The sequence below is a fragment of the Leuciscus leuciscus genome, assembly GCF_965113295.1.
Source record: "Leuciscus leuciscus genome assembly, chromosome: 10".
In the NCBI taxonomy this organism is placed as follows: domain Eukaryota; kingdom Metazoa; phylum Chordata; class Actinopteri; order Cypriniformes; family Leuciscidae; genus Leuciscus; species Leuciscus leuciscus.
The window spans coordinates 23,207,937-23,352,115 of record NC_138734.1 but is presented as its reverse complement, the minus strand read 5'-3'; the positions used below and the strand labels follow the sequence as shown (position 1 = coordinate 23,352,115).

The 144,179-nt window shown below is 37.9% G+C and overlaps 5 protein-coding genes and 7 long non-coding RNA genes across 18 annotated transcripts in view; 6 read left to right on the top strand and 6 right to left on the bottom strand.

Annotated features, from left to right (window-relative positions):
* The window catches only part of LOC309508539, an 18,940-nt gene extending 6,146 nt beyond the window's left edge, over positions 1 to 12,794 (top strand). The window contains exon 2 of the long non-coding RNA XR_014209519.1: positions 11,787 to 12,794. This is a non-coding gene — a long non-coding RNA (uncharacterized lncRNA). The remainder of the gene's footprint in view (positions 1 to 11,786) is intronic.
* LOC309508227 lies at positions 1,250 to 3,821 on the bottom strand. 2 transcript variants are annotated; one of them, XR_014209425.1, is made up of 4 exons: positions 2,671 to 3,688; positions 2,461 to 2,617; positions 2,239 to 2,341; positions 1,250 to 1,798 (listed from the first exon to the last, which is right to left on the bottom strand). It is a non-coding gene; the product is annotated as an uncharacterized lncRNA (long non-coding RNA). The 2 variants fall into 2 exon arrangements; XR_014209424.1 differs by lacking the exon at positions 1,250 to 1,798 and adding an exon at positions 3,794 to 3,821 and having other exon boundaries at positions 1,846 to 2,341; positions 2,671 to 2,744.
* Positions 12,795 to 13,848: 1,054 nt separating the features above from the next.
* On the top strand, positions 13,849 to 14,250 carry LOC309508568. The gene is made up of 2 exons (XR_014209556.1): positions 13,849 to 13,972; positions 14,047 to 14,250. It is a non-coding gene; the product is annotated as an uncharacterized lncRNA (long non-coding RNA).
* A 28,713-nt stretch (positions 14,251 to 42,963) lies between these two features.
* On the bottom strand, positions 42,964 to 45,442 carry LOC309508384 (uncharacterized protein). 3 transcript variants are annotated; one of them, XM_082182989.1, is made up of 2 exons: positions 44,143 to 45,442; positions 42,964 to 43,823 (listed from the first exon to the last, which is right to left on the bottom strand). In XM_082182989.1, exons 1-2 carry the CDS (start codon positions 45,435 to 45,437, stop codon positions 43,430 to 43,432), a joined length of 1,689 nt encoding a protein of 562 aa, XP_082039115.1. In that variant the 5' UTR covers positions 45,438 to 45,442; the 3' UTR covers positions 42,964 to 43,429. The 3 variants fall into 3 exon arrangements, with proteins under 3 accessions (XP_082039115.1, XP_082039116.1, XP_082039117.1); XM_082182990.1 differs by having other exon boundaries at positions 44,191 to 45,442; XM_082182991.1 differs by having other exon boundaries at positions 44,347 to 45,442.
* A 16,665-nt stretch (positions 45,443 to 62,107) lies between these two features.
* On the bottom strand, positions 62,108 to 69,746 carry olfcr1 (olfactory receptor C family, r1; the record flags this gene model as incomplete). The annotated part of the gene is made up of 6 exons (XM_082182738.1): positions 62,108 to 63,009; positions 63,108 to 63,231; positions 64,641 to 64,850; positions 67,134 to 67,964; positions 68,174 to 68,450; positions 69,508 to 69,746. 6 exons carry the CDS (start codon positions 69,744 to 69,746, stop codon positions 62,108 to 62,110), a joined length of 2,583 nt encoding a protein of 860 aa, XP_082038864.1.
* Positions 69,747 to 80,795: 11,049 nt separating this feature from the next.
* On the top strand, positions 80,796 to 87,589 carry LOC309508625. Its single transcript, XR_014209617.1, has 3 exons — positions 80,796 to 80,824; positions 86,958 to 87,028; positions 87,303 to 87,589. It is a non-coding gene; the product is annotated as an uncharacterized lncRNA (long non-coding RNA).
* Positions 87,590 to 87,615: 26 nt separating this feature from the next.
* On the top strand, positions 87,616 to 89,688 carry LOC309508530. The gene is made up of 3 exons (XR_014209507.1): positions 87,616 to 87,678; positions 88,711 to 88,963; positions 89,092 to 89,688. It is a non-coding gene; the product is annotated as an uncharacterized lncRNA (long non-coding RNA).
* Positions 89,689 to 90,573: 885 nt separating this feature from the next.
* LOC309508432 (uncharacterized protein) lies at positions 90,574 to 93,602 on the top strand. The gene is made up of 2 exons (XM_082183069.1): positions 90,574 to 90,942; positions 92,436 to 93,602. Exons 1-2 carry the CDS (start codon positions 90,737 to 90,739, stop codon positions 93,331 to 93,333), a joined length of 1,104 nt encoding a protein of 367 aa, XP_082039195.1. The 5' UTR covers positions 90,574 to 90,736; the 3' UTR covers positions 93,334 to 93,602.
* A 1,153-nt stretch (positions 93,603 to 94,755) lies between these two features.
* Positions 94,756 to 100,019, bottom strand: LOC309508532. 4 transcript variants are annotated; one of them, XR_014209509.1, is made up of 5 exons: positions 99,463 to 100,019; positions 99,133 to 99,188; positions 97,042 to 97,118; positions 96,529 to 96,639; positions 94,756 to 95,968 (listed from the first exon to the last, which is right to left on the bottom strand). It is a non-coding gene; the product is annotated as an uncharacterized lncRNA (long non-coding RNA). The 4 variants fall into 4 exon arrangements; XR_014209510.1 differs by having other exon boundaries at positions 94,757 to 95,968; positions 96,529 to 96,609; positions 97,024 to 97,082; XR_014209511.1 differs by having other exon boundaries at positions 94,757 to 95,968; positions 97,042 to 97,082.
* Positions 100,020 to 113,997: 13,978 nt separating this feature from the next.
* On the bottom strand, positions 113,998 to 120,520 carry LOC309508310 (uncharacterized protein). The gene is made up of 2 exons (XM_082182872.1): positions 119,437 to 120,520; positions 113,998 to 118,392 (listed from the first exon to the last, which is right to left on the bottom strand). Exons 1-2 carry the CDS (start codon positions 120,506 to 120,508, stop codon positions 116,027 to 116,029), a joined length of 3,438 nt encoding a protein of 1,145 aa, XP_082038998.1. The 5' UTR covers positions 120,509 to 120,520; the 3' UTR covers positions 113,998 to 116,026.
* Positions 120,521 to 122,387: 1,867 nt separating this feature from the next.
* Positions 122,388 to 123,111, top strand: LOC309508635. The gene is made up of 3 exons (XR_014209627.1): positions 122,388 to 122,569; positions 122,882 to 122,938; positions 123,059 to 123,111. It is a non-coding gene; the product is annotated as an uncharacterized lncRNA (long non-coding RNA).
* A 10,536-nt stretch (positions 123,112 to 133,647) lies between these two features.
* Positions 133,648 to 138,209, bottom strand: LOC309508331 (extracellular calcium-sensing receptor-like; the record flags this gene model as incomplete). Its single annotated transcript, XM_082182922.1, has 6 exons — positions 137,936 to 138,209; positions 137,335 to 137,626; positions 136,279 to 137,100; positions 135,910 to 136,137; positions 134,671 to 134,794; positions 133,648 to 134,561 (listed from the first exon to the last, which is right to left on the bottom strand). The coding sequence occupies exons 1-6, from the start codon at positions 138,154 to 138,156 to the stop codon at positions 133,648 to 133,650; spliced, it is 2,601 nt and encodes an 866-aa protein (XP_082039048.1). The 5' UTR covers positions 138,157 to 138,209.
* Positions 138,210 to 144,179: the final 5,970 nt, after the last annotated feature.

The window sequence follows — 144,179 nt, the reverse complement described above, 5'->3', positions numbered from 1 at the left end:
TAGTTTGAAAGATAGATAGATTAAAAAGAAAGAAAGATAGATAAGTTAGTTTGAAAGATAGATAGATTAAAAAGAAAGAAAGATAGATAAGTTAGTTTGAAAGATAGATCAATTAAAAAGAAAGAAAGATAGATAAGTTAGTTAGAAGGATAGATTAGTTAAAAAGAAAGAAATATAGATTAGTAGAGAAGTTAGTTTGAAAGATAGATAGATTAGTATGAAAGATAGATAGATTAAAAAGAAAGAAAGATAGATATATAGATTAGTAGAGAAGTTAGTTTGAAAGATAGATAGATTAGTATGAAAGATAGATTAAAAAGAAAGAAAGATAGATAAGTTAGTTAGAAAGATAGATAGATTAGTTAAAAAGAAATAAATAAATATAGATTAGTAGAGAAGTTAGTTTGAAAGATAGATAGATTAAAAAGAAAGAAAGATAGATAAGTTAGTTAGAAAGATAGATAGATTAGTTAAAAAGAAAGAAAGAAATATAGATTAGTAGAGAAGTTAGTTTGAAAGATAGATTAAAAAGAAAGATAGATAAGTTAGTTTGAAAGATAGATAGATTAAAAAGAAAGAAAGATAGATAAGTTAGTTAGAAAGATAGATAGATTAGTTAAAAAGAAAGAAATATAGATTAGTAGAGAAGTTAGTTTGAAAGATAGATTAAAAAGAAAGATAGATAAGTTAGTTTGAAAGATAGATAGATTAAAAAGAAAGAAAGATAGATAAGTTAGTTTGAAAGATAGATAGATTAAAAAGAAAGATAGATAAGTTAGTTTGAAAGATAGATCAATTAAAAAGAAAGAAAGATAGATAAGTTAGTTACACTGTAAAAAATAAAAAGTTGAGTAAACTTAAAAAAGTAAAGCAACCAGCTGCAAAGCATTTTTGAGTTTACTCAACTTCAGTGGTCGAAGTTCATCCAACTACCAGTCCAACTCAAAGAAATGAGTTAGCACAACTACTGAGGTCCTGAAGTTGAGTAAACTCAAAAAAGCTTTGCAGCTGGTTGCTTTACTTTTTTAAGTTGATTAAATTTTTAACTTTTTTTAGTTGATTAAATTTTTAACTTTTTTAAGTTGATTCAATTTTTTACTTTTTTAAGTTGATTAAACTTTTTTACTTTTTTAAGTTAATTCAACTTTTTCAAATATCTCATCCAGATACTTGTATAGCCTTCACATTAAGAATCCAAATGCAGGGAGTAAACCACACTGTAAATACAACACAATACAAAAGACATTGCTATCATTACAGAACTTATTTATTGACAAATATTCTGCAAAACAACACATTTTCTATTTGCATTAGGTACACATATTTTAAGGTGATGAAGTTCTATTCCACTCTTCAAGATTAATAAAAATAAAAAATAAATGCACAAAATTAGAGTACAAACTGGAATAAATAAATGCTCAACCTTACAATTATCCATATGGATTGCAGCTACTTGGACAATCTTTTGAAGGACTATGCAAAATAAATCAGCCTTGCGGAGCACTTTAGGTCAAGATAAATAAACGGTTTTTTTTCTAAACAAACTAAACAAATTTTTTCTTAACCACCAGTTACTACTGGTGTATTTTAATACTTTAGGATAGTCCATTGGGGCCATAAATCAAGCCAAAGAGGAGAGTAACAACTGTGGCAAAGGTCTTGCACATTATCTGGCCCAATCTGCTCTTATAGTACTACAGAGAGGCACCTTATATTTGGGTTTGAGTGGCAACATCATCTTCAACGATAGTTAAGATCCTCATCTTCTCCCCTTGTGAATGTCTTCTGGCTCTGTGTCCTGCAGTAGAAAATAAATCAGCATAAAATTAGGGTCATTTTTATTTGATTTTATTGAATTATGTTAGACCAGAGTGTCCCTAAAGGTCTGCTCATGTAACTTCACTTGAAACACGGTCATGTTTAACCTTATGATTGTGCACTGTATTGTTTTAACAGGTTAGATATCAGAGGGAATGTCTCCAGACAGTGTTGTGAAACAGTAATTTTCGACTGTCTTTGCTTTGATAAAATAACAACTTGTTGAATTTGTGCTATCAGGTGAAGTCAAACTGATCACTGAGAAAGTTTCAACTACGATTATTTAATAAAGTATTTTTTACCATGACTTTGTCTGTTGATGATAAGTTTTGTATATCACACAAAACCTATCTCTTAACAGCATCTGGTAAATAGGTGAAATATATCAGGTGTGAGTGTATATGCTGATGATCTTCTTACCAGGCAAGTCTTCAGAATGTTTCCAGACTTTTCCCTCATAAACAAAGGCAGACCTTTAAGAGTTGTAGACTTTCTTTGAGGAAGCACATTGGAGTTTCTGTGTCTGAAAGACAGAAAAACAAATATGGAACAAGTTATATACAAAGAGAAGCATGGGAATTACCTTGAAAAAGAGATGGCACCATTTAGCCTTTAACCAGAGAGATATGATCAAATAATTACTTGATGATCAAGTTGGTCTAGGAGGATCTTCATCTCATCTCCATACGCTCCACCACTTGCTTTGTACGACTAGATGTGTATTCATTTAACCAAGAGAAAAAGGTGCTCTTCGGATCAGTTTGTGTGATCCTGTAATACTCAGCAGAGAGCAGAGACCCTAAAAAACAGAATTAAGTGTAGACCAACACAAGTAAATTCAGTTCAACTCACCTGATCTTTTCAAAAATAAAGGCCACTGTTTTAGCACATCCAAGGATCTTGTCACTGTACTGATGTTCTTTAGTCTAAAAAGGACAAATACAACAGAACAAAGATACATAATTTTATTAAACAAAACAACAACAACAAAAATCAGTTACAGTAAGTTAATTTAACATGTAGTAAAAATAATAAAGAAATTGAATAATCAAATGTGAAAAAGAATCAATGCATAGTTTTCACTGTATTTATTAAATATGACAGATATTAAAGATACAAAAGTTATTATAAGAGCAGTGAGCTATTTTGTCTTTTGTAGCCTAATATTTGTTTAAGGATACACAATATTTGTATCTTATTCACTTTAAAACATACTGCACACATACTACCCATTCTATTATTTAATATGCAAAGTTAACATACATATTTTTAACATAACACATTCGTTTTGCATATATAGGCCAATATTATTAAATTTTTCCTCTAAATTGTATTGTATTTAATTATATTGCACTGTAGAATGACTGAGCCTCAACCTAAGCATGTACAAACTGTAACTGAAATTTGTATACGTGACAAATAAACTTGAAATTAAATTGAACGGACTGCGGTCACTTTAAGAGCTCATGGATCTAATACTGAAACATCTAGGTTTCACCAAATTGGTTATGTTCATTTAAGACATTGCCGACCGTGTTTACTTGAATACTTTTTTTATTTTGTTTTTTTGTTATTGACATAATTGTATGTGTATGTCACTATTAAATCGCAATACGCCACGAAAGATAGCTGAATTCGCACTCAGATTCTGTCCGAGTCCGAGAGAAGCAGCATTCTGTCTCTCAATCAACGCAAGCACCGCATTTAAGTCTTTATTCACGACTTACTGAGCTTAACATTTTTAACATATTTTAAACACCATGCACGTCCTTGTCCTTCTTTTCTCATTCAAGCATGTTTCCTCACTCTAACGTTAGTCTGGGTAACTTAACGTTAGCACGCTACGTGGATAATCTCTAACAATAGAAACTTATCGTCACCACAAAATATATCTTTTAACATAATACTATATTTTATCAACATATGTGTGCAATTTATAGCCTATTTTCATGTATAAAGCTTAAAGAAAACTTACCTCAATCAGATGAAATCCAGTCCCTTCGATAGTTGAGGGGTTGAAGGAGGAAACCCCGAGAGTAACGTACAGCGAGACAGACTGCGCATGCGCGATGACGGGAAGTTAAACGTTCGAACTATGAAATCAAAATATTAAGTTTTCTCAACTTAATTGTTTGTGTTCATTGGACAAAATAGTAGTACACTTGCAGTTAAATAGTTTTCATAAGTAAAGTCAACATTGCAGTCAAAAATTTGCCCACTCAACTTAAAATTTTAAACTGAGTTAACATTTTGCAAGTTGGATTTTTTACAGTGTAGAAGGATAGATAGATTAGTTAAAAAGAAAGAAAGAAATATAGATTAGTAGAGAAGTTAGTTTGAAAGATAGATTAGTATGAAAGATAGATAGATTAAGAAGAAAGAAAGATAGATAAGTTAGAAAGATAGATAGATTAGTTAAAAAGAAAGAAAGAAATATAGATTAGTAAAGAAGTTAGTTTGAAAGATAGATTAAAATGAAAGAAAGATAGATAAGTTAGTTAGAAAGATAGATAGAATAGTTAAAAAGAAAGAAAGAAAGATAGATTAGTAGAGAAGTTAGTTAGAAAGATAGATAGATTAGTTAAAAAGAAAGATAGATTAGTAGAGAAGTTAGTTTGAAAGATAGATAGATTAGTAAGAAAGAAAGATAGATTAGTAGAGAAGTTAGTTTGAAAGATAGATAGATTAGTAAGAAAGAAAGATAGATTAGTAGAGAAGTTGGATGGATGGATGGATGGATGGATGGATAGATAGATAGAAAGAGTTTGAAGATAGATAGATAGATAGATAGATAGATAGATAGATAGATAGATAGATAGATAGATAGAAAAAGTTTGAAGATGGATGGATGGTGGGATGGATGGATGGATGGATAGATGGATGGATAGATAGATAGATAGATAGATAGATAGATAGATAGATAGATAGAAAAAGTTTGAAGATAGATAGATAGATAGATAGATAGATAGATAGAAAAAGTTTGAAGATAGATAGATAGATAGATAGATAGATAGATAGATAGATAGATAGAAAAAGTTTGAAGATGGATGGATGGATGGATGGATGGATGGATGGATGGATGGATGGATAGAGTTTGAAGATAGATAGATAGATAGATAGATAGATAGATAGATAGAGTTTGAAGATAGATAGATAGAGTTTGAAGATAGATAGATAGAGTTTGAAGATAGATAGATAGATAGATAGATAGATAGATAGATAGAAAAAGTTTGAAGATAGATAGATAGAGTTTGAAGATAGATAGATAGATAGATAGAGTTTGAAGATAGATAGATAGAGTTTGAAGATAGATAGATAGATAGATAGATAGATAGATAGATAGATAGATAGATAGAAAAAGTTTGAAGATGATAGATAGATAGATAGATAGATAGATAGATAGATAGAATAGTAGTTTAATTGAGTCTATGGCTTCAGAGAGTTTAGATTTGCATTTTTAGTTTGTGCACTAATGAGCCACCGTAGCCTTGGCTCAATTTGAACAGTCTGCAATGTAAGTCTATGGGATTTTTATGATTTTTAATATTAATTTTTAAGAAAACTGAAAGTCAAATCAGTCTGAAAAGATATAGCACACCAAGTCAGAACAGTCTGAAGGTCTGACCCGAGTTTGGTGGTCGTAGCTTTAACGGTCTAGGAGGAGTTAGAGTCAGAAATTTTGGCTAAGAAGAAAAAGAAGAAGAATTAGTTAGAAAGAAAGAAAGAAAGAAAGAGAAAGAAAGAAAGAAAGAAAGAACAAAGATTAATTAATTAGAAAGAAAGAAAGAAAGAAAGAAAGAAAGAACAAAGATTCATTAATTAATTAGAAAGAAAGAAAGAAAGAAAGAAAAGATTAGCTAGAAAGAAAGAAAGAAAGAAAGAAAGAAAAGAAAGATTAGTTAAAAAGAAAGAAAAAAGAAAGATTAGTTTGAAAGAAAGAAAAAGAAAAAAGAAAGATTAGTTAGAAAGAAAGAAAGAAAGAAAGAAAGAAAGAAAGAAAGAAAAAAGATTAATTAGTTAGAAAGAAAGAGAAAGAAAGAAAGAAAGAAAGAAAGAAAGAAAGAACAAAGATTAATTAGTTAGAAAGAAAGAAAGAAAGAAAGAAAGAAAGAAAGAAAGAAAGAAAGAAAGAAAAGAAAGATTAGTTAGAAAGAAAGAAAAAGAAAAAAGAAAGATTAGTTAGAAAGAAAGAAAAAGAAAAAAGAAAGAAAGAAAGAAAGAAAGAAAGAAAGAAAGAAAGAAAGAAAAGATTAGTTAGAAAGAAAGAAAGAAAGAAAGAAGATTAGTTAGAAAGAAAGAAAGAAAGAAGATTAGTTAGAAAGAAAGAAAGAAAGAAAGAAAGAAAGAAAGAAAGAAAGAAAGAAAGAAAGAAAGAAAAGAAAGAAAGATTAGTTAGAAAGAAAGAAAAAGAAAAAAGAAAGATTAGTTTGAAAGAAAGAAAAAGAAAAAAGAAAGATTAGTTAGAAAGAAAAAAGATTAATTAGTTAGAAAGAAAGAAAGAAAAAAGATTAATTAGTTAGAAAGAAAGAAAGAAAGAAAGAAAGAAAGAAAGAAAGAAAGAAAGAAAGAGAAAGAAAGAAAGAAAGAAAGAAAGAACAAAGATTAATTAGTTAGAAAGAATGAAAGAAAGAAAGAAAGAAAGAAAGAAAGAAAGAAAGAAAAGATTAGTTAGAAAGAAAGAAAGAAAGAAAGAAAGAAAGAAAGAAAGAAAGAAAGAAAGAAAAGAAAGATTAGTTAGAAAGAAAGAAAAAGAAAAAAGAAAGATTAGTTAGAAAGAAAGAAAAAGAAAAAAGAAAGAAAGAAAGAAAGAAAGAAAGAAAGAAAGAAAGAAAGAAAGAAAGAACAAAGATTAATTAGTTAGAAAGAAAGAATGAAAGAAAGTAAGAAAGAAAGAAAGAAAGAAAGAAAGAAAGAACAAAGATTAATTAGTTAGAAAGAAAGAATGAAAGAAAGTAAGAAAGAAAGAAAGAAAGAAAGAAAGAAAGAAAAGATTAGTTAGAAAGAAAGAAAGAAAGAAAGAAAGAAAAGAAAGATTAGTTAGAAAGAAAGAAAAAGAAAAAAGAAAGATTAGTTAGAAAGAAAGAAAAAGAAAAAAGAAAGAAAGAAAGAAAGAAAGAAAGAAAGAAAGAAAAGATTAGCTAGAAAGAAAGAAAGAAAGAAAGAAGATTAGTTAGAAAGAAAGAAAGAAAGAAAGAAAGAAAGAAAGAAAAGAAAGATTAGTTAGAAAGAAAGAAAAAGAAAAAGTTAGAAAGAAAGAAAGAAAGAAAGAAAGAAAGAAAGAAAGAAAGAAAGAAAGAAAGAAAGAAAAAAGATTAATTAGTTAGAAAGAAAGAATGAAAGAAAGTAAGAAAGAAAGAAAGAAAGAAAGAAAGAAAAGATTAGTTAGAAAGAAAGAAAGAAAGAAAGAAAGAAAGAAAGAAAGAAAGAAAAGAAAGATTAGTTAGAAAGAAAGAAAAAGAAAAAAGAAAGATTAGTTTGAAAGAAAGAAAAAGAAAAACGAAAGATTAGTTAGAAAGAAAGAAAGAAAGAAAGAAAGAAAAAAGATTAATTAGTTAGAAAGAAAGAAGGAAAGAGAAAGAAAGAAAGAAAGAAAGAACAAAGATTAATTAGTTAGAAAGAAAGAAAGAAAGAAAGAAAGAAAGAAAGAAAGAAAGAAAGAAAAGATTAGTTAGAAAGAAAGAAAGAAAGAAGATTAGTTAGAAAGAAAGAAAGAGAGAAAGAAAGAAGATTAGTTAGAAAGAAAGAATGAAAGAAAGAAAGAAAGAAAGAAAGAAAGAAAGAAAGAAAGAAAGACAGACAGAAAGACAGAAAGAAAGCAAGAAAGAAAGAAAGAAAGAAAGCAAGAAAGAAAGAAAGAGAGAAAGATTGATTAGTTAGAAAGAAAGAGAGATAGATTAGTTAGAAAGATAGATAGATTAGTTAGAAATAAAGAAAGATAGATTAGTTAGAAATAAAGAAAGATAGATTAGTTAGTTAGAAAGATAGATAGATTAGTTAGAAAGAAAGAAAGATAGATAAGTTAGTTAGAAAGATAGATATATTAGTTAGAAAGGAAGAAAGATCGATAAGTTAGTTAGAAAGAAAGAAAGAAAGAAAGAAAGAAAGAAAGAAAGATTATTTAGTTAGTTAGAAAGATAGATAGATTAGTAAGAAATAAATAAAGATAGATAAATTAGTTAGAAAGATAGATAGATTAGTAAGAAACAAAGAAAGATAAGTTAGTTAGAAAGATAGATAGATTAGTAAGAAAGAAAGATAGATAAGTTAGTTAAAAAGATAGATAGATTAGTTAAATTGATTCGTTAGAAAGTATTAGTTAGAAAGAAAGATTAGTTAGAAAGAAAGAAAGAAAGAAAGATTAGTTAGAAAGAAAGAAAGAAGGATTGGTTAGAAAGAAAGAAAGATTAGTTAGAAAGAAAGAAAGAAAGAAAGAAAGAGGGAAAGACTGATTAGTTATAAAGAAAGAGATAGATTAGTTTGAAAGATAGATAGATTAGTAAGAAATAAAGGAAGATAGATTAGTTAGTTAGTTAGTTAGTTAGAAAGATAGACAGATTAGTTAGAAAGAAAGATAGATAAGTTAGTTAGAAAGATAGATAGATTAGTTAGAAAGAAAGAAAGAAAGAAAGAAAGAAAGAGATTACTTAGTTAGAAAGATAGATATATTAGTTAGAAAGAAAGATAGATAAGTTAGTTAGAAAGATAGATAGATTAGTAAGAAAGATAGATAGATAAGTTAGTTAAAAAGATAGATTAGTTAAGAAAGAAAGATACGTTAGTTAGAAAGATAGATAGATTAGTTAGAAATATAGAAAGATTAGTTAAAAAAAAAGAAAGATGGATTAGTAAGAAAGAAAGATAGATAAGTTAGTTAGAAAGATAGATAGATTAGTAAGAAAGAAAAATAGTTAGTTAGAAAGATAGATAGATTAGTAAGAAAGAAAGAAAAAAGATAGATAAGTTAGTTAGAAAGATATATAGATTAGTTAGAAAGAAATATAAGTTAGTTAGAAAGATAGATTAGTTAGAATGAAAGAAAGATAGATAAGTTAGTTAGAAAGATAGAAAGATTAGTAAGAAAGAAAGAAAGAAAGAAAGAAAGATAGGTTAGTTAGAAAGATAGATTAGTTAGAAAGAAAGAAAGATAGATAAGTTAGTTAGAAAGATAGATAGATTAGTAAGAAAGAAAGAAAGAAAGAAAGAAAGATAGATCGATAAGTTAGTTAGAAAGATAGATAGATTAGTTAGAAAGAAAGACAGATTGATAGATAGATAGATAGATAGATAGATAGAAAACGTTTGAAGATAGATAGATAGATAGATAGATATGGTTTGAAGATAGATAGATAGATAGATAGATAGATAGATAAGGTTTGAAGATAGATAGATAGATAGATGGATAGATAAGGTTTGAAGATAGATAGATAGATAGATAGATAGATAGATGGATGGATGGATGGATGGATGGATGGATGGATGGATGGATGGATAGATAGATAGATAGATAGATTGATAGATAGATAGATAGATAGATAGATATAGAATGGTAGTTTAATTGAGTCTAGGGCTTCAGAGAATTTAGATTTGAGATTTTGGCTTGTACACTAATGGGCTACCGTAGTCTTGGCTCAATTTGAGCAGTCTGCAATGAAAGTCTATGGGATTTTTATGATTTTGAATATTAATTTTTAAGAAAACCGTAAGTCAAACCAGTCTGAAAAGATATAGCACACCAAGTCAGAACAGTATGAAGGTCTGACCCGAGTTTGGAGTATGTAGCTTGAACGGTCTAGGAGGAGTTAGTGTCCCAAAATTTGCGGTCAGAAAAAGAAGTAAGAAGAAGAATAATAATAAGTTTAAATAGGATTTCAGTAAGTTGGCTTTCTCAAGCCAACTTAACTAGAATGTACATTTCCTGAAGAAAATGTGAAGTGGTGCTTGCAGTGGCAAAACTCGCCACTGGGCAGATGCTAACACAATTAACATGTTGTAATACCATGATATACCACGTTTTAGCATTATTTACCACGATTTACCATGTTTCTAAGATGATTTACTACGATTTACCACATTCCAGCATGATTTACTATGATTAACATGTTGTTAAAATGATGGTAGCATGATTAGCATGTTGGTAGCATGATGCTAGCATGATTAGCATGTTGCTAGCATGCTTTTAACAAGATGTTAGCATTATTAGCATTTTGCTAGCATGTTTTTAGCTAGATGCTAACATGATTAGCATGTTGCTAGCATTATGCTAGCTTGATTAGCATGTTTCTAGCATGATGCTAGCTTGATTAGCATGTTGCTAGCATTATGCTAGCTTGATTAGAATGTTGCTAGCTTGATTAGCATGTTGGTTGCATAATGCTAGCATTATTAGCATGTTGCTAGCTTGATTAGCATGATGCTAGCATTATGCTAGCTTGATTAGCATGTTGCTAGCATGATGCTAGCTTGATTAGCATGTTGGTAGCTTGATGCTAGCATGATTAGCATGTTGCTAGCATGTTTTTAGCTAGATGCTAACATGTTTAGCATGTTGCTAGCCTTATGCTAGCTTGATTAGCATGTTGGTAGCATAATGCTAGCATTATTAGCATGTTGCTAGCTTGATTAGCATGATTCTAGCATGATGCTAGCTTGATTAGCATTTTGCTAGCATGATGCTAGCATGATTAGTATTTTGCTAGCATGTTTTTAGCAAGATGCTGTTGCCAGGTGGTTGCTAGGGTGTTCTGGGTGGTTGCTAGGCAGTTGCTAGGCAGTTGCTAAGGTGTTCTGGTTGGTTGCTAGGCAGTTGCTAGGGTATTATTAGTGGTTGCTAGGCAGTTGCTAGGGTGTTCTTGGTGGTTGCTAGGGCGTTGCTAGGTGGTTGCTAGGGTGTTCTGGGTGGTTGCTATGGTGTTGCTAGGCAGTTGCTATGGTATTCTGGGTGGATGCTAGGGCATTGCTAGGAAGTTGCTAGGGTGTTCTGGGTGGTTGCTAGGCAGTTGCTAGGTGCTCTGGGTGGTTGCTAGGCAATTGCTAGGTGTTCTGGGCGGTTGCTAGGGTATTTTTGGTGGTTACTAGAGCATTTCTATGTTGCTAGGGTGTTCAGGGTGGTTGCTAAGGTATTTTTGGTAGTTGCTATGGTGTTACTAGGTGGTTAGTAGTTGTCAAAGATGGTTACTATGAAGTTTTTATAGAGTTCTTAAAATCTTTAATTCGTGCCTATGGCCGAATAGGCACAAGCATGGAGCAATATCGCAAGGCTACGAGTGTGATATTGCTTAAAAAAAAAAAAAGGGTTTTATTGGTTTAGGGTGGTTGCTAGGGAGCTCTTAGTGGTTGCTAGGGTGCTGTAACTGGTTGCTAGGGTGTGGCTATGAGGATTTTAGGCCATTACTTATTGGTTGCTTGATAATATACATCCTCTGAGGGAGAGAGAGAAGGAGAGATGCAGGGGTGTCAGGCCCTTTGTGTCTGTGTGTGTGAAAACGTCGGTTTGGATTTGAATTTTTTTAGAATGCCCAATGTTAAGTCAATGGGACTTTTTTGGCCACTTTTTCGCCCGCTGTGCGAACATCGTACACCCGATCGCTTAGAAAAGTCATAGCACACCTCTCCTCAATGAGCTGGTCGATTTGACACCTCAATCAGGGGTCTGTGACAAACGGTGCGGGGCAAGTTACGCGCCAAACTTTGTGTATAATAAGTATTAACAATAACAATAGTGTTGCTTTAAAAAAGCACCACTAACTAGATGGTAAAGTTCGTAGACAAACTTTAAGTTGGCTTGAAAAAGCCTAGCCAGAAAGTTTGAAAAAGTTTTAAACTGTTCTAGCATGGTTTACCATGATTTTCCATGATTTACCATGTTTCTAGTATGGTTTACCACATTGCTAGCATGATTTACCATGTTTTAACATGACCATGGATGGTTGGATGGATAGATCAAGATTAGTTAGAAAGAAAGATTATAGAAAGAAAGAAAGAAAGAAAGAAAGAAAGATAGATTAGTTAGACAGAAAGATCAGTTTGAAAGAAAGAAAGAAAGATTAGAAAGACAGAAAGATTAGTTTGAAAAAAGAAATAAAGAAAGAAAGATTAGTTAGAAATAAATAAAGATTAGTTTGAAAAAAGAAAGAAAAAGAAAAAAGAAAGAAAGAAAAGTAAAAAAGAAAGAAAATGTTAGGAGAAAAGAAAGAACAGTAAGAAAGATAGAATAGTTAGAAAGAAAGAAAAAAGAAAGAAAGATAGATTGGTTAAAAAGAAAGAAAGATTAGCTAGAAAGAAAGAAAAAAAAGATTAGTCAGAAAGAAAGAAAGATTAGTTAGAAAGAAAGAAAGATTAGTTAGAGAGAATGAAAGAAAGATTAGTTAGAAGGAAAATAAGAAAGATAGAAAGATTAGTTAGAAAGAAAGAAAGATACATAGATTAGTTAGAAAGAAAGAAAGAAAGAAAGAAAGATTAGTTAGAAGGAAGGAAAGAAAGAAAGAAAGAAAGAAAGAAAGAAAGAAAGAAAGAAAGAGAAAGACAAAGACTGATTAGTTAGAAAGAAAGAAAGATTGAGTAGAAAGAAAGAAAGACAGATAGATAGATTAGTTAGAAAGAAAGGTAGATTAGTTAGAAAGAAAGATAAATTAGTTAGAAAGATAGATTAGTAAGAAAGAAAGAAAGATAGATAGATTAGTAAGAAAGAAAGAAAGATTAGCAAGAAAGAAAGAAAGATTAGGTAGAAGGAAAGAAAGAGAAAGAAAGATAGATTAGTTAGAAAGAAAGAAAGATAGATTAGTTAGAAAGAGAGAAAGATAGATTAGTTAGAAAGATAAATTAGTTAGAAAGAAAGAAAGAAAGATTAGTTAGAAAGAAAGATAGATTAGTTAGAAGGAAAGAAAGAGAAAGAAAGAAAGAAAGATAGATTAGTTAGAAAGAACGAAAGATAGATTAGTTAGAAAGAAAGAAAGATTAGTTAGAGAGAATGAAAGAAAGATTAGTTAGAAGGAAAATAAGAAAGAAAGATTAGTTAGAAAGAAAGAAATATATATAGATTAGTAAGAAAGAAAGAAAGAAAGAAAGAAAGAAAGAAAAAGACTGATTGATTAGTTAGAATGAGAGAAAGAGAAAGACAAAGACTGATTAGTTAGAAAGAAAGAAAGAAAGATTGAGTAGAAAGAAAGAAAGAAAGAAAGAAAGAAAGAAAGAAAGACAGATAGATAGATTAGTTAGAAAGAAAGGTAGATTAGTTAGAAAGAAAGATACATTTGTTAGAAAGATAGATTAGTAAGAAAGAAAGAAAGATAGATAGATTAGTAAGAAAGAAAGAAAGATTAGCAAGAAAGAAAGAAAGAAAGATTAGGTAGAAGGAAAGAAAGAGAAAGAAAGATAGATTAGTTAGAAAGAAAGAAAGAAAGATAGATTAGTTAGAAAGAGAGAAAGATAGATTAGTTAGAAAGATAAATTAGTTAGAAAGAAAGATAGATTAGTTAGAAAGAAAGAAAGAAAGAAAGAAAGAAAGAAAGATTAGTTAGAAAGAAATATAGATTAGTTAGAAGGAAAGAAAGAAAGAGAAAGAAAGAAAGAAAGAGAAAGAAAGAAAGAAAGAAAGATTATTTAGAAAGAACGAAAGATAGATTAGTTAGAAAGAAAAATAGATTAGTTAGAAGGAAAGAAAGAAAGATAGATAGATTAGTTAGAAAGAAAGAAAGATTAGTTAGAAGGAAGGAAAGAAAGAAAGATAGATTAGTAAGAAAGAAAGAGATTAGTTAGAAAGAAAGAAAGAAAGAAAGAAAGAAAGAGAAAGAAAGAGATTAATTAGAAAGAAAGACAGATAGTTAGAAGGAAAGAAAGATAGATAGATTAGTTAGAACGAAAGAAAGAAAGAAAGAAAGAAAGAAAGAAAGAAAGAAAGATTAGTTAGAAGGAAAGAAAAAGATTAGGTAGAAAGAAAGAAAGAAAGAAAGAAAGAAAGAAAGAAAGAAAGAAAGAAAGAAAGAAAGAAAGAAAGGGTTGTGTAGAAAGTAAGAAAAATTTTGTAAAAAAAAAAGAAAAGAAAAATAGATTAGTTAGAATGAAAGAAAGACTGATTAGTTAGAAAGAAAGATAGATTAGTAAGAGAGAAAGAAAGATTGATTAGTAAGAAAGAAAGAAAGCTAGAAAGAAAGATTAGGTATAAAGAAAGAAAGAAAGAAAGAAAGAATGAAAGAAAGAAAGAATGAAAGAAAAGAAAGAACGATTAGGTAGAAAGAAAGAAAGAAAGAAAGAAAGAAAGAAAGGGTTATGTAGAAAGAATGAAAGAAAGAAAAATAGATTAGTTAGAATGAAAGAAAGAAAGACTGATTAGTTAGAAAGAAAGATAGATTAGTAAGAGAGAAAGAAAAATTGATTAGTAAGAAAGAAAGAAAGAAAGAAAGAAAGAAAGAAAAGTTAGTAAGAAAGAAAGATAGATTAGTTAGAAAGAAAGAAAGATAAGTTAGTTAGAAAGATATAGATTAGTAAGAAAGAAAGATAAGTCAGTTAGAAAGATAGATAGATTAGTTAGAAAGAAAGAAAGATAGATAAGTTAGTTAGAAAGATAGATAGATTAGTAAGAAATAAAGAAAGATAAGTTAGTTAGAAAGATATAGATTAGTAAGAAAGAAAGATAAGTCAGTTAGAAAGATAGATAGATTAGTTAGAAAGAAAGAAAGATAGATAAGTTAGTTAGAAAGATAGATTGATAGATTAGTAAGAAAGAAAAATAGATAAGTTAGTTAGAAAGATAAGTTAGTTAGAAAGATAGATAGATTAGTTAAAAAGAAAGAAAGAAAGATAGATAAGTTAGTTAGGAAGATAGATTAGTTAGAAAGAAAGAAAGAAAGAAAGAAAGAAAGAAAGATAGATAGATAGATAGATAGATAGATAGATAGATAGATAGATAGATAGATAAGTTAGTAAGAAAGAAAGATAGATTAGTAAGAAAGAAAGATAGATACGTTAGTTAGAAAGATAGATAGATTAGTTAGTTAAAAAGAAAGATAAGTTAGTTAGAAAGATAGATAGATTAGATAAAAAGAAAGAAAGAAAGAAAGAAAGAAAAAAAGATAAGTTAGTTAGTTAGAAAGATAGATAGATTAGTAAGAAGGAAAGAAAGATAGATAAGTTAGTTAGAAAGATAGATAGATTAGTTAGAAAGAAAGATAGATAAGTTAGTTAGAAAGATAGATAGATTAGTTAAAAAGAAAGAAAGAAAGATAGATAAATTAGTTAGAAAGATAGATAGATTAGTTAAAAAGAAAGAGAGATAGATAAGTTAGTTAGAAAGATAGATAGATTAGTAAGAAAGAAAGATAGATAAATTAGTTAGAAAGATAGATAGATTAGTTAAAAAGAAAGAGAGATAGATAAGTTAGTTAGAAAGATAGATAGATTAGTAAGAAAGAAAGATAGATAAGTTAGTTAGAAAGATAGATAGATTAGTTAGAAAGAAAGAAAGAAAGAAAGAAAGATAAGTTAGTTAGAAAGATAGATAGATTAGTAAGAAAGAAAGATAAGTTAGTTAGTTAGAAAGATAGATAGATTAGTTAGAAAGAAAGAAAGAAAGATAGATAAGTTAGTTAGGAAGATAGATTAGTTAGAAAGAAAGAAAGAAAGAAAGAAAGAAAGAAAGATAGATAGATAGATAGATAGATAGATAGATAGATAAGTTAGTAAGAAAGAAAGATAGATTAGTAAGAAAGAAAGATAGATACGTTAGTTAGAAAGATATATAGATTAGTTAGTTAAAAAGAAAGATAAGTTAGTTAGAAAGATAGATAGATTAGATAAAAAGAAAGAAAGAAAGAAAGAAAGAAAGAAAGAAAGAAAGAAAGAAAGAAAGAAAAAAAGATAAGTTAGTTAGTTAGAAAGATAGATAGATTAGTAAGAAGGAAAGAAAGATAGATAAGTTAGTTAGAAAGATAGATAGATTAGTTAGAAAGAAAGATAGATAAGTTAGTTAGAAAGATAGATAGATTAGTTAAAAAGAAAGAAAGAAAGATAGATAAATTAGTTAGAAAGATAGATAGATTAGTTAAAAAGAAAGAGAGATAGATAAGTTAGTTAGAAAGATAGATAGATTAGTAAGAAAGAAAGATAGATAAATTAGTTAGAAAGATAGATAGATTAGTTAAAAAGAAAGAGAGATAGATAAGTTAGTTAGAAAGATAGATAGATTAGTAAGAAAGAAAGATAGATAAGTTAGTTAGAAAGATAGATAGATTAGTTAGAAAGAAAGAAAGAAAGAAAGAAAGATAAGTTAGTTAGAAAGATAGATAGATTAGTAAGAAAGAAAGATAAGTTAGTTAGTTAGAAAGATAGATAGATTAGTTAGAAAGAAAGAAAGATAGATAAGTTAGAAAGATAGATAGATTAGTTAAAAAGAAAGAAAGATAGAAAAGTTAGTTAGAAAGATAGATAGATTAGTTAGAAAGATAGATAAGTTAGTTAGAAAGATAGATAGATTAGTAAAAAAGAAAGATAGATAAGTTAGTTAGGAAGATAGATTAGTTAGAAAGAAAGAAAGAAAGAAAGAAAGAAAGAAAGAAAGAAAGAAAGAAAGAAAGAAAGAAAGATAGATAGATAGATAGATAGATAGATAGATAGATAGATAAGTTAGTAAGAAAGAAAGATAGATTAGTAAGAAAGAAAGATAGATACGTTAGTTAGAAAGATAGATAGATTAGTTAGTTAAAAAGAAAGATAAGTTAGTTAGAAAGATAGACAGATTAGATAAAAAGAAAGAAAGAAAGAAAGAAAGATAGATAAGTTAGTTAGTTAGAAAGATAGATAGATTAGTAAGAAGGAAAGAAAGATAGATAAGTTAGTTAGAAAGATAGATAGATTAGTTAGAAAGAAAGATAGATAAGTTAGTTAGAAAGATAGATAGATTAGTTAAAAAGAAAGAAAGAAAGATAGATAAATTAGTTAGAAAGATAGATAGATTAGTTAAAAAGAAAGAGAGATAGATAAGTTAGTTAGAAAGATAGATAGATTAGTAAGAAAGAAAGATAGATAAGTTAGTTAGAAAGATAGATAGATTAGTTAGAAAGAAAGAAAGAAAGAAAGAAAGATAAGTTAGTTAGAAAGATAGATAGATTAGTAAGAAAGAAAGATAAGTTAGTTAGTTAGAAAGATAGATTAGTTAGAAAGAAAGAAAGATAGATAAGTTAGAAAGATAGATAGATTAGTTAAAAAGAAAGAAAGATAGAAAAGTTAGTTAGAAAGATAGATAGATTAGTTAGAAAGATAGATAAGTTAGTTAGAAAGATAGATAGATTAGTAAAAAAGAAAGATAGATAAGTTAGTTAGGAAGATAGATTAGTTAGAAAGAAAGAAAGAAAGAAAGAAAGAAAGAAAGAAAGAAAGAAAGAAAGAAAGAAAGAAAGAAAGATAGATAGATAGATAGATAGATAGATAGATAGATAGATAGATAGATAAGTTAGTAAGAAAGAAAGATAGATTAGTAAGAAAGAAAGATAGATACGTTAGTTAGAAAGATAGATAGATTAGTTAGTTAAAAAGAAAGATAAGTTAGTTAGAAAGATAGATAGATTAGATAAAAAGAAAGAAAGAAAGAAAGATAGATAGATAAGTTAGTTAGTTAGAAAGATAGATAGATTAGTAAGAAGGAAAGAAAGATAGATAAGTTAGTTAGAAAGATAGATAGATTAGTTAGAAAGAAAGATAGATAAGTTAGTTAGAAAGATAGATAGATTAGTTAAAAAGAAAGAAAGAAAGATAGATAAATTAGTTAGAAAGATAGATAGATTAGTTAAAAAGAAAGAGAGATAGATAAGTTAGTTAGAAAGATAGATAGATTAGTAAGAAAGAAAGATAGATAAGTTAGTTAGAAAGATAGATAGATTAGTTAGAAAGAAAGAAAGAAAGAAAGAAAGAAAGATAAGTTAGTTAGAAAGATAGATAGATTAGTAAGAAAGAAAGATAAGTTAGTTAGTTAGAAAGATAGATAGATTAGTTAGAAAGAAAGAAAGATAGATAAGTTAGAAAGATAGATAGATTAGTTAAAAAGAAAGAAAGATAGAAAAGTTAGTTAGAAAGATAGATAGATTAGTTAGAAAGATAGATAAGTTAGTTAGAAAGATAGATAGATTAGTAAAAAAGAAAGATAGATAAGTTAGTTAGAAAGATAGATAGATTAGTTAAAAAAGAAAGATAGATAAGTTAGTTAGAAAGATAGATAGATTAGTAAGAAAGAAAGATAGATAGATAAGTTAGTTAGAAAGACAGATTCATAAGAAAGAAAGATAGATAGATAGATAGATGGATAGTGTAGATAGATAGATAGATAAGGTTTGAAGATAGATGGATAGATAAGGTTTGAAGATAGATAGATAGATAGATAGATAGATAGATAGATAGATAAGTTAGAAAGATAGATAGATAGATTAGTTAAAAAGAAAGAAAGATAGAAAAGTTAGTTTGAAAGATAGATTAGTTAGTTAAAAAGAAAGATAAGTTAGTTAGAAAGATAGATAGATTAGATAAAAAGAAAGATAGAAAGAAAGATAGATAGATAGATAGATAAGTTAGTTAGTTAGAAAGATAGATAGATTAGTAAGAAGGAAAGAAAGATAGATAAGTTAGTTAGAAAGATAGATAGATTAGTTAGAAAGAAAGATAGATAAGTTAGTTAGAAAGATAGATAGATTAGTTAAAAATAAATAAAGAAAGATAGATAAATTAGTTAGAAAGATAGATAGATTAGTTAAAAAAGAAAGATAGATAAGTTAGTTAGAAAGATAGATAGATTAGTAAGAAAGAAAGAAAGATAGATAAGTTAGTTAGAAAGACAGATTCATAAGAAAGAAAGAAAGATAGATAGATAGATAGATAGATAGATAGATAGATAGATAGATAGATAGATAGATAGATAAGGTTTGAAGATAGATAGATGGATAGATAAGGTTTGAAGATAGATAGATAGATAGATAGATAGATAAGTTAGAAAGAAAGAAAGAAAGAAAGACAGATAGATGGTTAGAAAGAAAGATTAGTTAGAAAGAAAGAAAGAAAGAAAGAAAGAAAGAAAGAAAGAAAGAAAGAAAGAAAGAAAGAAAGAAAGAAAGATTAGTTAGAAAGAAAGATAGAAAAAAGCAATAAAGATAGTAAGAAAGAAAGATTAGTTAGAAAGAAAGAACAAATATTGATTAGAAAGAAAGAAAGATTGATTAGTTAGAAAGAAAGAAATATAGATTAGTTAAAAAGAAAAAAGAAAGATAGATAGATTCGTTAGAAAGAAAGAAAGAAAGAGAGAGAAAGAAAGAAAGAGAAAGAAAGATAGATAAAGTTAGAAAGACAGATGGATTATTTAGAAAGAAAGAAAGATTGATTAGAAAGAAAGAAAGAAAGAAAGAAAGAAAGATTGGTTAGAAAGAAAGAGAAAAAAGCAAGAAAGAGTAAGAAAGATTAGTTAGAAAGAAAGATTAGTTAGAAAGAAAGAAAAAAATATTAATTATAAAGAAAGAAAGAAAGAAAGAAAGAAAGATTGATTAGTTAGAAAGAAAGAAAGATAGATAGATTAGTTAAAAAGAAAGAAAGAAAAAAGAAAGATAGATAGATTGATAGATAGATAGATAGATAGAGATTAGTTAGAAAGAAAGAAAAAGAGAGAAAGAAAGAAAGAAAGAAAGAAAGAAAGAAAGAAAGAAAGAAAGAAAGATGGATTAGTTAGAAATGAAGAAAGATAGATTAGTTAGAAATAAATATTGATTAGAAAGAAAGAAAGATTGATTAGTTAGAAAGAAAGATAGATAGCTTAGTTACAAAGAAAGAAATGGAGAGAGAAAGAAAGATTGAGTAGTTAGAAATAAATAAAGAAAACCTCTAAAGCTACATGAAATAGCTTTTTATAGCTCAATATTCACCTTTACGTTTAACCCTTGTGTGCTGTTCATATGATTGTTATTCAGCCAGTGTTCGTGGGTCTGGTGGACCCGCTGCATGTTTGGGTTTTTAATTCAACACAATAAAAATGTTTATGTTAACATACTCAACAGATGTTTACTTCATCCCAATTACAAGCAATATAAACTGCATTAGTTAAATTAGTTAGAAAGATAGATAGATTAGTTAAAAAGAAAGAGAGATAGATAAGTTAGTTAGAAAGATAGATAGATTAGTAAGAAAGAAAGATAGATAAGTTAGTTAGAAAGATAGATAGATTAGTTAGAAAGAAAGAAAGAAAGAAAGAAAGTGTCACGGAGCAAACCCGTGATCATGAATGGACTGTATGTAGGTACACCATATCAAACACACAAACATGTGCGGCATTAACGCAGTCTAGTTACTGACACTGATATCAAATGTTTTTCCAAATGTTCCTGTAAAGCAAGGTTTATTGTTAATTCATTGTTTTGCATCATAGTTGCATGTTCTTGTTACTGTGTAATGTAATTATGGATGTTGTTTAATATGCATTAGGTGGTTGAAAGTACATATGTTAGAAAGTAAACTTACCTGTAGAATGGTACATTTCCGGGTGTGGCCTAGACTATAAATGGCTGCCAGAAAGCATGGTGCAGGAGGGTCAGGTTGGTTGTGTGAAGTGGAAGCAAATTCATAGAACCTTGTTCCAGAAAGTTTATTAACCAAACGACACAACTGCTGTTGTGGCTACCTTCCCACAAAAACTTGTAAATATTTATGTTATTTTTTTTATAATTTTTCTTTTTTTTTTTTTTTTTTTTTTTTTGTCATTGGATTTGCACTGTCTGCACAATAAATTCACCTTAATTGGGATTTCCTGTCGCACTTGGTCTTATTATGCCTCTGATCGCAAGGGCGATCGCTAACAGATGGTGTCAGAAGTGGGATAAGAGGCCAGAATAGACTAAAATGCCACCCAAAACAAGAGGACAGCAGACGGTGAACATGGATGCTGAGGATGGACAGCAAGTAGCAAGTGGAATTACAGAGGAAAATGCACACCTGGCTACTGAACCTCCACCAACCACAGAAGGATCAGCCCTCACTGCATTAGCGGGTAGGTTTCAAACTTTCTTGCAGTATCAGAAGGACAGAGATGAGAGGCAAGAAAGAGACATGGCTCGACGAGAACAACAGTTTAAAGTACTTACTCATCAGGTCACACAAATCCAAATGGACGTAGAGCGCACCAGACATGGAGCTGCCACTGCAGACCAAGCAACCTCTCGAGGATTGGCTCCGGTGCCACAGTTGCCGAAGCTACAAGAGGATGATGATATAGAGCAGTACTTAACCACTTTTGAACGAATGGCAGAAGTGTACTTGTGGCCGAAGGGGGACTGGGCTATTCATTTGATTCCTTTACTCACAGGGAAAGCAAGGAGTGCATTTGTTGCAATGTCACCAGCACTATCTTTGGACTATGACAGAGTCAAAGAAGCGATTCTAAAGAAGTATGAAATCAGCTCTGAAACATATCGACTGAGATTTCGTTCACTGGATACACCTGTTGATGAATCCCCTATGGAATTGTATGTTCGATTAAAGGATTTATTTTCCAAGTGGGTACAACTGGAAACAAGTAGCAAAAAGGACTTGATGGAGAAGCTGGTACTAGAGCAGTACATGCGGTTGTTGTTCCCAGAAGTAAGAACTTGGGTGAAGGAGCGAAATCCAGAAACTGCAGGAGAGGCAGCTAGCTTGGTTGAGGCCTACATCACAGCGAGGAGAGGTTCCTCTGGGACGTTTCTGTATGCTGGAAGCCTACCATCCAACAGAGGTAAGTCTGTGGGGTTTGGGGGTAGTTCGTGCTCTCAATGGCAAACTCAGACTATGAAACCCACCCACCCTAAAACCCAGACAGCTGTAACCATAGGCCAATCATCAGACAAAAAAGATGTAGTCTGTTATAATTGTGCAGAACCAGGCCATACAAGTCCACATTGTCCTTTGAGGAAGCCTAAATCAGCCCGACTATGCTATATACCGACCTCTACACTAGGGCCCAAAATAGACAAAGAACCCACAGTTTATGTATTGTTAAACGGTAAGCCAGTAACCGCTTTGGTAGACACTGGTTGTACACGAACTTTGGTGCAAGCACAGTATGTCCCAAGGGATTTCTGGACTGATGGTACAGTTACAGTATGTTGTGTCCATGGAGATAAATCAGAATTGCCTACGGCTGAGGTATACATTGAGGTTAATGAGCAGTCTTACCTGATGAAAGTAGGAATTACTACAACTTTACCCTATCCAGTTTTACTAGGTACAGACATGCCCATATTAGCGGATTTGGTGCAGGAAACTGCGTGGTGCGGTGTTGTTACCAGAGCACAGGCTCAAAAGTTGACTCCATTGTCATCACCCGAAGATTTTGCCCAGAATACCCTTCAGGAAATGCCGTTCTTTGCTGGTGAGATAATAGGGGAAACAAAGTTAAATAAGGAAGAAAGGCTAGAAAAGAGGAGAAAATGGGTGGCCAATGTAATTAATTCCTCAGAACAGTTGATGGTTGATCTTGAAGAACCTGAAGTTAATGAATTGGATGTAGGCATATCTAATGATATAGCTAGGTTACAGACTGAAGATGCAACATTGGCAAATTGCTTTCACAAAATTAGTACAGAGGCTGCTGTGAATTTGTTAAATGATGAAACATTTGTGATTGAGCAAGGTCTTCTTTACAGACAGTCTAAGGAAGATGGTACACAGTTAGTGGTACCAAAACTTTATCGCAAAGAAGTGATAGAACTTGGCCATTCTAATCCTTGGTCAGGTCATTTGGGGTTTATGAAGACCTTAATGAGAATAGCAAAAAGATTCTATTGGCCTGGCATGTACAGCGAGATAAAGGATTACTGTAGAGCATGTCCTGAATGTCAACTGGCAACGAGCAGAACACCCAGTGTAGCACCGCTTGTACCCATTCCTGCCATTAATATTCCATTTGAGAGAATAGGTGTGGATGTTGTGGGACCTCTGGAAACAAGTCAGAAAGGGAACAGATTTATTCTGGTGATCTGTGACTATGCAACCAGATACCCTGAGGCTTATCCTATGAGAGAAGTTACTGCGAATCAAGTTGCAACTGCACTACTTCATTTCTTTTCACATGTAGGGATACCTAAAGAAATACTGACGGATCAGGGCACCAATTTTATGAGTCATACTTTACATCAGGTTTATCAATTGCTGGGTATTAAGAGAGTGCGTACTACCCCTTATCACCCCCAGACTGATGGTCTGGTAGAGAGATTCAATCAGACCCTGAAAAACATGTTGAAAAAATTTGTGTCTGGGACTGGCAAAGACTGGGATAAATGGCTACCCTATCTCTTATTTGCCTATCGGGAAGTTCCTCAAGCAACAACTGGATTCTCACCTTTCGAATTGCTTTTTGCTCATCAAGTCAGAGGACCACTGGACGTGCTGAGAGACAGTTGGGAAGACAACAAGTTGCATAAACAGAATACACTCTCATATGTGCTTAAAATGAGAGAAAAGTTACAGCAAACTACCAGCATAGCTCAAGAGAATCTGCAACAAGCACAGCTTAAACAGAAAGCTTGGTATGACAAGAAGGCCAGGGCGCGAACCTTTCAACCAGGAGAGCAAGTATTGTTATTACTTCCAACATCAGACAATAAACTTCTAGCCAAATGGCAAGGTCCATTCCAGGTAAAGAGGAAAGTTGGTTCCGTAACATATGAGATCGAAGTTCCATCGAGGCAACAACCGTTACAGATCTTTCATATCAACATGCTGAAAAAGTGGCATGAACAAGCTTCTCAGCCGGAGACGACAGAAAATGTTGTAAACGATCTGCTGGTGAGGGCGGTTCAGGAGGAGGATGAAATGGAAGAGCAGTACTTGCCTGTTCATCAGGATGACTGTTCCTTGAATTTGCAACATCTGAATGCGGAACAGAGGGGACAACTGCAAGAGAGCATCCCTCAACAACTGTTCCTGAAAACACCAGGAAAAACAGATCTTGTCCAACATCACATTTACTTGAAAGAAAATAAACCAATACATCAACGTGTTTACAGAGTGCCAGAGAAATTAGTACTCACCATGAAGCAGGAGATTGAGTCAATGCAGGAAATGGGAATTATTGAACCATCTGCCAGTGAGTGGAATAATCCCATCGTACTAGTTCCAAAGAAGGATGGAACACTTAGATTCTGTTTGGACTTCAGAAAACTCAATGCAGTGAGTAAATTTGACCCATACCCCATGCCCAGAGTTGACGATTTAATAGAAAGACTTGGGAGTGCCAAAATTCTAACAACACTGGATTTATGTAAAGGCTATTGGCAGATACCATTGAGCTCAGACTGCATGGAGTTCACAGCCTTTAAAACGCCTTTTGGACACTACCATTTTCGGGTCCTACCATTTGGGCTTCACGGGGCACCTGCAACATTCCAGAGAATGATCGATCAGATTCTACGGGGAACTGAGAAATTTGCAGCAGCATACCTGGACGACATTGTCATTTACAGTGAAACATGGGAGGAGCATCTACTACATCTAACAGAAGTACTGGCAAGAATAAAATCTGCAGGACTTACTATTCGTCCGGATAAGTGTGCTATGGCCAAGAAGGAAATTACTTACCTGGGATATCAGCTAGGACATGGAGTTATTCGTCCTCAAGTCGGGAAGATTGAAGCCATCAAACATGCTGAACAACCTACTTCAAAGAAGCAGGTACGATCTTTCCTCGGCCTAGTTGGATGGTACAGACGTTTCATCCCTCACTTCTCTGCAAGAGCCGTAGCTCTTACTAACCTTACAAAGAAGGATAAACCAAATAAGATTGATTGGACTGCAGAATGTGAGAGTGCTTTCAAGGATTTGAAAGATGCATTGTGTGAAGAGCCTGTTTTGAAGAGTCCAAACTTTGATCAGGCATTTACAGTTCAGACTGATGCTTCAGAGTTCGGTCTGGGGGCTGTACTTTTGCAAGGACAACCTGGTGAGTTACAACCCATTGCCTACATTAGCAGGAAACTTCTTGCCAGAGAATCAAGATACTCAACGGTAGAAAAGGAGTGTCTAGCTGTGAAATGGGCTTTGGATTCCTTTAGATATTACCTGTTGGGTAGAAAATTCACCCTAGAAACTGATCATCGGGCCTTAGCTTGGTTGGGTCGCATGAGAGACACTAATGCCCGTATTACCAAGATGGCGGCGCGAGTACATCGCGAGGCTCGCGGTCTCTCCAGATTCTGCAATTTAGCAGTATTTTTCTTGCTCATTTCGGGTCTGTTCGTGCAGAACAGTTGTGCCTTAACATCGTACACCCAAGGTGAGCTTTTGGATATTGGTTTGCGAATTTCCGACAGTTTTATGGACAACCTTCGACTCCTTCCTGAGATCGCCAAAACACCCGGGGCTATGCACTCTGCCCGGCCGGGCGGAAGTGCTCGCAGGCGGCGTCGAGATCGTAAACAAAGGCGGGGGAAGCGCGGAGGACTAAGAGCTAAGCTAAAGCTAACACCACACCGGCTCTCTTTACCCAGCATTTTCCTTGCCAATGTACGGTCGCTGTTGAACAAAATGGAGGAGATTCGACTCAACATCACATACAGCAAGAGACTTTTGAACTGTAATGTTCTAATTTTCACGGAAACATGGTTAAACAGCGGAATACCGGACAACGCTATTGAGCTAGCGGGACGCCATACATTCCGGGCGGATAGAACATTAGATGGCTCCGGTAAGACCAGAGGTGGTGGATTGTGCATTTACATTAACAAAGCTTGGTGCACAAACTCTGCTATTGTTGGGAGACATTGTTCAGCTAACCTTGAGTTTCTCATGGTTAAATGTAGACCGTTTTATCTACCGCGGGAGTTCACTTCCACTATTATAACTGCAGCCTATATTCCCCCGGATGCTGATGCCAAGTTTGCTATGAAAGAACTTCACGCAGCCATCAGTAAACAACAGACCGTTCACCCGGAAGCTGCGTTTATTGTTGCGGGTGATTTTAATCATTCAAACTTAAAGTCAGTGCTACCGAAATTTCACCAGCATGTTTCCTGTCACACCAGAGGAAACAAAACCTTAGACCATGTTTACACAAACATGGCTGGAGCTTACGTCGCGACACCCCTCCCCCACCTGGGACAGTCAGATCACCTTTCTTTGTTCCTCACCCCCAAATATGCACCTCTCATCAATCGCGTGAAGCCATCAGTGAAGACCATCAAGGTGTGGCCTGTGGGGGCAGATTCCTCACTCCAGGAAAGGTTTCTACACAAAGACTGGAGTATGTTTGCTTCTCAAGCCACCAGTGGCTCTCACACGGACATTGACTGCTACACCTCCTCTGTACTGGATTATATCAATACCACCATTGACAGTGTTACAACCCAGAAGCAGATCACCACATACCCAAATCAGAAGCCATGGATGAACAGGGAAGTGCGACTCCTATTGAAGACACGCAACACTGCCTTCAGATCAGGAGATGCACAAGCCTATAGCACATCCAGAGCAAATCTGAAAAGGGGCATCAAAGAGGCCAAGCACTGCTACAAGCTTAAGATAGAGGGACACTTTTCCAACGCTGACCCTCGGCGCATGTGGCAGGGCATTCAGGCCATCAGTGACTACAAACCCTCTCACTCCACCCCCGCAGCCACTGATGTCAACTTCCTGAACGAGCTAAATGACTTTTATGCTCGCTTTGAAAGAGACAACAGAGAAACTGCCACCAAGCTCAAATCCTCAGCTGACCACCCGCCGATCACACTCTCCTCCACAGATGTCTGCAATGCACTGAGCAGGATCAGCGCGCACAAGGCTGCTGGACCAGACAACATCCCTGGACGCGTACTCAGGGCATGTGCGGAGCAGCTCGCTGGGGTTTTTACAGACATTTTCAACCTGTCTCTTGCCCAAGCAGCTGTACCAACATGCTTTAAATGCACTTCCATTGTGCCAGTGCCAAAACACTCCAGCCCGAAGTGCCTTAATGACTACCGCCCTGTAGCACTCACACCCATCGTAATGAAGTGCTTTGAGCGGCTGGTCCTGGCACACCTAAAAGACTCTCTTCCATCCACATTGGACTCACACCAGTTTGCCTACCGTAGCAATAGGAGCACAGAGGATGCAGTTTCCATGGCACTGCACTCTGTGCTCACACATCTGGACAATAAGAACACTTATGCACGCATGCTGTTTGTTGACTTCAGCTCAGCATTCAACACTGTCATCCCAACTAAGTTAATAGCCAAACTTGGAGACCTGGGCATCAACACCTCCATGTGCAACTGGATTTTGGACTTTTTGACCAACAGACCCCAGAATGTTCGATCAGGCTCCAACTGCTCCACGTCCATCACACTCAACACTGGTGTACCACAGGGCTGTGTGCTAAGCCCGTTTCTCTACTCCCTCTTCACCTCCGACTGCAAGCCTGTGTACGGATCTAATTCCATCGTCAAGTTTGCGGACGACACTACGGTGATTGGTCTCATCAGCAACAACGATGAGACTGCCTATAGGGAGGAGATCAAGCACCTGGCCACATGGTGCACTGAAAATAACCAGCTCCTCAACACCACCAAAACGAAGGAGCTCATCGTGGACTTCAGGAAAGTGTCAAGAGGCACACACGACACCATCCACATCAATGGAATGGCTGTTGAGCGTGTCTCCAGTTTCAAGTTCCTGGGGACCCACATCTCGGCGGACATGACCTGGACAACCAACACCTCCAGCCTGGTCAAGAAGGCTCACCAGCGCCTTTTCTTCCTGAGGACACTGAGGAAGAATCAGCTTTCCTCCACTATCCTGGTGAACTTCTATCGCTGTGCAATAGAAAGCATCCTGACCAACTGTGCTACAGTGTGGTATGGGAGCTGTTCTGTTGCAGAGCGCAAGGCACTGCAGCGGGTGGTGAAAACCGCCCAGCGCATCACTGGGACTCCACTACCTGCCATCGAGCACATCCAGAGGAAACGCTGTCTGCATCGAGCTCGCAGCATCCTTAAGGACTCCTCTCACCCAGCCCACAGACTGTTTTCTCTCCTGCCCTCCGGCAGGCGTTTCAGGTGCCTCCGGACCAGGACCAGCAGACTAAAGAACAGTTTTTTCCCCAGAGCTGTCTCTTTATTAAACTCTAACCCTCATTGATCCCACTCCCCTCATATACTGATTGACTCTCCTCTCCCTCCTCACACCTGCCTCCATTTTGTTATTTGCAATACTATAATGTTCATTTGCACTGCTGACTGTTATTACAGAAACAACTGTTTACATATGCATCTTGCACTACTACCTACTTACCTTGACTGGAATATGCTCAATTTGCACTGCCGACTGTTTATTTACAGTACCGACTGTTTACATATACATTTGCAATACCGTACTTTAACTGTAATATGCAATTACTTCCACTGCACTTTCACTCGGATAGCTTCTGTCCAAACTTTATTTGCACTACTTTAAATCCATTTTTATACTGCTCATTTTAGCCTAACTTATACATATATCTATTTGTAAAATTCTGTTTATAGTAATAGCCATCTGTATATTATGCTCACATTCTGTTTATAGTAACACCCATCTGTATATATATTCATAGTACATATCAGTGATGCGCGGGTCAATGTATAAACAACCCGGACCCGACCGACGTTTTCAACTAACCCGCCCGCAACTCGGACCGCAAAAAAAAAAGAAAGAAAATATTGTACCCGACCCGCTTCCTGACCCGCATTTTTTAAAAGTAGGCTAGTAAATGCATAGCAAGAAATACACATGACAAAGCCAGCACTTTGGTCATTATCTTTCATTATTTCGGCAACTTTGCTCTTTCTGTTTGTGTATTTGCGGAGCTTCCACTCCCCAGTCTTCACCTTTTCTCTTGCCGCCTCCATCTCTACCTGCAGACTGAGCTCGTGCGTCATCTTCGCGCCAGTTATTCAGCCAATAAAGTGTAGGCCTATGTATTTCATAGAAAATTGCATGTGAGCGGAGTGGAGCGGGAGCAAGCGGGCGGATCTTGGACAGAACGCAGAGCGGCATTTTTAAAAGGATGGAGCGTCGCCCTATTTCCCGCTCCAATTTCGCTCCGCGCACACCACCACGATTCTGAAGCATGCTCAGTCAAGCCTGACTCAGTCTACTGTTGATGACTGCAAGATGGATTCTATTTTCAGTCAAAACTCGGCTCAATAATGGAGTTCAAAAAGTAGGCTACTTCAAAAAGGAAAATAAGAAGTCATACAGGTGTAAAACTAACTATTATGTGGTAGAAGAAAACGACATCGTTTCAGTCAATAGGCCTAAAGATTAATTTTGGAATCTAAAAAGACACATCTCTCGAAAACATGCAGTGTGATATGTGAACACGCTGGGAAGAAAGCAAAAGGTTAGCAATTTGAATACGGTAACTTAAAGTGTAGCCTAAATTAAATACAGCGTAAAATGCAAACAATTGATACAAGCCCATTTAAATTTTAATCCTGCGCGCTGCGCACAAGTTCAGTTATAAGAATGTTGTCCTAATAGTTAATTTAGCCTAGGCCTACTTTTAAAACGTTTATGTATATTTATTTTATATTTTTGTTTATATAAATTTTATTTATATTATTAGGCCCATTTATTCGTTTTATTTTACAGCAGTTTGTGTGTACAATGGATATAAGCCCATTTAAATTTTAATCGTGCGCGTTGCACAAAAGTTAACTTGTCAAAATTCTGGCCTAATAGTAAATTTACTTTTAAAATTTTTATGTAGGCTATATTTTTGTTTATATAATTGTTATTCATATTATTAGGCCCATTTATTCGTTTAATTTTACAGGACTTTGTGTAGGCTATATTCCTTCTTACATATAGGCCTAATTTGTCATTTGAAATAAAACATTTCTATTTGAAAAATGTTGTTGTTGCTCATTAGTTCTTTAGGAGGTAAGGCTGTGGTCTAAGCTACAGTGATATAGGCTACATGTATATTTTTTTTCCCCTTTCTGGAGCGAGCGGGGGGCGATTTGAGTGGAGCGCGGATCAAACTGCGTTGAGCGCTGATCGAGCGATAATGAGCGGAGCGGCCTGATGTAGCTTTGAGCGGGGGAGCGGAGGGGTGGACAGTTCCGTGAGCGATGAGCGAAGATTCTCACCGCTCCACTCCGCTTATGCTCTCTATACTACAATATAAATTACAAAGGTTTAATTGGCATCTTTATTTCAAACGACCCGACCGACCGCGACCCGAATATCATAAAAAATATTTTTGGATGACTCGTAACCGCGGGTAACCGCGGGTGACCGCAGGCACCCGCTCATTTCGGATCAACCCGCGCATCACTGGTACATATCTATCTGTAAAATTCTGTTTATAGTAACAGTCATCTGTATATTATATTCAGTACATATCTATCTGTAAAAATTCTGTTTATAGTAATAGCCATCTGTATATTATATTCAGTACATATCTAGCTGTAAATTCTGTTCACAGTAATAGTTATCTGTATATTATATTCAGTACATATCTAGCTGTAAATTCTGTTCACAGTAATAGTTATCTGTATATTATATTCATAGGACAAATCTATCTGTAAATTTTTGTTTATAATAGTATTCAACTCTATATTTATTCAGTACATATCCATGTTCTGCACTTATGGAACCACTGTATATCCTGCACTTGCTGCTATTGCACTTCTGGTTAGACCTAAACTGCATTTCGTTGCCTTGTACCTGTACTTGTGTAATGACAATAAAGTTGAATCTAATCTAATCTAATCTAATTACACGCTGGTCTTTAGCTATACAACCCTTTGACTTTGAAGTATTATATCGGACTGGTCCTGAGAACTGTGCTGCTGATTTTCTCTCTAGGACACCACAGGAGGTGTCCAGGGGAAGGGGGAGGAAATGTCACGGAGCAAACCCGTGATCATGAATGGACTGTATGTAGGTACACCATATCAAACACACAAACATGTGCGGCATTAACGCAGTCTAGTTACTGACACTGATATCCTGGGTATTCAAACTGCAGTGTTGTGAATGTGCAATGTTTGTGCAATACTTGAATGTATTGTGTATAATGTGTTTTAGATATTTGAGAGTACATCGTGTTTGGGTATCATTAGCCGCTAACATTGTTCATTCATCTTTATAGAGAACCACAACACAAATATGTTTGATTTGAAAACTTTATTAAAAATTGTGTAACACATTATTACATATCTAACTTACCTGCTTGGAAAACGCCTGTGACCAAACCTGTATTAGTTTAAGGGCAGAGTATTTAAACATGGTGGACATGCTGCCTGATTGGGAGAAACCATATTGGGTAACTGGGTAGGGGAGGGAGTTTTTCCAAATGTTCCTGTAAAGCAAGGTTTATTGTTAATTCATTGTTTTGCATCATAGTTGCATGTTCTTGTTACTGTGTAATGTAATTATGGATGTTGTTTAATATGCATTAGGTGGTTGAAAGTACATATGTTAGAAAGTAAACTTACCTGTAGAATGGTACATTTCCGGGTGTGGCCTAGACTATAAATGGCTGCCAGAAAGCATGGTGCAGGAGGGTCAGGTTGGTTGTGTGAAGTGGAAGCAAATTCATAGAACCTTGTTCCAGAAAGTTTATTAACCAAACGACACAACTGCTGTTGTGGCTACCTTCCCACAAAAACTTGTAAATATTTATGTTATTTTTTTTATAATTTTTCTTTTTCTTTTTTTGTTTTTTTTGTTTTGTCATTGGATTTGCACTGTCTGCACAATAAATTCACCTTAATTGGGATTTCCTGTCGCACTTGGTCTTATTATGCCTCTGATCGCAAGGGCGATCGCTGAAAGAAAGAAAGAAAGAAAGAAAGAAAGAAAGAAAGATAAGTTAGTTAGAAAGATAGATAGATTAGTAAGAAAGAAAGATAAGTTAGTTAGTTAGAAAGATAGATAGATTAGTTAGAAAGAAAGAAAGATAGATTAGTTAGAAAGATAGATAGATTAGTTAAAAGAAAGAAAGATAGAAAAGTTAGTTAGAAAGATAGATAGATTAGTTAGAAAGATAGATAAGTTAGTTAAAAAGATAGATAGATTAGTAAAAAAGAAAGATAGATAAGTTAGTTAGAAAGATAGATAGATTAGTTAAAAAAGAAAGAAAGATAGATAAGTTAGTTAGAAAGATAGATAGATAAGTTAGTTAGAAAGATAGATAGATTAGTAAGAAAGAAAGATAGATAGATAAGTTAGTTAGAAAGACAGATTCATAAGAAAGATAGATAGATAGATAGATAGATAGATACTGTAGATAGATAGATAGATAAGGTTTGAAGATAGATGGATAGATAAGGTTTGAAGATAGATAGATAGATAGATAGATAGATAGATAAGTTAGAAAGATAGATAGATGGATTAGTTAAAAAGAAAGAAAGATAGAAAAGTTAGTTAGAAAGATAGATAGATTAGTTAGAAAGATAGATAAGTTAGTTAGAAAGATAGATAGATTAGTAAAAAAGAAAGATAGATAAGTTAGTTAGAAAGATAGATAGATTAGTTAAAAAAGAAAGAAAGATAGATAAGTTAGTTAGAAAGATAGATAGATTAGTAAGAAAGAAAGAAAGATAGATAAGTTAGTTAGAAAGAGAGATTCATAAGATAGATAGATAGATAGATAAGGTTTGAAGATAGATAGATGGATAGATAAGGTTTGAAGATAGATAGATAGATAGATAGATAGATAGATAGATAAGTTAGAAAGAAAGAAAGAAAGACAGATAGATGGTTAGAAAGAAAGATTAGTTAGAAAGAAAGAAAGAAAGAAAGAAAGAAAGAAAGAAAGAAAGATTAGTTAGAAAGAAAGATAGAAAAAAGCAATAAAGATAGTAAGAAAGAAAGATTAGTTAGAAAGAAAGAACAAATATTGATTAGAAAGAAAGAAAGATTGATTAGTTAGAAAGAAAGAAATATAGATTAGTTAAAAAGGAAAAAAGAAAGAAAGATAGATAGATTCGTTAGAAAGAAAGAAAGAAAGAGAGAGAAAGAAAGAAAGAGAAAGAAAGATAGATAAAGTTAGAAAGACAGATGGATTATTTAGAAAGAAAGAAAGATTGATTAGAAAGAAAGAGAAAGAAAGAAAGATTAGTTAGAAAGAAAGAGAAAAAAGCAAGAAAGAGTAAGAAAGATTAGTTAGAAAGAAAGAAAAAAATATTAATTATAAAGAAAGAAAGAAAGAAAGAAAGAAAGATTGATTAGTTAGAAAGAAAGAAAGATAGATAGATTAGTTAAAAAGAAAGAAAGAAAAAAGAAAGATAGATAGATTGATAGATAGATAGATAGATAGAGATTAGTTAGAAAGAAAGAAAAAGAGAGAAAGAGAGAAAGAAAGAAAGAAAGAAAGAAAGAAAGAAAGAAAGAAAGAAAGAAAGAAAGAAAGAAAGATGGATTAGTTAGAAATGAAGAAAGATAGATTAGTTAGAAAGAAATATTGATTAGAAAGAAATAAAGATTGATTAGTTAGAAAGAAAGATAGATAGCTTAGTTACAAAGAAAGAAATGGAGAGAGAAAGAAAGATTGAGTAGTTAGAAATAAATAAAGAAAACCTCTAAAGCTACATGAAATAGCTTTTTATAGCTCAATATTCACCTTTACGTTTAACCCTTGTGTGCTGTTCATATGATTGTTATTCAGCCAGTGTTCGTGGGTCTGGTGGACCCGCTGCATGTTTGGGTTTTTAATTCAACACAATAAAAATGTTTATGTTAACATACTCAACAGATGTTTACTTCATCCCAATTACAAGCAATATAAACTGCATATATGGTTAATATTCTCTCTTTACCTTTGTTAGATCACATTTAAGAATTACAACAGGGAACAGCAGGGGTAGAAATACAAAACTCCCTCTCGCACTCACACTCTCTCACACTTACACACAATCTCTCTCACACGTACGCACACACTCACGCACACACACACACACACACACACACACACACACACACACACACACACACACACACACACACACACACACACACACACACACACACACACACACACACACACACACACACGCACACACACACACACACACACACACACACACACACGCAACACAACACACACACACACTCACTCACTCACTTGGATATGTGGTTTACGGGGACTCTCCATAGGCGTAATGGTTTTTCTAATGTACAAACTGTATAATCTATCCCCCTAACCCTACCCCTAAACCTACCAATCACAGAAAACTTTTGGCCTTTTTTGAATTTCAAAAAACACCATTTAGTATGTTTTTTAAGCCGTTTGGTTTATGAGGACACAGATGTCCTCATAAACCACATTTCAGAACACCGGCAAACACTGACATACCTGGTTTAGGAGCAGAACTGTAATCATGTTCAGTCATCACCACCGAAGCTGCAACCTCCTCCATCGCCTCTTCCTCGTCATGGCAGGGACTGCTCCAGAGGAAGGGCTGGGCAAATGTCATGGCCTATGTGAGTTGATGCTCTTTTATAAGCGGACTCCCTTCTTGGCAGTCCCCAGTTGTTCCACTGGAAACGGGAGGGCACAGACCAGGGCTGGACTGGCCATCGGGCATACCGGGCATTTGCCCGGTGGGCCGACGTGCTTTTTGGGCCGATACATCTCATACTCATACATAATTTGTATTATTATTATTTTTTTATTTTTTTTTAACGGCCCATAAAATTTGTACATCGGCAGCCCATTCGTTTTGTTTTATTTTGCTTAATTGGCGGCGCTGGGTTTGTGTAATGCAGTGGTAACGCCGGTGTAATGCAGTGGTCAAAAAAAGTCAGTGTTAGTTTTTTTGTTTTTTCTGACAGACCAGCCCATGAAACACGTAGATCAGCGGCCCATTGGTTCTTTTCTTGATTGACACTGGGCTGGCCCAATCACAACTTTAACCCTCTGAGGTCGGCAAACGCGCCCCGCGTTTTGCTGGATTTTCTTCACATTGTAGTACAATAAACTTAAATTACTCCGTCATTTATGGTTATACAGAAAAAATAAATATAAAAAAAGAATCTGTGATATTTCTACTTTTGTATGTGTCCACTTACAATCAAATCAAAACATTGTGCTTTTGTAAAATAAAGAAAATAAACAGGGTGTGCGTTCTGCCTCTCCATCGCAGTGAACTTTTTTTTCTTGAGCACGTCTATAAACTGAAACAAAACTCAGTGAATACTTGTCACACATTTATGAGCCATATACCTTTATACACATTTAAGTGTGTACTTTTAAATGATCGGATTCAAACTGAAAACAAATATTCTCTGTTTAAGTAATTTGTATAAAACCAACAGGATGTCCAGTATCTCAAACGCTTGTTAATTATTTTTTAATTCGGCCACGCCCACTCGCGCAAAAGAGATTCACATGCAAATCTCCACATGGAACGCGAACGCCCTCGTTACCTCAAACACAAAACACCAAAACACTTCACAAGTCTCTGCTTTTCGTCGAGTTTGGAAGACGCGCTGTGAGCTTACATTGGATTTACATCAGAAGAAGAACGCGATTTGAAGACAAGAAAGATGTAAGGTAAGAAATTCTTACTTATTAGTTTATGGTATTGTTGCATAAACTTCACATTGCAGTTGAACTGTTGCTAGATATATGGTGAATATTATACTATTTAGACCCGTGTTTACTGTTAAATACTGTTTGTGGATATCTGCTCAAACATAGATATGTATAACCATAATGTTTAATATTTTGGAGCGCGATGGCGTTTGAATGTATCATATTTAGGAGCGCGCTGTGGGTTTGAATGTATCATATTTTGGAGCGCGCTGTGCGTTTGAATGTATCATATTTTGGAGCGCGCTGTGCGTTTGAATGTATCATATTTTGGAGCGCGATTGCGTTTGAAAGGAAAAATGCACCAAACATTAGGCTTTATGTTTTTACTATTATCTCATTTCATATCATCATAACGAATGGAAACATTTGAAGTAACATAAGATAATCAATATATTTTTCTCTAGCATTGTTACTGAAATCTTTTGGAAGATTTATAGGCTGCTTTGTAAAATAAAATTATTTTATGCAGTACTGCACATAGCTTATGCCTACAAGGCAACCCACAAACATGGTGTTCATTATATTATATATTGTTGGAAACATTTGTGTGTGTGTGTGTGTGTGTGTGTATTCTGTGAATTTTAAAAAGCAATTTTAACCAGAAAAATCTAAAATGTATTCCCAAAATCGTGCAGGCCTAGTTTCTCTTGATACCAGTATGTTCACTTTTTTTCTTTTCTTTCAGGGACCAGATGCAACTGAGTCCTGCTGACTTCAACATTCACATGAGTCTCTGTATATGAACATGGTAAAGTGAAAATCAAACACCTTGGAAATGAAAGGTATGTACAATGTTTTTAGGAATGGCACAAAGGTCTCTGTCTTTGGATCATTGTTTTCAATGTGCTTTTTTGTCATTTGTTGTGTATTTTTGGATTAGGTTGTGTTGTAAATAAATCCAAACAATCTAAAAGCCATTCTTTTTAAAATCTCCTCATTCTTTGTGCAAGGTTGCTCTGAATGACAGGGCCTGATAGCTCCTAATAGGGCAGTTAGGGGAGTGTCTTTGTCTTTCTCAGGTGTGAAAAGCTTACATATTAATGAGCTCCCGCATAAAGCTTTCTCACACAAAACACGTCGTAAAAATTTTAAATCAATATATTGTCTTATCTGAATGAGCAGTCAGGGTGATTTTCACATAGTTTTGGAGCAAATATTCTAGGCTACGTCATACAATTTTCAAAAGTCTTGTGAAGAAATAATCAGTATGGGTTTCATGGCCTTATTTCAGTGAGAATTTTTTTTTGTATTTTCACAAACCACGCATAAATGTCATTATCTCAAAACTACAAACTTTTACATACATGCTGCTGATATATTATTGTAGCAGAGTTTGTGCTGAATACAGTGTAATTAGACTTTAGCCATGAAAATGTCACTAGTAACAGAAAAAAACACAAATGTCAGAGCATGTCAGAACACCTCCAGGGCCCAGAAAACAGCTCAGACCTCAGAGGTTTAAACGAGTGAGCGAGCGTGCAGCAGTGTCAGTGTGTATCTGTCAACATAGTCTGCGAAATGGAGAAGAAATGCAAGGATTGTGCAGAGAAATCGTGTGAAAAAATAGAACCAGGCCCTTAAAGCAGACACTGTAAAATGTGTCAAAATATATGCTTTCTGCCCTTCATCAGATCCAGTGATGATGATGATAGTGAGGAGGATCAGGAGAGAGATGAGAAAGTGTAGAGCCTGCGGTAAGCAGAACTATTTTCAAAACACTTAAGCTATGTCATGATCGAGTGTAGGAACCCATAACCCAGTTACAGATTATTTCCACATTGCATAGTTGACGATTACATAGACAGTATATAAAGACGATTACCGCAATTCACTAGAAATTTAATGAGAGGCGTTTGTAAACCATGTTTTCCGCCAAAATAAAAGCTTGATGCAGTTTGCGTCAAAATAAAAGATCATGTGCTTATCTTTTTCAAGTATAGAAATTGGAACAAAACTAATTATGAAAGTTTCCTTTATTTTTTAGTGCATTTGTTTTACAAAATATGGCTATTACTGTCATTGGATTAATATTATAACTAGTATTATGTAGTAGGTGTAATGTAAATAGACACTGTAACTAAAAGAGGTTTGAATTTTTCGTTTAATTTGCACACTGAATATGGGTTGGAGCTTTTAATTTTGAACTCTCAAAGTGCACCAGATTGATGAATTTAACATTAAAATGCACAAAATTTTCTCACGGGGAGGCATGCCCCCGGACCCCCCTAGAAGAATCAAGGTCCACCCACCACAGTTTTACCAAAAATCCTGTGAGAAACACTGGTATTGCTATGCCATTGCAGCTTAAAGATTGTTTTAGGATTCATCACTGTGGAGTATAGTTCAACTGTATTATTAATAAATGTCAAATTTTCACTCGTTCCTATACTCACTCATTACATGGCATTAGTGGTTTTAAGGAATAGGAGTTGGTATGCATATAATTAAGGGCGTGCAAAGATGGGTGGTGTTTATGATCATATAGTGGGCCAGTCTGGGCCAAAATGCCCGGGCCGATTTTTTTGTCCCAGTCCAGCCCTGGCACAGACCCGATTTTCAGATGCTTGATGCGACTCCTTTTTTTTCCACCCATGGTCGCAATCAGTGACTGGATGGACTGCCGTGAAAGTCGGAGGTTGGGGCGGAGGTCAGCTCCATCTTAAAAATATAGATGAAGAATTGGCACAGCAGCATTGAGGTGGCAGTAGGTTGTAGGGCTCACAATCTGTAAACGTGTATGTCGTTTATTTTAGAATACAATTTGAATCGACAAGACACTTGTTTTCTGTGTTGGCTTATTTATAAATATAATATGTAAGTATTTATATGTATGATCCATTTCTTATGTATGATGTGTATATATTGTTAAGTGAACATGCAATTTATTCTCTTATAATGCCTCATATATATAGGCTGATATGATATTATCCACAATTGTAACTTTGTAAGTGGAATATATATGCAATTTATTCTGTATTAACCAATGACTTTCATGTATAAGCTTATGTATGTTATTAACCAAGTTTATGATTTAGTAAGAAAGAGTGTTGTATAAGAAAGACACTGCAACTGGTTTTGTAAAAGTCTTTATTGAGAATCTGTTTTATTAAGAAAGACATCACAACTTGTTTTTGTAATAACCTTTTATTGTAGTAATGCATGCAAGAAACGACAATGATGTACTCATAGTAAAACATTTAATTAGTAGATAGAAGTAACACTAAGCAGTAAAAAGCATGTATCTTAGCAAAGTAGAAATGGCAAGCATTACCCGTTTGATGAGGAGCATGATGCGCAGGAGAAAGGCAGATGGTCCAGAACAGCAAGCAAAGGAGAACAAAGGAAAGAGCTTTATATATGGAGTTTGCAAGGGGGTTTCCAGAACTGAGGACAGTTCAAGACTTCGGATTGGACAGATTGTCTGTAAAGGACTGAATCTGTGCGGAGGGCGTGTGGACTATAAAAAGTATTGTAAGGAATGTCAAAGTCAGACGCTGGTTCACCAAGGACGGCCTCTCCGGTGTTAGATGCCTTGCCATTGCGCCTGAAGATGAAAGCTTGCAAATTATTTGATTTTGATTTACTTTTATTTTTATTTTATATATTAGTACCTTTTATGTAAACTAGTTAACCTGTATTTAATAAAAAATACATCTAATTTAAATTAAGAAGCTCACCTGCCTTAAGTCTCTGTTTTACAAAAGATTGAGCTGAACTAAACCACGGACCAGTCTTTCGACTGAATTGTAAGTATGGAAATTTATGTACTTATTGTTTAGAACGAATTCGACTGACTTTACCTAACCTGAGAATAAACAAAATAAGGTAGAAGGTGTCTATATTTAAGACCCGAACAAGGGGTTAAATTAAGCACCATAAAACATGGCGCCCAACATGAAAGGGGCAGATTGATTATCGATCCCTGGCCAAGATCGGTGATCAATTGCTCAAAAAACTAAGATAGTCGTGTAATATACACGAGAGTGTAGAGCTAAATAGGAAAGGATAATAAACCCTAAAAGCAAGAAAGAGCTGTGGAGGTTTATTTAGCCGATAAAGATGTGAGATAAATCTTATACGGCAGGTCTCAGAGAGGCTAGGAAAGCCAAAGAGACAGGGTTTCTGTGAAGGGGGGGGGAAGCCTCCTGAATACAGAGCCAGACTATTCATTCAAGTTAATACGAGTGATCCTCGCGTACTTGTAGTGGAGAAAAGTGAAATATTAAGACAACCCAGAGGGGTTGGATAGACACTAGGACCGCTGTATAAATTACACGGTTGAAAGTGAAATCTTACATAAGTTTGATTAGAAAAAGAGAGAAATCCTAAATCCTAAAGCTCGATAAAAATAATAATTCAAAGAAGAATTATTAAAACAATCCACTAGAAGGAAATAGAAGGATTGTGTGAATAGTAGTGTAAGAATCTCAAGGAATGAGATGTATATTGGATAAAAGGGTATCCAATATACTAAAATAATTCATAGAAGAATTATTGAAAGCTCATAGAAGAGCTAAGTGCATGCACACACTACTATATATCTCTACGAAAAAGTGAGAAGATAATTCAAATAAGAATTATAGTAGCAAACTTAGAGAAGTTTGAGTAAGTAGTAGAGATAGACTAAATCTAAGGAAGATTTAGTGTGAGCTGTATAAACCATCTAACAAAGTGCACATTGTTGGATGGAGAGGACAGCAAGAAACCCATATACTTTTGGTTATAAAAGAGTACTTGAATGGGAAGGAGAAGCGTTGAGAGCGAATACATCAGCAATAGAAATAAATAATGATTTGTTTGTGCTTTGGCTTCCATCCAGAGACCAATTGAGTGAAAGAAAATGTAATGAGACCGAGGTAGCCACCTCAGTAATACGGTGGATAGAAATAATAAAAAGTGAAAGAAATAGAAGTAGAAGTTTATGATGGGTTGTTACAGAATACCAGAGGAGGAATGATAGTCCTGAATGGTAATAAAGAGAACGGGGCTGCATAAGTGATTCAGAATATGTTAGGAGCACAAGCCCTGAAAGAAATTAAAAAGGAAAAGGGAGATTGAAAGTGAAATCCCGGGGGACAGTAAGAATAGTTCTGGTGCACCCCACTGGAATGTTGTAAAAGCTGTGATGGCAGATTGTAGAACAAAATTATGTACTAAATGCTCAGAGTCAAAAGCTGAATTAAAGATGTAGTCCTCAATTCAAAATGAAATTAGTGGAAAGGTTATAATAATGAATTTAACCTTAATGGGGACAGGACAGTTTAAACATTCAGTAATAGCTGTGATTAATGACAGGAATAATAGAGAATTCAAAAGAGGATTTTTAACTCATAGAGAGGAGTTTAAGCAAGCGTATAATAAAATAAGAGTAACAACAATGACTGCCGTAATAGCAGTCTCTAAGTTATAGAGAGATAGACAGAGGTCTAGGGAGTTTGAAAACGGCTCAGACGGAAAGCAGGAAAATGAGTTATATTCATCAATAGTAAATACAGAAAGTGAAAATAGTGAAACAAAGACATGGATATGGAAAAGACTATGGAAAATAAATAAATAAATAAATAAATAGATCAATTGCAGTTGAAAAGAAGAACTAAAGAATTCAAAATTAGGAGTTAAAGGAAATACATAGGAATCCTAGCAATGAAAAGAGCGCTGATAAGAAACTGGGAAAAGGAGATAGTTCCTGACATAGACTTGACTTATGAGCAAGAGACACAGCCGAATACCTCTGGCTTAAAATAATAGTTAAAGAAAAGGGATTGTGAAAGTCAGGAGAATAGAATAATATGATACAATCATATTTTAAGTATGAATTTAAGAGAAGAATAATGAGAGAAATATAAAAAATTATAAAACCATTAAACACTAGAAGTAAAGAGACTAAAAAGAATGCTGGAAACAAGGAAAAAGTCAGCGAGCAATAAAGCTCTTAAACTCAGAGATATCTGAGAACTAGGAGAGTGTAGAAGTAAAGCAGAGAAAGGACGATAGAGGGGGACCTTTGACTTCTGTTAGGAAAGGAATCCAGTCGGACAACTGGAGTTTAGAAACCTAAAGAAAAGTGAAGAGAAATTATTGGAGCCGTAACAGATGTGGCCAGAAAACAGATAGGATTAAAATGGTTATCAATACAGGATGAAATACCTATAACAGATAGAGTAATGTTACTAAGAGAAGTAGGTCGGAAAATAACAAGGTTGATAAATTTGTAATGATCCTGAACACTGTAACTAAAAAACAGATAGAGGAAAATATAGCTGAGTATGATTTAAGCTATCAGCATGTGAGAATAGTGAGGAAAACAGAATAAATTAAGATAGAAACAAAAATTAATCCTTTCATAGCACAAAGTGTCAAGATGGATGAAGAAATGACATACAATACCTGTTTTCAAGTGAAACGGAGAGATGGAAATGAGTTTAGTATAGCCTACTTAAAACACTTAGTGTATTTTAATTCCCTGTTGTCACTGTAAAGACGATTTAGAACAATCTACATTGTTAAAAGCACTAAATGAATGAAGGTAACTTGACTTGACTGGAGACAGAAGAATAGAATATAAAGGCACGACAGAACATAATGCAGGAATTTGTGAGGATGAAAATGGTATACAATAGACAAGTTATATCTAATGATAAATTGAAAGAGATAACCCTAGAACAAAGACAAGTGATGAGTGAAATAGAAAATTCAAGTATAAAAAGACTTAAACAGAATAAATTGTCAATAAAAAGTAAAATAAAGCTTGATGAATAAAAAGAGCAATAGATAAAAAGAAGGACAGGATACATTGACAAATGCTTAGCCTATAAAAAAAGAAAAGAAAAAAGAAAAACATTTGTGATTAAAAGATATAATTAAATTGAATTTTAAAGATATGGTATTAAAGGTTAGATTAAAGAGAACATAATCTTAATTATTAAAAAAGATGGAAACTCCTTTGTTAATGGAAAAATACATTTATTTTAAATGAAGTTGCTCAGGTATCCTCAACAACAGAGCCAATGCAATTTACAGATAATATCTTTATTTAAAGAAAAAGAAGAAAGGAGAGGAGAGAGTAGGAGAGAAGAATTCGGCATTAAAATAATAGAGAGTGCAGATAATTTGCATGAAGGAAGAGACTTAAAGAAAGTCTTGAGATTAAAAGTAAATATTGAACAAGAATATAAATGAAAATGGAATAAAGTTTATTAGTAATTAGTGAAGCATATACTCATAAAAAACTGAGTAAGATACATAAATTAAAAAGATAATATCTAATTAATATAATTGATAAAGAAAAATTAAATAAGGCAATACAAGAGTTATTAGAGCATATTGAAACCGTGAAAGAAAGGCTTTAAGTTAATTGGCTTACCAGGGCTGGATAATAAATAAATAAATAAATAAACAAAGTGTAGTAATGGCAGATATGGTTCATTTAGGATCTGAGGTCTCTGTAAGAAACAAAATAATTAATAAATTAGTGAAAGAGCAGATAACAGGTCTAAGAACCCCCAGAGAACATTAGAAAGATACAAAAAGAGGTAAAGGGGCTTATGAATTATATGAGAGATATAATTCCTGAATTTAATTAGAAAGCTAGTGTTACGGACTGTTCCGAGACACGAAGGTTTAGATCCAAGTGCAGCTTTATTTGAGGGCAATCCAGAGGCGTAATCCAAGATACAGGCAAGGGTCATACACAGATAGGCAGTCCAACAAAAGAAACAAACAAACAAACAAACAAACAAACAAACAAAACAGGCAGGGACCAGAGGCAAGAGAGTAATCCAGGGAACAGGGCAAGATATCCAAAAACCAAGAGACAAGGAAACCAAGAGAATGCTCAGAATTGCAGTGTAACACTAAAACAAGACTTCGCGGTGAGTGAATGAACATGGTATAAATAGACAGACTAACAGGGTGATGGGACACAGGTGAATGCAATCAGTGATAATGAGGTACAGGTGACTGTGATGAGTGATCAGAGATGAGTCCGGGCAGTGAGTATGGGAAATGTAGTCTGAGAGTGAACGTGAGTGTCTGATGTGGAGTGCCCTCTGGTGGCTTTCAAGGGTACTCCAGCTGGTGACCGTTACATAGCCCCCCCTTTAAGGAGCGGATTCCAGACGCTCCTAAATTGTCCAGGAGGGTGGTGGAGCGGAGGCGGACCCGGGGGCGGGATGGAGGGCCAGGCCCGTGGAGCGGAAGAGGACCTGGAGACTGTGGCGATGCAGGCAGTGCAGGTGACCAGGGCGGAGCTGGCAGTGCAGGCGACCGGGGCGGAGCAGGCAGTGCAGGCGACCGGGGCGGAGCAGGCAGTGCAGGCGACCGGGGCGGAGCAGGCAGTGCAGGCGACCGGGGCGGAGCAGGCAGTGCAGGCGACCCTTCAGGTGGCCAGGGCGGAGCAGGCGACCCTTCAGGCGGAGCAGACGACCCTTCAGGCGGCCAGGGCTGAGCAGTCCTGAATGGTAATAAAGAGAACGGGGCTGCATAAGTGATTCAGAATATGTTAGGAGCACAAGCCCTGAAAGAAATTAAAAAGGAAAAGGGAGATTGAAAGTGAAATCCCGGGGGACAGTAAGAATAGTTCTGGTGCACCCCACTGGAATGTTGTAAAAGCTGTGATGGCAGATTGTAGAACAAAATTATGTACTAAATGCTCAGAGTCAAAAGCTGAATTAAAGATGTAGTCCTCAATTCAAAATGAAATTAGTGGAAAGGTTATAATAATGAATTTAACCTTAATGGGGACAGGACAGTTTAAACAGGGCGGAGCAGACGACCCTTCAGGCGGCCAGGGCGGAGCAGACGACCAGGGCGGAGCAGACGACCAGGGCGGAGCAGACGATCCTTCAGGTGGCCAGGGCGGAGAAGACGACCCTTCAGGCGGCCAGGGCGGAGAAGACGACCCTTCAGGCGGCCAGGGCGGAGCAGACGACCCTTCAGGCGGCCAGGGCGGAGCAGACGGCCAGGGCGGAGAAGACGACCCTTCAGGCGGCCAGGGCGGAGCAGACGACCAGGGCGGCGGAGACGACCCTTCGGGCGGCCAGGGCGGCGGAGACGACCCTTCGGGCGGCCAGGGCGGAGACTTTCCCTCGGGCGGCCAGGGCGGAGACGACCCCTCGGGCGGCCATGGCGGAGACGACCCCTCGGGCGGCCATGGCGGAGACGACCCCTCGGGCGGCCATGGCGGAGACGACCCCTCGGGCGGCCATGGCGCTGGAACAGACACCACCGGCTCAGGCGCTGGAACAGACACCACCGGCTCAGGAGCAGGAACAGACACCACCGGCTCAGGAACAGGAACAGACACCACCGGCTCAGGAACAGACACCACCGGCTCAGGAACAGACACCACCGGCTCAGGAACAGACACCACCGGCTCAGGAACTGACACCACCGGCTCAGGAACTGACACCACCGGCTCAGGAACAGATACAGACACCTGTTCAGGAACATAAACAAACACCGGCTTCAGCACAGTGTCCGGGGTTCCAACCGGACTGGAGGCTGCCATCTTGGTAGTGTGTGCAGCCCAGGCACGCCAGACAGCAACCAAATAAAAAGTGAAGACAGCCCTCTGGGCCGTGGCAGGGCTGACGGGTACAGCCTCCGGCACAGGAATAGTCTCTGGATCGACAGATGTGACGTGGACAGTCTCTGGATCGGCAGACGTGACGTGGACAGTCTCTGGATCAGCAGACGTGACGTGAACAGTCTCTGGATCAGCAGACTTGCTGTGTCTCTTCCACGCATGCAATACCGCCACTGCGTAAAAGAGGAAGACAGCCCTCCTGGCCATGGCAGGACTGATGGTGGGCAGTTCCGAGACAATCCTCTTGTCCGAAGACACAGGCTCGGCGGCAGCCATCTTGTCCGAAGACACAGGCTCAGCGGTGGCCATCTTGTCCGACGACACAGGCTCGGCAGACGTGACGTGAACAGGCTCGGCGGCAACCATCTTGTCCGCAGACACTGGATCCGGCTCGGCAGCGGCCATCTTGTCCGAAGACACAGGCGTGGAGTCGGCCATCTTGTCCGAAGACACTGGCGTGGAAGGCGTGGAGTCGGCCATCTTGTCCGAAGACACTGGCGTGGAAGGCGTGGAGTCGGCCATCTTGTCCGAAGACACTGGCGTGGAAGACGTGACGTGAAGCTCTGGCTCTGGCTCGGCAGGACTGACGTGAAGCTCTGGCTCTGGCTCGGCAGGACTGACGTGAAGCTCTGGCTCTGGCTCGGCAGGACTGACGTGAAGCTCTGGCTCTGGCTCGGCAGGACTGACGTGAAGCTCTGGCTCAGGATCAGCGCGCTCTGAGCTTGACGGGACCAGCGGCGGTGAGGGCTTTGAGCTGGGTAGGGCCAGCGGCGAAGAGGACTCTGAGCTGGTTAGGACCAGCGATGAAGAGGGCTCTGAACTGGACGGAACCAGCGGCGAAGAGGGCTCTGAGCTGGGCAGGACCAGCGGCGAAGAGGGCTCTGAGCTGGACGGAACCAGCGATGAAGAGGGCTCTGTGCTGGACGGGACCAGCGGCGAAGAGGGCTCTGTGCTGGACGGGACCAGCGGCGAAGAGGGCTCTGTGCTGGACGGGACCAGCGGCGAAGAGGGCTCTGTGCTGGACGGGACCAGCGGCGAAGAGGGCTCTGTGCTGGACGGGACCAGCGGTGCAGGCTCTAGCTTGGCAGGCATGTCGCTTGCTGTCTCAGGCGCGGCAGGCAGGGATGGAAATTAGCACCCGCCACCAGCCAAATGCGGGTGATTTTGTGTTGTGGCAGGTAAATTCGCTTCACCTACCGGCCACCGTGGCGGGTAAATAAAAATATACTGTTTCACACAGACGGCGGACACTTTTAGAGGACATAAGTGTACGCCGAAATAAAGTCTTTCACCTCAGAAAAACGGTGTTTCTTGTCCTGTCACGTCAGCCGTTATCCTGTTCTCATAGCGAACACTCTTCAAATGCACGCGCAAATGCGGCGGCGCGCGCTGTGTATCGCCTCACTGTATATAAAGTGCAAAATAAACTACGAGCATGCAACGCCGTTACGTTGTAAATTACACAAAATAAAAGTAATGCAGGGATGATTTTCATACTATTCATCAGGAGCAGTTTCCATGGTTCATTAACAGTTATTGTTAATATTGTGTATTCACCATGGTAACTGTCGTTTCCATATTAACCCCAAAATGCCACTTTATTTTTCTTTGTGTTATTTTTTATATTTTTAAATGACTCTAGTGGCTCATACCAACATTGTATTAACAAAAACTAGTTTGGAACTGCTATTTAATAGCTTTAGCATAGGCCTAATGTTTATTTATTAGTACTAGTCTTTACTATTAGTCATATTCTTACAATTTATGTTAAGTAAAGGGGGACAGTAGGCTACTTGTGTGTGTGGAAATAGCCGGTTTCAATAAAACTACTTGTGACATGTCATATTTGGCTTTGACTTTGACTGAACATTTGCTCTCACTTTGCAGAAAAAATATCGGGATATATATCGTATATCGATATTCAGCCTAAATAATCGGGATATGACTTTTGGTCCATATCGCCCAGCCCTAGTTTCATTGTTGGGACTAAAAACCTAAAACTGGAAGCCATAAAAGACCACGAATCATTCAAATGCCACATCCAGGTAAAAAAGAGAAATATATATATAAGAGAGAAAGAGAAAATGTCAGTATTTCATTGAGACTTGAGATTAAATAAACTGCTTAAGTATTGTAGATCTTGTAGTATTAATTTTCACATGCAGTTACACATTGTCGGTTAAAAACAAGAAAGTGGCTGGTAAAAACATTGAGTGGCTGGTAGATTTTGAAATCCACCAGCCACAGTGGCCGGTGGACAAAAAAGTTAATTTCCATCCCTGGCGGCAGGCATGATGCTCTCAGTCTCAGGGGCGGCGGGCATGACGCATACTGCCTTGGCTTCGGCAGATTTGGCGTGAAGTGCGGGCTCGGCTGGACTGGCGTAAAGTGCAGGCTCGGCTGGACTGGCGTGAAGTGCAGGCTCGGCTGGACTGGCGTGAAGTGCAGGCTCGGCTGGACTGGCGTGAAGTGCAGGCTCGGCTGGACTGGCGTGAAGTGCAGACGATGACCTGGCGTGCCATGGAAGGAAGCTCTCCTGACATCTGGAGAGTGCCTCTCTCCAATCCAAACCGGAGAGATCGGGGAGCTCCCTCGGGTCGACCTCCTTAGCCCCCAGCCGGTAACACAACTTAATTGCCTCGTCACCCAGAGAGCAAGAGGCAGCGAGAGGAACAAACCCCCAGGTGTACTGGAACAAATCGAGGCTATCCAGGGCCAAGGCCGCGATCTGTCCAGTGAATTCCCGGCTCATGCTGGGAAGATCAGGCGAGATCTGTACTGCTGGATTCCTGGTGGTCATAGCTGCTGGATCTGGGCGTGGCGAAGTCTTCTGTTACGGACTGTTCCGAGACATGAAGGTTTAGATCCAAGTGCAGCTTTATTTGAGGGCAATCCAGAGGCGTAATCCAAGATACAGGCAAGGGTCATACACAGATAAGGATGGCTGAAGCGAAACAGTCGTTCCGAAGCTTTGCGAGATCCCGAAGCGCAGATGTGTCGAAACACTGATCCGAAGCGTGATTCGAAACACCCATGTCACGTGACTATGACCAAACGAAGCCTCGAAGTGTTTCACTAAGTGTTTCATCAGGTGTGGTCCGCCGGATCAGCGTTTGATTGGAACGGTCGGGAACAGACCACACAATCGCACATCTGTATAAAAGTGAAATAAACGCATTTTGACCTCGTGGGTTTTTGTTTGACTTTGAGATAGCGGATTTTTGGTGATATAGTGACATAGTGCGATTTGATTAGTTATAGGCAATTTAGACTTACATTTAAATTTACACAACACATTGACTGATAGGCTAGAGACAGACAGAGTATACATATAGTGACACATTAATAGATACATAGATATAAATATATATAGACAGATTAATAGATAGATACATATATAGATAGATTTCAGATACATATATAAATACATATATTATAGATCGATACATATATAGATAGATTATAGATACATATATAAATACATATATTACAGATCGATACATATATAGATACATAGATTATAGATACATATCTAGATACATAGATCGATTCATATATAGATAGATAGATTTGGATAGATAGATAAAATGGAGGCTCCCCAGAAGAGATGCCGTACATCAGTGGTGTGGGAGCATTTCCATTTAGAAACCCCAAATAAAGTGAGATGTGTGTATTGTGATCGGCAGCTAGCCTACTGCAACAATACATCATCCATGATGCGCCATTTGAGGAGCACTCATCCTGCCATTTTGCAGGGTGCAGAGGATGGCATTCCCCCTGTACCTAGGCCTGCTACTGACTCTGCTGGGCCATCTAAGCAAGGTATATGCATTGTTTGAAATATAATTATAATTGAAATATAATTACAACCTTTTGGGACACTGTTTATAAAGTTTATAAGTTATATAAAGCACTGATTATAAACACTGGAAGGTTTCCAAATAATGAACCAGTAGGCTATACTTTTAATAGATGTGCACTAATTGAAGCTGTATTTTTCCAATGTATTTGTCTGAAAGTATGTTTTATCTTCTCTTTTAAAAGTCAGACAGAGGGAATTGGATGAGGCTCTTATAAACATGGTGGTGACAGTTTCAGTCTGTGTTATGTTATGTAATCTGAATCATGTAATATAATATATCCTTCATATATGCCGTCAGTTTAGGATTTGTTACTAATTGCTGTTTTCATTTTTATTCAGACCCAGAAATGTCAACATCACACCCATCATCATCATCATCATCATCATCACCATCATCATCACCATCACCATCACCATCACCATCACCATCAACACCAGTAGAAACACAGGACAGTTTATGGGAACTTTTTGATACTCGCATCCATCAAACCCAGATGATACACAATGCTACAGCTGATGCCACAGTGGAAGTGAAAAAATACATCAACGATGCGTATTTGCCCAGAACTCATGATCCACTAACTTACTGGAAAGAGAGAACAGTAATCTTTCCTCATTTGTATGTCCTTGCAAAAAAATATCTTTGTATGCCAGCAACAAGTGTCCCTTGTGAGAGTATTTTTTCAAAGGCTGGAGAAATTATCTGTAAAAAAAGAAGTAGGCTAAGTCCTTCCACAGCAGATAAATTAATATTTTTGAATAAAAATCTCTAAAAAAGTGAGACATTGTGGCTTGATTTCTTTTATTAATATTCATTTTTCATGACCAAAATAACATTATGCACAGTGAGGAGCCTATAGGTTACAAGCTTCACATATTAGAACATTATAATAATAAAAAAACAACACATTTTTTTAATGGCTCGTCAAGGTTGTTTCAGATCAACACCTGCAAGTGACCACTAGGTGTCACCGTTGAGACGGGTGTCGGATTGATTCGAAGCCTCGAAACAATATGGCACATTTGGTTCAACTGTTTCATTGGTTCACGAGGCCTCGATTTTGCCATCACTATACACAGATAGGCAGTCCAACAAAAGAAACAAACAAACAAACAAACAAACAAACAAACAAACAAACAAACAAACAAACAAAACAGGCAGGGACCAGAGGCAAGAGAGTAATCCAGGGAACAGGGCAAGATATCCAAAAACCAAGAGACAAGGAAACCAAGAGAATGCTCAGAATTGCAGTGTAACACTAAAACAAGACTTCGCGGTGAGTGAATGAATGAACATGGTATAAATAGACAGACTAACAGGGTGATGGGACACAGGTGAATGCAATCAGTGATAATGAGGTACAGGTGACTGTGATGAGTGATCAGAGATGAGTCCGGGCAGTGAGTATGGGAAATGTAGTCTGAGAGTGAACGTGAGTGTCTGATGTGGAGTGCCCTCTGGTGGCTTTCAAGGGTACTCCAGCTGGTGACCGTTACAGCTAGACTAATGCATGCTACAGTAAAAGGCAATACGTTGTATTGTAGTGAAGAGGCAGAAAAAATACTTCTAGAGTGAAAAAAGTGATTTTTAGCTCCTAGAAGGGAGAGATAAGGAGAGGTTGATCTACAGTATATAGATAGATTTAATTGGTTTCTAATTTATAGCAAGGAATAAGGAAAACAATACACCAATATGTATATTAGAGCGTGTTAAAGTGTCAAGTGTTTGAGCTGGGAAAATCCCAAAAATAAATTAATTTCTGTAGAGAAGAAATGAGCAAATATGAGTAAAAGAGATGCAGAACTACCAGGTTTTGCAATAAAATAAAATAAATAAATAAAGGAATAGAATAAAATAGATTAGAATTAGAATAGACTAAATAATACCAATAAAACAATAAAGGGACATTAAGTTAAAGATAAGTATAAAAAGCAAAAACCTAAAATTATTTAAGCAAGTATAGGATAATGCACTCTTATATCCAAATGTGAGGATATTAAATAAAGAGCGTAAAATGTGACAGAAGAAATATAAATGTATTTAGAGGTACGATAGTATATACAGATAGATCAAAAAATCTTGAAGAGTATAATGCTTACTGGGCGTCAGTGTTGGGGAAGTTACTTTTAAAAAGTAGTGTTTGCTCGTTACTCGTTAAAAAAGTAATCCGTTACTTTACTTAGTTACCCCATTTGGAAAGTAACTTTTTACGTTACTCGTTACTTTTACGTTACTTTTATGTTGCTTGACTTTGGGCAGAACCCAATATCTGTTCCTAAATATGTAGACATAAAGTTATACAATGGAGCATATAACATAGGCTAACAGGTAATTATTTTGTGCTCTTTATTATAAAAAATAGTATCAATTTCAAAAGAAAAAAAGTCCTTCTCATTGGCGCTGCTGTGTGCGGCAACTTTTATTCTCAGCCGGCTCTGCATCATGGGGTAGAGTGCGACACTCCGCGATGAGCCGTGTGCTCGCGCCACTTCTCTCCGCTCCGCTTCCCCTATCCACCGAACTTTAAATTTCGGCAACAGCCAATAAAGCTTCCCTGCTCTCTAACAACCGGTGCGAATCGCGTCTTGATAACATAGGACAAAATTATATAGAAGACATAAGCTTAGTTTTCAGACATACGACTCACTCTATCAAGGGAGTAGGAGAAAAAAAAGAGATTTTGAGAGAATTTTTTTTTTTTTTTTTAAGTACACATATTCAAGCTTTCTATATATTTCTCAGGTCTGTGAGACAAGTAGCTTATGAGTTTCGGTTAATTTACAGTATGGAGAGGAGCTCCAGTTCACACGCTGGTGCCGTCATGATTATTTTGCATGCCATATTTACTTATTTATTAAAATCAGGCAATTAATTGGTTGGTAAAACATTGATTAAAATTAAGATACAATTAATACAAAACGAAATTCGTTTTAAAGAAAGTCTTTCTACAAAAACAAACTTAATAAAGTGGTCTAAATCATGTCTGCCCACTCCATTTATCTCCCGATATATTGCACAAAATTATGATCTTACTCACGCTTTTCACTTTTCATTTAATCAACATAGATTAAATTATTTATTTATTTATTTTATTTAAACATAAATATGAAACTAAATAGTTTTCTTTAATTTACTTCTTATTTAATTCAGCCAACTGGTTGATAAAACATTGATTAAAATTAAGATACAATTAATACAAAACGAAATTCACTTTAAATACAGGTTTTCTACAAAAACAAACTTAATAAAGTGGTCAAAATCATGTCTCCACACTCCATTTGTCTCCCGATATATTGCGCAATTTTTTTATTTAATTTAATTTAAACATAAATATGAAACTAAATCGTTTTCTTCAGTTCTCAACAGTTCTCTTCTCTCAAGCGCGCAGCTGAGGCAGTGTCGCTGTCAATATATCCATGGGAAAAGTAACGTTGCGCCGAATTGAAAAAGGAACTACGTTTCGTTACCAAATTTTTTGTAGTAACGCGTTACACTACTTTTTACCCAAAAAAGTAGTTACGTTACTGTAACGCGTTACTTTGTAACGCGTTACACACAACACTGCTGGGCGTATATATATAAAACATAAAAAGGATAAAGAAATAAGAGACAGGGGCTTAGTCCTGGGCAGGGGCGTCGTAAAGGGGGGGTAAAGGGTACCGAGTACCCAGGGCCCGAGGCAGGGGGGGGGGGCCTTAGAAGTCAGTTTTCTATACATACATATATATGCACTAACATTTGTATAGCATTTATGTACAAATAAAAAAGTTCCTGTGCAAAACTAAACTTGTAGTTAGGCACTGGTTTGGTATAAAAAAAGTAATTTTCATGCTGTGCAGGGCCCCACCACCCCTCTCGAATCAATGTAAATGGTACGACCCGCAGTTCAGGTGATTCTGCTGCGGACCTGCGGTCGGTGAATCAGTTGATGAGACAGGAGCTGGAGTGAGCCGTGATAGGAACTAGGAAGACAGGGGAAGAGTCATGTCTTTCCTTAATAAAGGAAAATCAGGGGCTCAAAAACGAAAAGAAAAGAAGATTAAAGAGAGAAAGGCAAATGAGGGCAAGCAGTTGCTCACTCAGTTTTTTGAAAAGAAAGGTGAGCTCCAAATGCATCATCGAGCATTGACATTGTTATAACATAAATATCTACTCCAGGTAGAATAGCATACATTTATGTTCGTACTTTATTTGAATTATATATCAATACTTTATAGTATCACAACCTACATAGCGAGCAAACAATGTTTGGGTAAATAACGGAGTGAGAAGCAGACGGAGGCGGAGCTGGGAGCTCAACACACTGCCACTCCAGGCAGCTGCGCAGCTTGTCTCCTCTTCTGCTGCAGTTCTCCCCAGAGTCAGAAGTTTACATGAAAACACTGTATATTTCCCTCCATTGTCAAAATCTAACACCCGCGAAAACACAGATCGTTAGCGCCTATTTTACCGCAATGTTATGCAAATTAGCTCGCGCACGCTCTTACATTAAGTACAGGATTGTTCTCAGTTTAATGCACATCTTAATGATTGAAAATGACTTATTTTAAAAACGTAATTCAAAGACTGAATGTCTAGTTTGGCGGTTAGTGTACCCTGTGATTCTATAGTCTGCATTTATTTTAAACAGACAAATAATCATCAATTATCTTGTACTTTTGACAATAAAACAAAAATATATTAATCAGAGTGTGGCTTATTTTGTTTACATTTTAAGTGTTTTTATGATAAAAATGCAATACCCCACCCATTGGTATCACTATGGTATTTGGTACGGGGGCCCAGCAAGATGGTTTGTACCCAGGGCCCAAAATTTGGTGCTACGCCCCTGGTCCTGGGTACTATTCAATATGTAAAAGTTATAGCTGTATTAAAAGCACTAGAAAGACTAAAAGAAATAAAAGCTACACAAGTTATTATTATAACGTATAGCAAAAAGGTTAAGACAAGTATAAATGAAAACGTGGACATTTGGAGATAGAACAGGTTCGTTAAATTTGATAGAAAACCTGTTGAACATAGTGACTTATGGAAGAAACTTATTATCTATTAGGAATTTGGACCTAACAATGATTCATCAGTACTGACATTCAAAGTTAAACACAGAGATAGCTTTAAGAAATAAAGAAGTAGATAAATTAACAAGAATAAAGAGAAGAATTAAAATGAAAGAAAATGAGACAGTTGTATTACGAAAATATACAATGATAGGAAATATTTTGTAAAACTAAAAATGATAATATAGATCATTATATTAACAGGGGAAGACAAAAAATTATAAGTGATTATGTTAGAATCACACCAGAAGTAGTCAACCAAGGGTGTTGATTGAAAATAGCTGGATCTTAAATCCTTGGTAAAAATGGGAAAATAAATATAAATTAGTAGCAGTAGATAGTTGTTGAGCAAACACCGTAAAAGACACTATTGTAAATACCTTTGTAAAAGCAATAGAGGAGTTACTGACAGTTTAGACCCGAGAATATCAGGATTGATAATATAACATACTTTGTCAGAGGAAAGGTAGAGGTTATCTGGAAAACAAACTGTTTTGCACAAAGCTTTGCGGTATACTCCAGAAAGTCATGTAATTGAAAAATGTGCAGTGGGGAGTTTCTTTAGAGCAAAACATAAGGACAAAAGATGGGATGAAAAGATTGAGGAGTCATTAAATTGTAATAACTTAACTAATGTAATTCGAAAAGATAAAGAGAAAAAATAAACAATACAATGACAAACGTCAGTCACTGTTATTGTAAAGAGTCCTTGAGCATGGAAAAGGCGTAATGTAAATTAAACATATTATTATTATTATCAACTAAACCTATTGAGGATTTAATTACTAAGAAAGATAAAGTATTTAACAAAAAGAAAAAGTTGATGAACATACAGTACGGTTAAGAGAAAATGAACTTTGGAGTAGGAAGAATTTAATTATTGGAATAAGAGAGGAAGGAAGGTAGAATTACCATTAAAGGAAAAGACATTGTATCATACCAACGGTGTAAAATAATTAAAGACCAAGAAAAAGAAAAAAAGAAAGAAAGAAAGAGTATAAAATACTTTTAACATGCTCTTATAATTAATAAGAGTGAAACGATATAAAGAGATAGGTCTCTTACCAATATTTGTGATAACGGCGTTAAAGATCCTATAATGGAACAGAACAAACTCATTCTAGCTTGCTTGTGAGAGTGTGTGAGACAGCAAGAATGCAGATTTATGGGGTAATAAAACTACTGATAGTGTGTCTCTGGATGGAGCAAAGTTAAAGCAATGTTGAACGTGAATAAAAGTGTTCAATAGCATGGGTCATATAGGATACAAAGTTAAATATGAAATGAGACTGACATGGCAGAGCAAGTAAATGAGGCTGTAAACAAATGATGTAAATTTGTTGGCAATGGCTTGGATATCTGACACCGTAAGTATATGAATTAAGAAAACCCTTGACAGATGGGGAATATGTGTTGGTGGAATTTTAGAAGGGGAATAAAGCCCAATTTAAAGAGAAAAATCCTCTAACACATAAAACAAGAACTTGGAATCTTAAGAACTTGGAACTTCAGAAGCAAATACTGAAGACTGTTTAAGAAGGAGCTGAATGATTAATGACCAAGAGATGTCTTATACAGAGAGCTCAACTTTATGTTATATCTTTCAGGAAATAGAGTCTGAATCGAGATGTTGGGCTAACAGAGGTGTCCCAGAATACACTGTAAAAAATGTGGCTGCGATTTAGTTATAACAACTTAAAATTTGTTGAGATAACTTAAATATCCAACTTAACTAAAGTTAACTAAACTTAATATTTTAAGTCAAACATGAACACATACTTTTTAAAGTTGAAACAATGTTGGATTTTAAGTTGTGATAAATAATCGCAGCAATTATTTTTACAGTGTAACACAGTGACAAGATAAAGACATTATTGAAGTCAAGTGTTGTGGTAACATTGATAAACATAGAAGTAGTCGTGGTGGTATTCTGGGTTGTAGTCGAAATTTTATTAAGAATTTGACTGCAATAAATCAAATAAAAAACATTTTTAAAAAAGTGAGACATATAGATCCTGGCTACAAAATGGAAGCAACCTTTGTGATAGACAAAGAGATTGATATGGAGGATCTAAAAGACAAAACAATTGATTTAGAACCTAATGAATCCTAGGTGGAAAAGACAAATGTAAATGTAAGACATTTAATGAAGATTGCAAGGAGGAATATACAAGAGAAATATAAAACTTTGCAGAAATTAAGAAATCCAATTCCTATTTAAATGGTATTGTGAATCCAATAAAAAGCTGGAATAACTTTGGGAGGTGAAAAGTATTCAGTAAAGAAAAAGTTTCATGAAGTTAGTATTAAAACAGATACGTTTTGGGAAAAATGTCTAAATGACAATTATAATGAATGTGATAAAACGAGATACAATGGTAAATTACATATAATGTGTAGTATTAAGTTATTAAAAGAGTTAAGCAATAAAGTTTGAAATCAAACTTGAAAAGCTAGAGAGATGAATTGGATAGGCTATATGTGTGAAATTGGAAATGTGAAAATAACTATAATGCAAAAGCAAGTACAAAGATGAGTGTTTAAGGCTAACATTTTCAGATGAAAATGGAATTAAGACTCAAAGACAGAGAGATAACAGAAAATAATACAGTAACTAGTCAGATGATAATACATGGCAATGCACAAGTATGGGGAAATAATTCCAATCAAAATCAAGGGTCTTGTAAAAGGCTCATAATTAGGGCATTATAGTAAGAGTACAGTAAATAATACAGAATGGGTAAAATATTATCCTATACCGTTAGTCTTGATAAGATGAAGTAAAAACGATGAAGTAGTAATTACCTGGGAGATTTCTAAAAGAAATTCCAGAGTATTATATAAAACAAAAGATCTGCCATAACAAGCATACAAAATAACATGGGATTTTATTGATAATTTGGCAGAGGATAAGGAATTGTTGAACTTGAATAAATTCTGGACAGTAAAGTATTTTGGAGGAATGAGTCCAAGCATATATGCAGGATGGGTATGTTTGAATCAGTAATATTAGAAGGAATAATATAAACCAAGGGATAAGCAGATTATTGTCTGACCCTATTGTGACTATATGCCACCATTTCCATTCTTAGAAAACATCAAGAATGAATGGAAAATGATGAACCAGAGAAAATTAGGAGTACTGTATAAAGCAATGGGTATCTAATAACATAAACGCAGAGAACTAGAGACTTGAGATACCAGCACATCTCAACATGATATACAGCAGACTGACCCTTACATGGCCTTTCAGAGGCCCGGAGGAACATGGCATGTACAACATACAGGTAGATATACATTTATTATATCTAGAACAAATATAACTTTATTCATTGGTATATTTGACCTGTGCAGTGTGTTTGTGTGTGTGTGTTTGTGTGTGTGTGTGTGTATGTGTGTGTGTGTGTGTGTGTGTGTGTGTGTGTGTGTGTGTGTGTGTGTGTGTGTGTGTGTGTGTGTGTGTGTGTGTGTGTTTGTTTGTGTGTTTGTGTGTGTGTTGTATCAACCATTGGACAGACTGAATATAGGTCTATTTGACCTGTGCAGTGTGTTTGTGTGTGTGTGTGTGTGTGTGTGTGTTGTATCAACCATTGGACAGACTGAATATAGGTATATTTGACCTGTGTGCAGTGTGTTTGTGTGTGTGTTTTTGTGTGTGTGTTTTAAAATATTCAGAAATATTTTACTTTATTAACTTAATAAAATCTCTGAATATCGTTTACTTGATTGTTTGAGTTAAACATACCAAAATGATTGAGTAAAAATCCAACAGTTAATTTTATCTAAAATGTACAGATATATTTAAATTTTTTTCAATAAAATGATTTAGTATTTGACTAACTAATTATTTCTTTATAATACACTTAAAGGGTTAGTTCACCCAAAAATGAAAATTCTGTCAGTAATTACTCACCCTCATGTTGTTCCAACCATGTAAGACTTTCGTTCATCTTCGGATCACAAATTAAGATATTTTTGATTAAATCTGAGAGCTATCTCACTCCTCCATAGGCTTCCAGAGGGACCGAAACTCGCCGGCCCAGAAAGTCAGTGAAGAAAATGTTCGTAAATATGTCCGCAGATTTCGATGTAGATGAAGATTTTTTTTTTTTTTTTAACCAACCATACTTATTTGAACCAGAATACACAGACATTGAACTACAAGAGATGGAAGATGCTGCAACACAACCGCAGTCTGCTTCTGAAAGACAGAGAGCATTGGACAGCTGATGGTGTAAATGTAATCAGTGCCAAGCGATGCCTACTGAGGCCATCCTTAAAAATATTTTGGTTTGCCGTAACAGCCAAAAAAAAAAAAAAAAAAAAAAAAAAGGGGTTGGTTGGTCGGTCTATATATAGCCTATATTCTTTCTTCTTTTTTTTTAAAGATTCAATGTAGAGTTTTGGTTCATTTAAGAGACGAGCGCGCGGGCGCCTCCATGTCCTGATTATATTGCCTGCATGCTACAATTAATACAAAACGAAATTCACTTTAAAGAAAGGCTTTCTACAAAAAGCCTACAGTAGCCTACAGAGAAATTTAATGTCGGAGCGTCTTGCAGGTGAGCATGTGGGGGGAGAGATACGATTTTCGATCAATCATCAAATATTATATTATTTTGCTTTTGTAAAACTGTATTCGTAATGTATGTAACTGTATGTCCCAATCGATGCAGCACACGCTCTCCTGTTCAGGCCATCCTTAAAAATAGTCTTGTTTGCCATAACCCGACCGACCCTGTCAATTTAGGACCGACCCAATTAATAATTTTTTTACCCTTTTGGACTAAAAAAGTCCCCTTTGGTTTTTAAGTTGATAAAAAAACGACTTGCCGGTTGTAAACTTGCGTTAACTTGCGAAAGAATATAGGCTATATATAGACCGACCAACCGACCCCTTTTTTTTTTTCTTTTTGGCTGTTACGGCAAACCAAAATATTTTTAAGGATGGCCTCAGTAGGCATCGCTTGGCACTGATTACATTTACACCATCAGCTGTCCAATGCTCTCTGTCTTTCAGAAGCAGACTGCGGTTGTGTTGCAGCATCTTCCATCTCTTGTAGTTCAATGTCTGTGTATTCTGGTTCAAATAAGTATGGTTGGTTAAAAAAAAAAAATCAAATCTTCATCCACATCGAAATCTGCTGACATATTTACGTATACAGTTTTACATACAGCGCGCATCTTCAGCTGCTTGTAAACAGACCGTTTTGCGCTCCCGGCAATGTCAGGACGTCATCTTGTACAGTAGATGGCGATAATACTCCTAAGGAGTGAGCAGCCAGTAACAAGTAGTAGTAGAAGAAGAACGCCGTAATCTCAGTTCTCGCGCATGCGTCGTGGCGCTCCCGTGAACTCTCGTCAGAGGCCCACATTGAAGAACACTAATAGTTGAATAAAGTCGTTATTTTAGTTGTTTTTTCGCACAAAAAGTATTGTCGTCGCATGATAAACTTAATGTAGAGCCACTGTAGTCACTTGGACTATTTCAATATTTTCTTCACTGACTTTCTGGGCCGGCGAGTTTCGGTCCCTCTGGAAGCCTATGGAGGAGTGAGATAGCTCTCAGATTTAATAAAAAATATCTTAATTTGTGATCCGAAGATGAACGAAAGTCTTACATGATTGGAACAACATGAGGGTGAGTAATTACTGACAGAATTTTCATTTTTGGGTGAACTAACCCTTTAATATATTTGTGAAATTTCTATACAAATATTTGAGAATGTTGAATTAAACTGATCTGTTTCAAGAAACAAAATTATTACTTAATTCAAATCAATATTATTAATATATTTAAGTTAAAGGTAGCACTGGTCAATGGAAGCACTGGTAGGATTTTTCTAAAAAACTTTTTTTTCAAATTTGTTTAAACTGTCTTTATATACCAATAAATAATTAAAATGTAAGTGCTCTGAAAAAGAGAGTATAAAAATCGAGTGACTGTAGACCTTTTAATCTGCAATAAACACAGCTCATTATTTCCATCCGGGACGAAACAATTGATTGGTTTGGGCGACTGTCACTCTCTCTCGCAACCATGGCTACCACCCCTGTTGCTACAAGATCTGCCCATATGCGCGCACCCGTTTGATTTGGAGAGTGCAAGAGAGGCGCGGAACCTACGAAGAGTAAAATTATGGCAGAGAAAGAGCATTAAAAATTCAAAGCACCTGCATATGCAGTCAGCGAAGGCAAACAAGGCACTCTTGAACGACCTCCTCTGCTTCGCCCTTGACCCCGGACCTGTCCTCGAACCGACGATGCGGTACTTGTCTCCGGAGTGTAGTCCTCATCAGAGTCAACAATGTTTTCATCATGGAAACTCTTACATGCAAAACACTGTATATGTTATGAATCTTACACGAAATTCACCTTCATCACAGTGTAACTGATGGTAATGGAAAAACGTGTATCAATTCAACCTGTTTTTAGCTTTGCCTTATAAATATAGCTTGTTACCGAATCAAACAAAATATATTTTAAACTTTACCAGTATCGATATGCTAGCTTGATAGTGAGTACTAAAAGCCATCTTATTTGTATTTTATTACATGTGATTCTGACATGATGTCACTGCATGCACTGCGCTCCTTCCTCTCCACTCCTCTCAGGTAAATAAATAAGTAAATAAATGCGTCTTCCAGCTGAGCCTGAGCGTTTGGCGTCGCGCGTTCATGTGTTTTGGGGGCGTGGCTTTGGAAGGAGCTCAGAAGGGAGGGGGTGGAGTGAATGGAAATAATTAGCTGTGTTTACAACAGTCGTGAGAGGTCTACAGACACTCGATTTTTATACTCTCTTTTTCAGAGTACTTGCATTTTAATTATGTATTGGTATATAAAGACAGTTTAAACAAATTTGGAATGTTTTTTTATTTTTTTTGAAAAATCCTACCTACCCTGCCTTTAACACACTCTTAAGAAATTGAGTAAGTTTACTCAATTAAAACAATTCACCCCTCCCACCCTCTGACGTGACGACAACTCGACGGTTGAGTGAGCGCGGGCTGTTTGAATTCTCTCCAGTCTCCAGAACAACAGTTCTCTTCTCAGCGTCGCAGATTTGGTGCATTTCCTCTGTGAAATTCCGGTTTGTGTATATTTTATTTTATCTATAAAATCATTACTGTGCTTTAAATCATTTTTATTTAATGCAAAACAACATACAGAGGCGTAATTTGACACCTAAACGAGAGTTGTGCCTGTCTTTTCACGTGATTGAAACGCCTTGCATAAACACACGACTTTACAATGATAATGAATATAATTCATTTGGATGATAAAATGTCCTCAGAACAGTCACTTTTTTTATTGGCAGGTTATGGAGTCAGTCGCTCGCAGTATCTTTCGGCTATGAGTGAAATGCAGGACGGCGGTCTAAAGTTCGAAGTTCACCCGCAGAGCGCGAGTCCGTCTCCGGCACAAGAACCAGCGCTGAGACGGTGGCTATTGGATAACAGACTGGTTGATTACACTTGAATTAGGCTATACCTGAATGTTTAAATGTTTCATTTTTACTTCTAAAATGTTTGTTTTTTAAACGTTTAAATTATAAATTAATTCTACTCAATTTTATTTGTTAATGTACCAGATGCAGTTACTCAGATTTACTTAATTTTTTTACTTGCATTTACTCAATTCATACAGTATATTTCATTGATTTCACAGCTTTAAAATTTGGGTAAATAATAGTGTGCACTATTATTGTTATTATTGTTACTATTATTTGGGCACACATTAGTGTGCAGTTCCCATTGTATTTTTGCAGTATTTGCAGTATACTCAAGCGTTTTATATTTATTGTCAGTTTGGTTTAGTAATGTAGGTGTATGTGATAAGTGTAGATTATAATACTGTAACTTGTAGTGCTTTGAAACATATTTTAGATGGTTTGCTCATGAATTAAAAGGTTATTAAAATGACTAAATGGAAGATCATAATGTTAAATTTCTATAAAAACAGAATCACAATTTATTAGACCAAATTCTCAGGTTGTGCTAAAGGAAACATCCCAACATATATTCATCGCAAGTTTTGAATAAGCTGTTTTATTATTATACATATATGATCACTTCTGTGCGTTTCAAAAATTTACTTGTGAAACAAAATCTCCTGGACAGATTTGAGAAGCACTGAATGAATGGCAGAAACAAACATGGCTGTGACTCAGAACAACTTTATTATAGGGAAAAACAGAATCACAAAACAGAAAGAGTTTTTCAAATATATAATTATGCTTTTCCCATAAGAAAACTTTTAGTGTTGTTTTCTGGCTTGAGTAAAATAATGTAACATTTTGGGATAAAGATACAAAACAAGAGTCCGAAACTGGAAGCCAAGATGGCAAAAATTTCCACAGCTACGCTGTACTTCCCTGGTGAGCTCACATATGCTGGCACAAAAGTAATCCACACAGCACAAAAGATCAACATGCTGAAAGAAATGAATTTCGCCTCATTAAAATTATCTGGAAGTTTGCGGGCAAAGAAGGCCAACAGGATGCAGACAGCAGCCAGAAAGCTAATGTAGCCCAGTACACAGGCAAATCCCACAACTGACCCAACTGTGCACTCAAGGATGACCTTTGAACCCTGGATTCCAAAGTTACGGCGAGGTGAAGGCGGACTGACAGAGAGCCAAATGGCACAGATAACTACCTGAATGCAGGTAAAGACCAGAACGCTTCTTCTCTGCTGGCCCGGTCCAAACCATTTGATAAGAGCTGAGGATCCAGGTCTAGCGGAGTGGAATGCAGCTAGAACCACAATTGTCTTGACCAGAATACAGGAGATGCACATGACAAAACTGATCCCGAACACAGCCTGTTGAATCTTACATGACCAGAGTGATGGCTGGCCTACAAATACTAGCGAACACAAGAAGCAGAGTTTGAGAGACAGCAGGAGTAGGAAGCTGAGCTCTGAGTTGTTAGCTTTAACTATTGGAGTGTTTCTATGGTACAGGAAAATAACAGCCACTGTAGCCGTAATGACAGCACCCGAAACAGCAACACCCATCAGCATAATGCCCATTGTTTCTCTAACAGAGAGAAACTCAGTCTCACGGGGCACACATTCATTTCTGAAACTATTTGACCAGAACTCTTGGGGACAGCGATAACATTTTATTGAGCCTAGGGGGAAAAAAATCAAAAGAGGAACATTAAAGCTCTATGGTGTTTAGTGACTTAATAAATTAGTATAAAATATAGTGTTAGAGAACATTAATGACCTGTACTATTGCTGATTTCCCCCTCTGTACAGGGCAGGCAGTCAAAACAGCACACTGGAAGACCCTTCTTAATAGCTTTACGTGTCCCAGGGGGACACTCAGAAGTGCACTTGGATTCAGGCATCTGGTAACATGACATAAGGAAGGCATTTAAGGGCAATAGAAAATGATTATTAATACAACTTGCATACATTGTATGTCTGGCATTTAGCAAGACCCATAACCATGCAAAAGCCTCTAAGTGCCATCTGAAATTTTCTTCTAGAATGATCATTTTTATCAAGCTTGTATATTTAAGTTCAATAATTTCATTTAAATGACAATTAATAGGTAATCTTCATTGCCATTTAAGTGAAATTACTGAACTTAAATATACGAGCTTGATAAAAATGATCATTCTAGAAGAAAATTTCAGATGGCACTTAGAGGCTTTTGCATCTGAACTCTTCAGATATATTATTATTATATCAATTATTATTATTATTATTATTATTATTAGGGCCCGAGCACCGATGGTGAGAGGACCCTATTGTTTTTGCTCCGTTTATTCTTCTTCTTCTTCTTCTTCTTCTCCAAAGTGAATCGCTTTTTAGAGGGCCTAAACATGCACGAAAACTCATGAAACTTTGCACACGCTTCAGAAGTGGTGAAAATTTACGTGTGATGTGGTTTTCAAAATTGGGTGGGGCAAATTCGGTAAATTATTGCCCCCACATTTTGCCCCGGCTCTACGTTTCACGTACAGGTATGAAATTTGGTACATACATGTAATGACCCAATACCTACAAAAAAGTCTCTTGGAGCATAGCCCTAAACACAACAGGAAGTCAGCTATTTTGAACTTCCTCCTAGATTTTGTGCATTTTTCGTAATTTCCTGATGTTGTACTTTAACGAGCTCCTCCTACAGTTTTGATCTGTTCCTCTTCAAATTTGGTGAGTGTAATCTTAAGGCCTTTGCTACGTTAAATTGCGAAGATCTTGAGTTTTCGTCGAAGGGTGTGCCCTCAGTGGCCTGAAAAACGTACACCCAATTTCGGCCTTTTGGTGATATATGTATGATCAGATAAGTTCAATATTAATGTTGCTTGCAGTTCCGATGTTGCTAGGCAACCACAGACAGCCTGCAGTACCTCAGGCATATGATGTCCAATCTGCCCCAAACTTCACATGTTTGATAAGAGTCCTGTCCTGAACACATGACTATGCTCATATTCGGTTATAGCAATAGCGCCACCTGCTGGTAGCAGGAAGTGTGGCAAATACAAGTTACTTTGACAAGGAAGTGTGGCAAACACAAATTACTTTGACATAGTCCTCCTATATTTGCTCACCGTGCTCTGTTTTCCTAAAGGCGCAGGGTGGCGGTGGCACGGGTGCGAGGGCCCTTTTCATCGCTGCTTGCAGCTTTAATTATTATTATTATTATTTTAAATAGGCCTAGTGTTTGATTTGCAATGCATACAAACACTAGGCCTATTTAAAAAAAAAAAAATATATATATATATATATATATATTAGAAGCCCCTCTCACCTTCCCAGAATCTCCAGGCCATATAATGGCTGACTCATTAATAATGAGCTGGTTTCCCTCTACTCGCCCAATGGAAACATAGTGGAGTGAACCATCAGGAGCTCTCTGCCAGTTCACTAGGTCATAAACAGGTGGAATGCTGCCGTCCTGGAAATAAAACTCCTCTCCTAACAGAGTGGTGAAATTAACTTGTCTAACGTGCTGTAAAAGCTGAACAAGTCAGGAAAAGAGAGACAATTTAAATGTTTGGAACAACCACAAAGGTGATGTGACATTTAACCCATACTTAAAATGAAACATTTCATTGCAGATTCTTAAAATGATTAAATACTTCATATTTACATTATATGCATTGTTTAAAAAAGGTTTAAAGATGCCTTACTTGAAAAGTTAGCTTACTTTGAAATATAAATCAGACATATTCAAATTGTGTTCATTTGATGAAGTAGGCTACATAATTGAGTTTTAGAATGAATATATGCAATTTTATGAGTTACAGGTCATTTATTAACAAACATATTAACCTTAAACATGCTGTTTTAAACAAAATTTGAATAAGCTAAAACAGTAGGAGATAATAAATTATGTAAATAAAATTGCATTGAAAGAGTATAATTTTCAATTGATTAAAATATTTTATTTTATTTGATTTAAATGTGTAAAATATTCTACATAACATATTAAACACTTCTTATTGTGAAATGTCTTGTTTGAAAAGTGCTTTCTTTAAAAAATGAATGACAGTTGGGTAGCTAGATTAATATTTTGTTATCTAAATGCAATGACATTCATACATTTTGAAATTGTATTTTTTGGACCACTATATAAATAAATATTTTAAATTTCACATGAGATGCATACTGGAGCAAAGTAAGGCTTACGTCACACCATTATTAAAATCTGGGGATCCATGTGATGCAAATAATTACAGACCTATCTCAAATCTTTCAGTTTTAGCTAAGGTTTTGGAGATTTTAGTGTCTGATCAATTAAAAACTTTTCTGGTTTCACAAAATATTCTTAACAACATGCAATCTGGTTTTAGATCTGGCCACAGCACAGTTTCTGCCTGTCTAAAAGTTATCGATGATATAAAAGCGGCAATTGATAAAAGGTTATTCTGTATGGCTGTGTTCATTGACCTTACAAAGGCATTTGACACAGTGGACCACTTCATGTTAATCAAAACCCTGTTGAATATTGGTGTTGGTCATAGAGCTGTAAATTGGTTTCACAGCTATCTCTCTGAACGGATGCAAATTGTAAGACATGGGAATGTAACATCTGACCCTGTCGTCCTAAAAAAGGGTGTCCCACAAGGATCAGTTTTAGGTCCTTTACTTTTTATCATCTATATAAATAATGTTTGTAGTGAATTTAATTACTCACAGTATCATTTGTATGCCGATGACACAATTATGTATTCTTGTGCCTCTACACCTGAGACTGCCTGTGCGAATTTGCAGTCAGATTTCGCCTTATTACAATCCGCCTTGTTTGATTTGAAGCTACTTTTAAATGCAAAAAAGACGAAGGCAATGATATTTGCCCCCATAGGTACTAAAGTCCCAGTTCTTGCTATTAAAACACTCCAAGATGAAGCTATTGAACTTGTTGATACTCACAAGTATTTGGATATCTGGCTTGATAAAGGTTTTACCTTTAAAAAACACATTGAAGCTCTCGCTATGAAACTTAAATTCACTCTGGCATTCTTATATAGATTAAAATCTTGCTTTTTTAGGACTATAAGAAAAAGACTGGTTGCAGGACTATTCCTGTCTCAGATAGATTATGGGGATATCATCTATCAATTTGCTTGTCCATCTACTCTGTCAATACTAGACCCTCTTTATCATGCGGCTCTCAGGTTCATTACAAATGCTGGTTCATTACGAATACAGACGCATCACTGTATCTTATACAATATGGTAAATTGGCCGTCACTTAAATCGCGCAGGATGCGACATTGGCATATTTTTATTTATAAAGCGATTTTAGGTATCTTGCCGTCTTATATTTGTTTAAAATTTGTTCGTACTCAAAATACATATCAATTAAGATCTAGTGATGTACTACTTTTTAAGGTACCAAGAATGAGGACAGAAGCAGGAAAGAGGGGTCTGTCTTACTATGGTCCTTCGTCCTGGAATGAACTCCAGTCTAGACTTAAGATTGGTGCGCTAATTTCCTTAGCTGCTTTTAAAAAAAGAATATCTGATATGCGGACGGACATGTGCAATTGTTTTAATTAATGGTGGGTGGATATTGACTTCTAGCCCTTATTTCGTTTGTTTATATATTATAACCTCATTGCATCTTCACATGCAAATATTTTGTATATTTTGTGTAAATCTGCTTTGTATTTTATATTGTAATTTATTGTCTTGCAACCTATGATTTAACGTGTTATATAGGACTCCCTTGTAAAAGAGACTGTGTCTCAATGGGACTTTTCCTGTTTAAATAAAGGTTATATATATATATATATACCTGTGCTGGAGTGATGTTGTTTGTAGAGGAGCACTTTGGTTTTATTTTAGGATCAGAGTTTTTTAGCGGGGTGCACGCCAGCAAAGAATGAAGTGCATGAGCAGCAGCATATACAGCCAAGTAAACATTATATGTCACTGTCAGATGAGAAGTATCTGTAAATTGACTGTGAACCCCTTCCAGACTCTCTCTGCCACTGCATGGAGGCAGGGCTTTCTGAATTAACATGGAAGAGCTTTCCGTAAGGCTACAGCCAAATGTATTTTCCCACAAGATCCTCAAGAATTCATCATCAGGGTAACGGGCAGGATGTAGATGCCGGAGATGTGCATCAAAACCAGGAATAGGCACACTTCTTAATGCCACACCTAATGTTCCCTTAGAGATGGTGTAGAGCTTGGGATTGTCCAATAGATCACTGGTGCTCCAGATCTCACTTGCCAGGAACAGCCTGTCTGTCACATTCCTTCGGATCAATTCCAAGAGAAAAACCTCAACATCCGCATACCAAGCAAACACCAAGATCACACGGGCAGAAGAGGCTTGGACTGTTGTGGCAGCATGGGCCACATCCTTTGTTAATTGCTCCCTGTAGAGTGTGTGAAAAAAGGCCAAACATATCCCCAAACCCTTGATTTCCTCTTCAAATATCTGCACAGCCCCGCGTCCATAGTCATTATCGGCAACCACAGCTCCAACCCAGGTCCAACCAAAGCGTTTGGCCATCTGTGCCATGGTGCGTGCCTGAAAGGCATCACTGGGGACAGTGCGGAAGAAATTAGGGTACTTTTGTCTGTCACTGAGACATTGGCAGCTAGCCAGGTAACTGATCTGGAAGCACATTTAAAACAATATTTGCATAGAGCTTGCATTTAAATGTCATAATGCATATTTACAAATCGTTAGCCTCATAGCATAATTGCCTATCACAATTTGGCCAAAAAATGACTTAGGCAATTATGCTATGAGGCTAACGAAATGGAAAAACATCAATTCAATCACAATTCAACTTTCTTATTCGGTGTGTGATATAACCTCACCACTGCGATTTGCAGGGGACTCAGGGTCTTGGATAGAAGAATGCTCTGAGTAGAAGAAGAATCTCCAATGAGGAGCTTGGCTGGTCTAATGGTACCACAAGTTTCATTTCCTCCACTGATCATTGAGATAGCTGCCATCAGGCCGTTGGGGTATCGGGTACAGCTATCCATTATGTGATAACCCAGTCGGACCCCCGGCAACAGAGTGGGGCTCTGGTTAATTTCTTCAACTGCAAACACAACTGCCTGAAGCCAGCGAACAGAACGTTCCTGAAAACTAACCACAGTTCCAGTATCATAATTTGTTTTGGCTTGGGTGCCACAAAGCATACAATATTGAATATGTGTAACATTTTTCATAAAAATAAAATAATATGTTTGTTTGTTTTTTCCATTGGTGAGCAAGAATCAAACTGATCACTGTCAGCACTGAAAGTTAGGAACATTCTGCAGGCAAAACAGCAATAGGGTTAGTATATTGAATTATAATTCTGTAGACTAAATCTCAATTTCACTTCATTAGCATTTTTATGATTAAAAACATGTTATGAAAAAAAAATGTATTATAAACAAGTGATTGCAAGATCAAGATATTGTAAAATGGTATTCACTTGATAAAATACATGTGTGTAAATGATTGAGTACACTTCCTGTGCAAGCATTCTGTATACTGTATACAGAATATGGAATACATATTCTGTGTATCACATTAAAAAATCCCTTTAACCTAAAACATGCTGTTGTTTAGAAATAATATAAATAATAACAGATAATCAAATAAAACTAATAACTAACCAAAACAGGTTTCACTTTATTTTGATAGTCCCTTTAACACTTTATGTTGTCTGTAAGTAACGTTGCACTTACATGTCAACTAACTGTCATTAGAGTGTTAGTAGAGTATTAGTAGACTGTTAGGGTTAGAATAAGTTGAAATGTAGTTGCAAAGTTTCTTATAGTCAGTAGAATGTCTATTGGAGGACCATCACAATAAAGAGTTAGCAGATATTAAGCAGACAGTTTACTAATACTCTAATGAGAGTTAGTTGACATGTAGTTGCAAAGTTACTTATAGTCATTAAAATAAAGTGTTACCCAAAAACATATAAAACTTGATTCTGTGTTTAAATTTTATGTTTGTGCATGTACAAAAAATACACCAAAGATAAGACATTGTGCAAATAAAACAAAACAAAATAAAAAATCTGATATTCTTTGTATTGAAAATCCACCTGCAGGAAAATCTTACAGAACAAATTGAGTATATAAAATATTGTTCTACAGAACACATCAATACACATGTGTGAGGCAACTAGAAATGGCATATAACTTACTTTAAGCACGGCCCTAATTCAGCTTTTCTGGTGAAGCTCAGGTCAGGGGTTGCAGCCAGCTCGTGTACATTAATGAGAGTACCGATAATCACATCACCATCCTGATAGAAGCCATCAACATCTAAGTTCTGAGAAGCATCCAAGTTCACACACTTTTCCTGCAGAGTCCCTTCTACCAAAGAAGTCCCACATACTACCCACAGTAGAAGCGGAAACCATAATAGGACATGTGCAGACATTGGGCACAGTTTGGTGTTACCAGCTTCTCTGGCAGTCTTTCTGCACCCTTGTGCGTCAGTGCAAGGCAAGAAGGGGTATTTGTTTTGACCACAGTCCCAAGAGAGCAGTAGGAAAACAAGGGCCAGAAAAAAAAACAACATGAGGCCAAATTGCACCTCCTCCGAGTCATATAATTAAAGACAATTACACAATAATTTTTGATGAGTTCACGGTAAGATAGAGATCTGAGACACTGTTATCTTCAGACTTGAAACAACAAAGCCCCATCTGCAAGAAAGCATCTGACAAACTGACTTTTAATTGCAAACTCTCACCAGAGTTTTCCTGACAAAAACAAAAAAACAGTCCTGTGTAACATCAGCATGAGACTGTTAAATCTCCAGCATAAACTAGCATGAATTCCATGCCGGACCAGGCTGGTTTATGTTGGCTAGTGCTGGTTAGTGCTGATTAGTGCTGATATAGTGTTGGTTACTGTCATCATGGTCAGACTAATAGATCTTGAGGGGTTGACTGTGAGTAGACCAGTTGTTTATGCAAGCAGTTTTTGCTTGCATATTTCTATATTTAACACACTAATGATGTAAAGGTAAAACTATATAAGATTAAAGCAAATTATTTATTGTAATATATGATTATAACTTTGTAATTTATTTTGCTCCCTCTGTTGAAAGTAGAACAGAAATTTTGAATTGTGTAGTTATTATTATATTATTGAAAAACATTGAATAACAAAGAAAAAAAAAACTGGTAAAAGTTTAAATCAGTTAAAAAGATATTGTGTTTATGCTTGTGTGTGATTATGAATAGACAATCTACTGATATTCCTGCAGTTCCCGGATGTGAAATGTTTAATTTTCTGTCGAATTTGAACCACTGAATTTGTGGAAGGGAATTTGTAAAGCGAAATAAAATGGCCCGAAAATTGCCTGTCCAATATTATAGGTTGTATTTTTAAACAGAATGAACATTTTGGAACATTTTGTTTCTAAAACATTTGCCATTATTTTACTTCCATAGGTTTTTAATTTCAAAGAACAGGGGGCCGTATTTATAAAGCCGCTCAGAGTAAAAGTTTAAGTTTTATGTGTCAAAATTCTAAGAATGACGCAATTTTACTCTTATTTCTAAACTTAAGAATAAGTATGATTCATAAAGGTTCCTAAGTGTTAAGACTTGGTCTCAGCTCCTAAATTATTTAAGAGTGCTGGAGAGGTATCCTAACCTAGTTAGGAGTAACAAGATGGCAGCAGAGAGGAGGCGGCCTTGCACTTTTCAACGAAAATATATTGGAGTTAAATGATGACGGAGTTGATCAAACGATAAAAGCTTGATCATCAAGGTATTCTTTTTGTAACTGACCTTCAAGAAATGTAATAGCTTCTCCCACTCTACAAATCAATGCTCTTACTGCAGAAATGAAAGTAATAATTGTATTTCTGGAGACTGCAGCAAAAATGCAGCAGTGCAACAGTGATGACTCGGGCCCTTCAATGGCCAAAAGTAATGTCCGGCAAAGAAAAATTGACACATTCACCTTTTATTCAAATAGTATTCAAATGTGTTAAAGATTTTGTAAGCATATTGTGTTGTGCTTGGAGTCAGGCACGGCGTTATGGGTGGGCCTGACGGGCCTAGGCCCATCCACTTTTCAACAGGCCCACCCAAAACTTTAAAAAAAATAAATTAAAAAAACATCCAAGTTGGAGTCAATTGTTTATTTGTGATGAAACACAATGAAACATGCCAAATTGTACAGACATAATTTTTAGCCAGGCTGTCATACAAAGAAATTATGAACACATGAAAAAATAAGAGAGAACAATGAAATATTAATAACTGACTATGTTGCAGTCAATGTATGATTTTTTTTTTTTTTTTTTTTAATATTCAAAAATATTATTGATCTGCCTGCATTGACACCATTGTCTGAGAACTGAACTGAGTGGACTATGACATCACTGTTTTCCTCATAATTTGATTGTTTAAGCAAAGGCTCATCACTTTTGGCCTTCACTTATGGTGTGGCACAATAGTGCTCTTTCAGAACCTGCTTACTGTGCTCCTTCACCAACATCAATTTGGTTTTAGACCACTGCATTCCACAGAAACAGCTATTTGCTATTTCTTGGAAAAAGCTTGGCATTCTTTGGATCAGGGACATGTGATGGGAGCAGTATTCATTGACCTAAAAAAGGCATTTGATACAGTTAACCACACTATTCGTTTATCTAAATTAAGTGCATTTAATTTTAGTAAATGTTCAATTGAGTGGTTTACCTCATTTAAATCTAAGAGTGTGTCAAAATTGAGGATACTAAGTTATCTGCCAAGGTTGCTGCAGTTTTAAATGAACAAATGGAAAGGATATCTATACGCTCTTCTGGCTGGTCTTCCAGCTTGCACGGTCAAACCTCTACAACTGATCCAAATGCCGCAGCTAGAGTGGTCTTTAACGAGCCGAAGAGAGCACATGTCACTCCTCTCCTCACAAAACTGCACTGGTTGCCAGTTGCCGCTCGCATCAAATTCAAGTCACTGACGTTTGCCTACAGAACAACCACTGGTTCTGCTCCCTTTTACTTAAACTCATTACTTCGGACTTATGTGCCATCCAGAAACTTGCGCTCTGCAAGCGAACGATGTCTTGTGGTGCCATCTCAAAGACGCACAAAATCTCTTTCTCTGACCTTTACCATGACTGTTCCCTGCTGGTGGAATGATCTGCCTAACTCAACCAGAGCTGCTGAGTCCATTCAAGAAACGGCTGAAGACGCTTCTTTTTCGACAGCACTTGATCCAGTAATACTAACTTTCTCTTCTATTCTATTCTATTCTATTCTATTCTATTCTATTCTGTTCTAAAAAAAATAAATAAATAAAAAGTTAACATTTACTGCCAAATGAAAACCAAACGATTACATTACTTTAAATGAATCAACCCCGCAAGATTACTGTTATAAACATGAGCCTCGTCTGAAACGCAAAGGAGGAGGTGTTGCTGTAATTTATAGTAATAGCTTCAAAACCACTAAGAAATCAAGTTTTAAATATAATTCTTTTGAAGCATTGGTGCTTAATGTAAAAATATATAGTGTAAACGATAAATCACGTTTGAGATTTGTGCTGGCTACTGTATACAGGCCACCAGGGCACCATACAGACTTTATCAAAGAATTTGCTGACTTTCTATCAGAATTAATATTGACTGCAGATAAAGTACTAATTGTTGGTGATTTTAATATACACATCGATAATGAAAAAGATGCATTGGGATTGGCATTTAAAGACATTGTAAATTCAATTGGAGTTAGACAACACGTGTCAGGACCTACTCATCGTCGTAATCATACTCTAGATCTAATATTATCACACGGAATAAATGTTGATGCCGTTGAAATTCTGCAGCAGAGCGATGACATCTCAGATCATTATCTAGTCTCGTGTAATTTGCATTTAGCCAAGGCTTCAAAGCCGACTCCGTGTTTCAAATATGTGAGACCTATCACTTCTGCCACTAAAGATTGCTTTATTAATAATCTTCCTGATCAGTTTCATCATCTCAGCATCCAAGATAACTTAGAAGAACTTGATATTGCAACAGAAACTTTTAACTCTCTCTTTTCCAGCACTTTAGACACAGTTGCTCCGTTGCGCTTAAAGAAGATTAAAGAAAATAGTCCAACGCCGTGGTACAACGAGCACACTCAGGCCCTTAAGAGAGCAGCCAGAAAAATGGAGCGCAACTGGAAGAAAACGAAACTAGAGGTATTTCGCATTTCATGGAAAGAGAGCTCGATTACTTACAGAGAGGCTTTAAAAGCTGCTAGATCTGCTTATTTTTCAACCCTATTAGAAGAAAATAAACATAATCCTAGGTATTTATTTGAAACGGTGGCTAAACTAACGAAAAATAAAGCTTCAAGCCCAGAAGTTTCCAAGGAACACAGCAGTAATGACTTTATGAACTTCTTCACTTATAAGATTGATAATATCAGGGACAAAATTATAACTATGCAACCGTCTACTACAGTATCGCATCAGGCAGTGCATTGTAGCCTCCCTGAGGAAAAATTTGATTCGTTCGTTGCTATAGGAGAGGAAGAATTTACTAAACTCATTAAATCATCTAAATCGACAACATGTATGTTAGACCCTATACCAACTAAGCTACTGAAAGATGCTTCCAGAGGTCCTATCCTCTACTTAATATCATTAATTCATCTTTGTCTCTAGGATACGTACCAAAAAACTTTAAGCTGGCTATGATTAAACCGCTTGTTAAAAAAACGCAACTTGATCCTACAGAATTAGTCAATTACAGGCCGATCTCGAATCTACCTTTTCTGTCAAAGATATTAGAAAAGGCAGTATCCTCACAACTGTGTACCTTTCTTGAAAGAAATGATATCTGCGAGGATTTCCAGTCAGGATTTAGACCGTACCATAGTACCGAGACTGCTCTCGTTAGAGTCACAAATGATTTGCTCTTATCATCCGATCGTGGTTGTATCTCGCTATTAGTGTTACTCGATCTTAGTGCTGCATTTGACACCATTGACCACAACGTTCTTTTAAATAGATTAGAACATTATGTTGGCATTACGGGAAATGCACTAGCATGGTTTAAATCATACTTATCTGACCGTTATCAGTTTGTAGCAGTAAATGATGAGATGTCTCATCGATCACAATTTCAGTATGGCGTACCACAAGGCTCAGTACTAGGACCGCTGCTGTTCACTCTGTACATGCTACCATTAGGAGATATCATTAGGAAACATGGAATTAGTTTTCACTGTTATGCTGATGATACTCAGCTGTATATTTCTTCAAAACCTAACGAAACTTATCAATTCACAAAATTAACGGAATGCATAGCAGATATAAAAAATTGGATGACTCGTAATTTCCTACTTCTAAATTCTGAAAAAACAGAGTTTCTAATTATTGGACAAAAAACTTCCTCACGTAATAACCTAGAATACTGTCTAACACTCGATGGCTGCTCTGTTAAGTCTTCATCGTCGGTTAGGAACCTGGGTGTGCTCTTTGATACCAATCTTTCATTTGAAAGTCACGTGTCTAGTATCTGTAAAACTGCATTTTTCCATCTTAAAAATATATCTAAATTACGCCATATGCTCTCATTGACAAATGCGGAACAATTAGTTCATGCGTTCATGACCTCAAGGCTAGATTATTGTAATGCTCTACTGGGTGGTTGCCCTGCACGTTTAATAAACAAATTACAGCTGGTTCAAAACGCAGCAGCTAGAGTTCTTACCAGAACCAGGAAGTATGACCATATTAGCCCAGTTCTGTCAAAACTGCATTGGCTCCCTATTAAACATCGCATAAATTTAAAAATATTGCTGATTACTTACAAAGCACTAAATGGTTTAGCTCCGCAGTACTTGAGCGAGCTCTTAACGCATTATAGTCCGTCACGTCTATTGCGATCTCAAAATTCCAGCCAGTTGATAATACCTAGAATATCAAAATCGACTGCTGGCGGTAGATCCTTTTCCTATTTAGCACCAAAACTCTGGAACAGTCTTCCTACCATTGTCCGGGAAGCAGACACACTCTGTCAGTTCAAAGCCAGATTAAAGACACATCTCTTTGACCTAGCATTCACATAATACATTATAGACTTCTATAATTATGACCGCCGCTAGCGTAGCTAGCGAAAGCGGTCATATAGGGATTGTCAAAGTTTTTTTTTTTTTTTTTTTTTTGTCACCTTACTGAATTTTTCGTCAACGATACCAGGGACACCGAAGCACCGGGGAACATGAAATTTGGTGGGCATGTAGCCCCACTAGACTTCTAAGGAAAAATTTCGTTTGGTCCCCGGGGGCCACTCCCCCCCCGCGCTGGGCCCCCCCAAACCCCAAAAAATGCAGTTTTTCCTAAATAACTACCTGAACCGTGGCACCGAGGATGAAGAAATTTTTATGGTATGTTGGTCTACTAGACTTTTACGGAAAAAATTCGTTTGGTCCCCGGGGTCCACTTCCCCCCCCGCGCTGGGGCCCCCTTAAATTTTTCGTCAACGATACCAGGGACACCGAAACACCGGGGAACATGAAATTTGGTGGGCATGTAGCCCCACTAGACTTCTAAGGAAAAATTTCGTTTGGTCCCCGGGGGCCACTCCCCCCCCGCGCTGGGCCCCCCCAAACCCCAAAAAATGCAGTTTTTCCTAAATAACTACCTGAACCGTGGCACCGAGGATGAAGACATTTTTATGGTATGTTGGTCTACTAGACTTTTACGGAAAAATTTCGTTTGGTCCGCGGGGGCCACTTCCCCCCCCGCGCTGGGCCCCCCCAAACCCAAAAAAATGCAGTTTTTCCTAAATAACTACCTGAACCGTGGCACCGAGGATGAAGACATTTTTATGGTATGTTGGTATTCCAGACTTTTACGGAAAAATTTCGTTTGGTCCCCGGAGGCCACTTCCCCCCCCGCGCTGGGGCCCCCGTAAATTTTTCGTCAACGATACCAGGGACACCGAAGCACCGGGGAACATGAAATTTGGTGGGCATGTAGCCCCACTACACTTCTACGGAAAAATTTCGTTTGGTCCCCGGGGGCCACTCCCCCCCCGCGCTGGGCCCCCCCAAAACCAAAAAAATGCAGTTTTTCCTAAATAACTACCTGAACCGTGGCACCGAGGATGAAGACATTTTTATGGTATGTTGGTCTACTAGACTTTTACGGAAAAATTTCGTTTGGTCCCCGGGGGCCACTCCCCCCCCGCGCTGGGCCCCCCCAAACCCCAAAAAATGCAGTTTTTCCTAAATAACTACCTGAACCGTGGCACCGAGGATGAAGAAATTTTTATGGTATGTTGCTCTTAAGGGCCCACATCAACCTAGCCCATAATCACTCATTTGTGATTTGCGCCCCTCCCATAAAAAATGAAAATGCAATATTATTCTGCTTTAATCGCCCCTATCTTCAGTGGAGATGTTCAGAACTGCACCATATTTCATGTGTATGATTAACTTGACATCCTCTGGGGGTATCCTCTGCTAAGTTTTGTAGAATTTCATCCATGGGGGGGTATAAAATAAATTCATTTATGTGCACATTTAGTGACTGTACACTCATCGGCCTGTAGATGGTGCTGTTGAGCGAAGGGTTGCTGGTTTAGGATGATACTGTCACACACACACATGCAGGAATACAAACAAACGCAAGCATGCACACACACTGACATCCACACGCACAGACACACACCCATACACACACATACAAATCCACATGCACAGACACACACACACAAACACACACGCGCACACATGTACGCACACATACATACACGCACAGACACACACACACACACACACACACACACACACACACACACACACACACACACACACACACACACACACACACACACACACACACATACACAAACACACACACATACACACACACACACACACACACATACTATTACTTTTTTTAGGTATATCCATAAACACGCAATACAGCCAAATTACTCCACGTCATTTATTTTTGTGGAAAGCCAGTGCAGGCCTGAGCGGCGGTCATATTTTGTACCGCGATGCGGTACATCTAGTTTAATGTTAGGCTGCATAGATTAGGTCAGCCGGAACCGGGAACACTTCCCATAAATCCTGATGTACTCGTTACATCATGAGAAGAATGGCATCTACGCTAATTTTAGTGTCTGTGTTTATCCCGAGGTTTTCCTGCAGCCTGCCGGATCCGGGCCGTATCCAGATCTGACGAAGGACCTTCGCCTGGACCCGATGACAACGCAGTGCTGAAGTGCCAACTAGTCTGTCCCTATGGAGGATCCCTCTACCACTCTACAGATAAGGCGTTGTCGGGAAAATTCGTTTCGCGTTCCTACCCCTAAGCGAAAAAATAAAATAAAATTCTTTATCAAAATTTATAAGGAAAGACAAGTACTTTTACTTTGGCTTTTAGGCTTGGCTTGTAGGGAAAATCCAAACCTGCGTCATTTCAAATGCACATAACTATAGAACCCATTCTAAATGCGCATGTGAACGCCATCAGCGTTTCTCACAGGTTCGCGTTTAAAGTCTGTGTAGAGAGAATGGTGTCGTCTTAGCGGCCCCTAATTTAATAACAAATGATCGTTGCGACGGAAGCAAATCAATCAAAACTAACTTTAGATGGAAAATAACTTAACTCTGCTATAAAGCCAAAACAATCTCTGTTACCTTAAATTATACGCTTATCTCTGTGAAGCTGCTTTGAAACAATCTACGTTGTTAAAAGCGCTATATAAATGAAGATGACTTGACTTGACTTGACTGCGTTAGATTAAACTGAGAAGGGTCATTGCACTTGCATATTGTTGTCCTACTGCAGTTTAACTGCTTCTATTGTTCTCATTTGTAAGTCGCTTTGGATAAAAGCGTCTGCTAAATGAATAAATGTAAATGTAAATATGGCTCCAGGAAAATCATCTTACTTTAAATGTCAAGAAAACTGTTTTTATGTGCTTTTCTAATAGAAAGCAAAAAGAAAAAGTAACAATTCTGGTTCATAATGAAGAAATAGAGGAGGTAGATGATAGGGATGTCCCGATCAGGTTTTTTTGCCCTCGAGTCCGAGTCGAAGTCATTTGGATTTTGAGTATCTACCGATACCGAGTCCCGATCCGATACTTCTATAATAGCCTACATAAAAAAAGAATAAAGAAGAGCGAAAAAACAGATCCAGGATGTTCCTTATTTTTTATTTAATTCACCTTATTTTAACATTCAACAACTCTGTTAACAAACCGAGCACTTCTGTGAACAATCAAGTAATAAATAACATAAATTCTTCACTTTTGGACTTTAGTGCAACAGTAAATATAAAAAAAAAGTCTAAACAAATAGCACCTCAACAGAACGTTCCCCTAACGTTCCCATATGGTTCCCATTTGGTTATTTTTTGGGAACCAAATAAGAACGTTCTAGGAACGTTCTCTGTAGGTTATTTTTAGGTTTAATTTTTATAACCTAAAGAGAACGTTCTGGGAACGTTCCCTGCAGGTTGTTATTTAATAACCTAAAGAGAACCTTCACAGAACGTTCCCTGCAGGTTATTTTTAGGTTTTATTTTTATGACCTAAAGAGAACCTTCCCAGAACGTTCCCTGCAGGTTATTTTTAGGTTTAATTTTATAACCTAAAGAGAACCTTCCCAGAACGTTCCCTGCAGGTTATTTTTAGGTTTAATTTTATAACCTAAAGAGAACGTTCTGGGAAGGTTCCCTGCAGGTTGTTATTTAATAACCTAAAGAGAACTTTCCCAGAACGTTTCCTGCAGGTTATTTTTAGGTTTAATTTTTATAACCTAAAGAGAACCTTCACAGAACGTTTCCTTGCAGGTTATTTTTAGGTTTTATTTTTATAACCTAAAGAGAACCTTCACAGAACGTTTCCTTGCAGGTTATTTTTAGGTTTTATTTTTATAACCTAAAGAGAACCTTCACAGAACGTTTCCTTGCAGGTTATTTTTAGGTTTTATTTTTATAACCTAAAGAGAACGTTCTGGGAACGTTCTCTGCAGGTTATTATTTTATTATCACTTAACAGGCAGATTACCAACTGACAACGTCGTCAGTACGGTCCCCTAAGGTTATAAGATAACCAACAACGTTCAGATCTATTCGCAATAACTTTTTATTAATGATATTTTAAATTATGTTATACATTTTAATTCTATATGTTTATTTAAATGCTGCGTGACTTTGAAGTGTTTTAATGCGCATGCGCGTAATCAAACACTGCAGCGCGCACGTGAGCTGCGCGAGAGTACATGGAAACCGGAGACATCATCAACAACCAGGGTTGCCAGATTGGGCGGTTTACCGTGGGTTTGGGCGGGTGGATAAAAATTGGGCTGGTTTCGGATCAGTTCGGCGGGTTTTTGTTGCCGAAACACCGGCACTTCAGATCCTTATTCCTGCGACCCAATGTTCAGCAGGCAGTCTCACTCACTCACACACAAACACGCGCGCGTGCGCGCACACACACACACACACACACACACACACACACACGCTACAATTCTGGCTGACGTGCCCCCTAACCTCACACAGACACTCCCTCCCACTACCTTAAAGTGACGCACGCCGGCACCGCCCGCCCCTCAAACAACATAGTAGATTGCGGGGTTTTCAAACTTAGGTAGCTGTCAATGCGGTTCATGACCTGTTCCTGACACTCTTTCTTGGTCAGCGGCAGCGCTAACACAGATTTTAATATGATTTTGTCAAAGGTTTAATAGACAAACGAAATGGAATAAGATCGCGTGGGTGTTTGAATCGAGATCACAGACTTTTAAAGATGAATCTTGCAGCTAATGACACATTTCATCCTCTATTGAATCGAAAGTGGCTAACTTCTGTCAACCTCATCTATAAGCAAGGACAAAAATAAAGCAATTTAATTTGAATTAATATCTGTAATATTCTGTAATAAAAAATAAATCGATTTTAAAATCATAAAAAAATAAAATAAAATAAAAAACGCGATATCTAGGTGAATCGATTTTTTCTCCCAGCCCTAATATGCATGTTTCATGTTGCCATTTGAAATAACTGAAATGTTAAAGTGGGTTATTTTGTATGTCCATATCTACTCGATGTTTTTATGTTACTGAATGCTTTTGTTCCAAGCGACTTATAGTGACAATAAACAGACTCATTGATAGCCTAAGTTGATCGCATTATTTTCCGTAACATAAGCTTATAGTTTAATTGTAGGCCTAGAATAGTCTGACTGAAGTCAGTGTAGCCTACTTTTGCGTTCATTTAATTGAATATTGTTTCTAAAATCGGATAGGCTAAGTCGAAAAATGGGTCATTTTAAAGCTTGTTAATGATTTCAATGTGTTTAAACCATGTTTAAACGAGAAACAAGCCACAAAAAAAAATTGGGCGGTTTTTTGTGCATTCTCGCGGTTTTTGACGAGGTTTTGGGCTGGAAAACCTCGCTGGCACCTGGCAACCCTGTCAACAACTGACAAACAACAAAACTCCCGTCTGTCGCTGTTGGTTTCACTGCTTTCAGGTAAGTTTAGTCAACAAAATCTCACAAATAATACACACAAACGTCCCTGACACATTTCTTACGTGTAATTGACACGCTTCTGTTGAATATTTACTTTAAAGAAATGGTTTTGTGTCTTTGAAATAGTCCGTTAGCATCTAAGCTAACCGGTTTCAGAAGAGAACGTTAGGCCTAAGTTACGTTAAGTTAAGGTCTTATTTATGAAAGTTTGGGTTTTTAAACACATATTTAGTGTAGATAACAGTTTTTTTATAGTTTTGCTGGTAATTTGTCAATGGGTGATTGGAAGTAGCAGCATCCAGGATTCAGCAGCCATGTCACCCTGTAGCCCAAGACCGGTTGCCCACTGAAGCTAAGCAGGGCTGAGCCTGGCTAGTACCTGGATGGGAGACCTCCTGAGAAAACCAGGTTGCTGCTGGAAGAGGTGTTAGTGAGGCCAGCAGGGGGCGCTCACCCTGTGGTCTGTGTGGGTCCTAATGCCCCAGTATAGTGATGGGGACACTATACTGTCAAAGAGCACCGTCCTTCGGATGAGACGTAAAACCGAGGTCCTGACTCTCTGTGGTCATTAAAAATCCCAGGATGTCTTTCGAAAGAGTAGGGGTGTAACCCCGGCATCCTGGCCAAATTTGCCCCTTGGCCTCTGTCCATCATGGCCTCCTAATCATCCTCATATACTGATTGGCTTCATCACTGTCTCCTCTCCACCAGTAAGCTGGTGTGTGGTGGGCGTTCTGGTGCAATATGGCTGCCGTCGCATCATCCAAGTGGATGCTGCACATTGGTGGTGGTTGAGGAGATTCCCCCTTCTATGTAAAGCGCTTTGAGTGCTGAGAAAAGCGCTATATAAATGTAATGAATTATTATTATTATTATTATTAAGTAAGCTAATTTATTTAACCTAAAAGAATGCTTTTTTTTATTTTATTTTTATTTTTTTTGAGAGATTTGAGAGACTCAATATACAATTCAAATTCACTCAAAAAAACCTTCAAACATGGTTTAGAATTACTCCATTTACTCTTATGAATATGAAATTTACCTAACAACATCATAAGATTCATCATAAAATTAACAGAAGCAATTTTCGACTCAAAATAAATGATAACATCTTTGGATGCAAGTTCACAATTATGACCAGACTTCTGTTGAAAGTGCCTAGAAAGATCATCCCAAATTTTTTTAGAGTGATGACATTCAAAGAAAAGATGTAGAATTTTTTCTGGCTGATCCAAACAAAAAGTACAATTTTCATCAATATCCATAAATTTTGATAAAGTATAATTACTAACATAAATATTATGGAGAATTTTCAAATGTACTTCTCTAAGTTTGTTAAATATACAAAACCGAAAGGGAAGCAACCAAGCTTTTTTCCAGATAATCTCTGAGAAGCAAATATTCCAGAAAATTTTCCCTCTAGGCTGAACAAATTTATTTTTATAAAATATATTTCTAATGAATTTATTTGAGCACTTTTTACTGGTAATGTCTACACCATTTAAATAAAGAATGGGATCAATTCTACAAATGTTAAGGGACATCATATGACTTCTCATTAACATCATTAAACCAGTAGGAATGGCTTTTATTACAGAAAAATACTCTTTATATTTAATAGGAAATGCCCACTTATTCATGGAATTTTCATAAGAAAGAAACTGAGCTGACTGATCTAAAAGGTCAGATAAGAAGTAAATTCCTTTATCTTTCCAACTCTGTAAATAAAGAGATTTCCGGTTTACTGTAATATACGCATTATTCCACAAGATTGCTTTATGTGGGGAAAAGTTATGTACATAACATAACTTCCAGGCCTTAAGAGCTTGTTGGTAAAAGTTGGATAATGTCACAGGCAGTTTGCTAATAGAGTAATCACATACTAACAAAAAATTTAGACCTCCAATCTTTTTAAAAATATTATATGGAATAAAAAACCATATTGAGTCTGATTTAAGAAGACAGTTTCTGAGCCATTTTACTTTGAAAGTATAATTTAAATCGAAAAAATCCAAAAGCTCAAAACCACCTTCATTTCTTGGACCATGAAGAACCTCCTTTCTTAAATGATGATGTTTATTCTTCCAAACAAATTTTGTAATTAACTCATTGATTTTTTTACAAATCGAATCTTGAAAAGCAAGAGATAAAGCTGGATAAACAAATCTAGATACCCCTTCTGCTTTGGTTAATAGGACTCTGCCTATGATAGTCAAGTCTCTTTGAAGCCAATTATTAAAGATGTTTTGAGTTTTTTTAAGTTTGGGGGAAAAATTTTATTCTTGTCTTTCCGCTATATCTTTTGTTACATTTATTCCTAAATACTTAACCTTGTTTTTTACTGGGATATTACATATATTTTTTTCTTTTGAGTCATAGAGACACATTATTTCACATTTATTTACATTTAGCTTTAATCCTGAGGCATCAGAAAATGCACCTACTAGCTGCAATACTGCGGGCAACTGTTCTTTATCTTTCAAAAAAAAAGAACAGTATCATCCGCAAGCTGAGTTAGTCTAAGCTGTTTATTGAAGATGGTAAGTCCTTGAATATTTGGAGAATTTAAGACTTTTATAGAAAGAAACTCAACTACAATGAGGAACAAGAAAGGGGCTATAGGACAACCTTGGCGCACTCCTCTACAGATGGGGAATCGTTTAGAGGTGTTAGGATATAAATTAATCGAGCTATTAATACCTTTATGGAACATTTTAATTATAGAAATAAATCTTTCCCCAAAACCAAAGGATTCAAAAGCCCTATACATAAACTGATGCTCAATCGTATCAAACGCTTTGTGGAAGTCTAAGAAAACAATTAAAGCCTCTGAATCTACTAAATTTGAGTAGTCTAATAAGTCCAAAATTAGTCTAATGTTCCAACTTATGTGCCGTCCAGCCATAAATCCAGTTTGACACTCATTAATTATTTCGTCTAGACCTTTTTTCAAACGAACTGCATAAACAAGAGATAACAATTTATAATCTACATTTAATAATGTTATAGGGCGCCAATTATCCAGGATCAATGGATCTTTATCGGGTTTCGGAAGGAGGGTTATTAATCCCTGTTTCATCGAAGTCGATAACTCATTCGAATCAATACATTCCTTATACATTTCGAGTAAGGGGTTTTCAATAATATCCCAGAAGCAGAGATAAAATTCAACTGAGAGACCATCTGTGCCTGGCGATTTTTTCTTCTTCATTGAATGAATAGCTGTAAACAACTCTTGTTTCCTTAGTTCTTCATCACAAAGGTCTCGAAATTGAATAGAAATAGATGAGACAGATTGCTTAACTGACACAAAAAAGTCGGAACACTTATCAGTTTCAAAAACTGATTCATATAACTTAGTGTAGAATGATTCCACATAATTTGTAATCAATTTTGGATTTGAAGTTAGTACATCATTAATTTTAAGAGAGGAGATCATTTGTCTTTTATAATTTCGTTTTTCTAGAGAAAAAAAATAACTAGTATTCTTTTCCCCCTTTTCTAACCACTTGGCTCTTGAACGAATGAATGCCCCTTTTGCTATATTAATATATATAAGATCAATTTCAGTTTGTATTGTCTCCAATCTGACTTTTTCTACTTCTGTAAGATTAACTTTTTTCAAAAGAAAGTCTAATTCTGTCATAAGAGCCTTTTCCTTATTCAAATTTTTATTTTTAACTTTCTTACTAAAATAAACAGCTGACTGTCTAACTTTAAACTTAAATAATTCCCATTTTTTAACGTGAGACATTTTCTTATTTCCAAAAATGAGTTGAGCTACTTCTCGAACCTGGGTAACAAACCCTTCATTGCTTAGCAAGTTGTTATTTAATTTCCAATAGCCTCGTATACTATTATTTTTACGATCAGTTCCAGATAGAGTCAAAACAATCATCTTATGATCCGAAAGAGGTGCATGACAGTATGTTACATCAATAACGTATTGGATAGATTCTGGGTTAATTAACCATAGATCAATCCTTGATTATAAAGACTTTGATGAATTACTCCAAGAATAACATTTTTCATTAAAATTCAAGAATCTCCAAACATCCACTAAAGAAAGATTGGTACATAATGCAGTAGTAAACTTAAATTTTGAAGTAGAAAACATATGAGGTGGGAAACGATCTAAAGAATCATCTGGGGCGTCATTAAAATCACCACCCATTATCAAAAAGGCACCTTGATATTTCCCCAACAGTGCTGAAATAGAATGAATAACCTCCGTAGACATATTTTTGGCTTGAACTGAAGAATTATGACCATAAAAATTCCCTAAAACAAAAACAGAATTATCCAATTTAACAACCATAAGTAACCATCTACCTTCTTTAGAGCTAACCAATTCTAATATGTCACCTTTAAATTTATTTAACAGAGTAGCGACACCTGCCGAATGATGAGAACCATGAGAAAAGAAGATTTGATCGCCCCACTGAGAACGCCACCATTTAATATCAGATTCACACGAATGAGTCTCTTGTAAAAAAATTATATTTGCATTTGCACGCCTAACAAAAATAAACATGGACTTCCTCTTAGTGCTGTCTCGTAAACCCCTAACATTAAGAGAAACAACCTTTAAGCAACTAAAAACAAAATCAGACATAAAAAAAAAAAAAAATAGAAAATCTTATTTGGATGTCAGAACAGTGTTATATAAAGAACCCTGAAACAAAAAAATTCACAAACCAGTCGGTATTGATCCACTCCAAATTACGAGGAGTCACATCACCTGGACGAACGCAAATGGCCTGAAGACCGCGCAAGATTTCAGTTCGAATGTCTACCCAGCATAGTCCTTTCTCAGTTAATATTCATCTTGAAAGTCATTCACAGACAATTTTTCTCCATCAATAAAAGCATCTGCTCCACGAAAGTAAGCTCTCTTCCCCTCTTCTCTCGCCGCCTTTACCTTTGGCCATAGCAGCTTCCTCTGTTGTCTTTCTGCAAATGTCAGGTCCTCAGCCAGGCGAACCCCTCTTTCCTTAAGTGCAGGATGATCCCGAGCAGCTTTCCAGACTTTCTCTCTGTAGGTTCTGAGCGCGAACTGGATGATGACCGGCCTAGGACGGTTACTTCCAGAACCAGGACGTCCAATCCTATGGATTGTGTCGACAAAAAATCGGATGTCATCTACCTCGTCCGGAGTCAACATTTTCAGGATTTCGAGCACTTTGATTCTTAAATTTTCTCCATCCGTTTTTCTCAGATTATTTAACCTCAAATTCCATCTCCTACTGTAGATCTCGGCTTGATCGCACTTGCCTTGAACCAACCGGACCACCTGCTCAATCTGCGATACCTTGTTCTCATTAGACTTGACCCTTGCAGAAAGAGATTTCATCTCCTCGGCCACAAAGTCAGATTAACTATAGCGACCGAGTTCTGGGCAATTTGTTGTTCCACCGATGAAAAGCGATCATTAAGAGCGTTTACAGCACGAAGTATATCGGCATTAGATACTTTGAGGTCTTCTTCCTGACAAACTTTTTTTGAAAGAGGACTACCTGTTGGAGTATTTGGGGATGAATCAGCTCCAGATGATGCTTCGAAAAGCGAAGAGAGTAACTTTCTGTCCTTGTTCTTTGGCATTTTGGAACATCCACACGTGGACTTGCAGAGTAGGCTTGCGTGACAGTCTAATGAGATTTCTATTAAGTAGATTTAAAGCATTCTACCTTAAAAAATTATTATCACGCCATGTCTTGTAATTAAAGTGAACAGATTCGGCCAGAAAATGCAACTCCTCAAAACGCCTCAGAGCTCGAACCAACACAACTGTTTAGGTCGCCATCTTGCGCCACCCAGCTTTGAGTTTTTCCACGGACCGTCACCTAAAAGAATGCACTGTATTGTTAACTTAATCAGTGACGTCACTTACCAATATTGCTAAAATGTGATTTCAGAATAGCGAGAGTGAAAAAAAATCCTCTACAACAAGGGGTGAGTTATTGTTTAATCATGATAATAATTCCATATGCATTTATTTCACAATATATTATCTTAAGATTTTTATATATTTATCTTTTCTGCATTTCACCTCTGTTCTAGCTTGGTTCCTTTTATTAAACCAATCCCATGTAATATTGTTGACTCTGTGACAAATAGCTTGTTATGTTCTTAGATCACCATGCTGTGATGGCCTGCTGCACCCCCTGTCCAAGAAAATCTCCACGGCTATGAACCATATGACTAGTAAGCAAAACCACCTCAAACATACAGTGCACTACTGTTCAAAGGTTTGGGGTCTGTAAGATTTATGCTTTTGAAATAAGTCTCACATTTTAAAATCATTAACCCCAGGGTTTTTCAGTGAGATTGTCCTTGAGAAACCTGTAGGCTAAATAATCAGCTAAATAATAGGCGACTAATACAATATTATAATGGTCATAGTTATAATAATAATTCATTTAACTATTATGATAACATGATATCCTGATCATTAGTATATTTTATTTTATTTCTTTAGGTCTGTTTTGAATTATGTTGGCCAATGAGACTGACACCATACTGTCCGACTCAAAGGTATTTATGTATTTGTATGTTTTTTTTTTTTATTGATCAATACTGAAATTCTTTGTACTTTTAAATGCTGAATGTGGTTCAGGGGGTCGACAACTTTAGTCAGTTATTTTTCACAGATATCTTGGGCAGCTGTGGCTCATACTCTTAGCCTTTAAAAATATTTGAATTGATATCCCCAATGCAATATCAGGGGGTAAATATATCATTAGAGTTCTTAAAGTTATGGCTTTGCTCTTGTTACCAGATATAATCCCTTTGTTTGGCCCTGTGATTCTTCAGGACAAGACCTTGATGCCATCCACAGTCAGTAGATGAAGAAGGTGAGTTTAGCCGAATTCAGTTCTCTTTCCCTTTCTTTTGAGCTTAAATGGACACGTGCACGCAAAATGAAGTCAAAATGCCCATCTTGGTGAGTTTCCTCGTAAACAGTCTTGTGTGTTTTAAACAGAAAGAAAACAGGTGCGTGTCATTTATATTAGGTCTGCGCATTCGTCTTAAAGGGACAGCAGCCTAACGTACCCGCAGCTGTTTGTGTCGCCAATGGTGATCAAACATCAAAAGAGAAAATGACTTGTAGCTTTAGCAAAGATACATTTAATTAATTTATAGTTATTTTATTTTTACAGTGAAGACTTATTTTACATTTTGATAATTCAATTTCTGTACCTGATGTTTTCAGATTTAACTGAAAAACATAATGCACTGCTTATTTCAACTGTATTTTTCTTCTATTGTATTTATCTATGCTTGTTATCTATTGTAATTTTCTATGCAGGTTCACTCCTCTACAAAATCCCCCCAATAGGTTTACTGTTAATTTTCGCTTATTACACTAAAATTCTTATTTCTGTTTTAATTAAAATGTCACAAATGCTAAAATATCAGAAAAGGGAACATCCGAACAGCAGTTTTTGTTGTGTGCCGATCTGCTCTTTGCCGGGAAAAATGAGTAGTACAGAAGTACAAATAGGTTCTGTACTCATAAAGTGACATCAACATTCGCGTCAGCAGTAGCATTCGCCGTCAGGCAAGTGTTATTTAAATAATCTCCTGATGTACTTACAAACTTTCCAATGCCTCGTTTAATGAGTACAGAACCTATTTGTACTACTGTAGAAGTTTGGTGCCATTCTGGGCATTATTAGTGGGGTAATTTACCAGATACAAACCTGGAGCCGCGCATGCACTAAACCATACGGCTGATATCTCTAAATAAACTCTAAATTTTTCAATATCGTGCAGCACTAATATTGAGCATATCTTAAAGTGAACTTGGAATGATAATTTGTGATACCAGATGAGATGTATGTATGATAGATTTTGAACTGTAATATTTTTTTTTTTTTTTTCAGGTTTTCTGGGATCCCAGCGGAAGGCATCAAGGCATCAGATGTTGGCCTGGACAGATGTTCCTGTAAACTACACCGACCTTTGCTTTTGCATGGATGGCTGATTATTACCATGTTCTGTGAGGGCATCATTATAGCAAAACTGAGCATCTGTGACAGTGGAATTTGTAGGTGTAAAGTCACAGAGATAAAAAAATTGATAGTAGTTTCAAACTTTTTTTCTCTTTCTCTCTCATAAACAACACAGCAGTTACAGGTTTTCAAATTCTTTATTGGAGGTGAGACTTATACGTTATATGTAGAGCGAATTCGCAGGTCAGGTTTTCAAATTCTTCATTGGAGGTGAGACTTATACGTTATATGTAGAGCGAATTCGCAGGTCAGGTTTTCAAATTCTTCATTGGAGGTGAGACTTATACGTTATATGTAGAGCGAATTCGCAGGTCAGAGTTCACTAGACTTGAATATTATTTTCTCTGTTTTTTATTTGACTTCAGAGTCGAAAGTGGGCTTAAAGGGTACATAGGCTTAATGGGTATCCTTACCCCTATATAAAACATTCCTTTTTTGATTTGTAGTCTGAAATAATAAATAGTGCAATATAAATAAATGCAATGTAGTGTTTTCAAATATATAAATTTTTCTATACACATTGATGCTGAAATATCTGAATAAATACACGATACCAGCAGCGCTCGTGCTCTCATATCTCCTACAGCTTGTGACACACAATCCCACCTCACTCTTTTCATTTGCTCCGGATGAATATTAATGCCATTACAGGGCTTGAATTTTGGCATGGGATTGTGTGTACATGTAACGCGTTGTCTTTTTATTTTCTTGTTAAATTTGCAGATGGTTTTGGGAGTTTAAATGTTTTGAGCGGAGTGAAGATTGGCACATTCATGTATATTGTATATAAATGAAGACTTTTTCAATTTTGTTTTAAGTTATAGGCTACAGTTTGCAAAAAGATAGTTTTAATTAAAATGTTTGTGCAGTTTTATTTATTGAAATATGTTCATGTTTGAAATATTAAATGTAAATTACTGTTCCTGAATACATTTTGCTAACGCTGTTTTTGATGACTTGTTTTAGGTTGATAATTAAACAATGAATCAACAAAAACATGGATTGTGTGCTTATTTATTTAATACAAACTGATTGATTTACTTATTAATGATAGTTTCTGTAAATTCAATTTATTGTAATAATATATTCATAGGATTCTTAAGTGTTTGAACAATAAACAATGTAGAATATGTTGTTTGTAGACCTATAATTTGTGTACAGGCATATCAGGATGTGTAGACGTTAGGAGAACCTTCCGGGAACGTTCCGAGAACCTTTCGGCAACGTTCCGGGAACGTTCCCCTAACCTATAGGGAACGTTCTATTAACGTAAAGAAAACTTTCCTGGCTAACCAATAGGGAACGTTCTTGGGAACATTCCGGGAACGTTCTGGGAACCAAAAACTAACGTTCCCAGAACGTAAAATTGTTAGCTGGGTGGCAGGCATGTAAACAAATAAAAAATAAAAGTGCCACAGTGTTTGCAAAGCCAGTAATGTGCTTTTAGGAACTGCACTCCTAACTCTTACCCCTCATTTACACTGCACACATCTGCGGAGCATTACGCCGGTTTCACACTGCATGCGCTAGAAGAGCGTCAGCAGCGCATGAGCAGTGCGTACAGTGAGCGGAAGCAGGACACGCGCGTTTTGCTTCCACACTGGCAGCGTTTGACACGCGAAACTGAACCGCGGCGTGTGTAGCTACAGACAGAGTAACCTACTCTATAATGGGTAAGTTGGCATTGCTTTATTTCGTTTTCAAATATTTTTAAGAGAAAAGACTTGTCAAGAAGCTTATTTTATTAATTAATATATTATAGCGTAACTTTTGGTTCATCTTTGTTTTTGTTGACTTTGTTTACCGTGTAGTGCGAGTTGTTGATAGAAGGAAGGCCATTGCGCTGTATTTGCTATTAAGAAGACTACGGAAAAGGCGCAGACTTTGGGTTCACTCCATGAACCGACGAAGGAGAGAATATGGTGCATATTACCATCTTGTCGCTGAACTCCGCCTTGACCGTGACCGCCACCTAAACTACTTCAGGATGAATGCAGAGCAAATGGATCACATTCTTTCCCTGATTGGAGGCCAACTAACAAGGCAAACAACAAACTACAGGCAGTCTATTGAACCCAAGCAGCGACTTGCAGTTACACTGAGGTAAATATTAGGCCATTGTATGTATTTTTAAATATTAATGAATAAATGTATTTTGCTTCAATTAAGTTAAAATATGTATTACACTAGTTTCATGCTTCAAATAAATATCTTTGACTTGGGTAAATCAACTAAAAAAGGTTTATTAAGTATATTGAACCAATATCTCAACAGAGTCATGCATAAAATTATTATGAACATAGGCTACATGCTTAACAACATGAACAATACAAAAAATAATAATTGAAACTGCTAAACTATTTACAACAAATGGTTGGATTAAGTAAAAAAAAAAAAAAAAAAAAAAACGTTTTTAAACTGTAGTACTACAGTTGATGGTAAGTGCTGGAATGTTGTTTATGCATGGTGGACATTGGCGGAGGAGTGACTTGGTGGGGGTGATGGTGGGTTTGTTCCTCATGGTAGGTGGGTGTGGGGTGAATAGGCTGAAATCCAGATTGTGGGTGCTGGCTTCCTCTGCTAGGGAACACTGTGTGTGATGCTGTCGCTTGTTGCCTCTGAACCTCATCTTCTAACTCCAGGTCAGCCAGGTAGGTCATTATGTGTATTTGTGCCCTGGAACGGTTTCTGGGAAGCAACCGATTCAGTTTCGGAATTAAACTGAGGGCAAAATAATACATTTCATCCTCCTGTGTGGGGACATTTGGTGGTACAGGTGTAGTGGGTTGTGTTATTATGTCCAATAACTGTTGCTCTGTTGTATTTGGGGAAACCGTTCTTCTCCGCTTCTGTCTGTATTGTTGAAGGGTGGGGGTAGGGGTGTCAGCTCTGTGAGTTGTTATTTGTGGTGTGGAGGTGCTAGGCAGTGGTGTGGGGGTAACCGATCTTTCGTCTGCCAGTAAGGGTGCTGCAGGCCTCTGTATGGCAGGAAGGGGACTGAAAGGTGTAGCGAGTTGTGAAAATTCTGGCTCCACTTCCTCCTCTGCAACGGTCATGTCCAGAGGTTCCAGCTCACTCTGCAAAGTGTGTCTGGAACTGCAATTAAATTAATTAATATATGATATAAATATATGTCCCCAACACACAAGTATTGTTGTACATTACACACAATTAATAATATTCTCATAATATACTCATGCTCAGTGAAATACTATTTGGTACTAATTGTCTATAAAAGAAAATAAGACACTAAATAGCAAGGTAAAACATAAGGTCAACAACAATGGCATACTAACCTTCTAGGCTGCATGTGTGGCAACAGGAATTCCCTGACTGTGCTACCTGCAGAACCACTGGGCACAACTTTTTTTTGCTTCTTGTTTCTGACAAAAGCATCTCTTAATAACTTCCATCTTCACCTGCATTCACTCACTGTAAAATACATTAAAATATGTATTACATATGTAAATGTAGCCATATATATATATATATATATATATATATATATATATATATATATATATATATATATATATATATATATATAAATAATGCAGAAACAATAAAACAATGTTATATTTGTTTGGTTTTAACAGATTTCTGGGAACTGGAGAGAGCTTCACCAGCCTGGCCTTCCAGTACCGTCTAGGCATAAGCACTGTTGCTGAGTCTGTCCACATGACCTGTCAAGCAATTGAGCAGCAGATGATGGCATCACAGTTCCCTAGACCAACAGAGGACATGTGGAGAGCCATAGCGTCCACATTTTGGGAAAAATGGAACTTCCCAAACTGCCTGGGTGCTATTGATGGGAAACATGTTACAATTGTGTCACCTGCACATTCTGGTAGCTTGTTTTTTAATTACAAGAAGACTTTTTCTATAGTTCTTCTAGCACTAGCAGATGCAGACTACAGGTTTACGTTTGTCCAGGTCGGAGACTTCGGCAGAACAAGCGATGGTGGAGTGTTTAGTAGTTCTGCTCTTGGAAGAGCCATTGAGGCCAAAGGTTTGTCTGTCCCTGCAGACTTCCCTTTACCAGGATCTGGTGTACAGGGCCCAATGCCTTACACCATGGTGGGTGATTCTGCATTCCCACTAAAAACATATTTGATGAGACCTTTTCCAGGGAACAGAATCCCACGATGGAGACAAATGTTCAATTACAGACTGTCACGGGCAAGGATGGTGGTGGAATGTGCTTTTGGCATTCTGTCATCCAGGTGGAGGGTACTCCATACAAGGATTAATGTGAAGCCAGAGAATGCAGACTCTATAGTCACGGCAGCCTGCATCCTTCACAACTACCTGACAAACCCATCAGAAAATCAGAGGTGGGTGGAAGAGGCAGAAGAAAGGGGGGAAGTCCTACCACCTGTTAGAAACATGGGTGGAAATAGGGGATGCAGAGAAGCTTATGATGTGCGTGAAAAGCTTTGCACATTTTTCTGCTCAATTGAGGGTAGAGTGTCCTGGCAAGACAACATGGTCTAGGTTTTAAGACAAAAAATTCATCACTGTAAAAATTCTAGATATTGAAAAAGTTAATAGCCTAACTTACTGCTCAACTTGAAAACTGCAGTTACTTGCATTAACATCTGCTTCTCTTGCTTATGTGTGCTTACTGTGTGCAAATTGTAAATAAATGCTTCATTTAATAAATTTGTTGTTTCTTGGAGAAAGGATTTTTTCATTTAAACTTGTCAAAAAAACTAAAAAACTTACCATCTGCACCAAGAGCCACCGCAACTTCCTCCCATGCCTTTTCCATGGCACTTTTATTTTTTTATATATATATATATATGTATGTATATATGTATGTATGTGTATATACATAAATATATTAAATGAATCTGTAAACTGGCAGTATACATCGATTAAACTTGTTTTTGTAGTTTGGCCAACAATTTTGTTTTGGACATTTAATTTTAAATTGATGAAGGTTAATTTGATTGTTTAAAACACAAGAGATCTCATCAATGTGCTTTTTGGGTGAAACTGCTGTGTGTTTTGGCCATGAAAAATACATGGTCACTTTAATTCAGCGTAAGCGGCGCGTTAAAAATAGACTGGGCGCCGAAACTATCGCGGCACTGCTGTTCCTGCTCTGCTCCTGCTACGCGCTGCCGCGCCGCTTCTGCGTGCGGTGTGAATGCACTCATTGAATAACATGGACGCCGAAAAAAATACGCGCTGCTCACGCGCTGCTGACGCTTGCGGTGTGAAACCGGCGTTACGGCTACCGGAGCTGATCGCGCCCATTCTAGTCAATGCAATTGTGTTTACACCGGCCGCGACGCGGCGCGTTTCAGAAGCTTCCCAGAAGCGGCTCTCCGCGCCGCTTCGCTAAATATAGGCGCCTAGTCTATTTTTGACGGACGCGCGTCCAAGTCGCACTGGAAATACAAAATAAAAGTAAAATAAACATTGTCAAATTCAAAATAAACCCCCTGTGCAAACTCCCAAACGTATTACACACCAATATCCTTGGTAGAAACCATAGACTGTATGGTAGAAACCCAAAAATCAAGAAAAACCACGTCGGACAGGCAAATCACGTGGTCTCGCGCATCCAGTCGCTCCGCTTCTGAAATGCTCCTGGTGTGAGTTGGCACCGCGTGGAGGACGGAATAAAATATGGCAAGCCAAAGTATTCATAAACGCCTGGTCAGGCGTCTGATTGCACACTGACACGTCAAAAGCGTGCGTTTTGACCGCCAAACGCGCGTCCCTGACGTGCGATTTGCCATAAAAGCGCACCCCAGCTAACAATTTTACGTTCTGGGAACGTTCTGGGAACGTTCCCAAGAACGTTCCCTATTGGTTAGCCAGGAAAGTTTTCTTTACGTTAATCGAACGTTCCCTATAGGTTAGGGGAACGTTCCCAAAACGTTCCCGGAAGGTTCTCGGAACGTTCCCGGAAGGTTCCCGGAACGTTCTCCTAACGTCTACACATCCTGATATGCCTGTACACAAATTATAGGTCTACAAACAACATATTCTACATTGTTTATTGTTCAAACACTTAAAAATCCTATGAATATATTATTACAATAAATTGAATTTACAGAAACTATCATTAATAAGTAAATCAATCAGTTTGTATTAAATAAATAAATCAGCACACAATCCATGTTTTTGTTGATTCATTGTTTAATTATCAACCTAAAATAAGTCATCAAAAACAGCGTTAGCAAAATGTATTCAGGAACAGTAATTTACATTTAATAATTCAAACATGAAAATATTTCAATAAATAAAACTGCACAAACATTTTAATTAAAACTATCTTTTTGCAAACTGTAGCCTATAACTTAGAACAAAATTGAAAAAGTCTTCATTTATATAAACAATATACATGAATGTGCCAATCTTCACTCCGCTCAAAACATTTAAACTCCCAAAACCATCTGCAAATTTAACAAGAAAATAAAAAGACAACGCGTTACATGTACACACAATCCCATGCCAAAATTCAAGCCCTGTAATGGCATTAAAATTAATCCGGAGCAAATGAAAAGAGTGAGGTGGGATTGTGTGTCACAAGCTGTAGGAGATATGAGAGCACGAGCACTGCTGGTATCGTGTATTTATTCAGATATTTCAGCATCAATGTGTATAGAAAAATTTATATATTTGAAAACACTACATTGCATTTATTTATATTGCACTATTTATTATTTCAGACTACAAATCAAAAAAGGAATGTTTTATATAGGGGTAAGGATACCCATTAAGCCTATGTACCCTTTAAGCCCACTTTCGACTCTGAAGTCAAATAAAAAACAGAGAAAATAATATTCAAGTCTAGTGAACTCTGACCTGCGAATTCGCTCTACATATAACGTATAAGTCTCACCTCCAATGAAGAATTTGAAAACCTGTAACTGCTGTGTTGTTTATGAGAGAGAAAGAGAAAAAAAGTTTGAAACTACTATCAATTTTTTTTTTTTATCTGTGACTTTACACCTACAAATTCCACTGTCACAGGTGCTCAGTTTTGCTATAATGATGCCCTCACAGAACATGGTAATAATCAGTCATCCATGCAAAAGCAAAGGTCGGTGTAGTTTACAGGAACATCTGTCCAGGCCAACATCTGATGCCTTCCGCTGGGATCCCAGAAAACCTGAAAAAAAAAAAATATATATTACAGTTCAAAATCTATCATACATACATCTCATCTGGTATCACAAATTATCATTCCAAGTTCACTTTAAGATATGCTCAATATTAGGGCTGCACAATATTGAAAAATGTAGAGTTTATTTAGAGATATCAGCCGTATGGTTTAGTGCATGCGCGGCTCCAGGTTTGTATCTGGTAAATTACCCCACTAATAATGCCCAGAATGGTACCAAACTTCTACAGTAGTACAAATAGGTTCTGTACTCATTAAACCAGGCATTGGAAAGTTTGTAAGTACATCAGGAGTTTATTTAAATAACACTTGTCTGACGGCTAATGCTACTGCTGACGCGAATGTTGATGTCACTTTATGAGTACATAACCCATTTGTACTTCTGTACTACTCATTTTCCCCGACATAGAGCAGATCGGCACACAACAAAAACTGCTGTTCGGATGTTCCCTTTTCTGATATTTTAGCATTCGTGACATTTTAATTAAAACAGAAATAAGAATTTTAGTGTAATAAGCGAAAATTAACAGTAAACCGAGATCACCTACCGCTGCAGATGTGTACAGAAGTGAAAAGCAGAAATGCTTAGACCTCTTTCCGGTTCGACCGCTGGGCGCTCCGCATAACCCCTATTGGGAGGATTTTGTAGAGGAGTGAACCTGCATAGAAAATTACAATAGATAACAAGCATAGATAAATACAATAGAAGAAAAATACAGTTGAAATAAGCAGTGCATTATGTTTTTCAGTTAAATCTGAAAACATCAGGTACAGAAACTGAATTATCAAAATGTAAAATAAGTCTTAACTGTAAAAATAAAATAACTATAAATTAATTAAATGTATCTTTGCTAAAGCTACAAGTCATTTTCTCTTTTGATGTTTGATCACCATTGGCGACACAAACAGCTGCGGGTACGTTAGGCTACTGTCCCTTTAAGACGAATGCGCAGACCTAATATAAATGACACGCATCTGTTTTCTTTCTGTTTAAAACACACAAGACTGTTTACGAGGAAACTCGCCAAGATAGGCATTTTGACAAGATGGGCTAAACTTACCTTCTTCATCTACTGACTATGGATGGCATCAAGGTCTTGTCCTGAAGAATCACAGGGCCAAACAATAGGGATTATATCTGGTAACAAGAGTAAAGACATAACTTTAAGAACTCTAATGATATATTTACCCCCTGATACTGCATTGGGGATATCAATTCAAACATTTTTAAAGGCTAAGAGTATGAGCCACAGCTAGACATGTGCCGGTATTCGGTAATGCGATAAATCGCGGTAATGAATATGCACGATATTGTTATCGCGGGCACTTCAAAATACCGTGAAAAATAATAGATCCGAATTTAGATTTTTAGAACGCGCATTATAGCGTATTTTCCATCAACCGCTTAAACAAACACTGCGTATATGCTGCGCGAAACACGTGCGCACTCTGATGTAAACAATCGCCACGTGTATAAGCATGCGGCCTGTGCGCACTTCTAGTCTAATGTAAACAGTCCTCACATGGAGAAGCAGCATGGTGGAAGGAGGAACGCCGCCGCCTACAGTCTATGGCCGCCGCCGATCTATCCGGATCCATCCCGCTTCAAAAAGCAGAGCTGCCAACTCGACGCATTCAGCGCGAGACTCTTCACACGATCACGCCACACATCCGTTTTCTCACGCAGAGAAAAATCGCGGAGCAAAGAGGACACGAAGACCGTCAAACAAGACAGAGCAGGTTACTTTTGATATGAAACAGGAGAACAAATCTGTCACAGAACGTTACATTTAAACCACATTAAAGGCTATGTTCACACTTAGCGTCTTTTTTGACAAGAAAAAGTTGACAACGGCGTTTTTTTAGCAAAAAAAAACGCTGGCAGCGTTCGGTTACAAATAGCAGCCGAGCGCGTCTTTTGTGGCTGGCGCATATACTGACGCGTCTTGACCATGCGTCAACATACGACGAAAAGGGTACCCCCATAACGTCCATATGTGACGATTCGGGTTATGGGTAGGTTTAGGTATGCGTTAGGGTACCGCTAGGAGGCGCTGCTGGTGCGCTTCTGTCTGCGTCTCATATTGACGTTAAAGGGGTACCCTTTTCGTCGTATGTTGACGCATGGTCAAGACGCGTCAGTATATGACGTTTTGGGGTGAGACCGGGCTGCTATAACAAGAGCTGCAACAGTAGCCTAGTGCTGTGTGATGCAAAAAATGTCGAGAAAGAGAAAGTTGGCTCTTGCGTTGGCTTTTGAAGTTACCGGGGAGGAGAATGTCGGTTCACAAAGACGTTTGTGGGTGCACGACAGACAGTTGTTCTTGTTGTTATGGAAACGACAGGTCTCGCTACTCGCTTGTCATTGGTCAGCTGTCAAAAAGGCGCTTGACGTAGGGCGTTCTTTTCAGAAAAGTTGAACTTTTTTCAACTTAAAAAGACGCTCTGAGCTGCAGAAAAAGACTCCGGCGGTGGCGTCTAAAAAAGCGCTCAGGACTTTTTTGAAAAAACGGTTCACTCCATAGGGTTATAATGTAGAACAGACGCTGGCAGTTTGAAAAAAGACGCTAAGTGTGAACATAGCCTTATATTTGATTTAATTCGTTATTTGTAACCTTTAACAATGCCAGCTGATAGGGCTCTATATGGTTACATAGCATTATGTGAGATATTTTTTTTCATGAGAAAAAAATAACATGTTGGCTATCTACTGTAGCCTTCCTAATATTTATCCAAAATTAGTCAATATTGAATCAAGATTTAAATCAAATCCCAAGTATTGAATTGAAATCGTTAAATTTGTGTTAAGCAATAGAACTTAATAAAATTCAGTTTAGTTACCAAATGTTTTGACAATCACAATTACACCTTGTGATGCAAGTTTTATTTATTTTTTACATCACCCCCCCAATCCCTCTGTTTCTCATGTGCAATTAAAATATCGTGATAATACCGTATACCGTGATAAAAGCTCACTCAATTAATCGCAGCATGAAAATGTGATACCGGCACATGCCTAGCCACAGCTGCCCAAGATATCTGTGAAAAATAACTGACTAAAGTTGTCGACCCCCTGAACCACATTCAGCATTTAAAAGTACAAAGAATTTCAGTATTGATCAATAAAAAAAAACATACAAATACATAAATACCTTTGAGTTGGACAGTATGGTGTCAGTCTCATTGGCCAACATAATTCAAAACAGACCTAAAGAAATAAAATAAAATATACTAATGATCAGGATATCATGTTATCATAATAGTTAAATGAATTATTATTATAACTATGACCATTATAATATTGTATTAGTCGCCTATTATTTAGCTGATTATTTAGCCTACAGGCTTCTCAAGGACAATCTCACTGAAAAACCCTGGGGTTAATGATTTTAAAATGTGAGACTTATTTCAAAAGCATAAATCTTACAGACCCCAAATCTTTGAACAGTAGTGCACTGTATGTTTGAGGTGGTTTTGCTTACTAGTCATATGGTTCATAGCCGTGGAGATTGTCTTGGACAGGGGGTGCAGCAGGCCATCACAGCATGATGATCTAGGAACATAACAAGCTATTTGTCACAGAGCCAACAATATTACATGGGATTGGTTTAATAAAAGGAACCAAGCTAGAACAGAGGTGAAATGCAGAAAAGATAAATATATAAAAATCTTAAGATAATATATTGTGAAATAAATGCATATGGAATTATTATCATGATTAAACAATAACTCACCCCTTGTTGTAGAGGATTTATTTTCTCTCTCGCTATTCTGAAATCACATTTTAGCAATATTGGTAAGTGACGTCACTGATTAAGTTAACAATACAGTGCATTCTTTTAGGTTAAATAAATTAGCTTACTTCCAATCACCCATTGACAAATTACCAGCAAAACTATAAAAAAAACTGTTATCTACACTAAATATGTGTTTAAAAACCCAAACTTTCATAAATAAGACCTTAACTTAACGTAACTTAGGCCTAACGTTCTCTTCTGAAACCGGTTAGCTTAGATGCTAACGGACTTTTTCAAAGACACAAAACGGGGTCTTTTTGACCCCAAATGACTTTTGCTCAAATTAAAAAAAATGTTCCCTTTGTCCAAATGGTATGAAACCTTCTACGGCTCTTCACACTTTCTAGATCTACAAAAAAAAAATTAAATTGGAATGATATCTGTTTTTATGTTAGCGTGACAAAAATTGTGACACTCGTGGTCTTCGGGGTCTCTGGAGACCCCGCAATCAAAATATACAAAATTCATCATCAAAATCAGAAACAACGCAGAACACATCGACAGAAATGGCACAAATAAAGTGGCACACTTCCACCAATGCAAAAAACATCCACAATGCTAAATTATTTTGCTCACAACACGCGCACACACACACACACACACACACACATATAGAGGAATACATTTTTGAGACTATAAAAACTGTTCTCTTATCATTTGTCAAATAAAATCATCCAAAATGCAGTACCACCACAAAAATAAATTGGTGACACTGACACATTGAAAATGTGCACACTCACACACACACGCACACACACACACACACACACACACATGCACACACACACACAGGAACATTTATAGGGCTATAATTTGTCAAAATTATGGGGGGGGGGGGGGTGGGTTCAGTACAAAAAAATGCTAAACTTTGACAAAAATATTTTATTTTTGTTATAATTGTGATTTTATAATATTTAGATATGAATCCAACTGAATCCAACTTGTGAAAAGATATCTTTCAGGTAGTCAAATAGCAAATAGCATATAGTGGAGCTCTATGGCCATCTAGTGGTTAAAGTGATATTTTTTTAATTTTAAAACTGCATTTTCCAAAAAATGGGCATAAATGTTACATTAAACCATTTAAAATGGTCCATGTTATCCCCATGAATGAAAGTTAGAAATCTGGGTCTTTTATAAAGTGAATTTTACATCATATGCTGTTTTTTTGTAAAAAGCTTATTTAAATAAATATTTATTTATTTATTTATAGAAATTTAAAAGATATCATAAATTCTCCAAAAACTGCACAAATGTTGAGTAAAAACATTAACAAACAGAATAAAATTACATTTGTAAAAAAAAAAAACTATTATCTTGTTACAAAATTAAATGTTATTGTCTGGGGTCTCTGGAGACCCCAAAAAACACGAGTGTAGACATAAATATAGACCATCAGAGGGTTAAAGTAAATATTCAACAGAAGCGTGTCAATTACACGTAAGAAATGTGTCAGGGACGTTTGTGTGTATTATTTGTGAGATTTTGTTGACTAAACTTACCTGAAAGCAGTGAAACCAACCACGACAGACGGGAGTTTTGTTGTTTGTCAGTTGTTGATGACGTTTCTGGTTTCCATCTGCTCTCGCGCAGCACACGTGCGCGCTCCAGTGTTTGATTCCGCGCTCCAGTGTTTGATTCCGCGCATGCGCATTAAAACACTTCAAAGTCACGCAGCATTTAAATAAACATATAGAATTAAAATGTATAACATAATTTAAAATATCATTAATAAAAAGTTATTGCGAATAGATCTGAACGTTGTTGGTTATCTTATAACCTTAGGGGACCGTACTGACGACGTTGTCAGTTGGTAATCTGCCTGTTAAGTGATATTAAAATAATAACCTGCAGAGAACGTTCCCAGAACGTTCTCTTTAGGTTATACAAATAAAACCTAAAAATAATTAACTAAAAAAGACTGCCTACCAATGAGCAAAGTTATTGATTACTTAGGCATTATCTACTGCCTGATAATGGTCATTTAATTAAGCATTTGATAAATGGTGTTAAAGCACAAAACATTGCAAACCATTCAATTGGTTTAAGAAATTAAATTAAATTAAAATTAAAATTAAATTAAACCTAAAAATAACCTACAGGGAACGTTCTGGGAACGTTCCCTTAAAGTTATAAAACTTGGTTGGACGTCACCACGACAGACCGGTACATCGGCCGCATTACTGCAGAAGCTGCACCGATCCGTCTGTCAATCTCCCGTTCCATCCTTCCCTCACTCGCGAACAAGACCCCAAGATACTTAAACTCCTCCACTTGAGGCAGGAACTGAACCAACCTGAAGTGGGCAAACCACCCTTTTCCGACTGAGGACCATGGTCTCGGATTTGGAGGTTATAAAAAGTTATAAAAATAGAACTTAAAAATAACCTGCAGGGAACGTTCCCAGAAAGTTCTCTTTAGGTTATAAAATTAAACCTAAAAAATAACCTACAGGGAACGTTCTGGGAACGTTCTCTTAAAGTTATGCAGATAGAACCTAAAAATAACCTACAGGGAACGTTCTGGGAACGTTCTCTTTAGGTTATAAAATTAAACCTAAAAATAACCTACAGGGAACGTTCTGGGAACGTTCCCTTAAAGTTATAAAAATAGATCCTAAAAATAACCTACAGGGAATGTTCCCAGAACGTTCTCTTTAGGTTATAAATTTAAACCTAAAAATAACTTACAGGGAACGTTCTGGGAACGTTCCCTTAATGTTATAAACATAGATCCTAAAAATAACCTACAGGGAACGTTCCCAGAACGTTCTCTTTAGGTTATAAATTTAAACCTAAAAATAACCTACAGGGAACGTTCTGGGAATGTTCCCTTAATGTTATAAACATAGATCCTAAAAATAACCTACAGGGAACGTTCCCAGAACGTTCTTGTTTGGTTCCCAAAAAAATAACCAAATGGGAACCAAACGGGAACGTTGGGGAACGTTCTGTGTTTGCTGGGACGTTCTTAACGCGCGCTTTGTGGTCACGACAAACGCGCGGTTTCTGCATCAAAACGCGCGTCCTCGACGTGTGATCTGCTATTTAAAACGCACGTTTGCAACGTGCGCTTTGGGGTCACCGAAAACGCGCGTTTTTGACGCGCGTTTATAATAACAAAAAAGGGCGTTGAAAACGTGTGTTTTGACTAGGACAAAACGCACGCTTTTGACGTGTAAACAGTTAACCCAACAGGCAGTACAAACGTGTGTGAAGTTTCCAACCAGGCGAAAAGGACACGTGAAATAGGAGTTAAAATCAGTTTGAACGGGTCAGTGTCATTGGCTGCTGAAGGCTTGGGTCTAACCATTTCTGTGGGCTTAGCCCCCCTAAGCTACTGCTTAGCTTAGCTACTGTTCATAGACTAGGCTACCACCATTTAACATGCCATAGATCAGGTTATTCAGCCTATCTATTTTGTCCTTTTTTGTAGAACTTATAGAAATAATATATTTAAATTGCAGTTTTATAAAAATTTTGATAAAAATAAAATTGCCTTGTTTTTCTTTGCTCATGCCTTTGTCCCTATGTGGTTTAGGTCTCTTGTATTATCATTAAACCCAAGCAAAACAGCATGGAATTATCGATGGCAAATTTTACAGAGGAGGGGATTATAATTGGTGAGTTATTATAATCCAATAGTTATCATTTAAGTTAAAAAAAAGAAAGAGAGAAAAAACACAGTTATTTTCCAATTGTAATTTTGGTAAGATTTTACAAAAAGGTTTCATACATTATTTAAGTACATTAGTTCACATGAATTAATAATGAACTGCACTTCTACATGTTAATTTAAAATTTCATTTCAACCTTTACTAATATTTATTCAAATCAAAAGTTGTTGTTAACATTACTTAATGCACTGCGAACTAACAGGGTACTAAAAGGGTACACTTCTCAGATTAGTAAAGTAAAACAAAGTTGTTAAAGTAGTTTAAGTTTATGAACATTTTAAATGTATACAATACATAATGTTGTTTATATATATATATATATATATATATACAATTATTTTTTTTATTTTTTTTACAAAACATTTTCAACCCTAAAACTTCAAGAAAATCTATGTTAAATATCTGGACAAGTTCTGGGCCAGATTTTAGGTTGATGTCTCAATAAATGAGCATTAGGAAAGATTGTATTGTGCGCAGTACCAAAATTTTCCACTAGATGACATCCAGACTCCACCGATGAGATCTTCGACTTCCATGTATGGTTTTTAGTGATCTGAACCTTATATTTCCATACTATTCCAAATATGTATGAAGTAGACATCCTATTCAGAAATAGTTAGGGCAGTAATGTTAATATTTGATTTGAATTCAATCTCTAAAACACATATAAAAATGTACGGAAAGAATCAAAGCCCGAGTTGTAGTTTGCCTCCACATCACAAATGAAGAATCTATTGGTATTTATCTACTGCTGTCATTTCTTTTGATAATTACTTGTTTGGGGTGCTCCATGGTCATGTATTTAGACCAGTTACTGCTGTTTTAATTCTGTAATGGTAATGTATGTACAGTATTTCAATGTACAGTATGTCATATTACACCTCTTTAGATGCTATCTTCAGTCTAAAAATGTATTTAATCAAGTAAGCATATCCAAATATACAGAAATACAATCCAGATATACATCAAAATAACTTAAAGGATGCAAAAAGTAATGCAAGAATGATTTAATGTAATTTCAGAACCGTTCTGAGATAGTATTTTTCATGTCGTGTATGTTGACATTTAGTAGGCTACACTATGATTGCCCAAAGAATTCACATTTAACTTTTTAATTTTAACAAATGTATAGGTAATGCAGAGGAGTACTGTGTGCTTTGCAGCATGCTGCAGACAAACCCAACGAATTGAAATGGTATACAACTTACAATACACACACCCAAAAAGCATTAGTTTAACTTTATGTGCCATGTTTTTAGGGCCCAAGCCCTGAAAGGGCGAAGGCCCTATTGTTTTCCTTAGGATTATTTTTTTTTATTTTTTATTTATTTTTATTTATTACGACTATTCAGGCACTTTTGGGGCCTTTAACATGCTCGAAAACTCTTGAAACTTTGCACACGGGTCAGAACCCGCGGCCATCAGGGCCGGGCTGAAGCTGGTACCCGAGCGTGGCAGGGGGGCTCGACAGAGCCCCCTGGAACGGGGTCCGAAAACTCTTTTGACCCAGCCCTGCTCAAAATTTTGTAATTCCTGCTTTGAATTGGCAGGAAGTTGTAACAGTTCCTGCTAAACAATTCAGTCCAACCCAGGCACAGATGCAACAACTGCAGGATGTGGACATTCTTGCAGGACCTGTTGGTAGTCCGGCTATTGCACTTCAAACTGTAATTTATATTCTGCACCAGTAGATTGCTTTTGATTTGGTTCTACTGACATTTGAAAATAAACCTATCTATCGATCTAGATGTAGATGACTATCCATCTATCTAGAGATGTAGAGATGGATTATCCATGTTAATGGGTTGACTGGTTTTATTTGGTGCTAATTGAGGTGAAGACTTCATAACATAAGCCTTATAACATAGACAGTATTTATTTATATTTGAAACCTGGTAAGATGCATCACATTTGTAGAAAATAAATTGGATAAAAAATATAATTGATTGATCCCAGGATGTAAATTAGTTCTGTTACCATTGCTCACATTTAAGAAAAGAAATAAAAAGCATATGTTAAATCTTAAAAATTAGGATGACTTGTGCATGTTTGAAATAACATGAGGGTGAATAAATTTAGACAGAATGTTTTGAATTTTGAGTGAACTATCGGATGTTTCTGTAATTTGGTCCCTGTAAAGCATCTTGGTGGCACCCTGCTCGCAATAGTGATACATTTTATAGTCATATATATATATATGGTTATGTTGCTTAACAAACATAAGGTTATGTTGCTTAACAAATTTTCATTACAACTGCATCGATCAAGAACCACATCTGTACACTTTTCCCCAATCAAATGTTAAAAAAGATGAAAATGTAAAAAAGTTGAAACTTGAGGTATAGATATACAGCTAGAATGGTATTAATGTGCAAAAGAAGGCAATGTTATCTTGGTAAAAAAAAAATTTTTTTCATAAATTGCAATCTAGATATTTTCTTTGGCCTACACAAGAAAAAGAAAATGGAACAAATATAGGGACAAATTAAGTTCTTATATATGTCCTGCCCTGAGCACAAGCTCTCAATCTAATCCTGTAAGTCTTAAATACTTCTATAAAGTATAAAATACCCTATTTAAACACTAAGTCTTAAAAAAAAAAAAAAAGGATAATATCACCTGTGTACTTAATTACTGTTTGTCTGTGTTGAGCGCACAATATTTGAACAAAAAGGTTTCAATAAGCGCCAGCTGCTTGTGATACCTTCAAATGTAAGCACAACGAAAGTCCACGTTGTTCTCTAAAGACAGATATTGATTAACCTGCATTGATTGCTTACCTCCACCGTAACTGATTTTCCCACACAAATGTTAATGATTTCATGTTAGAGCTAGAATGACCACTAATGTGTTTATTTACAAAAAGGCATGAGCGAAGAAAAACAAGGCAATTTTATTTTTATCAAAATTTTGATAAAACTTCGCCAAGTTCTACAAAAAAGGACAAAATAGAAAGGCTGAATAACCTGATCTATGGCATGTTAAATGGTGGTAGCCTAATCTATGAACAGTAGCTAAACCCCCCTAAGCCCACAGAAATGGTTAGACCCAAGCCTTCAGCAGCCAATGACACTGACCCGTTCAAACTGATTTGAACTCCTATTTCATGCGTCCTTTTCGCCTGGTTGGAAACTTCACACACGTTTGTACTGCCTGTTGGGTTAACTGTTTACACGTCAAAAGCGTGCGTTTTGTCCTAGTCAAAACACACGTTTTCAACGCCCATTTTTGTTATTATAAACGCGCGTCAAAAACGCGCGTTTTCGGTGACCCCAAAGCGCACGTTGCAAACGGGCGTTTTAAATAGCAGATCACACGCCGAGGACGCGCGTTTTAATGCAGAAACTGCACGTTTGTGACGCGCGTTTTCCGTGACCACAAAGCGCGCGTTAATTACGTGCGCTTTTATGGCAAATCGCGCGTTTGGCAGTCAAAACGCACGCTTTTGACGTGTCAGTGTGCAATCAGACGCCTGACCAGGCGTTTATGAATACTTTGGCTTGCCATAATAAAACCTTCCCAGATAGCATACATATCCGGGCCTCATCTGGGCCAACTATGGCACATGTGGCTCAGTTCTGGCAGCGGCAAAGGTTATATGGGCCGTCTCTGGCCCACACACATCAAGCCGGTTTTAGTGTGAGTCGTGGCATGCTGTTCATGGGCCAGATCTGGCCCTTGTGCAACAAACCGGCTTTAGTTTGAGTCGTGGCTTGCTGTGTGTGGGCCAGATCTGGCCCGTGTGCAACAAACCGGCTTTAGTTTGAGTCGTGGCTTGCTGTGTGTGGGCCAGATCTGGCCCGTGTGCAACAAACCGGCTTTAGTTTGAGTCGTGGCTTGCTGTGTGTGGGCCAGATCTGGCCCATGTGCAACAAACCGGCTTTAGTTTGAGTCGTGGCTTGCTGTGTGTGGGCCAGATCTGGCCCGTGTGCAACAAACCGGCTTTAGGTTGAGTCGTGGCTTGCTGTGTGTGGGCCAGATATGGCCTTTGTGCAACAAACCGGCTTTAGTTTGAGTCGTGGCTTGCTGTGTGGGGGCCAGATCTGGCCCGTGTGCAACAAACCAGTTTTAGGATTGTTGTGCGTGGGCCAGATATGATATTTAGTATGATATTAATTCATGGTTATTAAGTTTTAAAATGTAAAGGAAGAAGGCTGACTTTTGTTCTTTTCCCTTTGTTTGTCTTAGATCTGATAAAGAATCATTGGATTAAGCCATCCTTTCTTTTTCATAATCCGACAGATTTGTCTGTATAATTAAGATACTATTCTGTTCTTTAACTTTGACACTGAACTTGAGGAATTCTAGGTAATAGCAGTCATTCTGGTCATTCATTAGTAATCAGTAACCTAGATATGAATAGCTTATTCTAGATTGCGAAGGGCATGTTGTTTATTTGTTAATTTATATATTGGACAATGATGGAAATAAACTAGGATACTGACATTTGCGATGTATACAGCCTTATGAAAAGCAGCAATCAATTAGATCAAAAGTAATCAGAAAAAAAAATTCAGTCACCTGCAACATCTGCATATTCAATCAATGATTTTTTTGGACTAATGTAGTTTGCACATGCACACAGATTATCTGTTATCTTTGTGGGCACTCTCAATAGACATCTTTAAATGTGCAGTCTGTAAGAATGTCTGTAAACTAGTGGTGGAAATAGGTACTGCAGTCCAAATTCAAGTTATGGGAGATTGTTGTTCACTCCGTCCCCTCCTCTTCAGACTTGACCCTCATGCAGGTTGCCAGTTTAAGGTCACGCAACAGGAACGAGCGCAATTGACAATGGAAGCCGAGGAGACTTACTCATAAGTTGATGAGTTGATTTATCCATGTTATTATATGCTCTTGGTCATACCATTACAATGACCTGGGGGCCCGCCAGCGTTTTTTTGGGGAGCACAAAGTCAGCGTCTTGATACGGTTGGACCTAAACCGGGAACTTCCGCCAATAGCTTTATGAATTATGAAAAGGTTCCTCCAGTGCGAAAGCCCTTAATGACGTTTGTATACCAGATAAAGGCAGCAATGCACTAATCTGGCTTTAACACACAGTTGTCTTCATTAAAAGTAGGAACACTTCTTATCTAGTGCTGATGCCACCAGTGCTGATTTTCCGTATCGGAAAACTTTAAAATGGCACTTTATGACAAAAAGATTGGCGACCCCTGTTGTTGAACAATTTTAAAATAGTTTGCACTGTCACTAATTTGTAAATGTGATGAATGGAACCTTTTTTTATCGATTTATAATGTATGTGTGAAGTGCTTAAGTGGAGTAAAACATATTTTAAGGCAATCAGTTTGCATTGTTTTAACAAGATGTATAATTAAATACAACTGAAATTCCAAGTTGCAGGAAATATTACATTATTTAGCTCAACTTACACCACTAAATAAGCATTTGTTACAGCATTATATTCTTTCATTTTACTAAGTTAAAGGCAATCACTTTGCATGATTTTTTGAGGGAGCTTAACAAATAACAATTTACTGTGTAAAAGAGTCTGAAAGCACAGAATAAAATAAAAAAATTGTGAGATGGGCTTATTGACAAACAAAAACAAAGTTAAATACAAATAGGTTGAATGTAAAAATCGATCGTGTGAACATTACATCCAACAACACAACATGTTCTTCCCATAAATCCCATGACTTTCTTCTGTTATGTAACTACAAAATTGAAAAATTACCAGCAATATTATCTGATTTTCACAGGCAATCCCTCTTGGCATGATATTCTTTGAGTCTTTGATATTCAAGCACAACTTTTCACCTCATAAATATTTTATTTGGAATAACTGTAATATTTTATACATGTGTGTGCGTGTGTGTGTGTATATATATATATATATATATATATATATATATACACTCACACACACGCACACACATGTATAAAATATTACAGTTATTCCAAATAAAATATTTATGAGGTGAAAAGTTCCGTATCAAACTGTAATATGTAACTGTCTATATTTTTTCATAATTGGTTTGATAAAAATATCTTAGTTAGTCAGTTAATCAATTCTCAAGGGTTGTTGTTTTCATATAAGGAGTTTTTATATCACTTTCAATTTCCTGTTTCTCCCAAAGAATTTTCATTATTTATGGGTTCAATCCCATCAGGTGCTCTTGCTTTATTGAGAGGAACTCAACCTCTACAGTCTCTATGAGTTTGGTCAATATACTCCTGTTGGCAAATTGTGCTTTGCTTCTCCCTGTAAAAACAATCGATTAGTCCGTTCACTTTTTCAGCAAAACATTGTTACTTTACCGTCTGTGACTGCTTACTGGAATAATGCAGTTCCACATCTTTTTCTTTTTTTTTAACCAATAAAGTAGAAGAGATTTATTTTAAAATAATTCATAAATACTACCCTGCAAGTCACTACCTCAAAAAGTTCAAAAAGGATATTTCCTCCAGTTGTTCTTTCTGTGACAACTCTGACGAAACTTTTTCTTTTTTTTTTGGTATTGTCCATTTACCAAAATGTTTTGGCAAGATGTCTTAGGATTTATAGGCCTGAAATCTATAATGAATGTGTGTTGTATTGGAAGGATGTGGTCCTAGGCTTTGTAGATTATAATCAATCTAAAAAAAGGTCATTTTTATGTAATTAATCTGATCTTAGCAAAGTTTCATATTCATAAATCTAAATATTTAAATATGAAACCTCTTTTTCTTAAATTTTTTAAATAACTTGAAAAATACCTCTTTTCAATTAAGTTGTCTGAGAACAAAAAGGCCTTAAAAACATTATCTGTTTGCAGGGGTGTAGTTTGTGGGGGTTGGGGGGGAGATAACCCCCCCAATATTTAAATCTATGCATTACAACCCCCCCCAATATTTATACATGAAACATGAAAAATATGCAGAACCCACACTTCAACCCCCACAATGTTCAAATCAAATCTACGCCCTTGTCTGTTTGTAATTCTTTTCCTTTTTTCAGTGTCATGTAATTCTCATATATGATTTATCAATATGTTTAATTTACATAATTCCCCCCTTTGTGATTTTTTTTTATTTTTTATTTGTTTTAGTTCTGTTGTTGTCTGTTATTATGTATATTTTTGTAAGCATAAAAACATAAAATAAAATAAAAATCCCTCTTCGGAGCATCACAAAGTGGTCTCACAAAATGACAATTTTACCCATCAACCACCGCGGCGCTAGAGCCGCGAAGCTCTATTAACCAATCACAGCAGTTTTATTATTATTAATAATTGAATGCCAGGATAATTTAACAAGGTATGCTGGGTGATGATATACATTTTATATATGTATAAATATTAAAATATATAAACTTTGCTGCCAGACTCGCGTACAAAGCCCGCGAAAACAATAGGTAGCGAAAACGAAAGTCTGTCTGGCCAGTCAGAGCCAGCGCGTGCACACATCCTGACTGTCTACTCGCTGCTGAGAGGAATAACTTTCTGGAGGTAAGTACTTTAATTATTCGATATACTTCACAAATTATAACTACAATTATCAATGACATTTAAAAACATGAACTAAGTAAATTATACAATCTATTAACAGAGGCAAACAACCTGTTGCTGTTAAATCTGTTACGCATGTCTGTCATGTTAACGTTTGGCCCTACTTATTAATGATAATTACAATAAAGTATTTAAAAAAAACTATAAATCACAGATGCGAAAGGGAACTGAATTCGTTAAACATAAGTTACTCCTGAAGCGCGGCCACTTCTCAGACAGCGCGTGAACACTGCTCAAGCACCCACAGAAATGGCCGAACGACACGGGAAAATACGCTATTCTCTTTTAACCTCACAGCGGTTCTCGGCACGTGTATGGCCGAAAACATAAATATTTGTGTCCATACATAAATATATGTGCCCATGTTATCATTATATCTGCCTGAGAAGTTTTCCTTTGTAGCTTAGATTACATTTTTTTGAGACCATTTTGTCCTGTAACGTTAAAAATTCAGGGCTTTTCAGAGATACCAAATGTTTGGAGTTTGCATCATGACAACCCCCCTATCCTGACTGACATTGACTGGATGATTAAATTCAGCACTCTTATAGAAATATGATTTGATCAATTACATTTTTTTTTTTTTATAAATTCACATCTTTGGGGTTTTAAATAAGAATATGACGTTCTGTTATGAGACATGTGTCACAGGTCGGGGTGAAGCGCCAGCGGGCCGCCCACCCCTTCGCCTGCGTGCTGCCCCTGAGGAGCTGACCGAGGGCACAAGACAGACACAGAATTCAAAAATAAATATTCTTTATTAAATAAATAAAAACAGTTTCTCTTCAGCATTAGTAGGCTCTTCCAACATTAACAGGCTCTTCCAGCATTAGCAGGCTCTTCCAGCATTTGCAGGCTCCTCCAGCATTTGCAGGCTCTTCACTAGCATTAGCAGGCCCTTCCAGCATTAGCCGGCTCTTCACTAGCCTCAGGCAGAGAGAGAAGTGGATACAGGTAACTCACAGCATTAGTAGGCTCTTCCAGCATTAGTAGGCTCTTCACTAGCATTAGCAGGCCCTTCCAGCATTAGCAGGCTCTTCAGCACCAGCAGGCTCTTCACTAGCATTAGCAGGCCCTTCCAGCATTAGCCGGCTCTTCACTAGCCTCAGGCAGAGAGAGAAGTGGATACAGGTAACTCACAGCATTAGCAGGCTCTTCCAGCATTAGAAGGCTCTTCACTAGCATTAGCAGGCCCTTCCAGCACTAGCCGGCTCTTCACTAGCCCCAGGCAGAGAGAGAAGTGGATACGGGTAACTCACAGCATTAGCAGGCTCTTCCAGCATTAGTAGGCTCTTCACTAGCATTAGCAGGCCCTTCCAGCATTAGCCGGCTCTTCACTAGCCTCAGGCAGAGAGAGGAGTGGATACAGGTAACTCACAGCATTAGCGGCTCTTCCAGCATTAGCAGGCTCTTCACTAGCCTCAGGCAGAGAGTGGAGGATACATGTACTCACAGCGTTAGCAGGTTCTTCACTGGACTCAGGCAGAGAGAGGAATGGATACGTGTAACTCACAGCGTTAGCAGGTTCTTCACTGGACTCAGGCAGAGAGAGAAATGGATACGTGTAACTCACAGCGTTAGCAGGTTCTTCACTGAACTCAGGCAGAGAGTGGAGGATAATGGTAATTCCCCAATGCAGCTGTAACTTCACAGGGCTCAGGTAGAGAAGAGAGTAATGAACAGCTGTGACTGCGAGTGAACAGCAGAAACAATTCCCACACTCGCATATCCACCACACACTGTAAGATTTCACTCGTGCTCATTTCCACAATAAAACTGCAATTCAACAGACTCATGGTGCTACCAAGGCTTACACCCGCAATCCAGCCGAAGTCTTCTCTCTCCGTCTCTCTCTGTCTCACTTTCTGCTCTCTCACTTTCTCTCTCACTTTCTCTCTCACTTTCTCTCTCACTTTCTCTCTCACTTTCTCTCTCTCCCGCGGCCTCCCGCCGCGGCCGCTCACGTACCTCGCGCCCCCTCTTCTTCTTCTTCTTCTTCTTCTTCCTTGGGTTTTTAAGGCAGTTGGTATCCAATATGTTACATTACTGCCATCTGCTGACTATTATCATGTCACTTTCTTATTATATTCTTCTTTCCAGTCCAGTCCTCTTTAAAAAATAAAACAAATATTTCTTTCCTTGCTCACTCTTTCCACATCCTAATATACTTTTTAAATTGTACTGTCCTATACCAATTTCTTGTAAGCTATATTTCAACTCTTGTCTTTCTTTTATAAATTTCCTGCATGACATAAAAATGTGACTAACTGTTTCTTCCTCTTGACATTCATCGCATTGGCCTGTGGGATGTTTTCCTAACATATGAAGAGTTCCACTTAACTTACAATGCCCAATCCTAAGTCTTGTTAGTACCACTTGTTCTGTCCTTCTATTTGACATCTCTCTTATGCGCCCCCTCTTCACCGCCAAAGTGTCCTTTTATGAGCCACCTTCCTCCTCCATGTCCCAATTGCTAATCGCCTCCCTCATCTCTCACAGCTGGCACTTGTTTCGGCTTTCATTACCCCGCGATCGACCATCACGTCCAGACCGGAACCGGCCCGGTGTCCCACCGGAAATGCTCCGACGGGGAAACGAGTTAAAAAAAAAGGTTCCAGCCTTCGTCACCTCGTGACACATGCATCTGTTTTATTCATGTCCACTGTAGAGGACACCGGGACATGCTTGTCAGGCATTTTAGGAGACAAGTGAATAGGAAAGAAATGCTAATTATTTATATGAAATATGAGCTATTATAAAAATGTTGTCTATTTATTACTCGTTATAGCTACTTTTTTTCCATTACATGTTTCCTAAAAACACATTACTATTCAAATTAGAGACAATGAAAATATACATATCGCATATAAATGGAAAACCAAATTTTTGGCCATGTTTACAAATAATGTAAAGATATATAAACACACACACACACACATATATATATATATATATATATATATATATATATATATATATATATATATTAACAAAACTTGTTTCCCTTATGGGTCTCAGGGAGGATGTTAGCGGTTGTGGACGAGGCAAAACATAAACCCGCAGCCGCGAGGGACTAAACACTGAGAGTCTGAATGCACTGCGTTGCGCAAAAACTCATTTCCACTCGTTGATCCAAGTTTAATCATTTATTGCACTTCAACACGTAAAAGTACATGGTACTGCAGTTACCAGGTGATAAAAGTGCTGTATGAGTGCTAAAAGTGCGGTCAACAGAAAGTGTTCGCTCCCAGGCTCACTCCCTCTCTCCGTCAAAGCCCCATTGAATTCAGGTGAGCCCGTGAAGCAAAACAAATAAACCACTATCACTTCCGCCCAAACCCCGGTGGACACGCCCACCACCTACAATCCGAGTGCAGTGAATATTTATGAATGAAACCATACAGAACACATAGGAGACTTACTGGTGGCTCTTACATTCCGGCCCCTAATTATTTTCACACAATAATTATACAACTGCACATTATGGAAGAGATCAACAATAATATATATTATTATTTTTTCAAGATAAGGCAGTCCGTTTGAAAATGTCCTTTCTTCTTTAGACCAAACCAAAGAAAGAGACAAAGTCATTTGTCTTGTAAAGAATGATCTTCACAATCACTTAGTCAGTCATGTAAAGAAAAAAGGTCTGTATAACAGTGTCAAAGTTAAAGTCAAAGTCTAAGAAGTTCAAATGTCAGATGGATATCCTCATGGCTCCTCTGCTTCCTGTATAAGGCAAATCTTGGTAATAGGCCTGTCCAAATAACTGGTCTTCGTCCTAATTCGCACTTGACGAACAAGTCCTCTTCTGTCAGGGATAGTTTGCACAATCCTTCCTGTAAGCCATGAGTTGCGAGGTGCTGAGTCGTCAACTACAAATACAATATCTCCAGTAAGAAAGTTGCGCTTGACACCAGACCACTTCTGACGCTCCTGAAGAAGAGGCAAGTATTCTTTAATCCAACGTTTCCAAAACAAGTCAGATATATACTGAACTTGTTTCCATCTGCGACGAGCGTAGATGTCCTCCTTTTTGAACTGACCCGGTGGCAAAGATGGCATAATCTTGAGCAGCAACAGATGGTTAGGGGTTAAAGGTTCCAAGTCATTTGGATCAGTGGATGCCTTGGTAATGGGACGGCTGTTGATAATGGCTTCTGCTTCACAGAGAACTGTGTGTAGACTCTCCTCATCAAGGGTCTGCAACCTCAGGGTGGAATTCAGGACCTTCCTCACAGACCTTATCAACCTTTCCCAAACCCCTCCATGATGCGATCCGGTGGGGGGATTGAAAATCCACTTAATTCCTTTCTGGAGGAGGGTGTTATTAATTAGAGCATGATTCCAACCTTCCATTGCCTCTCTCAATTCTCTCTCTGCACCAACAAAGTTGGTTCCATTGTCTGAGCGCAGTTCCGATACTTGTCCACGTCTTGCTGTGAAGCGTCGAAGAGCATTAATAAAGGAATCTGTGTCCAAGGATGATGCAACTTCGATGTGGATCGCTCTTATAGAAAGGCATGTGAAGAGAACCCCATACCTCTTCAATGTACTCCTTCCTCGCTTAACTTCAAAAGGTCCGAAGTAATCAACTCCAACCCGAGTGAATGGCAGTTCATCTGGAGAAACTCTGTCCTGAGGTAAATCTGCCATCTGCTGCTGCCCTGGAGCTGCATGGAGTCGTCGACAGACAATACATTTCGACAGGGTTCTCCTTATAGCCACACTAACCCCAGGGATCCAATATCTTTGGCGCAGGCTAGCTAGCATGTGGTTACGACCACTGTGTCCCACCTCTTGATGTATGTACTGAAGAATTATGTCAGAAATATGTAAATCTTTTGCCAATATGGCAGGATGCTTAGCTTCTTCCGGCATAGCTGCTCTGCTAAGTCGTCCTCCAACTCTCAGAACACCGTCTTCAAGTATTGGGTTGAGCTTATAAATGTGACTAGTCCTTTTCACACTTTCTCCCTTTTGCAAGCTGTTGAATTCTCCTGGAAACCTCCTTCTCTGACAAAACTTAATAATCTCCATCTCAGGTCTTCTGAGTTCCTCAACTGAAAGAAGACCACTCCCAGTCTGAGCCTTGATACTCTTCATCTATTTTTCTATTTTTTTTTCCCTGTTGGTCCTTATCCAAGCCAGAATGAGCAAGAGTCATGCTCAGTTGCTTTCTCTTCTGACTGAAGTACAGTAGTAGACTCTTCAGCTTAAGGAACCAACCAACCGTCTTCTTCAGATGGGTCCAAGAGGAGAAGTAGTTAATCAAGCGAGTGACTGCATCAATCCTTTCTTCAACCTGCACGGCATTCACAACCAAGCCCATCTTAACCTCGGGGTCATCTGTCGGGATTCTCACAGAGCCATCTGGGTTTTCAGGCCACCCCTCCTCAGGCCCAACAAGGAACTGAGGTCCAGACACCCATATGTTGTTTCTCAGGAGTGATGTCACCTTTACTCCTCTGGAGGCCAAATCAGCAGGATTGCTTGTGGTGTTAACATATCTCCACTGAGATGGGTTTGATACACTCAGTATCTTTGAAACCCGATTGGCTACAAACGTACGAAACCTTGAGGTCTCATTGCTGATGTACTTCAGTACGGAAGTACTATCGGTCCAAAAAATTGAGTCCTGAAGTTGCATCTGCAGCTCCTTCCTCCACAGCTCATCCATTCGACCTGCAACCATGGCAGCCGTCAACTCCATACGAGGGATGGTGATTGGCTTTAATGGAGCCACTCTGGCTTTACCCATTATGAAAGCACAGTGAACTTGTCTGTCTATGTTGTTTAATAAAAGATAAGTCACGGTTCCATAGCCGCTCTCACATGCATCCGCAAAGTGATGTAACTGAGCAGAAATCACTTCCCCAAAATCCATTGGTTTCAAGCATCTGTCAATTTCAAACCTTTCAAGCTGCCAGAGCTCCTTCAACCAACTTCTCCACTCCTGTGCAGACAAATCTGGTATAAGGTCATCCCAACCTAGATCCTTTCTGCACAAGTCTTGAAGGATCTTTTTGGCAGATAAGACCACAGGTGCCAAGATTCCTAAGGGGTCATAGATTGAACTGACCGTGGAGAGGATCCCTCTTCTGGTTAAGGGTCGATCCTTAATGAGGATTTTGAACTTAAAAGTGTCAGACTGAACACACCACTGAACACCCAATGCTCTTTCTACAGGAAGTGTGTCATTGTCCAAATCCAAATCCTTAACCTCTTTTGCTCTCTCTGTTGCAGGTATGGCTGCCAGCACGGCACGTCTGTTGCTGATCCACTTCATGAGCTGAAAGCCCCCTTTCAAATAAAGGGCACGAAGGTCCTGGTAGAGTGCTATCGCCTCCTCCTCAGAAGCCACTGATGTTAGGCAATCATCCACATAGAAATTGTGTAGTACCGTTTCGATTACTTTGGAGCTGAATTGCTCCCGATTATCTTCCGCACACTTTCTGAGAGCAAAGTTTGCACAACTTGGCGAGGACGTGGCTCCGAACAGATGCGCAACCATTCTGTGCTCCACTAGGCTCTGTTTATGGTCTCCATCCGGCCACCAGAGAAACCTCAACAGGTCCGAATCCTCAGCTGGTACTCTGACTTGGTGAAACATAGCCTCGATGTCAGCCATGAGCACAACAGGCTCCTTTCTAAATCTGGTCATAACTCCAATTAGCGTGCTGGTAAGATCAGGTCCCTGTAGGAGCTGAACATTCAAAGATGTTCCCTGGAATGTAGCTCCGCAGTCGAAAACGACCCTGATCTTTCGTTTCTTCGGATGATATACACCATGGTGTGGTATATACCATACCCTACTGTCGCTCCGATCCAGATTTTCAATTGGTACCTTCTCTGCATAGCCCTTGGAGATGATGTCATTCATAAATGTCGTGTAATCAGCATGAAATTGAGCATCCTTTTCAAACCTCCTTGTGAGGCTCATAGCACGCTGTTCAGCAACTCTTCTATTGTTTGGCATATTTACATCCTTTTTTCTTAAAGGTAAGCCAACACTATAATGGCCATCCACCAACTTAGCAGATTTTGTAACATACTCGATGAACTGACCATCTTCTCTTGATAACCCCATCTGCTCATCCTGATTACATTCAGGAAAATCTGCTTTTAGCTGCTGCTTCCACAAATCGTTGAGGTTTGCAATAGAGATCCTATTGACAGTGACATCTGGCCGTCCACAAGTAGTTTCTCTACTTTCATCGCCTCTAAGAGGTCCATTTACAGTCCAGCCCAGCATCGTTTTGACTGCGTATGGGCCCCCCTCCGTGCTTCGAATGACTTGCCATGGCCCCAATGCTCTAGGGACATTGGATCCAATCAGCAGGTCAATATCTGAATCAATCTCCCTTAACTGGACATGTTTCAGATACAGCCAGCATTTAAGGTCTTTCTGGCGAGGAATATTACCTCGTAGTGTTGTCAAAAGACCCGGTACTTCGGTACCAAGTCGGTACTAATTTTTTTTTAAACGTCACGGTACCAGGTTTTCTCAAACCCGGTATTTGATGCGCGTGCATGCCCGAAGCGCATGCAGTTGGTCCTCTTCATAAAAGCGCTGATGGCGATCGCCGGTGCTGCTGCTGATGTGGTGCTGATGTTTTTGCGCGTGCAGATACGTTATTTCAAATGGCGTTTGGCAAGCGCGCTCATAATAGAAGCGGCGCGCTCACTTTTCCATGTGCGTTCATGGATGCATAGCAACGACAGACGCCACGGGAGTACAAACGCTTGTGCGAACTGCGCTCTCCATGACGACGAGGAAGTGTGACATAGGCCTATTAATTGATTTCTAGCCCTTGCATTAGCTTTACTACTAGATATATTTATGGAGATGAGAAATAAAAAGCCGTCATTAATATCAGTCCGTCAGAAAAGTAGTTCTAGTCTTATTCTTGGCTGGATAACTCTTAGCAGGTTTAAAAAGCCCTTTTAAAGTTAAATATGAATACAGTTTTGGATTAAATAAAAGTATAGTCAAGTCAAATAAAACATATTTTATCTCATTAACATCACTTAATGCGTTATATAAAAAACAATATATTTTTACAACATTAATTAATGTTTGTGAATGTTATTTAATACAAAACACTTGATTGGTCATGTTTGTTCACTTCATTCATTGTGCATTAAATAATGTTAACAGAAATAATGTTAACTTTTGATTTTAAAAATGTATTTTTAAATTAACCCCTAAAGGAGAATAATTGCGACAGTATATAACTATTGTTTTTTTTTGTTAGGTCATTTTATCTAATGTTATCTAACAAATGGAATCTTATTGTAAAGTGTTTTTAATACTACAGTTTCCATCTTTGTGATATACACTTTAATATAATTATGTACATTTAATCTAAATTAAGCTTTGGTACCGAAATTGGTACCGAGAACCGTGGATTTTCACTGGTATCGGTACCGAATACTGACATTTTGGTACCGTGACAACACTATTACCTCGGTGAACTGGCATGTTTTTCTGCGTATAAACATCAGGCAGTTCACAAAAACAACTGCTGTCTAATTCAGCCACTTCCAAACCTGAGACAATATGGCTTCCAACGAACTTCTCCTGACCCATAGTCCGAAGGAGAATACCAGTTCTTCGTCCCCTGACATTCAGCTTGTTCATCAGTCGCTCTGTGCAGAATGACGCTGAGCTCCCAGGATCCAGGAAGGCATAGGTAATCAACACCTTATGCCCTTTCCTAGGTTTAACTTGCACTGGAACTATGGGGAGCGTACAATCTTGGTCACCGGCCCCAGTTAGACCACTGGATTGAACGGAGATCAGAGCACTGCCCACTGCTGTCTCAGATTCTCCTTCGACTTGCACTAAATTAATTTCTTTCTCTTTTGGATAAATGTGGAGTGCAGTAGGGTGCTTCAGACTGCATACTTTACATGAGAGACGCTTCCTACAGTCTCGGCTAATGTGCCCACTGCACAAACAGCCAAAGCACACACCATGTTCCTTTAAGAAAGAAATCTTCTCACTATGCACCCTATTTTCCAACTGGCGGCACAGATCCAATGTGTGCTCACCTCCACAAAAAATACAAGCCTTCATAACAGCTGAACTTCCCTCTTCAGGTTTTGTTCTAGGTTCAACTTTCCTTTCCACTGTTGCAATGGTGGTAGCAAAGCTACTCCCCCTGGCTCCAGAACTAGGCTCAAACCTAGATTTCCTTGCGTCCTTATTTGCTGTTGTCGATGGTGTATCTTGTATATCCCCGAATAGCGGATCACTTGCAATCTTCACTTGTCTTTCAATGAAGCCAACAATATCTGTAAATGTGGCTCTCCGGCCACTCCTTTCCTGCAACTCACAAGCTATAGTTCTCCATCTGTCCCTATACTTGTAGGGCAGCTTTTTTATGATGGTCAGCATGGTGGCAGGAATGTTCAACTCTTCCATATATTCAAAATCCTCCATGGCATTACAACATCCTCGTAGAAAAAGACTGTATGCCTGTAGAGATTTCACATCCTCAGATTTTATTGGTGTCCATGAAAGAGCCTTTTCCATATAGGCTGAACCAATTTTGAATGTCTCTTTTAGGCAGCAATGAAAGAGATTGTTGCTGAACCAATAAAGCAGTTATCTCGTTTTGTTTTTCCAACACCGTAATTATTTGATTTTGATCACTGCTGCTTGTCACCTGTGTTGCCGATTGATGACCTCTATGCTGAAACAGTGGACGTGATTGTACTATATCTTGATGTCCCGTGACTTTTGGACGTCTAGATGATGTAGGTTGAGGTTGTGGTGGTTGAACAACGTTTTCCACTTGAGGTTTTATACCCAAGAAATGTGGATTGAGCTGTCCAAGTATTGGAATATTCATATCAGGCACAAATGATTTTGCCTCAACATTAAGTGTTTTGGTTTTCCTTTGTCCTCTTTCTAGATAAGAATTCATGCCATTGAATTTCACAGATGGATGACTTGAAACCCGAGACCCTCTTGAGCCTCTCAGCACATTCACTTTGGCCACTGATGCGGCTATTTCCACTTCAAGATCAAACTCTTCCCGTTTTTTCCTTAGCTGCTCCTCTTGTTCTTCTAATGCATGTTTATCCTTTAATAATCTTTGTCTTGCCATGAGAGCAGCCATATCTGCCTCTGCTTTAATGCATGCCGATGATGTTGTTGAGATACTGGACCTTTTCCCAGCTGAGCTCTGCCCAATGCTAGAACATTTACTTCCCATGTTTGACACGCTATCACTTGGTTTAATTTCATCCTGTGCAACAGAGGCCTGAACACTTTGCCCAGAGTGATTTGACACATTAGACTCATTATCATTATGAGATTTGTCCAACATGTGCATTGATTCCTTTTGTGATACAAATATGGGAGCATCATTTGTGACAGAATGAGCAATAGTACGGCTTGTTTGTCTCCCAATTTCAGAAAGCCACCCTTTTACATCCTCCATAAATCCATTGTGGCATTTTAGTACATTCACAAACCATTCCTTTTGTCTTTCCTGTTCCTCTTCAGGAAGCATAGGAATCACAGACTCATGTAACATAGTAGTTTCGTCCACCATTTGACTCATTTTTTCAAGATGGGAACACACTTGTAGGGCATTATCATCCTTTTGCATGAGATCCTTTATTGTCTGTATTAGACCTTTAATTTGATTAACCTTTTTCCTACGTTCCTTTTGTAATGTTTCAATTTTATTCACCAAAGCTTTGGCAGTGAGTTTGATTTCTCTCTTTTGTTCATCCATCTCTGAGCCATTGACGTCTGAATTTGATTTTAATTCACTTGTTGCCATTTCCCAATATACCACAAATCATCCAAAAAATCCACGCTTTTCAATCAGTCAATCCATCCATCCATCAATAAATCAACTGCTGCGTCATAAACCACATCCAAAGACCAACAATAAACACCAGCAAGCAACAATGCGTCCCCTATGGACGAGCGGCAGTAGCCTGTTTACACTGTGTTCAAACAAACAACTTGCACAGCACAAATTGGCGTGTTGTTATTACATACCGCTTCCATTGCTGTATTGATCGCGGCCGGTGGCTCCCGTGTTTCCTCTGATATCCAAAGTGTTCCGTTGTAATCCGCGGAATCCGTGATGAACAGCTCGTTTCCGTAGAACAACACTCTGGTTTAAAGAAGCGTTTCTGTTGACTATGTTAGCGGTTGTGGACGAGGCAAAACATAAACCCGCAGCCGCGAGGGACTAAACACTGAGAGTCTGAATGCACTGCGACGCGCAAAAACTCATTTCCACTCGTTGATCCAAGTTTAATCTGCAGGGGGGGAGGGGCGTTGGGTGCTCGAGCACCTGCCCTTTTGCCCCCTGGTGCCCTGAGTGCCCTTTTTTTTCAAGGCAAAATTTCCTCTCCTTTTTTGTAATTAAAGGCCCTTTTGTGGATGCCTGCCCAATCTAACTATTAGTAAAATGAATGAATAATAATTTTGCCGTAAATAAAATGACCCACATGATGACCTTTCACCTGACGAACTCAACCGGGACGATTCCTCACGCTGCACGCGCATTTTTAAAATTCGCGCGGCTACGCGCACTACCAGACGATATCTTCAACTCTGCGGCTGCTGGTAAGTGGTGTTTCATTCTCAGCGAAGTGCTTATGATGTTTGTTTACTTATTATTATTATTTTACAAGAACGACGTGAAGAGAGCATGCAGAAATGTTGTTTACATTGCTGTCTGTGTGTAGGCTGTAGAAGTTACGTTGGCTTGCTGTTTAGGGAGAAAAGTTTCACGGGTGTCGAGGGGTCTGGTCTTTTTATGTTATTTATACTTTAAACTATTATTATTATTACAATATTTATTTAAAAAACGTAGAGTGCCTTAAAAATGATCACAACACTGGTAAGACTTACCAGTATCTTACGTTTTGTGTGCAGCAGCCTCTGTGAACATCTCCCCTAGCAGCCTGGGCAGAATCTGCAGCTTTACAGCAGGTCAGTGAGGTAGTGAGCCAGTTCCAAACACTGTCAGCTATCTTTACATCTTGTCATGGTCACATACAAATTGTTTAATCAGCTAATATATCTCCTATATGTTTGTTTTAATGTCTACAGTCTCAGATCAACTCCAGCAGTATCATCATCATCAGCAGCAGTAACGGCAAAAAATCAGTAACAGCAGTAACAGCAAAGGCAGCAAACTCACTTAAGGACTTTAGTAAGAATTTGCCAGAAACAGGTATCACATTAATGTTAAAAATATTGTAAAGTATTAATTGCTGTATTTTTTTTCTGTTTGCTTTGTTTTTATTTTCATTGTATAAATGTAACTCTTGTATTTTTTGTAAATCTGTTTATGCCATGAAAATAGCCACAGATGCTGACACGGCATTAAATAAAACTATACTGTACTGTACGAAACGTGGGCCACGTTGATTTTGTCCTACACAGTTTACTATAACAGCTGTTCTTTATTATTCTGTAGGCTATAACAGAGAAGGAAAAGCCATCAGGTTGGGGCAACTTAAGATACTTCAGTTTCTAATCCCAGAGTTATTAATATGTACACATAATTATAAAAAAAAATTAACTTTTAAACTTAAAATTTGTCTTTCCTGTTCTGTTTCTTTTTCAAAACTGCATCAATGCATTTGCTGCCGTATCGATACAGAATCATCCATATTTATATATTGCTGTATTGATATTTTGAGCACAGCCCTATTTAAAGCCTTGTTCCATGTGCCCCCTTTTATACTTTTGTCACAGGTCGGGGATACGGTGGCACCACGCCGACCGACCTCCCCGTTAACCCCTTGGCAGTGCCCTTCCGAGGAGCTACCCCACAGCCCAGAGACGACAGACAACAGAGTAACAATTTAAAAGACTTTATTATTTAAATGATTCTAAAACTGGAGGCTGCTCTGGATGTGGACGGGGGGTAAGTATCTGGACACTAAGGTCAGGCCCGTTGGTGGGCGAATATGGCACTGGAGGCAAGACTCTCGAACACAGGGGCGCAAGATCCTCGCTCCTTGTGGCCGTTCTGTCTCTTACAAAGGGGTGGGCACAGGGAACTCGATGATGGTACTCTTTATCGTTGTTTTCTACCTCACAGGATCGGGATTCGGCTGGCCAAGCGAGGCACCACTACAGGAGGGGGGAACTCTTCCGAGGACGGCCCGGAACCAGCAAGGGAAGGACAGGAAAGTGGCAGCACTAATTCCACAGCGGCAGTTGGATGAGAGTAATTGCACTAACGTTAAGCTTCTTTTCCACAGGGTCAGCCTGGACCACGGCCGGAAAGGATCGTCGGCTTGGACAGAAACGGCACTACAGGAGATTCGGGACGACGTCAATGGGGATAAGTAGCTATATCCTCTATTCTTCGGCTTTTGTGTTTCAGGATCAATGCGCCACCGGAACGGCCTTGGGCTCTAGACTCGGGTTGTACACCTCTTCGAAGGCCACGTGGAGCCGCCACTCTGGCCTCGGGGAATCTGAATCGGACTCGGGTCACTGCTCCAGGTAGGCAGAGATCGTAGTTCGGGTAGTCAGGTCAAGCCATCAATGGTGGTACTTCAACATAGGGGACAAGGCTCTTGGAGGTAGTGGCGCGAGACTGCGGCTTCAAAGCATACAGCTTACGAGGAAGGACCTTCAAGCTGCTCGGTATAGCTTCAGGAGAGAGTACTCACTAGGGGCGTTCAGCTGTGATAGCTCAGCATAGAAGGCAGCGCTTTAGACTGTGATGACTCCGCTTCTAGGCATCCATGCAACAGCATAAAGAGAGACATTCAGAACGTTCAGTATAACTTCAAGAGAGAGTACTCACAATGGGCGTTCAGCTGTGGTGACTCAGCATAGAAGACAGCGCTTTAGACTGTGGTGGTTCAGCATAGAAGACAGCGCTTTAGACGGTGGCTCAGCATATAGGTATCAATGCAACAGCATGAAGAGAGGAAACATTCAGAACGTTCAGTGTAACTTCAAGAGAGAGTACTCACAATGGGCGTTCAGCTGTGGTGGCTCAGCGTAGAAGACAGCGCTTTAGACGATGGCTCAGCATATAGGTATCAATGCAACAGCATAAGGAGAGGAGGCATTCAGAACGTTCAGTGTAACTTCAAGAGAGAGTACTCACAATGGGCGTTCAGCTGTGGTGGCTCAGCGTAGAAGACAGCGCTTTAGATGATGGCTCAGCATATAGGTATCAATGCAACAGCATAAGGAGAGGAGGCATTCAGAACGTTCAGTGTAACTTCAAAAAAAGAGTACTCACAATGGGCGTTCAGCCGTGGTGACGCAGCATATAGATATCAATGCAACAGCATGAAGAGAGGAAACATTCAGAACGTTCAGTGTAGCTTCAAGAGAGAGTACTCACAATGGGCGTTCAGCTGTGGTGGCTCAGCATATAGACATCAATGCAACAGCATGAAGAGAGGAAACATTCAGAACGTTCAATGTAGCTTCAAGAGAGAGTACTCACAATGGGCGTTCAGCTGTGGTGACTCAGCATAGAAGACAGCTCTTTAGACTGTGGTGGCTCAGCATAGAAGACAGCACTGTAGACTATGGTGGCTCAGCATGTAGGCATCAATGCAACAGCATAAGGAGAGGAGACATTCTGAACGTTCAGTGTAACTTCAAGAGAGAGTACTCACAATGGACGTTCAGCTGTGGTGGCTCAGCATAGAAGACAGCGCTTTAGACTGTGGTGGCTCAGCATAGAAGACAGCGCTTTAGACTGTGGTGGCTCAGCATAGAAGACAGCGCTTTAGACGGTGGCTCAGCATATAGGTATCAATGCAACAGCATGGAGAGAGGAAACATTCAGAACGTTCAGTGTAACTTCAAGAGAGAGTACTCACAATGGGCGTTCAGCTGTGGTGGCTCAGCGTAGAAGACAGCGCTTTAGACGATGGCTCAGCATCAATGCAGCAGCATAAGGAGAGGAGGCATTCAGAACGTTCAGTGTAACTTCAAGAAAGAGTACTCACAATGGGCGTTCAGCTGTGGTGGCTCAGCGTAGAAGACAGCGCTTTAGACGATGGCTCAGCATATAGGTATCAATGCAGCAGCATGAAGAGAGGAAACATTCAGAACGTTCAGTGTAACTTCAAGAGAGAGTACTCACAATGGGCGTTCAGCTGTGGTTGCGTTCAAATTAGATGCTTGAATCCCCCGTCCATCGACACGTTGTTGTTGCACTTTTCCCCTCACTGCAAACACTGTACTCCGCCCCACACGTGCAATCACCGCAATATCACTCTCATTAATCGTGCAAAGTTCAACAGACACCGCAGTATCACTCCAAATCCCCAAAACTAGAACAATGCTCAAGTCCAGCGAGATATTTCCATGCCGGTCGATGGCGGGCATCTAATGAAACAACACAGCTTTATTCATGATAACAGTCAAAGATGTTCCTCTACTGTCGCCTTGTTTCTCACAACACAAAGTGAAACACTTATCTTTCTAGTGGTAGCTCCGATGTATAATCCTTCCCTCTTCAACTCCACGGCTGATAATTCATCACCACATGCACGGATTCACTGGAAGAAGCTGGCCAGGTGAACTGAGCACGTCCTCTCAACACTGCACTTGTCGATTTTTCCAGAGAAAAGCTCACGCCACGAATTATCAACGTCACAGCTTACGTCCCCACACTCCTACACTGTAAAAAATAATTCTGTGGCTTAGTAAATATTACAGAAATTTTTAACTTTATTAACTTAATCAAATCTCTGACTATCGTTTACTTGATTGTTTGAGTTAAACATACCAAAATAATTGAGTAAAAATCCAACAGTTAATTTGATCTAAAATTTACAGATATATTTAAGTTATTTTCAATAAAATGATTTAGTATTTTACAAACCAATTATTTCTTTATAATATACTTAATATATTTGTGACATTTCTATCAAAATATTTGAGAATGTTGAATTAAACTGATCTGTTTCAAGAAACAAAAAAAATTACTTAATTCAAATCAATATTATTAATATATTTAACACTCTTAAGAAATTGAGTAAGTTTACTCAATTAAAAAAATGCACCCCTCCCCCACCCTCTGACGTGACAACAACTCGACGGTTGGTTGAGTGAGCGCGGGCTGTTTGAACTCTCCAGTCCAGCACAACAGTCCTCTTCTCAGCGTCGCAGATTTGGTGCATTTCCTCTGTGAAATTCAGGTTTGTGTATATTTTATTTTTATCTATAAAATCATTACTGTGCTTTAAATCATTTTATTTCATGCAAAACAACATACAGAGGCGTAATTCGACACCTAAACGAGAGTCGCGCCTGTCTTTTCGCGTGATTGAAACGCCTTGCATAAACGCACGACTTTATTCCTAATGATAATGAATATAATTAATTTGGATGATAAAATGTCCTCAGAATTGTGCACTGTTTGTTTATTGGCAGGTTATGGAGTCAGTCGCTCGCAGTATCTTTCGGCTGTGAGTGAAACGCAGGACGGCGGTATGAAGTTCAAAGTTCACCCGCTGAGCGCGAGTCCGTCTCCGGCTCGGGAACAACAAAAGAAAAGTTCCGGCTTTTAGTCACCCTGTGACACTTTGAGCACCTGCCCCTCCAGAGGTCTCTGCACGGCCCTGCACGTAAAAGTACATGGTACTGCAGTTACCAGGTGATAAAAGTGCTGTATGAGTGCTAAAAGTGCGGTCAACAGAAAGGCTGAGTCCCAATTCGCCTACTTAAGCCGCGTTTCCACCGCAGGAACTTTCCCCAGGAACTAGGAACTTTGGGCTGGTACTCGATGTGTTTACACCGCAGGAACCAGGGTCTAAATGAAGTTCCGGGTAAATATTTCCCCCTCCGATAGTCCCTGCTCATGAGGTAGTACTTTTTCAAAGTTCAGGAACTTTCAGGGGTGGGACTTGTGCGCTGCACAAGCTGATTGGTTGTGTTCACGCCGCATTTTGGATGACTCCACGCAGCATTTATTTATTTTTAACCTCCCTTTTTAAAAAATCTATTGCGGTTCGTGTCGTGGCTTCATGCAGTAAGAGTTGTCTGTCTGCAAATATGGAATTTAATTAAAAAAAAACTGGTGGACTGGCGACGAGTTTCAGGCTTTATTAAGGGAATTTGTGGAAGAGAAAACTTTCTGCGCGTTCGTCCCAGCCATCTCACGGTCAATGTCCGCAATAGCTGATAACATAACGTTATATCTAACGTTAGCATTACGAGCTTACTGAACACGCTTTATCAGTGCACGTCTCTTTTCTGCCACAGCTTTTATTATTAAGTCATTATGTTTACACATTGCCATCTATTGCAAGGCACTCCAAACCATGTTACAAATTTACTATAACAGGATTGAAATAGCACTTAGTAACAAACAACTATTTACAAGACTATTCACTATTTATGATTGATAGACGGGGTTCAGGCTTTTTTTTAAGCGTATTTGCGAAAGAGGACATTTTTGCGCGTTCGTCCCAGGCATCTCACAATAACTGATAACATACGTTGTCTAATTTTATACGCATACGAGCTTTCTGAACACGCTTTAGTATCAGTGCTCGTCTATTTTGTTTTGTTAATTACCTCGTTAGTAAACCAACACATAACTGCACCACAGTTTGAATCTCCTCCATACTTAGGCTATTATAAATGTGGCGCTCAAAACTGATTACTGTCCGTCGCAGACTGGGAGGAGCAGTTGCGCACAGTTTACCTTCCCGGTACTTTAGACCGCGGTGTAAACGCAGAAAGCAACCGGTCTGGGGCCAAAAAAGTTCCTGGGAAAAAAGTTCCTGGGACAAATTGTTCCGGGTAATTTCGGTGGAAACGCGGCTTTATACTACGACCTAAAAGTATGTACTTTTTTTGTGATGAAAAAGTACATACTTTTGAGTGTGTAGCAAAAGAGTATGCACGTTCTGGGACATACTTCGATGACGTCATGCAACGTAAACGAAAACGTGGTTGCCTAGTTACGCACACCTTGACTGTTAACAAAACATTTTACATTTAATTCATTCTTATATATCCAATATAATTTTATTTACTATTCCCATCTTTTTTTCCACAATACATTTACAATGTGTTTTACCAAATGTAGGAGTGAAGCAGGGCGTCGTCGTAGATCAACCAAACGCAGGTCGTTTGTGAGGCGGCTGGTTCTGCGACGTTCATGTGCAAATGTATGTAACGACAGCTACTTATTTTCTGAGTTAAAATATTTAAAGTTTATAGTGTAACTATTGTTTAACGTATTTTATACTTAATCTTATACTTATGTATAATACTTAAAAATACCCCGATGAAAATGAACCATGCTTTTACTATAGTAAAAGTGTAGTAACCATGTTTCTTTGGTTGGACTGATAAAGTTAACATTTGTACAGCCACAGTATTACTACAAATAAGTCAGACAGAAACATCAAAAGAAATACATAAAAAAGACACTTGCATGACACTGTATTAGAGCCTTTTTATTTATTGTTTTGTAGCCTGCAATGAGGCGCTCAGTATCTTCATCGGACCCTACAAGATAAACACGGTGCTTTATTGGCACAACATAAACCCATTAATATTACGAGACAATAAAATATAACTTTAATTAGGGTTAAACATTTGAATTCTTACACTTAAAAACTGAGGGCGCATCTCCGCTGCTGCATCCGACTGCCTTTACATCACCACCATCACCGCAAAGCTCCTCCCTCCCGCACGCAATGGTTTGTGGGCAATATTAGCCGTTAGAGTGTGCATTGATCTGCACTTCGAATTCTAACCGGAAATAGTAGACCATCCGGGTATCTTTGGAATACTCATTTCAACATACTACGATTTGGGACGTACTAATTCTAGTTTCGCATACTATTTAGGACGGATAGTATGCGAATTGGGACTCAGCAAAAGTGTTCGCTCCCAGGCTCACTCCCTCTCTCCGTCAAAGCCCCATTGAATTCAGGTGAGCCCGTGAAGCAAAACAAATAAACCACTATCACTTCCGCCCAAACCCCGGTGGACACGCCCACCACCTACAATCCGAGTGCAGTGAATATTTATGAATAAAACCATTCAGAACACATAGGAGACTTACTGGTGGCTCTTACAGAGGATATTGGATTAGGTCTTACAATTACAGCAACCTTAGAAATGTGGTGCTGTCTGTCATTAACGTCAATTAAACAACCAAAGAAAACACCGGTATTCTTATGAACTGCTATACAGCCTAGCATAACAAGAATTTCTCCTTCAGTACGCAAAAAAGCCCCAACAGCGTTCATAACTCAGGCAGTTTGTTCTTAGGTTAATTGTGGCCAACACACCACTAAAAGTAAGAAAAACAAGGGAGAAAAACAACATTATCAATGACTTCACAGAATTCCCAATCAAAAGAAATAAACACAATTCCAACAGCTTCCCTTTCACCCTCGCACTTAATTTCCGCTGTTAAAAGACGGACACTCTCTGTGACCAGGCACCATGCGTGCTGACCAGTTAGGGTAGAACAACCTATGAGAAATGGGACAGGAGGGGAGACAGTGGACACAATGGAGGGAGAGAAACACACACCCACTTTTTTTATTTATTTTTTTATTCCAAGTAATATCAATCAGCAGCTGGGTTGTTTTGATTAAGTAATAATAACTCAAAGTTTACTGAATGTGTGTATATATATATTGATTAAATTAATTCTGTTCAGTCATGTTTCTTATTTTTCTCAATTTTGCTTTTGTGTCAACAGCAGCTAAATGACCCCCAAAAGCTCTTTTAAGAGCCATTCAACCATTACCCCTCTCTTTCACACCGCAAGCGTGAGCGGCGCACGAGCGGCGCGTCCGTGCAACTACATCGTCACTGCAGCAGCAGACTCTCGCAAGTATTCACACTGGAAGCGTAGCTAAGTACAGCGTCACAGCAGCGGCTGCGTGTTCGGCAGACAATAAAACCATTTCAAACAATGACAAGTTCTTTCAACATTTTTGTTTTTATACATTATAACTTGCAGAATATTTGTAATACCTGGAAGAGTTTGTTTTATCTAAAATCGTTGTTCATGGTCTACTTTACCGCCGTACGTATTTAAACATTTTGTTTTAATTCCTTTTAGAACGTGTTGTTTTTTGGGTCATAAAGCACTTTCTGCTTCTCGACCTCCTCGTGTCATCCATTGATACAGGTTGTGTTTACATCATCTGCCGCACGCACATGTTTACTAGAGCCTATATAGCATAGTGTCTGTGTATTATATAATAAACTCAAATAAAGTTTATATCTTATTTTGTGGCTAGTTTGACTTTATTTTATTTTTATAATACTACCATACTTTCACCCAAAACGAATAATTAAAAAATGTAAATGGGTAAACACATATTTGTTATACTTAATCAATATTTTCTGGCATAATTGTTCAAACAAAACAAAATCACAGTTCCATGCTGGTGGAACGCTCTCCCCACCCTCATCCGGAATGCAGAATCCCTGACAACATTCAAAAAACAGCTGAAAACCCATCTCTTCCGTGAGTACTTAACCTTATAAAAAAAGAAAAAAAGAAAAAAGAAAAATCCTTCCCCTTCCCTTTAAAACCTCACTTGTCGGGTTTATGCTACTCTGAATAATGCCTGAACTTTGTTTTTTGAGCACTACTTGCGTTGTTTTTGCCTCTTCATGATGACTCGCTTAATTTTGTCCTAATCTGTAAGTCGCTTTGGATAAAAGCGTCTGCTAAATGACTAAATGTAAATGTAAATGTAAAACACTAGACATTGGCATTGTTGTTAAAACTCTTGACATGCTTATTCTGTGCATTTTGAGCACGTTTTGTGTTAAATCACAAAACGTGCTCAAACGTTTTGTGTTAAATCACATTTATTTTGTCCATCAAAAGTGTGCTTTCACTTTAATTGAGCGTGAGCAGTAATTTATATGAATTACGATATGAAATAAAATCGTTATTTTTTATAAAAATAAATAAATAATTATGTATAATAATAGATTTTTCATTCGATTAATCAAAATAATCGTTAGTTGCAGCCCTAGTAGAGTTGCTGCGAGCGACTCAGTTAACTGTGGCCTGGTTCGACAACTGGATGTAGTTCTATGAACCTAAGCCGAGGGTATGTCTGTAGTCTCCTCTGATAGCTCTGCTCTTTGGGGCTCTGGGCTGTCCTGTAGCTCTGGCTCAGACTGGTACAAGAGTATCTGTGTCAGGAATGGTTGAGCATGGAAGCTTCAGGGCTCTTTTTCTAGTGCCTATAACACTAGCAAGGTTGTGGTGTCACAGGATGCATCCTATTTGGTTGCTAACACATTTACTCTGGGCTGAGGCTCATCGAGTCCTTCTGTGATTAAGCCTGACCTTCACAGCACACGAGCAGGCATTGGTCATCATGGCGTGATGGGTATAAACAACCCCATAGCGTCAGCAACTAATGCAGCATTGAGTTCCCTACCAAAGGGAATGACTCAAGTGATGTATGTAACCAGGTTCTCTTTGAAGAGAATGAGATGCTGTGTCACGTTGTCATGCTTCGGGCATGTCTGCGCATCTTCCTTCAGACAATCCAAATCTGACGACGTGCAATGCAGGCACCATTTTATACACTAGGGCACTCCATGTGACGTCATCAGACTGCCGTCTGCTTATAAGATTAGTGTGATTTCATATGTGCTTCAGACACATGTCAGACACATGCCCCAGACACATGCCCCCATAGCTCTTTTCGTTCCCTTATCAGGAAACCAGGGTTACATATGTAAACCGAGACATAAATTACAAAGAATGTAATTGATTTTGAACTGATGTAACTACTTTTGAATATCACATTGTTGGTGTTTGGTGTTTTTATGAAAAACAAAGATGTTGATTTTTGTGTAATAATATTTTAATTATGGATAAGTTTTATTTATACAAATGTAGATTTGTTAAGGTTTCTCCAAATTTTGTGGCATTTAAAAATGTAAGTTCAATCCTTAAAGCAACTGAAAAAAATATTAATTAAACCCCTTAACATAAAGTTTAATTTAATTTGATAAAATTTGTTTATATATTTTTGTATTTATTTTCTAATATATTTATTTTCAATGCTGCTTGGATTTGAAGCTGTGTTTAACAGTGATAATGCCTGTTTGTTATTTGAAGAGATTTCATAGAAGTGAAAAAACAAAACAAAACAAAAAACTCTGCGATCGGGAATTGGTTTTATCCATCCGTAGTTAATGGGATGGACCGAATGTGAGCATGTAGTCGATTGGAAGAAGTGGACATTGTTTGGGCAGAAATGGCCAGAAGTCCTGCATATGTCACCAGAGAGATGCTGATCTTCTGTGCTGTTTTCGAAAGATTCATATCTTTTCCATATTCATATCCGATACATATTTATTTTTTTGTATTAATAGGGCTGACTAAAAATATGGAACACACAATGGCCTTCATCAGCAATACCCAGGCAATAAAAAACTAGAAAAAGCATAAATGCATAATTGTTTTTTCCCTGTTTATTGTTACTTTACTTTTTTTTTTTGTAAATCAACAACTTTTGTGATAATATCATGTTTCAATAAAATATGCAAAACAGGCATTGTATATGAGTCATCTGCATGTACTACAAGTCTTTCAAATACATGCATTAGGAACATTTATAACATATGTCTACAAGCAGGGTATTGATTGGTCAAAAATACATACACCAGAGATATGCAGACAGCATGTGAAACTATTTCATTTGTGTTTCTCTTCCCATTATGGCATGTCTAGTGTTTCTCTCTGGATGTAAAAGGATAATGTAGCACTTTGGGGCAAATATGGCCACCAGTAATCCAAAACTGGAAGCTAAAATGGCAAATATCTCTACAGCCACTGCATATTTCCCCGGTGAGCTCACATATGCTGGAACAAACGCAATCCACACAGCACAGAAGATCAACATACTGAAAGTGATGAACTTTGCTTCATTAAAATTATCTGGAAGATTTCTGGCCAGGAAGGCTAACAGGAAACTTACTGCTGCCAATAGTCCAATGTATCCCAGCAGTAGAGAGAAACCAGCCACTGAGCCTATAGCACATTCATAGACTATTATAGAGCGGATATACTGGTTGTTTTTATGGGGTGTTGGAGAGGCAGTTGATAGCCAGACTGCACATATCACAACCTGGAGGGCTGTTAGGACTAGAACTGTGCATCTTTGTTGAGCTGCTCCAAACCATTTCATCGCTCCTTTGCTCTCTGGGCGAGATGACTTGAACACAGCTATTACCACCATAGTCTTGACCAGGATGCTGGAGATGCACAGGACAAAACTTATGCCAAACACAGCATGTCTTAACTGACATGTCCACAGCTGTGGCTGACCAATGAACAGAAGCACACATAGGAAACATAGTTTGAGTGACAACAGCAGCAAGAAGCTGAGCTCTGAATTGTTGGCGCGTACTATGGGAGTGTTATGGTGAAGAGCAAAGATGACCATCACAAGAGCGCAGAAGCAGGTGCCAAGCAGAGATGCAGTGGTCAAAGAGATGCCCAGAGGTTCTTTATAGGACAGAAACTCTACATCTTTAGGGATACACTGATCTTTATCTGTATTGGACCAGAACTCATCTGGACACATTGCGCACTCAATAGCATCTGTGATAAAAAAAAGAGAGAATGCAAGAATTTAGGAGGAAACTGGGATATTTTCAAATTAAAGTCAAATACTGTTTGCCAACAGTAAACTACTCAATAGAATAAACACTTGATGTATTAGAAATTTCTCCATCTCCGCATGGAAGGCAGTCAAAACAGCAGACAGGAAGGCCCTTCCTTGTGGCTCGTCTGGTTCCTGGAGGGCAGCTCTCGCTGCACACAGACCGTGGGGGCTAAAACAGACATCATCATTCATGTGTTTATCTCTTTTACATAATGATAAGCATATATCAAAGCATATATGCAATACCAAAATAAAACGATAAACTGACAAGGCTGTCTAATTGGCGGAAATTAATCTGCACGCAAACAAAGTCGGCGGTCGCGTTGAACCTTTTGACAAGAGAAAAGGCTTCAATAGTTAACCAAAGCTAACGACTGTGGTTACATACATCTTCCTAAACTCCATTTTAAAGGTTTAAGAGCTATAAGTGATGCAAAACAAAAAACGATGAGATGACTAGGCTGTCTAATAGGCGGAAATTAGCCTAATCTGCACACAAACTTACCTTCCTGGCTCACGGGCTTCCTTCTGCACCTAAGCATTACAGCTATCGATTTTTAACAAAACAGGCCTACTCAAATGTATCTAACCCAACTATTTTCACTCGTTATTGTCTAAAAAACAGACAGAGTTATCCAAAGACAGGCTTACTTGGCGCCAGTAGACAGCCCTTTTTTCTCCCATAAATAAAAACCTTACTTATTTTACATGCACAGAGCCAACTTCGAGTCAGTAAAATAAAAATAAAAACAATAATTTAATGGTGGTATTCAAAACATTTAATTCAGTTCAAGTAACGTTATTATATTAGATACATTTTAAAACTTAAATGCACATGTATAATAAGCCTAGTACTAATAAGCCTAGTAATAAGTAGATATTTAAAATACATCAGTAACTGATATCATAGTTTAACACAGATAAAATCATAGTTAAGGCTTGCTTTACGTGTTGCTCGACGAGGATTTCTTAATCGTTGCGACTTTCAATCTTGAGGAGACAAAATGCCGCAGAGGCTCCCGCCGTGGAGTGAAAAGGAGGTGGAGTTAAGAGGATTCTCAGACAGTTGAAGTGTCCAGTGGAGTTAAGAGATTTGCTCTCAAGCCATTTTCAACACTTTAGATTGGTTAATCATTTGTAAAAATAACAGACCCACGTGGGGACTGACCAATAGCATCGATTTGTGAAAAAATATGAAATTGACAAAATGTGGACATATGAGGTTTCCGCTCGACAGTGACGATATATGCAAAAATGATGTCATTAACATGCAATGTTAGTTACCTTTTTTGTCTCAAAGTTCCAGTAAATTGCTTCTTCATCCAGTGTGAACACCATCCCTGTTGCCGCCCCTTCATTTACTACACCGACCGTATAGATACTTATTGACCCATCAGAGCTCGGCTGCCAGTTCAACACATCATAGATGGCCAGAGCATCTCCATTCTTATCAAATGAAACATGATCCCCAAAGCCTGTGGTGAAGTTCACTTTCTGTAGATAGTGAACCAGCTGTACAGTTTGTAGACAGGACAGGACAGGTGTTATGAGTTTATCTGAAATTTGAATTAATGTAGAGCACATATTTTGCTTTTCCACATTTAGCTGGTCTATATGCCTGGAGGGAATCTGCTCTATACCCGTGGGTCTTACCTGCCAGGGTTTCAGGTTGATTATGTTGGCACAGCTGTTCCCACTGAATGGTCCTCTCCCCTCATCACACTGCATCAGGTCATGTAGTGCATGTGCCAGGGCATAAACTGCCTTATAGACATTATACGCTGCTCTCAAACCTGAAACATCAGTGTATGGTGTGTCCGTGGTGTTCAGATCCTCCTGTCCTGTACATACCTTTTTCACTTGCTCTCCATCTTTGTCCCCCGTTTCAAAACTGCAGCCAAACATGTTCTCCCAGAAGATCCTCAACATATTATTTCTTTGATCATTGCTGGGACAAAGACGTATCAGAAAGTCATGAAGCCCCTGAATTTTTCCACGCCTAACGGCAATACCCAGTGTGCCCCTGAGGAAGGGCAGGAAACGTGGAGTGTGGTATACAGGTGAGGTGGCCCAAGCTTCACTTGCAATCCACTGCTTTCCTGTTATGTTCTGCAACACAACCTCATCCATCAAAGGCAACAGAAAGGATGACGTGGAAAAAACAACCACCACTCTAGCTGTAGAAGCCTGAATCACTCCCATTACACGCTGAATATCTCTGTGGTTGTTATCATGGGGCAGGATTTCAGAAAAAGCAACACAATGTCCAAACACCTGCATTTCCTGCTGAAAGGACTGAGCAGCATAGATGCCATAGTCGTCATCACTGTAGACAAGACCAACCCAGGTCCATCCAAAATGCCTCAAGATCTGAACCATAGCCCGCACCTGGAAGGCATCACTGGGGATTGTTCTGAAGAAAGAGGGGTACTTTTTCCTGTCACTTAAACAAGAGCAGGTGGCATAGTAACTAACCTAATTAGTGGAGGTGGAGGGAGAAGAGAAGACATGGGCCAGAAAAATAGTTTGACAAACAACAAAAAATGATTAGTGCTTTTATCTTTTTTTTTAAATACACAAACAGATGATAAGTTCTGAGATGAGAAGAAACATAATATATTAATATGGCTGAAAGGGACATCAAATTTAACTTAATAGTGCAAACATATGCATACAGTGTATTTTTACTTTTTTTTCATTCCATCTTACTATAGGTACTCGAAACAGTCCTAGAACGTTGGAAATCGCAATGGAAGGAGTTGAACTTGGATCCCCCACAATCCCAATCACCGGAGGGGGGCCAGTGCAGTTTAGGCTGGAGAAGGACTCCTCTGTCCCACTAGCCAGGGATATGGCAGCCCGGAATGCCATTCCTAGCCTCACACAATTGTCATAAAGATGGTAACCAAGAGTTATATTAGGCAACAGATTGGGATTCTTATTGATCTCATGTATTGCAAAAGCCATGGTCTGTGCCTGCTGGAAGCTTTCCATATCAAATCTTGGAAAAACAAATGTTAAATGTTGAAATTTAGTGATACTAAAAGATAATAATAATACAAATTAATAGAACCATTAATACATTTCAAATACACCTGAGTTCAAACATCACTTACGGACACTCAAATACAAAGTAGTTTCAATTCAGAATGTTTTTTTTGTTTTTTTGTTTTTTTTTGTCAAGGCAGCATTACTGCAGTCAAATTAAATGTGATAAAAGAGGGCAAGAGAAACATTCATATTTGTTCTTATAAATTATTTATCTAAAAAATATTTTATAGTTATGCAATCAGTCTGGCTCCAGACTCACTTTTCACAGTGTGGTGGTTCTGGTTCCGTTTTGAAGTTCAGATCTGGGAACACTGTGAAAAAATGAACCTGAAACAGGCCTCCAAGTATAATATCTCCATCCTGGTACATTCCATTCAATTTGAAGCGTCCCTGGAGCTGACAGGTACCTAATCTGACGATTGATGCTACAGAGATATAGTTAAATGACAGGTATAAAGAAATATACAGTGTGATCCACATCTCTTACCCTTCTCCCACTCAGCTAACTAATTTATGATGAAGGCTATGGTTGAAGGGGTGTTACTTTAAAGGAGCGGGTGGTGCTATCCATGGAAATCACAACGTAACCATCTGATCTCATCATGGATTTCCTTTTCTAAACAAGGTTATGAAACTACAACTTTAAAGAAGATGTTTTATTTATATAGCACCTTTCCATAGCTCTAGGTCGCTTTACATAGTACATTTCAAACACATTTGAACACACAAACTGAAAACACAAGGCCACATGAAGCCACATTATCGAAAATACATTTCAAACAGATACATTTTTAGCTGGGTCTTGAAAGTAGACAGTAAAGAAATGTTACAGAGAGTAAGGTTTATGTTTATGTTTATGTAAGGTTACAAAGTTTAGGAGCAGTAACACAAAATCACCTTCTACCTACTCAGTGGACAACCGAAATATAGGAATGGCCGAAAGTCCAAGTTCAAATGATCTATGGTATTTCCTTTGGTGTTTACTTCACTGTCAGAATGTAATTGATTTATAGTGCTTATTTGTTACATCAATCCTTAAACTGGGAGAGAAAATCAGGAACTGGACTTTTTAAGTGAATTACTTCTCAGCTTATTTAGAGCTGTTGAGCTGAGAAACAACTGGTTTTATTGCCTTCTACCTTACACTGATTTTTCTCAGAATGTCCTCTAGATGTCAGGCATCCATTTACCTTTTGCTAAGTAATAAAAACAGAAATCTGCCCATACGTAATACTAAGGTAAGACTGCTATACATTAAACCATGCATATTTTATATTTTATACTATATTTTATATTTGATACACTATTTTATAGTGTCTACAAAAAAGCAACAAATAATGAACATGTTTTTTACAGTTTGTAAAGTCGTAGGCCTATGATTTAACCAGTGGCCAGTTGCACAAACTGTTTACAAGTTCTAATTTTTTGCTTCAAGACTGGTTATAACTTTTTAAAGTCGGATACATAAAAAGGTAGATTGGTCTATCCAAATCCAAAAAGTAAGACTGATTACCCCTTGGTTGACTGCTTGGTCAGTCTAGTTCTTAAAACACAGTTGTCACAGAGTGGTTATGTTAATGTAACTGGCGCTAGGAAACTAGTGTTCCCTTTCGTAAAGGGAACTCCCGCTGCATCGATACTCGATACTTTGGGGAATGCCCTCGGCATGACGCGTCTGAAGTCTGTAATGGAACTATTCCAATCTTGATTGGTGCTCGTCACTCGTGACGTTGCATGTGACGGTGATCCGGAAGCTATAAAAGGGCAACGGAACATAGCCGTATCAGCTTTCTGTCTTCAGCAAGCGTTCTGTGTGACTGTATTGTCTTATTTGGTGTTGTTTGTCTATCTCAATATATATATGGCGAATATAGAGAAACGACTCAGGCGGTGTGCGTCCCCTTGCTCGCGCTATTTGAGCGAGGGTGACACGCACTCGTTTTGTGTTGTTTGTCTGGGAGTGGAGCATGCACGGGCAGTGCTCGAGGGCGCTGTCTGTGCAAACTGTTTTCAGCTATCTATGAGAGAGCTCCGCTCCCGTTTGAGCTTGTTCGATCAATCAGATCAGGCTCGCGTTTCCAGTGCATCAGGCCCCGCGTCTGTTGAGGCAGCGCGCCGCTTGTATGCATGGGATTCGCACGTGGAGCTGGCAGATAACACTGAGACGGTTGCGACCCTTTCTCAGTGTTTATTAACCAGCTCCACTGGTCTCGCGCACGGTTCGGAAGCCCGCGCTGCGGCTTCTTCCGACCGTGTTAAAGACACAGCGTTTGATTTATCTGGCTCCGAGGGGTTAGATATTATCAACACTGTATCACATAAATATGGGGATTCGCCACCCCATATTCCCGTTATTGAGGAATTGCTGGAGGTTGTGACCAGGGCAGTGGTTAAATTAAACGTTGAATGGCCATATAATAAGCAGGAAGCGACTAAGAAAAATAAAATGGATGAGCGCTTCCTGCAGACCCAGTCACAATCTTTGTGTCAGAGCCTTCCCTTTTTCACTGATCTTCATACTGAGGTATCGAGATCGTGGGAAAATCCATGTTCATCTCAATTATTTTCCCCCCATGTATATATTTACTCATCTATTAGGGAATCTAATGAGAATGGTTATGGGGTGATGCCTCGGGTTGAGGAATATTTTGCGAAATATTTTCTCCCTGACGTTGCGTCACCCCTGATAGCTCAGACACTTCCCTCCAAATCTCGTACATCGAATTTGTTAGGGAAAGCTTATATGGCGGTGGGTCGAGCCGGTGCATGCCTACACACGATGGGGTTATTACAGGCATACCAGGCTGACCTCCTCAAAGAGGTGGATGATAACTGGGAGGTCTCACTCAACGGTATTACTGAATTTCGTAGAGTAGCTGACTTATCTCTCCGTATTATTAAGGAGACGGCTCGTGCTATTGGCCGTTCTATGGCAGCAATAGTCGTCACAGAGAGACATTTATGGCTTAATCGCTTGGGGATCGAGGAGAAAGACAGGGCTTTCCTTCTCGATGCCCCCCTTTCACATTCTGGCCTCTTTGGCGACGCGGCGAGAACCGTTGTCGAAAGGTTTCAGGAGGCAGAGCGACAATCAGCTATCCCCAGTTGTCAATCTAGGTCTCATGGGGTTGCTGCCAGGGGGCAGCCTCAGGGGACAGCCGCCAGTTCAACATATTTTGAGAAGGTTTCCTCTCGTGCCCCCCCGTATAAGGCTTGGGGCCAGAAGAGACATTCTCGTATGAAGCCCTCTATATCGAGGACAGGTCTGAGGACTGTCTCTCGGGCTAAGATGGCTTCAACTAAGAGGTCTTGTCGTAACACGCAGACCCTTATGGCCGTTCCCCCAGGAGAGCGAGTACAGGAGTCTCGCCCCCTTATACAGCCCTTAGGAAATCGATGTTTACTTCCCGCCGCCGATGGCGCTTCGGGACACATCGGCTTCCAGCGAACACAAATCGCAGTATCTGCCCGGAAACGTTGCGGCCCTGTCGAGTTCGCCGCCTCTCAGGAGGTCTGTAGAGAGCATATTTCGGTTAGTTCCTGCCAGTTAGCTGCTTCAGGTCACCGAAACCATTTGAACATTTTTAGCCAAGGCCAGTCTCGAGGGACTGGTCCCCATAATAGCATATTTAGACACCCCGAGGGGTCTTCAAAATATAGCCTGGAGGGTCCTGCTTACAGCGGAGCTAATATAAAAATATTATCTACTAAGGGTGGTTCACATGTCTGCCAGCCCCGAGCAGGGTTGGTTCTTGGAACAGGAAGTCAAGTCTCTCTTAACAAAGGAAACCTCAAGGTGAGCTCTTCCTCGGTTTCGGGAGCCCGGGTTCTACAGCCGGTACTTCATAGTTCCTGTGAGGGAAGGGGAGTAAGGCCTTGTTTCGGATCTCAGGGTAATGGATCAACCTCCGAGGGGGTTCAGATTCAAGATTCCGACTGTCAGTCAGACCAGCTCCGAGGACTGGTCTGTCGTGATAGATCCACAAGGCCCTTAACTCCTCATTCCCTTCTAACCCCATCACGGGAAGTTTCCGAGATCTGCTTTTGGGGGAAAAGCACATCAGTTCCGGATTCTTCCATTCGGCCTAGTATTGTATCCCCGCACCTCCTCGGAATGCATGGTCACTGTCCTAGCTCCATGGAGTCTTCAGGGCATCCTCATTCCTGTCCATTGACTACTAGAGCAGACGGTTCAACACCGAGGTGTTGTTTCGAGTCTCGTGAGGTGCTAGGGAATATGGCTCAGAGTCTAGGAAAAATCACCAGTGCCTCTTCAGAGAAACCGATTCCTGGGGGCGGTGTAGGTTATAGTCATGATGCAGGCACAATTGTCTCCAGCTCAGACACTCATCTTCCTTACCATAGTCATGAATATCAAGCTAGGCCAGGCCACCACTACGTGACCTTATTAAAGAGTGGGCTCGCTGGCAGCAGTGTTCAACATACTATTCTTTGGCCTGCTGTACATGGGGGCCCTGTAGTAGTGGCTCAGGACCAATGGGTTTTCCCCGAGAGGGAACCCACTCCGCATGACCAGAGTTACGCGCACATGCCCTCGTTTTCTGATCATGGGGAGGAAGTTATGGTTCCTGCTCCTAGTACCTGTGTTGGAAACACAGGGTCTGAGGAAACTTCAGAGAGACCATTAGGTTCTATTCTTGACAGACACTATGTCGATGGTCTCTCTGATCAAAGAGGGGGCCTGTCCTGTCGAGGCAGGGGCTGCAGCCCGGGGATTTCGAACTCCACCCCAAGTTGGCTTTAGCCGGGATGGAGGTCGGTTTGTCAGAGGTGCTCCTGTTTCCCCTTTATGTGGACGGCCACCTTCTGCGCCACCTCTCCCATGCTCTTCCAGCTCTGCTGGGTTTGGATATCATGATACAGACATGGTTGAGGCCATGTCTGTGTATACTTTCCCCGATTGTTCTGCCCCCGGGGGTTCTAGAGTACAAGAGGGTTCAGCAGTACGGGATCAGCTTACTCTTAGTGGCCCTGTACTGACAGGCCCAAATATGGCTTCCAAACATCTGGGCCCTTCTGGCAGGCCTTCCGCGGTGAATCCGGATCAGGATGGTCCTCCCTCTTCAGCCCAAGGTCATGATATTTCACCCTTGGCGGTAGCCCAGGAAGCTACTGGATTGGCCCCTGAGGGGGACCAATTCATAAATTCTGGTCTCTCAACCGAGGTTGTTGAGACCATTGTAAACTCTAGAGCCCCCTCCACGAGGAAACTTTATGCATTTAAATGGAAATTTTTTATTTTATGGTGCAGAGAACATCGGTTGGACCCAGTTAACTGCCCAGTGGCTTCAGTACTGGAGTTCCTCCAGAATCGTTTCTCTGACGGGCTCTCCCCGTCCACGCTTAAGGTCTATGTGGCGGCTATATCAGCCTTCCACACGCCTTTAGGGGTGGGCACGCTGGGGACACACCCACTCATAATTCGTTTCCTTCGTGGAGCCAGGAGGATGAGGCCTGCTATCCAGCCTAGGGTCCCCACGTGGGACCTGGCAGTGGTCCTCGAAGGTTTATCCCTGGCACCCTTCGAACCCCTGGATAAGGTGTCTGAGAAATTTTTATCCTTTAAGGTAGCCTTCCTGCTCGCTATTACTTCCCTGAAACGAGTTGGCGACCTGCAGGCGCTATCTGTGGCTCCCTCTTGCCTCGAGTTCTCTCCTGGCAGAGTGAGAGCCATTCTCCACCCTAGACCTGGCTACGTGCCTAAGGTGCCCACAAATGTGGCACGGTCTATAATCCTTCCGGCCTTTCATCCTCCACCGCATGTGTCGGCTGATCAAGCTAAGTTACACTTGTTATGCCCGGTCCGAGCTCTTGAGGCCTATGTACATAGGACCTCGGGCTGGAGGAAGTCGGACCAGCTGTTTGTGTGTTTTGGGTTATCCAAGAAGGGCTCCCCGGTCTCCAAGCAGACTATTAGCAAGTGGATAGTAGAGGATATTTCTTCAGCTTACGAGGTGCGCAATCTGCCTTCACCTCTCCTGATAAAAGCTCACTCAACCAGAGGAGTGGCATCCTCTAGAGCCTTGCTAGCAGGGGTTTCTCTTCAAGAGGTCTGTGATGCCGCTGGCTGGGCCTCCCCACACACCTTCATCAAACATTACAGTCTGGATCTGTCCTCTACACCAGGTTCACAAGTTCTCATGTCTTGAGTGTGCCAGATTGCTTCACACCAGGGCAGGGTCTCTCAGTGTGGCGGCGTGGGTATTCGTTCCCCAAAGTATCGAGTATCGATGCAGCGGGAGTTCCCTTTACGAAAGGGAACGTCTCGGGTTACGTATGTAACCCTCGTTCCCTGAGTAGGGAACGAGACGCTGCATCTCTCGGCCACACTTTTCGTGCTCCTGAGAACGACTTGCTTCGACCCTTTAAAAGCTGATACGGCTATGTTCCGTTGCCCTTTTATAGCTTCCGGATCACCGTCACATGCAACGTCACGAGTGACGAGCACCAATCAAGATTGGAATAGTTCCATTACAGACTTC

What these genes read in the sequence shown, in the direction of transcription:
- LOC309508384 (XM_082182989.1), bottom strand. Translation starts at nt 45,437, where the DNA reads ATGGCCGACTCCACGCCTTCCACGCCAGTGTCTTCGGACAAGATGGCC. An exon ending in CCCTGGCCGCCTGAAGGGTC is followed by an intron (nt 43,824 to 44,142) that starts GTCTGCTCCGCC and finishes ATTACCATTCAG; the next exon opens with GACTGCTCAGCCCTGGCCGC.
- LOC309508432 (XM_082183069.1), top strand. Translation starts at nt 90,737, where the DNA reads ATGAACCGACGAAGGAGAGAATATGGTGCATATTACCATCTTGTCGCT. An exon ending in CGACTTGCAGTTACACTGAG is followed by an intron (nt 90,943 to 92,435) that starts GTAAATATTAGG and finishes TGGTTTTAACAG; the next exon opens with ATTTCTGGGAACTGGAGAGA.
- LOC309508310 (XM_082182872.1), bottom strand. Translation starts at nt 120,508, where the DNA reads ATGGAAAAGGCTCTTTCATGGACACCAATAAAATCTGAGGATGTGAAA. An exon ending in AAACATGCCAGTTCACCGAG is followed by an intron (nt 118,393 to 119,436) that starts GTAATAGTGTTG and finishes CAACACTACGAG; the next exon opens with GTAATATTCCTCGCCAGAAA.